The sequence below is a fragment of the Oncorhynchus tshawytscha genome, linkage group LG03 (assembly GCF_018296145.1).
Source record: "Oncorhynchus tshawytscha isolate Ot180627B linkage group LG03, Otsh_v2.0, whole genome shotgun sequence".
NCBI classification, from domain to species: Eukaryota; Metazoa; Chordata; class Actinopteri; order Salmoniformes; family Salmonidae; genus Oncorhynchus; species Oncorhynchus tshawytscha.
The window spans coordinates 44,193,960-44,338,138 of NC_056431.1; the positions used below are offsets into that span (position 1 = coordinate 44,193,960).

Consider the following 144,179-nt stretch of genomic DNA (forward strand, 5'->3'; position numbering starts at 1 on the left):
CAGTTGGATAAGTATACAGTATTCAAAAGTTGGAAATGGAAGGATGTCATGATGCTACTGGACAGGATGCGCGCTGAATGCTGCCATCTTCTGACAGAAAAGTAAATGGCTGTGAACAAAACGTGAGAGCAGACATTTTCCTAAATAAAATCCGCACTGTGATGATAATCGCATGTCAAAATAGTAGCTTTTAAACAATGTATACTGTGTTCCCCACATTGTTTTTATTCCCAATTCAGTGAGGTCATTATGGACTAAAAGCAGTAATCGGATGGCACTTTCAAACATGTATTACAGTCTTGTTAACAAACACATAGTGGATTCAGGAAAATACTGCCACAGCTAGTGAGGCAAGATAAGATAGCCATTACTTTTACATTCCCATGTCTCAGTTTGTTACCAAGGCAACTCTAAAGGGAAAGACAAGAAACAATCTATGTAATAAAAGTTTAACTGTATTTGAACTGAAAAAAAATATACATTTTATGGCCAATATAGCAGCCAAAGTACACTAGAGCAGGCATAAGTGAATGTTATTCCCTATCTGTCTTCGCTTCCTGCTACATGACTTCAATGTATGGAGCTTCAAATGTCACACTATACCCCCACCTGCATAACATACCAATATCCTGCAGCATAGAATTCCCCTGATGTGCTGACTGGCCATTTAAATCATGCTGTTTGGCACATCTGTCTCCAGCAGCTGCTGCCTCTTGACTCCCTGGGTATAGCACACACACACACACCGTCTGGACTTCGCATATTGTATATGGGAGACATCTGCAGGAGTGTGGAACGTTCCCCTGCTGCCAAACCATAGACCCAATTGGGCTTGAGTTGCTTTTTCGGCGTTGTAGTCAGTGTGTTGAATGAGAGTGACAGAGCCAGCAGCTAGCTACCGTAGGGCTCCTATGGCTAATTTCCATCTGAATGTCTGAGCACAGAGTGCAAGAGGTTCTCCAAATCAATCAGAGAGATGGTTGGCAACCAGAGTACTCTGGTTCACTCAAATCAATGTTAATGAGTGATTTTTGCAAAATTACAAAACCCGGAATCTCTCTCGGGTTGCCAATTGAATAGCACCATAATTGTCCTGTGATCCACAGCTACCAATGTGCAATTCCAACAGCGACTATTCCACTCCCATGGGCAGACTGCAGGTATTTTCTTACTGTGGATATAAAAGCATTTGACTGTTTGCTCCCACTCATTTTGCTGCAGTGCTGTCACTGTCGTGACTGGCCTTCACAGCTCCTGTGCTGTTTATCACTTGTCTGCATTGCTTTGTATTTAGTGTGTTTGTATAATCTACTGCAATCGAACCTCCATAGTCATAATGGCTTTGTAGCCTGTTCCAAAGTCTGCGCATATCCGAGCTACAGTAGACTACAGTAGTCTCAGGTAAGTTTTTTCATCTTCATTAAGGTGACAGACAATTCAGAGCATTACCTATGTTACATTCACCCTTATATTCCCCTTTGGTTGACCTCTTCTCCCTATCAACCCCAACAGCTGACTGATACCAGCTCTCTGGTGACAGGAGTCAAGGCACCACTGTAGCCGATTTCCATCCAACCTTGGTCATCAGGCAAGGTTGCACACCACAAATGTCTGGCTTTAAAATGTGGTCGTTCCCCATTACTTTTGGATAACAGTTGAGGGATGGTTCTGCAGATATATAAACATTCTCAAATTCATAGACAGATCTTTGGATGCAAGGACTGACCATCCATCATATAAATATTATAGTTTTAATCATGTTTTGATGCTATGGACTATACAGTGTTTGTTTACTAGCAAAAACTCCCAGGTCTGTATTGTTTTTGGAAACCTGCCAAATGTCCAGTTGTGTAATTCATAGCCAAAAAAGTATCCTATAAATATTTTGATTTTAGAAAACACCTCCCAAATATCAGTAGTTTACATCAAATGTCACAAGGAGATCGACAAGAACCAGTTTACAAACTGCTAAGGTCCCCACTGTTTGTGCACTCTGTGAAGTCTGTTGAGTGACTACTGGGTAAATGATTTAGATGGAAATATCAGTCATTGAGTGTTGAATGATCGTACTCTATTTATGACTGATACAGCAGGTCTCGCCACGATGGTCACATGGGATCGTCCCTTTACAGATCAATATTTCCTACTCCTACTGCACTACTCTTCATGCAGATTATAACCTTTGGTCAGAAATACATTACTCAATTGAATCTTATAATCAAGTGAGATTTGTAAATGTAAGGGAATACCTCCTGGACTATGTGATGGAACAGCATTGTAAAGGAGAGGAACCTCTCAGGAAAATAGAAAGGATATGTATTGCATCAGCTATTAGGTGATACAGGTGGGAGGACGTGGTGTTTCACTGTTGATTTGCTCTAGAGCTTTAAACTTGCCATTCTAGCTTTGCCCAAGGTAACAGGATGCAAAGCTACCTGTCTGAAAGGTTATTTCTAACACAGAGAGATAAAGCAGGGGCAGACATGGTTTTCCAGGCCCTCTGGCGGCTGCTCTGATTACTGAGCTGTGGATAAGGCTGCAGGAGACCGGAAGGAGAGAGGCCCCAGCGCGCCAGGGAAACCTCCTCGGTGGTCTCTCCATTCGGCACTTTCACCTCCATGTGAGAGAGTGCATTAGCCACACGAGCGTGTGACTCGCTTGCCAGATTTGTTTACACAGTAAATGTCCCTTTGTCACTGTAGAGCGTACCCGGCACTTTAGGCAGTGCAGCTTAAAATAAAGGAGTTGCTTTTGGTGTGGCTTATCGCCACCTGCAGGCAAACATGGCTCACCTTATGATGTAGATATTTGACATTTACAGCACAGACTTTTTGACTAGATTTTGGTTGTATAATTGTAAAAACCTCTGTCACTTTCCCCACCAAATGTAAGCGCAAATACAATGTGAATGGCTAAATATAGCATTTCATATTTTCATTGTTCTACTCTTGCATTAACGTAACAGGAAGAAAAATGCCAATACCAAGACAGGTAGTCTCTCAAATATGTATTATGTGATACCATGGTTGGCTAGTAGGGTACAGAATAAGCAGCCATAATATGTCATGATGAAAAGTTTTAACTCACGTGATACAATTTGACGCTGTTTCCGAAGGGAATGACAGGAAATGAGAATAGCTGAATATGCAACCGTGTCCTCACATTTAGGAAGTATCTTTCTGACTCTGCTTCAGGCATCTTGTTACACTTGATCAGTACCGGGAAGTTATCTCAACGTCAGAGAGTTGAAAGTGGTCAGAATGTTTTTTTGCACACTTCACCCCCAGGCTATAGCTCGATGAAATATTCTGCTGCTTTTACTGCGGAAAGTGACTCCACAAAGTAATGTGACGGTAAAATAGTGGACCCTACAAGGTATTGGCAGTGGGTGTGAAGCATCAGGAGTCAGACAGAATCACGTGGAAAATAGTTGTAGTGATTTGCACGTGCAGAAGGTGTGCTGGATCCATTAATATTTACAAGACTTTGACGAACACTGACATTTTTATCTAAACTTTATTTAACTAGGCAAGTCAGATAAGAACACGTTCTTATTTACAATGACGGCCTACACCGGCCAAACCCCGGACGAGGCTTAGAGAACACTGGGACAGCATATCACTCCAGCCCTCCTTAAATGAGCACCCTGAACAGGTTAAATGCCCAAACCCATCTGGGATATTCCAAATGCACCTAAACAGGTAGGCCTATTTCATCAATTAACAGGAATTTCTCACTTAATAATGCATCCCTTTCACTGGTTTCAATATCAATGGCCAATACATAATACATTTGAACATATCAGGGCGTAAAATCACATTTAGCGATACAGATATAGGAAAATGCTTGAAAACGTTAGCAACATGATCAAACATCAGCAGACATTTGCAATCTGTTTTTTTTTTACACTAAACGAGAGGATATGAACGGAGTGGAATGTTTAAGGTGACAGGAGCTCGCGTCATACAGGTTTATTTTCCTAATTCTCTAATGTGCTGAATAACTGACTAATAGGATATTTCCTCTCCGTTCAGACCTGCTGAGCGCTCTGGGGAAGATGTGGACATCATACTGGCCAGGCTGAAATGTGTGAAGGTCTTTGAGCGTTCCACCCTAGCCTCATACAACAGTTATGCCTGTGTGGAGAGAGGCGTCACATGTAAGTCTTGCAATTATGTTCAAAGACCAGTATGTTAGGAAGACTCTTACTCTGTGCATATCTAAAAATATGTTCTCACATCCTGTGTTTTCTTCTCTAGTATATCGTCAAGGAGATATTGGTACCAGCTGGTATGCTGTCCTCTTTGGCTCACTTGATGTCAAAGTGTCAGAGACAGCAAATCATCAGGTAAGAACGGTTGACTATTCCTGTAATTATACCCCTTTTAATGAAAAGCAATAGTATTTATTGAGTAGATGCCATAAACAGTCGATGGCGTAAAAGATTGCAAGTGAACAAGATTGCAAGTGAACAAGATTGCAAGTGAACAAGATGAAATGGCATATTAAAACCACTTCCCTGACTTACTGTGAATTACTTTTCTTTACAATTTAAATCACTCGCCCCTGTATCCAATCGATTCGTTGGTTCCAAAAATGAATTGTATTATAGCTAATGTTCATATTTTTGTCATACAATCGTTAAATACCAAATAAGATAGGCGTGTCCACTTTCCTGCAAAATAATAATTGGTATTCCTTATGTATTGCCTGAGATGGGTGAAAATCTTTCCAATAATCCTACCTTTAGTTCTATTAGTCTCCTCTCACGTCAAAAAGGATGAACTGCTCTGTAGCATGTGCATGAGGAGATCAAGATGCACATTAACCCTGGAGCTCATCTGAAGAGTCAACTAGAAAGGACACTCTACTTCACAATGATTTATATCTGAAATTGCTAACCTTGGGAACACCAGGAGTCTTTTCCTATCATTACCAGTGACCTGTATGTCCAAATCTGCCTGGCCCTGTGTTGATTGGAGTGATTTTAGAAGCCGTTTGTCTAATGCAAGTGTTCAGTGCTGCTAGATTGCGCCCCACCGTTGGGCGTGATCTGATCACTGCCCGTACCTAGCACTTTGAGTGCCTCTCAATGAGGCCCATTTTAAAAGGGAATAAACACATTTGATTAGCGTAGTCCTTCCTACTTCCCCCCTGTCTCCCCCTATTGAAAACAACGAGGAACCATCCAAGAAGAGATGCTTTTTGGTGTCTCTTGTAGGATGCGGTTACGATTTGCACTCTGGGGATTGGGACAGCATTTGGGGAGTCGATCCTGGATAACACTCCTCGGCACGCCACCATTGTTACCCGGGAATTCAGTGAACTCCTCCGCATTGACCAGAGGGAGTTCAAGTCTCTGTGGGAGGTAAGCACCTCTGCAGTACTCCTCACTATTGTGGATTCACGCTTTCAATTCACCATCCAGTATGACTTACCTAGATAGTAGCTATAGTTAAGTATCAGGGGACTGATAATACCCACGCTGGAAATAATGAGGCTTTGTGGGGGTTCTATATTCTGGGATTTTCTTTGATCTCTGCAAAAGTGAGCATGCAGAATTGTTGGTAAGTTGTTTACCCTTTGAGGTGTGTCTCTGAGGCATTGGTTTTTACTTGTGTTTATACACTGTGTATAGATCACGTGAGCAGCACATGCATTCTTAAAGTAGACCACAAGAAATAGCCTTTTTTAAAAAATATATTTTAATTGGGATAGTATTTCTTTAGCGGTAGTTCAATGAAGCATCTGTTTAGAGTTTCATTAGACCTTTTGACCACTAGGGGGAAGTGCAGTGTTATAGAGATTCAGTGCAGTTCTTCATGTTGTGTGGATACATTTACAATTGTGGTTAGATCGCTCGCTTCATCATTTAAGTCAACATTTGGAGCCATTCTCCTCTCCAATTAGTCTCGGAAAAATAGTGCCCCTGCGAAGATTCTTTGCCATATCTGTGAAACATTGTTCCTTGTACTCAGGGCATAATAATTCCATGGGAAATGATTTTTTTGAAGAGCAGTAATGATATCTGAATGTCTCTGCAGCAGGTTAGACAGCTATATCCCTTGCCACTGTGTCCCTTCCTGCTCCACTGAGCTCCTCTCTCCCCTACCCCCCCACCCTTCAACCCACCCAGCAGTACAGGAAGGTACTAAGGACTGAGTTGGCCCGGGATGGAGGTGCCACACTGTCCAGAGGCCCCTGTCTGTCCTGGTGGATCCACTACACTAGCTTCCTGAGTGAGAGAGCTGGTTTCCTCTGAGAGCAGAGGGCAGGCAGGGGGGCTGTTAGTGTTAAAACTATGGACTGTATGTCACTCGCTGGTCCTCCTCACTTGAACTGGAATCTGAGCCTTGTCTGGATGTAGTCTACTGCGTTTAGGCTGTGGACAACCACATGGAAATACTACTATCTCTATCCAGAGAATAAGCTCTCCTGAAAGGTTGGTCTGAGGTGAGCCTACCGAAAAAGGCTTTTAACTGCCAGGCAGGAACATCATCATTGTACATTTGCTCATGCTTCACTGATGTGGCATGTTTTTGTTCTGTCTTCAGATAATATTTAATACCCACGGATGCAGTTAGCTTTTTAGAGCAGGGATAAAAGGAGTACTGAGTGATATAATGACCGTCGATAAAGCTTTCTGTTTGATTTAAAGATGGTTTCAGCTCAGGACTTTGGATGACTATGTCGTTATGTTCCGGGCTGTTCGTTTCAAACTATTTCCGCTTTACAATGATATCTACGGATGAATCTACTTGTTTGATGAGTTCAAACTTTTCAAATGGGAAGGGAGCTTGTGATGGTGAAACAACAGCTTGTCTCGGCATACAGCAATTTTGGCTGTTATCAAATCTGATTGGTCACACACATATTTAGCTGACTTTATTGCAGGTATTGCGAATTGTTTGTGTTCCTAGCTCCAACAGTACAGTAGTATCTAACGATACACACACATCTAAAAGTAAAATAATGGAATTAAGATATATAAATATTAGGACGAGCAATATCAGACATTCTTTATGAACATTCTTTAGTGTCTAGAGATGTCTGCATCTCCCCCGCTATGATGTTAATGTTTTGTGTTTCATTGACTTTTTCCTATTACTAAAGCAGCCTAGTCATTGGAGGTAGCAGCTCACAGCTCCGTGCTTAAAGAGATTATCTGCTACTTTTGTATACCTTTGAGCCAGTAATTCTGAAAGTAGTACTCATGAGCCAAAAGTGGTCCCCTAAAATTGCGTACTATGTCGCGTGCAGATATGTGCCCCACGTCATTCCCCCTCTCTCTCTCTCTCGCGCTCTCTCTCTCGTCCACTGAGCTGTTGGGCCCGGCCCTGCAACCTCATTGGATAACGCTGGGAGGCTTCTTGCTAGGGAAAATGGCGTGGCACAGCTTCAAGAAAACCATTTTGTGGCTACTTGAGGTAAGACGGTAATTCTGCTAATAGATTAATCATGAATGAATTACACATTGACACATCCAGTCTGAAGCTGGAGGTCTGAAAATACTTTCTTAGTCACCAAAGTACCGGAGCATGTCTTTAATTGCTGTAAATAGTGTTCAGTGATAGCAATCTCCTTTGCTCCAGCCAATGCCAATGACAGACCTTGGGTTCAGCAAAACATCACTCCATCATGACTTTGTTGCTTGACATGCTGAGTTAGCGATGTCAGACAAGCTGGGAATGACTGAACGGCAATCAAAAGTGAACCCTGTGAGCTTTCCCGTTGGCAAGCTTTAAATGAATTATGCTGTCAGCGTGTCTGTGGTGTGGGCCTATACGACTTTGGGTCCTATACTGTATGCTGTCACTCAGCATTTTGCTCACGTGCACAGAACATAGATTGAAAACAGATTGAGTTCATCCCTTTCAGTTCTTTTGAGAATCCCCTATGTGTCAAGGTGCTAGACACATCTTGTTATAGGAATATTCAGCCCTGCTTGTGCTTTCCTGTGGAGCCTTGGTTTGAGACGGTCTAGGGGTGGCCATTTATTTCTGTCTGCCTTGCCGCAATTCAGAAAGTACTCCTGATATCCTGTTACTAGCAGCACAGGTCTTTATAAATTCTTCATTTTCTTAGTTGTTTGATATCCTGCCTGTTTACGATATCTCTTGTACTGTGCTGTAATTGATTGTATAAATGCAGACTAACTACCAGAGGCATAGACAACCTGACTTGACATTGTGTGTTTTTTTTTTGTGATTGAGTGAAACGCAAAGCTCATTAAAAGGCAAATGGTCTCCCTCGGGCAATGACTTAAAAATGATTGAACAGCGTATTAGCTGTAATTTAATGATTTGTCTGAAGAAACAAAGAGTAGTAGTTCGAGGAGGAGGGAGGGTGCTGACCGGAGTTGTCCTAACCCAAGGTCCATCCCCCGAGGAACAAGATGCTTAGGGTAAGGGAGGGCCTTTGACACGCATGAACACAAACACACACACACACACACACACACACACACATCTGAGATCTCTCTCCCTGCAGAAACCCTTGGCCTCAACACCACTACAGGCTGAGAACAGCACAGCCTGAATAAACTGCTGGGTATTATTTATTAATGGCTGCCAAGTATTCAGAACACACTTTTCATCCAGTCTCTGAATTCAAAACATCACAAAAAAAGTCCAGACGGTACGTGGATATTCGCTTCAAATACTTTATATTCAAGTATTTCTACTGATGGCCTTTGCTCCCCATTTGAACATCTTGCTCCGTCAATCTTCTTCAAAAGCGCTGCATCTGTTCACGCTGAGGCGAATGGGACACAAACCATTTGTGATTATGGTTTGATATACTGTCCCGCTCAGCTTGACACTGAAGGTGGTGGCAGTCACAGAAATTTTGCTGGAACATGAAATGTTGGTTTTCTCGACTCCCCTGACTCCCGCCTTCAACAACAACGTCAACTGTCACTGCTATCAGGCATGGCTCCCGCTCTGCTAATCCTAGTCTGGTTTATGTTATTGGGAGAGGCAGGCATGTGCTTGTTTATTTAACAGATCAGACATGGGCTATGCTCTGCACACACAGGAACACTTGCTGAGGCACCAATGACCTGATCATCAATTTACCCAAAACTTTGTTCTCTGCTTCCATCGGTCATCGAGAATGAAACAACACAATTGTGATTTGTGCTTTGCTTTCTTGCACGACAGCACGATCTGGATCAGTAGCCTCTAGCCAGCAGATCCCGGTCTCTGTTCCATTCGCTTGTGGTGCACATAGGATTCAGTTTCATACCCAGGATTTTATCGTAGCCCACTTTTCTGCGATATTATACGCTGTACATCTGTGCTGTAGTGGAGCGACAGTGTTCAAAGGCATGCCTAGTTAGCGTTTGTGCATGACAGGCAAGCCCATGCAGTGTTGAGGTGAGGCTCTGTTGGAGGCAGGACAGTGGGTGGGTGGTGGGCGACCACTTTAAGCTCACTGGCTTTGGGTGCTGACCTGTAAAGTGTGGATTCATCCACATACATAGGCAGTGTAAGACCAGTGGCAAGTGTGTGTGTGTGTGTGTGTGTGTGCGGGTGCGCACACGCACTCTTACTACATCTAAACGCCAGCAGACCCAAGTCCTTCCCAGAGAACAGTGAATATATACACAAGTAAAGAGCACTGAAGATCATTGTATCAACAACACTTCTGTTTATCTCCTTATCTGTTCTCACAGCCGTTGCATAAACGTTAGAACAATGGTTTTTCAACCTGGAAGAGAATCAGCTTTTCATGGCTGATTTTGTTCAATCAGATGGAACCATAAGTGATCAAAGGGATTACGTCATCTGTATATTCACCATCAGATGTGCACATTCATCACTCACTCACTCACTCACTCACTCACTCTCTAGTGGATGATGTGTAGAGAGGAGAATTGCTCAATCTGGCACTCTCTGTTTTCTTGGTTGCATTTAATTGTTTTTGCACTTAGTGGTGTTGTCTGGGCTTTGTGAATTGAATATCCATGTATCCACTGTTATTACATGAGGAGAATAGAAATGCAGGACATAGATTTACTCATTTTGTTTATTCACAATGGTCCATTATTTACTGCATTGTGGACTTCACAATTTATCATGCACTATCTCTGAAAATGTGGAAGTAACCCAACCTTATCTAATAAATTACTTTGTCACAAACAACGTCTGTACAGAACTGTTCAAAATCGAGCTTTGTGTTCCCTGTCATGCCATGTTCCCAATCTTTTATTGTAACCTCCCAGAGCGTTTGTCTAAAGCTGACTGAAAGTGTACTAAAACAATTTAGACAGGCCAGGCTTGGGAGTCACCTGTCAAAGTGTGAATTTTGGCCCATTTGAAAACCATAAACAAGTTATATGATTTACAATTGTGATTATATAAGTCATCTTTCTCCAATAAATTCATGATTCTTCTGTTTCCCCAAAGCAGCCGTGACAGACCCTGGATATGAGGTGTCCACATTTACCAGAACTTCTCCACTAACACACATCCATCTGCACCTGCTCATCTCCTTGCCTCTCCCCCTGTTTCACTCCAAACCAACTGACAGAGGGGCCCTTTCACACAGACACCTCTCTCCAATTTCACTGTCTCTCTTTTATCTGATTCAGGGTTAACTTGGCTGCAGTTGAGCAGTTATGCAACACTGGCAATACTGTTCACAACCTGGGGCTATGGTCTCTTCTCCCTGTCACACCAATAAATTGACATTCGTTATTACTACCTCACTGCAGTAGTGGGGGGAGTTCCCTCTATGGCACGGAGTGAAGCTGGCCCTTCTCCATTGTCGTCCAATTATTACTCTATTCTTTGATACATTTTTTGCAGTGGTCAGCCCTCCGATACTAACATATTTACAACCTGTGTAAATCTAACCTTCCATACGTATTTGCCCATTGTAGAAGTGCTGAAAACACCTGAATGCCAAAACATTCAAGGTGCTCAAAAGGTGACCCATTTTTGCATACCCTACCATAACATGAAACGTCCATGTTTTCATCACTGGAAAAGAGAAACGGTTGAGATCGATGTCATTTTAAAAGCTTATAAACACGTTGTGTCTCAACCGATTGGTGGGCGGAACACACAAAAAAAAGTGTATATAAAATACGGTCTGAGCTAGAACACATGCGAACATGAACAAAAATCGGCGTGCACATGTTTTTAGATAATTGACTTTAAAGTCGCATTCAGCAGTTGAAACAATAACAAAGTGGACTCCCCATGCCTGTTTCAGTAAAAAAAAGCTGAAGCGACGGGGCTGGAGATATGTAACCACTCAAATTCATGGACAGAGCTATGGATACATGGACTGACTATCCATGATATCAAAATGAGTGTTTTTAAGCATGTTTTTTTTTAAGCTAAAATAGTTTGTTTACACTGTACTTTGTTTATAAACGTTGGAGTGAAACGAGCTTATATTTTGGGTTCTGATGGGGTACGACAGTTGAACTAAGCTCATAAGTGAAGTTTTTCATGAATCAATGGGTACATTTAAATGGATGAAGCAACTGCAGATTGACCCTTTTTAAAGAGCAAACAAAATCTGAATTATTCTAAAATAGTTTGACAACCCTGTTTGTAAGCTTTTAAATATAATCAAACGGAACAATTTCTCTTTCCCAGTGATGAAGACATGGATGTCTCATGGTATGGTAGAGTATGCAAAACGGGTCACCTTTTTGAGCACCTTTATCTCTTGAATGTTTTGGCATTCAGGTCCATAAAGTCACTTTATGACCACTTCTTCCACGGGCAAACATGTCTGGAATGTTTTGTTTAAGGGAAAAAGAATGCAGTGTCAAAAAGTGATTGAATTCAAATGGATTTACCCATGTAACAATGTTGTCAAAAACACTTATTTCTCTGTTTGGCTACAAGGCCAGAGTTAAAACACTGTAGGACTGTGTGGCTCTAACCAGTTCGGAAGGTCAAAGATCCCATCTGCCCACTGTCGTTGATGTAATGAAGAGAGGCTAAGTAATAGAAGCCGGAGTACTGAATGTACAGAACCTTTTAGGGTCAGAACTCACTAAATAAAGGAGAAAGTATTCCGGGCATCAAAAAGGACGTTTGTTGTATGGCTCCTTGTCGCCCCCGGAGAATCGGAGGCCAAGAGCGATTGCTGAGTCCAAAAAGCTATTACTCCAATTGGCTTTCTGCTTTGTTCTGGATGAAATATCATGTAATACCTTGCTGTAGGCCCAGTGTGCTTGAACAATACAAGACTGTCAGATTCATTTCCTTCCAACTGTAGGTATGAACATGCCATTTTGAATAATTCATTTCATGAATGCCCTGCTTGGGAGATGGTGACATGGGTGCTGTTGAAGGTGTAACACTGAAGGGTAGGCAACTGCATGGAAGATGACACAAATTGTTGGCATCCCTTTTGTACAACTATGCTGAGTGTTCTCCCAAACCGTTGTTCCAGTATTAACTTTGTATTATTATCAAGACAGGGGAGCACTTAAAATACATATCTGTGTTCTGTGTAAACACGACATAATGGTTTAAATAATAGAGCAAAGCCCCCCTATGTCCCTGCCTTTTGGGACCACATGAGCAAGTTCCAACTGTTTCTGTGCTGCGTGTAGTGTCGCTGTGTGCCGCTGCAACGGAGAGAGCGTCCGATTGGAGGGGTGGAGTGATCGCCTAGCAACTGCTGCATGGGGGGAAATCAGCTGGCTGGGAGGCAGGGACTCTACTGGGCACAGGCAGGCTGGGTTCAACTCACTGCTCTGAGAGAGGGATGGAGGCTGGGGCACCAGGACTGGACCACACTGACAACCGGGGGATGTGAGGGAATTCAGACCAGTTTCTGACACGGGGCACTGTAGGTGGATTCTACTACTGGGACTGTAGAATCATCTCATGAAGATAACTAGACTGGGAACACGTGTAGGTGAGTCTTGCTTTATCAAACCTTTTGTGTGATGCTAATGTGGAGTTTAGAAATGGGATGAACTTCTAGGCAATTGAATACATTTTTCATAAATGACACATTTTGAATGTGTCTTTTGACTTCTACAGAAACCTATCACAAGGAGTTTAGAAATGGGATACATACACTTCTAGACAATTAATACATTATAATAAATTGCACATTTTGAATAATGTGTCTCTTGACTTCTATAGAAACCCATCACAAGGATAAGCATGCTTAACTTATACCAATAGTTATAACTTTAAACTAGAATGTTTTGGAAAAGTTTGCATGAAACGTCTCTGTTTGCTGAGAGCCTTAAGCTGCTTCCCCAAATAGTTTTCCAAGCATCCTGTAGTCTGCCAGACAGTGGAGGGTATGGACTAGTTAAGGAAATGTCTTGAGAGCAGGCAGCAGTTTGTGTGATGTATGTTCTGTCATCTGGGATGAATTATTCAACATACAACATCCATGCATAATGATGCTCAGAGTGCAAAATGTGCAGAGGAGGAGTGAGAACATGAGCTGTGAATTTAGTAATGTGACAAGTTGTTTATATTTTCATATTTCTAGACTTTGATTTTAAAATCCAGTATTACTGTAGATCCATGCCATGCATATGATCACTGGTATGATATGTTCAATGCATGTCAGCATTATTTTAGAAATGTTACTGTATGTTTTTGACAAATGGATAATGTTATTTTAGAATTGTTTTAGTATATTTGAAATGTGCATTTGTAAAAAGTAGTAACATAGAGAAGCCACAATGGTTGGAGAGGTGGAGCAGAGCGTGTGTGTGTGTGTGTCAGAGTGGTTGAGGCAAATCAGATAGTAGCTGCCCTGACCCCCCCCTCCCCCCACAGAGAGAAAGAGAATAGACACCGCTGTCATTGCGTTGATAAAGCCTCGGTTTGTATGATGGGATAAGTGATGTTTAGGATGAGTCTCAGAGGAATAGTTTCACTCCTGTTATTATGAGTGTATTATTATATAGATATGGGGTGTTTTGGGCCTGTGTTTATACTTGGGTCTTTATTTAATTGCATAGAAGAGATTTTGGCACTATGATACAGTAGTAGCTTTTATTTGTGTAATCCGGGTTAGTGCATTGGATTCACTCCACCACAGTAATTCACGATTCTTCTTTCAGATTCAAATCCCAGGTAACTTCCTTATCTGGTCCTAACATGTCCTCCAGTTCAGAGAACAGAACACCAAAGAATACCTGTGTATGCTTTTAAATCCTTCCATTAACTCCAAGGAAATCCCCTCTAACAATGTTTCTTATCACAACCTCCTAAGCTCACTGCTATGACGCGATCACAAACGGTTTCATTATCTGGTAAAAGTAATATCAGTTAAAGAGTGAAGCGTTTGACTTAAGCCATTGTTTTGGCTGTTGCCTAGTTGTAAAACTGTCTTCAAGGACTTCTTGACAGGGATTATCTCCATAGACTGCCTTTACTTTCAACGTTGACTACCAATCCTGTTGACTCTGGGGGGGTGAAGGCATCAGGGACTGTGACCCTTCTATGTTAACCCAATAGGAAATGTTTTATTTTTTATTTACATTTGGCTATAGATAATTCAAACAAATGACCCTTTAATGTGAAAACTAGTTCTTAACAAGTTCTGAACAACCTGCTGATGTTTGCACCAGTGTAACACTGTGGGATGGATAGGTTTAGCATGTAGTCCTACATCTCCATCTGATTTAGCCTCATTACTACTTCTAATGGACAGGGGGCAGGCAACCTCTCAGTGAAGTGATACAGTAGGGCCGGCTAGGTATTCTGACATGGTGATTTAGGACACTTCCTTTGATGCTGTGTTAGGTGTGTCAGGCAGGCCATCAATGAAGCTCTGTTGACCTGTCATATCACATTGCGTCAAATCTCTGCACACACACGGTTTGATGGTTGTCTTGTTGTGTAGTGCCTCCCATTTTCATACGAGTAAAATTGATATCTATCTGGTGTGACTGAATGAGACTTGCGGTTAAAACAGAATAAAATCATTTTGAAAGGTGCATAACTTCCCACGTAATCGTTCAGTTGTTATGACATATTGAAATGCTGTTTTCTTGAGCAGCCATGCCCTTTGACCGCTTTACCTGCAACAGATGCTACAGAGCTTCGACCATTGTTGTTTTTCCAACCCTGATCACTACAGTAACTGGTGTGTGTAAAAATGAAACGATACTATACATATAGTCGTGTGAGAGTTGAAAGTGCTCATTGTAATTACAGTGCTGAATCTCTGCTAATGGGATTTGGGCTAACTAATAAACTCATCAAAAAAAGAAACGGCCCTTTTTCAGGATCCGGTCTTTCAAAGATAATTCCTAAAAATCCAAATAACCTCACAGATCTTCATTGTAAAGGTTTTGAACACTGTTTCCCATGCTTGTTCAATGAACCATAAACAATTAATGAACATGCACCTGTGGAACGATCGTTAAGACACTAACAGCTTACAGACGGTAGGCAATTATGGTCACGGTTATGAAAACTTAGGACACTAAAGAGGCCTTTCTATGGACTCTTAAAAACACCAAAACTAAGATGCCCAGGGTCCCTGCCTTAGGCATGCTGCAAGGAGGCATGAGGACTGCAGATGTGGCCAATTGCAATGTCCGTACTGTGAGATGCCTAAGACAGCGTTACAGGGAGACAGGATGGACAGCTGATCGTCCTTGCAGGGGCAGACCACGTGTAACAACACCTGCACAAGATCGGTACATCCGAACATCATACCTGCGGGACAGGTACAGGATGGCAACAACAACTGCCCGAGTTCAACCAGGAATGCACAATCCCTCCATCAGTGCTCAGACTGTCCGAAATGGGCTGAGAGAGGCTGGACTGAGGGCTTGTAGGCCTGTTGTAAGGCAGGTCCTCACCAGACATCACCGGCAACAACGTTGCCTATGGGCACAAACCACTCCGTTGCTGGACCAGACAGGACTGGCAAAAAGTGCTCTTCACTGACGAGTCGCGGTTTTGTCTCACCAGGGGTGATGGTCGGATTTGCGTTTATCGTCGAAGGAATGAGCATTACACCGAGGCCTGTACTCTGGAGCAGGATCGATTTGGAGGTGGAGGGTCCATCATGGTCTGGGGAGGTGTGTCACGGCATCATCGGACTGAGCTTGTTGTCATTGCAGGCAATCTCAGCACTGTGCGTTACAACAACGTCGCCCATGGGCACAAACCCACCGTCGCTGGACCAGACAGGACTGGCAAAAAGTGCTCTTCACTTACGAGTTGCAGTTTTGTCTCACCAGGGGTGATGGTCGGATTCGCGTTTATCGTCTAATCTCAACGCTGTGCGTTACAGGGAAGACATCCTCCTCCCTCATGTGGTACCTTTCCTGCAGGCTCATCCTGACATAACCCTCCAGCATGACAATGCCACCAGCCATACTGCTCATTCTGTGTGTGATTTCCTGCAAGACAAGAATGTCAGTGTTCTGCCATGGCCAGCGAAGAGCCGGGATCTCAATCCCATTGAGCATGTCTGCATGTCTGGGACCTGTTGGATCAGAGGGTGAGGGCTAGGGCTAGGGCCATTTCCCCCCCACCAGAAATGTCCGGGAACTAGCAGGTGCCTTGGTGGAAGGGTGGGGTAACATCTCGCAGCAAGAACTGGCAAATCTAGTGCAGTCCATGAGGAGGATATGCACTGCAGTACTTAATGCAGCTGGTGGCCACACCAGACACTGACTGTTACTTTTGATTTTGACCCCCCCTTTGTTCAGGGACACATTATTCCATTTCTGTTAGTCACATGTCTGTGGAACATGTTCAGTTTGTCTCAGTTGTTGAATCTTATGTTCATACAAATATTTACACGTTAAGTTTGATGAAAATAAACGCGGTTGACAGCGAGAGGACCTTTCTTTTTTGCTGAGTTTAGAATGAAGGGGTTCACGTGACAAGAAAGTAGGGAAATGGACAAGAGTCGATTGCATTGTCGAACAGTCTATTTTTCCGTTGTCCCACAACTCTGTATTATTGTAAGATTGGCTGAGATAGATATTTCTCTGTCTTCGTCAGCTGATTAATTCATTTTCACAGATGAAGAACAATCAAATATACATTATATTTGATGTAATATCTATATAAAATGTTTCATTCGAGCATGTTTCGGATAGACTATAATACGGCTGCCCTGGCAAAAGGAATCATTGATAATGTATGATTGTTCCTCATCTGTATAGCTGGCGGGTTCCTATAGAAGCGAGTGCAGAGTACAGTAGGTCACAGGGGGGAGACTGTAGCTTTGTGAAAATTGAGTGTTTGCTGACACTCCTGCCATCAGCACTAATCCCCATCTAAAACAACACCCTTCTAAAACAACACCCCACCCACCGTCTCTCCACACCCCACCCTCTCTCCTTCAGCCAGCCAGTCCCTCAGGGGAGAGACTTATTGGTTCAGTAGGGTCATTTAAGTGTTGGAGGCGTCTCCTGTGCACTGAATGCTCATTTGTTGCTCAGTTTAAGTGCTACTCTCAAGCCCAAGCCCTTTAATTGTCAACAAAGAACGGTGGGCATGTTTACAGTAACTGATCCTGAAGGCTTATTTCTGTGGCACTAATGTTCATTGAATAATTAACTGAAAAAGCATGCTGTTATATAGATTGTTCCACGAAATGAGTGCCTTTTGCATCCCTTTAATATTTTAAGTAGAAATTGTGCAAAAATATAGAATTGTAAGAGCCTGTTATATTAAATGAAGTGCCCTTTAATATAAACCACATGGAAAATTCTATAAATCAGATTTTTAACATGAACAAAGTCTTGCTAAAATGCAAAAAGTCCGCCTTTTGACATGTCCCTCTAAGCATCCTTTGGGACTTCTTCTTAGGAAGATTTGAATCTAGTAACGCCAGCATTTCTCCAAGTTTTCACCATTGTAAAGCCCTAGTTATTTTGTTGCTTTTGACAGTCATTTCTGAAGAGTATTATTTATTTCATGTGATTAGTGACGAGTTTTAAGAGAAAACAATGACCTGTCCCTTATTTTTTAAGATCGACCCTGTTACATGAACTTAACTTTTTTTTTCAAAATAAACATTGAACATCTGATAAATATCATAGTGTAAAAGCTGGAAGCTGTTTTGTGCTGGAAAACAGAGCGAGTAACCCGTCAACCCTGTTACCAATAGATAAGCTAGAAATGTTCATTTAAAAAATTGTTGTGAAGCTTGCATTCAATTACCCCTCTTTATGACCGAAATGTAAAAAAAATAAACGTTTTTACACTAATCAAAAGGCACCCAATTGCTGGAATGGCTTTTTCAGACAAATGTGATGATTAAGGTCAGTTCTGTTGAATACACGCCGATACAGTATATAGTCTCATGGTTTATGATACCATTTTTGCTCATATTTCAGCAACATGCAGAGAGCACAGAGTCAATTAGCGTTTTGGACTACATTAAGGGGAAATGCTTCTAAAAATCAGAGGTCATTGAGCCATTTTCAAAAGGCTTCTTAATTGAGCGAAAAAGCTGTTTGCCTCTTATGGGATCTTAAAGTGATTAGCTGTGGGTATAATTCAATTTAGAATTTGACCTCTGGGCGTAAACTGCCATCCGGTAAAAAATGACTCTGTAGATTGGGCTTTCATTAGGTCTGTAGTGACCAAAAGATTTTTTTAAAAGGATGTCAGGCAGCATCTATGTTGCTAAATGCTAAAACCAGCTTCTACGGAGTCCCACCCTTCATTTAGGCTCTTAGCCCATTGTATTATGCTTGTTTTTGGAAGCCCTTCAGCACATGCTGGTATAGGGTATTGATTTAACAGCAATCCATTTCAGGGATTTTGACATGTTTGATTGATCACAATGGTTTTGTGAAGTGCATTCTTGAGTAAGTAAATAGCCAATCCAGTTAATATTAGTGAAATTGCATAAAGTGTCGATCTAAAGGACCCTCTTCTTGATTTGTTGTTGTGCAGCTAAGGTCTAGTAAGGCACAGTACCAGCCTATAAAAGGTTAGCAGAAAGATTAGACATTCTGGTTGTTATATTTCTACCAGACAAGCATAACTCTACTACACTCTCCTTGATATGGGAAGCCCTTCACATAGAATTACACATGCACATGGTTTCGTGCATGTTTGGATTATTGAAGTGATATTCCTGTTAATGTGCCCTTTGACCCCTGTAGGCCCATATTGCGTTGTCATGAGCTAAGAAACGGCATTTACGTTGGCATGGGTATAATGTTTGTTTACGTAATAGCCATGCTGCAAGGCACAGCTGCAGTATAAGCCACTTATGGCCTTATTGTCATGCTCTGATTCCTCAGAGGATTGCTCTCTACATGTAGGCTGAGTGCACTAACGCTCACAGACTGATATGGGTCGAGGCGATGCCCAGTAGTAGGAGTCTGGGGAGCGTATAGAGAGAGGCCTAATCTACAGTGCACTAGAAAACCACAGGAACCCAGCTGCTCCTGTGCTCTGATGGGAGGGACTACACGCTGGATATTAATGCAGTGTAAAGAGATCCAGACACATTTTCAGAGGTTTGGATGCTTCCCTCTCGTGTGTGTGCCCTTACAAAAAAAAAACACATGTCAAATTTGTACTTTTACATGTGAAATAGCTGTTTTCACACCTTGAGCTTAAATTTTACATGTGAAACCATAATTTAACATTAAATTTAGAGTTCACATGTTAACACCACCTTTTCACGTGTGAGGGGGAAAAAAACTAAATTTTTTCACCTCACTTGAGGTTGAGGTTGCATGTGTAATTTGCGGGTTCACATGTTAAAATTGGATATGCAATTGGATATGCACATGTAAAAATCAATCACAATCAGTGACAATCTAAATTGCAGTTTCACATGTAAGAAACATTCGCATGTGAAAATCGAACTTTCACAGATGGAATTGCAAGTTCACATGTGGTGGTGAAATAGTGTTTTTCTCCTCACATGTGTGAAGGTGGTGTCAACATGTTCCAGGAGCAATGTTTCCACCAATGGAATTGCAAATTCTGTAATGCCATTCTGTAAAAGGTAACTTAGCTTACCTGAGTATAATGATTCAAGTGTCTTAAAAATAAAGATGTATTATTTCTGAACCATCCATTCGGGGGTGTTACTGCTGGTGTTAACGTTTGAACTCTAAATTTAATACATGTGAGAATATGGTACGTATCATAATGACTTGGTTTCACCATTAAACATTGTCCACTATCCTCATTCAAAGCACTGACTTTAAAAAAAACTAAATCATATTGTCTGAAAGCGTTGAAAATACACCGAAAACATTCACGTACATATAATCTAACCAGCTAAAAACAACAATTCGATGTCAAAACAAGTTGACTTTGAGGTTAAAGAAAGCATGTTTAACAATTATCCTGATTTTGCTAACCTTTGGACAAAATCAAAACAGCAAATTATGAATTTGATTATTCACATTAAATCCTGCAATACATGTTTTTTTTTTAAATGTTTCATTTATTCCCATTAAAATGTGAAAGTGTAGCGGACATGAGTCGGCCATGGTTGCTCATGGTCACGTGATGAGATATCACAAGTGTCTGAAAACCATGTTCTTTTCACCTGTGATTTAAAAAAAAAATATACACACACACACACACACACAGTGGGGCAAAAAAAGTATTTAGTCAGCCACCAATTGTGCAAGTTCTCCCACTTAAAAAGATGAGAGAGGCCTGTAATGTTCATCATAGGTACACTTCACCTATGACAGACAAAATTAGGAAAGAAATCCAGAAAATCACATTATAGGATTTTTAATGAATTTATTTGCAAATTATGGTGGAAAATAAGTATTTGGTCACCTACAAACAAGCAAGATTTCTGGCTCTCACAGACCTGTAACTTCTTATTTAAGAGGCTCCTCTGTCCTCCACTCGTTACCTGTATTAATGGCACCTGTTTGAACTGGTTATCAGTATAAAAGACACCTGTCCACAACCTCAAACAGTCACACTCCATACTCCACAATGGCCAAGACCAAAGAGCTGTCAAAGGACACCAGAAACAAAATTGTAGACCTGCACCAGGCTGGGAAGACTGAATCTGCAATAGGTAAGCAGCTTGGTTTAAAGGAATCAACTGTGGGAGCAATTATTAGGAAATGGAAGACATACAAGACCACTGATAATCTCCCTCGATCTGGGGCTCCACGCAAGATCTCACCCTGTGGGGTCAAAATGATCACAAGAACGGTGAGCAAAAATCCCAGAACCACACGGGGGACCTAGTGAATGACCTGCAGAGAGATGGACCCAAAGTAACAAAGCCTACCATCAGTAACACACTACGCCGCCAGGGACTCAAATCCTGCAGTGCCAGATGTGTCCCCCTGCTTAAGCCAGTACATGTCCAGGCCCGTCTGAAGTTTGCTAGAGAACATTTGGATGATCCAGAAGAAGATTGGGAGAATGTCATATGATCAGATGAAACCAAAATATAACTTTTTGGTAAAAACTCAACTCGTCGTGTTTGGAGGACAATGAATGCTGAGTTGCATCCAAAGAACACCATACCTACTGTGAAGCATGGGGGTGGAAACATCATGCTTTGGGACTGTTTTTCAACAAAGGGACCAGGATGACTGATCCCTGTAAAGGAAAGAATGAATGGGGCCATGTATCGTGAGATTTTGAGTGAAAACCTCCTTCCATCAGCAAGGGCATTGAAGAGAAAACGTGGCTGGGTCTTTCAGCATGACAATGATCCCAAACACACCGCCCGGGCAACGAAGGAGTGGCTTCTTAAGAAGCATTTCATGGTCCTGGAGTGGCCTAGCCAGTCTCCAGATCTCAACCCCATAGAAAATCTTTGGAGGGAGTTGAAAGTCCGTGTTGCCCAGCAACAGCCCCAAAACATCACTGCTCTAGAGGAGATCTGCATGGAGGAATGGGCCAAAATACCAGCAACAGTGTATGAAAACCTTGTTTTCCTCTGCTTGACCTCTGTCATTGCCAACACAGGGTATATAACACAGTATTGAGAAACTTTTGTTATTGACCAAATACTTATTTTCCACCATAATTTACCAATAAATTCATTAAAAATCCTACAATGTGATTTTCTGGAGAAAAAAAATCTCATTTTGTCTGTCATAGTTGAAGTGTACCTATGATGAAAATTGCAGGCCTCATCTTTTTAAGTGGGAGAATTTGCACAATTGGTGGCTGACTAAATACTTTTTTGCCCCACTGTATATGTAAGGGTGTGTTTTGATTGATTCTTGGTATAATCTGTTGTAAATCCTTTTAATCTGTATAGACTACATATTAAGGGTATTTGATCAACTCTTGCCACACTGACTGAATCTACTCATCTCCAATGATGCCATCATTCGTAAAATATGGCATGAAAAGCATAGATACTGTAGTTGAACATTTGCCCATTTGCCACATCGATTCCTTACTATACGTATGGAAGCATGTTGTCCTGTATACACGTCAGCTACTGTGGCCAACAACAATAGGCTTTTACTTCAAATGAAGCGACATGAAACGTGTATTTTGTTCCTGCCCTTTGAAATGCACTGGTTTGTGAGATGAAGGATCATTTAAATGAGGCTGCAGCAGTTGTGACGCTTCTGAATACTCATAACCGCCAGCTGGGAGTCTCAGCTGTGTATTTACATAGTCCTCAATAGACACGTTGATTAAGATACGCGAGTATAGGGGAGAGATGCATAATACTACAATCCAAATGATTCCACGGGTTACCACCTGACATAAACAGGTGACCGTGGTTCACAATGAATTACATCGTTATCTTGAATGGAATTGCATCGACACACTGTCTAATAAACCTTGTAGTGTTGAGGATTTGGCTTGTGGCTTGTTCTACCATGTCTAATAAGAAGACTGCTCTTCTGTCTCTCTCTGTAGAGATATCGTCAGTGCATGGCTGGACTGCTAGCCCCATCTTATGGAGTTATGGAAAGTGGTGGACCCAGCCCTGACGGTGAGTACAAGACAACAGTCAGTAATATCCATCTACGATGCTTCCTTACTGGCCTACCTCTCACCTTTATACTATGGAAAAAGGTGATATCAGCAGTCTGAAAGTCATGTCTAAGAATTGGGGTAATTTCCCCTCCAGAAAAGGTTTTGAAGTGTAATAACTATTTGTGTTTTTTTCCTGAGGAGGGGGGCGTTACCCTCTTCTTACTGTAGAAATCTCCCTCGGCGACTGATGACGTTATGTCACTCACTCCCCAAGGAGATTTTAGTTGACACATATCTACATTCAACATAGCATTGAGATGATGTATTAACATCAAAGTATATTTGTGAAAATGCACCAATTGTAACAGAGAAATAAGTAGTGTTGAATTGGCTTTCAACTCGGTCTTAATGTTTTACCGATGATTGACTACACATTTTAAACATTTTCACTCAGGAATGCCGGACAAAGAGAACCTAAGCAACAACTCTTTTGGATCCATCTCTAAACATCTGAGTAAGGTACAGTAGAACATCCCAAAAACTGAGACTGAGACCTCATCATTACATATCAGAATGAATTAGTTTCACCCTCTAACATTGATTTTTGGATGATGATAGTGGACATTCAAAAAAGCACTGTGTGTCTATTGCAGGAACCATGTGATCTTGGCAACCCAGAGACAAAATCTAACGTAAATGACCAGCTACTCATCTGTGTGAAAGAGATCAGTAACCACTTTATGTGAAGTGAATATCACCCAGATTGAACACTGTTGTGAATGGAAGAGTGACCGCGGGTGGTAAAGGGACGGTTATTTACTCCTATTTACATGCTGCTTGCGTGGGCCCTGATCTAACAACATCCTCTTTAGTTATAAGAAGCTCAAAATAAGTCTGGAATGTCGAGCTTGTTTAAAGTTTGACTAAATATAAACAAGGCGGCAGCTGAGACCAAGCTTCCGTTGGTGTGCAGCATGTCCTTAATAATTCCCGTTCCACCTTTAACCCGGTTGTGACTTCCTTACCTCCATACAGATAACACGGTGCTACTCTGGGGTTTTGTGATTTATTACGGCTTGGGCTTTGTTCCTGATTTTTTTTCTTTTCTCCAGACCAGCCAAAACATGTGCACTATAAATAACTACAATGATAATTGTAATTTTGTTGTTGTTTTTTTTAGCAAATCCCACCCTGCGGTTGAATTGTTGGTAAATATTTGTCTAACTCGAAGGCTCTACATATTGTAGTCATAACAACAGCAGCAATTCATGTGCAGTGCCTTCGGAAAGTATTCTGACCGTTTGACCTTTTCCACATTTAGTTAGGTTACAGCCTTATTCTGAAATTGATTAAGGCAAAACATTTTTTTTAAATAAATCTACACGCAATACCCCATAATGACAAAGCAAAAACAGTTGTTTTTTGTTGTTGAAATGTTTGCTAATTTATATATATAAAAAAATGAAATCACATTTACATAAGTATTCAGACCCTTTACTCAGTACTTTGTTGAAACAGCCTCAAGTCTTCTTGGGTATGACGCTACAAGCTTGGCACACCTGTATTTGGGGAGTTTCTCCCATTCTTCTCTGCAGATCCTCTCGAGCTGTCAGGTTGGATGGGGAGCATCGCTGCACACCTATTTTCAGGTCTCTCTAGAGATGTTCGATCACGTTCAAGTCCGGGCTCTGTCTGGGCCACTCAAGACTCAAGGACATTCAGAGACTTGTCCCGAAGCCACTCCTGCGTTGTCTGGGCTGTATGCATAGGGTAGTTGTCCTGTTGGAAGGTGAACTCTCGCCCTTTCATCAAGGATCTCTCTGTACTTTGCTCCATTCATATTTGCCTCAACCCTGACAAGTCTCCCTGTCCCTGCTGCTGAAAAACATCCCCACAGTATGATGCTGCCACCACCATGCTTCACTGTAGGGAAGGTGCCAGGTTTCCTCCAAACATGACGCTTGGCATTCAGGCCAAATAGTTCAATCTTGGTTTCATCAGAGCAGAGAAACGTATTTATCATGGTCTGAGAGGTGCTTTACGTGCCTTTTGGCAAATTCCAAGCGGGCTGTCATGTGCATTTTACTGAGGAGTGGCATCCGTCTGGCCACTCTACCATAAAGGCCTGATTGGTGGAGTGCTGCAGAGATGGTTGTCTTTCTGGAAGGTTCTCCCATCTCCACAGAGGAACTCTGGAGCTCTGTCAGAGTGACCATCGGGTTCTTGGTCACCTCCCCGACAAGGCCCTTCTCCCCCGACTGCTCAGTTTGGCCGGGCAGCCAGCTCTAGGAAGTGTCCTGTTGGTTCCAAACTTGTTCCATTTAAGAACGACGGAGGCCACTATGTTTTTGGGGAACTTCAAAGCTGCAGACACTCTTTTAAACATTTTTTTTATACACTTCCCCAGATCTGTGTCTCAACACAATCCTGTCTCGGGGCTCTACGGACAATTCCTTCGACCTCACGGCTTGGTTTGGCTCTGACATGCGCTGTGAACTGTGGGACCTTATATAGACAGTTGTGTGCCTTTCCAAATCATGTCCAATCCATTGAATTTACCACAATCCAGTTGTAGAAACATCTCAAGGGTGATCAATGGAAACGGGATGCACTTGAGCTCAGTTATACCCCGATACAAATAGACTTCCAGTCACTGTGCTAATGCTAGTTAGCATTGGCTTGCGACACTATCTCTTAACTTCCTTCATACTAGACCTCATTTCCAAAATTCTGAAGTATCCCTTTAAGCATCTATGTAAGTATTGTTCTTGGCTGTTAGAGAAATTATGTTAGAAAGGAGGTGTTATAGAGTTTGAACAGTCATCGTCATGTCCACTTTGTAGTATAGAGTGCTGCTGTATGTATAGTTCAGTGTGATTCTTCTCTGCTGTAGAACTCATGAATACCACATCCATACATGACTTGTTCAAGGTGGTTTCTGTGCTGTGGGTCCAAGGGTTGGGATGTAAGCACAGACAGCAGACACCAGCTGTTGACTTAACTTCCGATTTAACAGGGCCCTGTTGACAGTGGAGGTAGTTAGCATGGTTGTCAATTGGGTATGGCCCAACACCAACCATTTTAAAATGGGCTACTGAAATCATTCCAATCCTGATTTTTAAAGGCAAATGCAGTTTAGCAGGCTGACTTTAGGGCCATGGGAATGCCTGGGAGTGGGAGGGAAGGCTGTTTGTATGGCTGGCAGGCTTTTTGGAGAGTGCATCTGTACAGCTGTCATTTTGCCATACCCTTGGTTTATCTGAAAGTATGCCCTTGGTTGATGGTGGTAAAGGCTACATCTTCACAAAGGCCTAATCTCTGTCATCATTGATAGGGAGGGAACTGCGACCATTCACTAAAGTCTGTATCGTGTGTCATACAATCTCAAATGTCCTTATCATCCCTGTCCTTCATTTTGTGCTTTTATTTTGAAATCCATTTTTTTATTTTTTTTTATTTAACCAGGTAGGACAGTTGAACAAGTTCTCATTTACTAGTGCGACCTGGCCAAGATAAAGCAAATCAGTGCGTCAAAAACAACAGAGTTACACATGGGATAAACACACTCAATAACACAATCAAGAAAATCGGTGTACAGTGTGTTCAAATGAAGTAAAGAGGGAAGGCAATAAATAGGGCATAGTGGCGAGGTAATAACAATTTAGCAATTAACACTGGAGTTAGTGAGGTAGATATAAGTCTCCAACTTCAGAGAATTTTTTTTGCAATTCGCTCCAGTCATTGGCAGCAGAGAACTGGAAGGAAAGGCGGCCAAAGGGGGTGTTGGCTTTGGGGATGACCAGTGAAATATACCTGCTGGAGCGTGTGCTACGGGTGGGTGTTGCTATGGTGACCAGTGAGCTGAGATGAGGCTGAGCTTTACCTAGCAAAGACTTATGGATGACCTGGAGCCAGTGGGTTTGGCGACAAATATGTAGCGAGGACCAGTCAACGAGAGCATACAGGTCGCAGTGGTGGGTAGTATATGGGGCTTTAGTGACAAAACGGATGGCACTGTGATAGACTGCATCCAATTTTCTGAGTAGAGTGTTGGAGGCTATTTTGTAAATGACATCGCCAGAGGATCGGTAGGGTAGTCAGTTTTACGAGGGTATGTTTGGCAGCATGAGTGAACCAGGCGAGGCTGTCATTAGAGAAACCAAGGCTGTTGAGTCTGCCGTTAAGAATACGGTGATTGACAGAGTCGCCTTGGCCAGGTCGATGAAGACTGCTGCACAGTACTGTCTTTTATTGGTGGCGGTTATGATATCGTTTAGGACCTTGAGCGTGGCTAAGGTGCATCCGTGACCAGCTCGGAAACCGGATTGCATAGCAGAGAAGGTGCGGTGGGATTCGAAATAGTCGGTGATCTGTTTGTTAACTTGGCTTTCGAAAACTTTAGGAAGGCAGGGCAGGATGGATATAGGTCTGTAACCGTTTTGGTCTAGAGTGTCTTCCCTTTGAAGAGGGGGATGACTGCGGCAGCTTTCCAATCTTTAGGAATCTGACGATACAAAAGAGCGGTTGAACAGACTAGTAATAGGGGTTGCAACAATGGCGGCAGATAATTTGAGAGGGTCCAGATTGTCTAGTCCAGCTGATTTGGAGGGATCCAGATTTTGCAGCTCTTTCAGAACATCAGCTATCTGGATTTGGGAGAAGCGTGGGAGGTTTAGGCCAGTTGTTGCGGGGGGTGCAGAGCTGTTATCCGGGGTTGGGGTAGCCAGATGGAAAGCATGGCCAGCCGTAGAGAAATGCTTATTGAAATTCTCATGCATTGTGGATTTATCGATGATGACAGTGTTTCCTAGCCTCAGTGCAGTGGGCAGCTGGGAGGAGGTGCTCTTATTCTCGATGGACTTTAGTGTCCCAAAACTTTTTGGAATTAGTGCTGCAGGATGCAAATTTCTGTTTAAAAAAGCTAGCCTTTGCTTTCCTAACTGACTGTGTATATTGGTTCCTGACTTCCCTGAAAAGTTGCATATCGCGGGGAATATTTGACGCTAGTGCAGTACGCCACAGGATGTTTTTGTGCTGGTCAAGGGCAGTCAAGTCTGGGTTGAACCAAGGGCTATATCTGTTCTTAGTTCTACATTTTTTGAAAGGGGCATGCTTATTTAAGCTGGTGAGGAAAGCACTTTTTAAAGAGCAACCAGGCATCCTCTACTGACGGGATGGGGTCAATATCCTTCCAGGATACCTGGGCCAGGTCGATTAGAAAGGCCTGCTCGCAGAAGTGTTTTAGGGAGTTTTTGAAATCCATTATGTTTCCGTGTGTGTGTGCGCGTTTTCCAGTCAATGTCATGTCATTTTACTTTTCAGAAATCCTTCACAGAAAGCCCAGACAAAATCCATCCTAAATCCATTTCTCAGGTAGTAAAGACCATCACACCAATAGAGGCCATCTCATCCATTGATCTCCTTTTTCTCTCCTCTATTATAAGGCCTGGCCTCTAGTATAAGGCCCATTTTTTCCCCACAGGTCCCATCTGAGAAGATCATGCGAGCAGGGAAGGTTCTACGTGATGCCATCCTCTCCAGAGCTCCCCACATCATCCGAGACAGGAAGTACCACCTGAAGACATACAGGTGGGTTGGAATATCCCCTGTACCATGTACACCTGGTACACTCATATCACAGTACGTGTACATCTGTCGGTTTGTGTATTGGTTATGTTTGTTTTTTGCTGTATGTATTTCCTGATGTGATGTGTGTATCTCCTGCAGGCAATGCTGTGTGGGAACAGAGCTGGTTGACTGGCAGATGCAGCAGAGCTCCTGTGTTCACTCTCGCATTCAAGCAGTGGGCATGTGGCAGGTGCTGCTGGAGGAAGGAGTTCTCAACCACGGTGAGCCAGAACAGTCCAGTAGACCGTACTAAGAGTTGTCTGTCTGTCTGTCTGTCTGTCTGTCTGTCTGTCTGTCTGTCTGTCTGTCTGTCTGTCTGTCTGTCTGTCTGTCTGTCTGTCTCCGTTTCTATACCCTCTGTGTTCTCTGTTTGTTGGGGTTGCAGTGGACCAGGAGCTGACCTTCCAGGACAAGTATCTGTTCTACCGTTTCTTGGATGATGAGCAGGATGATGCTCCCCTGCCCACTGAGAAGGAGGCCAGGGAGAGCGATGAGGAGCTGCAGGATACCCTCCTCCTCCTCTCCCAAATAGGCCCTGACGCACACATGCGCATGATCCTGAGGAAACAGTAAGATCACAGAGATCGCCACCTGCGGGTAGGATGTATGCCGGTCTGGAAAGTTTGGGTTAGGCAAGATAAATAAGATATGTAAGCAAAGCTGATGCGAAGGTCCTGTTTGAAGTTAATACGTTCAATGATTTGTTTTATTGGTGCATGTTTCCCCTTCCCCAGGCCAGGACAGAGGACGGCAGATGATTTGGAGATAATTTATGAGGAGCTGCTCCATATAAAAGCCTTATCGCACCTATCCACCACTGTGAGTACAGATTCGGTTACATTCATAATTCATTGTCGGCCTGTATAGAGTGGCTTGTGAAAGTATTCACCCCCCCGGGCATTTTTCCTATTTTGTTGCCTTACAACCTGGAATTAAAATTAATTTGGGGGGGGTTTGTATCTTTTGATTTACACAGCCTGACTGCCACTTTGAAGATGCAAAATATGTTTTATTGTGAAACAAACAAGACAAAAATACAGAACTTGAGCGTGCATAACTATTCACCCCCCCAAAGTCAATACTTTGTAGAGCCACCTTTTACAGCAATTACAGCTGCATGTCTCTTGGGGTATGTCTCTATTAGCTTGGCACATCTAGCCACTGGGACTTTTGCCCATTCTTCAAGGCAAAACTGCTCCAGCTCCTTCAAGTTGGATGGGTTCCGCTGGTGTACAGCAATCTTTAAGTCATACCACAGATTCTCAATTGGATTGAGGTCTGGGCTTTGACTAGGCCATTCCAAGACATTTAAATATTTCCCTTTAAACCACTCGAGTGTTGCTTTAGCAGTATGCTTAGCGTCATTGTCCTGCTGGAAGGTGAACCTCTGTCCCAGTCTCTGAAACCGGTTTCCTTCAAGAATTTCCCTGTATTTAGCGCCATCTTTCAATTCTGACCAGTTTCCCAGTCCTTGCCAATGAAAAACATCCCCACAGCATGATGCTGCCACCACCATGCTAGACTGTGGGGATGAGGTTCTCAGGGTGATGAGAGGTGTTGGGTTTGCACCAGACATAGCGTTTTCCTTTATGGCCAAACAGCTCAGTTTTAGTCTCATCTGACCAGAGTACTTTCTTCCATATGCCTTTTGGCGAAAAACAAACGTGTTTGCTTATTTTCTTCTTTAAGCAATGGCTTTTTCTGGCCACTCTTCCGTAAGCCCAGCTCTGTGGAGTGTACGGCTTAAAGTGGTCCTATGAACAGGTACTCCAATCTCCGCTGTGGAGCTTTAGGGTTCAGGGTTATCTTTGGTATCTTTGGTGCCTGATTAATGCCCTCCTTGCTTGGTCTGTGAATTTTGGTGTGTAGCCCTCTTTTGGCAGGTTTGTGGTGGTGCCATATTCTTTCCATAATGGATTTAATGGTGCTCCGTGGGATGTTCAAAGTTTCAGATATTTTTTTATAACCCAACCTTGATCTGTACTTCTCCACAACTTTGTCCCTGACCTGTTTGGAGAGCTCCTTAGTCTTCATAGTGCTTGGTGGTGCCCCTTGCTTAGTGGTGTGGCAGACACTGGGGCCTTTCAGAACAGGTGTATATATATACTGCAATCATGTGACAGATCATGTGACACTTAGATTGCACACAAGTGGACTATATTTAACTAATTATGTAACTTCTGAAGGTAATTGGTTGCACCCAATCATATTTAGGGGCTTCATAGCCCACTTTTCAATTGACATTTTTTATACATTTTTTTAATTTCACTTTGCCAATTTGGACAATTTTGTGTATGTCCATTACATGAAATCCAAATGAAAATCCATTTAAATTACAGGTTGTAAATGAAACAAAATAGGAAAAAGGCCAAGGGGGTTGAATACTTTTGCAAGGCACTGTATGATGTCAACCCTGTAACCTAGCTGTGTTTCCCCCAACTGCTTCTACAGGTAAAGAAGGAGTTAGCCGGATTCCTGATCTTTGAGTCCCATGCCAAAGCAGGAACTGTGTGTAAGTAGTTTAACACTGCCTCCATGACAAGTTCAATCCCTTTTTTTAACTTGATCAACTTTGCACGCTATTCATTGATTTATAAATGCATCATCTATATGGAGGCAGAAAGAAAATCCCAGATGAAATAGTAAATCCTTTGTGGTTGTTTCTGTAAGTTAATGCATTGAGATGCATTCTTGGAAATGTTTTGTTGGAAAATATCCGTTTTGATATGTTATCATTTTCACTTACAGTGTTCAATCAAGGGGAGGAAGGCACATCGTGGTACATCATTCTAAAGGGCTCAGTAAACGTTGTCATTTATGGAAAGGTAAAAAAATAAAATAAAAAGATTGTTCAAATGTTATTTGAATCTGGCATCTCATACGACTTATTCCCATTTGAACAGTATTCAGCTAATCACTACAGCCAATTATAGGAAATATGAGAGTGGATAAATTACATAGCAGATGTAAAACTATTGTATGCTGTCATCTTATGCCCTTTAAGGCACAGCCATTCTTTGTTTGCTTATTCTTGTCCTGTTTCACATAGGGGGTTGTTTGCACGCTGCATGAGGGAGATGACTTTGGGAAGCTTGCCCTGGTCAACGATGCCCCCCGCGCCGCCTCCATTGTCCTACGAGAGGATAACTGCCACTTCCTACGTGTGGACAAGGAGGACTTCAATCGGATCCTCAAAGTGAGTTATCTGGGGAAATCCTTTTTGTCCTCACAGGAGATGGCATGGCCCCCTCCAGCTCTCTGTCCACTAAGCTCAGTGAAATTCCACTTTATCTGTATTCAATGGTGTAGTCTCCCTCTATTGTTTGAGATTCGGATTCAACATTGCAGCTCCTAAAAAGAGAGGTGTTCATCAGAATGATGCATACATTAACCAGTTGTACCAGTTAAGAGTCAAGTCCCCGTTTTCATATATAATTGTTTTAATGATAGACTACTATCAACTATGTGGTTCAATGGAGACCGTTGTCTGTAGGAGAGGTACGGTATAACGCTAAAGCCAAACTGTCAACTGTCAGACTCTTAGCCCAATGGCCAGCAGATGGCGATATTGAGTCGTTGCCATCTTACCGTCCAAACGCTTGTATGCAGCTGGCAATACACTCATATCCCCGTGGACCAGTTCGTACCTAGCATTCTCCATTCAGGCTGCAAATGCATCAATTTGTTCCTGAACTAGATTTCACGGTGAGAAGGTGGGGGAAAAAATATGCATACTTTCCTTTATGAAACACAATTTTCCACCACCAGTGGTTAATGCCTAGGAAGGAATGCTAGTTCCGGATGTTGCGTATCGCGTTCAGCCAATCAGGCTGCAGCATTCTGCATGCAGGGTGCAACATCAGGAAGTAGCATTAGCCATAAAGAAAGCACACATATTTTCCCCAGTTTTTTTCCTTCTTCTTGTCAATAAATCTAAACTCATCAAAAAAAGAAACGTCCTCTCACTGTCAACTGCGTTTATTTTCAGCAAACTTAACGTGTAAATATTTGTATGAACATAACAAGATTCAACAACTGAGACATAAACTGAACAAGTTCCACAGACATGTGACTAACAGAAATGGAATAATGTGTCCCTGAACAAAAAGGAGGGGAGGGGGGGGGTCAGAATCAAAAGTAACAGTCAGTATCTGGTGTGGCCACCAGCTGCATTAAGTACTGCAGTGCATCTCCTCCTCATGGACTGCGCTAGATTTGCCTGTTCTTGCTGCGAGATGTTACCCCACCCTTCCACCAAGGCACCTGCTAGTTCCCGGAAATTTCAGGGGGGAATGGCCCTAGCCCTCACCCTCTGATCCAACAGGTCCCAGACGTGCTCAATGGGATTGAGGTCCGGGCTCTTCCCTGGCAATGGCAGAACACTGACATTCCTGTCTTGCAGGAAATCACACACAGAACGAGCAATATTCCTGGTGGCATTGTCATGATATAGGGTCATGTCAGGATGAGCCTGCAGGAAGGGTACCACATGAGGGAGGAGGATGTCTTCTCTTGTAACGCACAGCTTTGAGATTGCCTGCAATGACAACAAGCTCAGTCCGATGATGCTGTGACACACCTCCCCAGACCATGACGGACACTCCTCCTCCAAATCGATCCCGCTCCAGAGTACAGGCCTCGGTGTAATGCTCATTCCTTAGACGATAAACGTGAATCTGACCATCACCCCCGGTGAGACAAAACCGCGACTCGTCAGTGAAGAGCACTTTTTTTCAGTCCAGCGACGGTGGGTTTGTGCCCATAGGCGACGTTGTTGCCGGTGATGTAAGGGAGGTCTTCACCAGACAACAGGCCTACAAGCCCTCAGTCCAGCCTCTCTGTCTATTGCGGACAGTCTGAGCACTGATGGAGGGATTGTGCGTTCCTGGTGTAACTCGAGCAGTTGTTGTTGCCATCCTGTACCTGTGTGATGTTCGGATGTACCGATCCTGTGCAGATGTTGTTACACGTGTTCTGCAACTGCGAGGACGATCAGCTGTCCGTCCTGTCTCCCTGTAGCGCTACCTTAGGCGTCTCACAGTACGGACATTGCAATTTATTGCCCTGGCCACACCTGCAGTACTCAGGCCTCTTTGCAGCATGCATAAAGCATATTCATGCATATTCTTTCTTTAGTTTTTTTTCAGAGTCCGTGGAAAGGCCTCTTTAGTGTCCTAAGTTTTCATAACTGTGACCTTAATTGCCTACCGTCTGTAAGCTGTTAGTGTCTTAACGACCGTTCCACAGGTCCATGTTCATTAATTGTTAATGGTTCATTGAATAAGCATGGTAAACAGTGTTTAAACCCTTTACAATGAAGATCTGTGAAGTTATTTGGATTTATATATTTGGATATATATATTTTTTGGAATTATCTTTGAAAGACAGGGTAATAAAGACAGGGTAATAAAAAAGGGACATTTTTTTTGTTGTTGCTGAGTTTAGTTCAGGAGGAAATCGTCGCCTTTGCAGCCTGAGTGGAGAATGTTTTAAGTACGAACCGGTCCACAGTACGAACCGGTCCACAGGGGATACGAGTGTATTACCGGCTGCATACAATACGGTTGGATTGTAAGATGCAACCATCAATACTAGATCAATATCGACATCTGCCTGCGTTTGGGCTATCAGTCTCTCTACATTCTCCCTCCACAGCCTATTGTTTAGCTACGCCCACGTGCAGCTTGCATTGGACTTTGATAGGACATCAGGGTCTTGATTGTGTCTACTGAAAAGCGGATGGATGATGGACATCTGTGTGATCCACAGAGGCAGACCCTTTGTATGCGGCTCATTGAGTCCTCCTCCTCCTCTGTAAATCTCCTGTTGGCTTTGGACTGATGGGCTTCTGGGCCACAGTCTGCTTCCCAAACGACACCCTATTTCCTATAAACTGCACATCCTGGTCAAAAGTAGTGCACTACATAGACAATAGGGTGCCATTTGTGACTCCGCCTCTGTCAAAATGCTGACCGCCGGTTATACTAGCAGACTAATCCACCATGCTTACAGTACCATAGTTCTGAGGGGATGATGTAATGTAGTGCAGCCTCCATGTTAACTACCATTTTGGGGGATGGTCTACTCTGCAGGATTTGCTACAGTACTATTCAGTCGGAAATGTATTTATTCATTTTCAAAAACTTAACATCCAGATAACAACCACTTGTAGTCATTAGGAATGGCATGTCATTTCATAATAAAACATAACAGTACAATGATTTATGATGACATAATGATCTATTGTGTGTGTCCAGGATGTGGAGGCCAACACATAATAAAACATAACAACAGTACAATGATTTATGATGACATAATGATCAATTGTGTGTGTCCAGGATGTGGAGGCCAACACGGTGCGTTTGAAAGAGCATTATCAGGATGTTCTGGTCCTGGAGAAGAGCCCCAGCAGCCAGGCCTCCACCCATGGCTCCACCACCACCACCTCCTCACACTATAAGTACTGAGCTAACTCTCTATCTGTCTCACCCAGTCATCCCCTCACAATATGATTGAACTGCTTTCTGTAGCAGCACTGTTCAGTAGAGGTAGAGTTCACTAGGAAGTTAAAGGGGACTGTGGGTGTGTGAGATGCTCTCTCCTGTTGGGAGGGTCATGTGTGTGATAATGTCTCTTGACGTTAGATTCATAACAGGGAGTGAGGTTAGTGTGAGAGACTCTTGAAAATTTGCGCAAAGTGAGTGTAAAAAGTGGGTGAGTTTGTGAGCTACCCTCGGCTAAAGAGTGTATAGTAGTGCGGATCTGGTTGCCGGGGTTAGAAGTTCTATTGTAAAGCCAAGATTGAGGCTACAAGGCTGCAGACGTCTGTTAGCTACTAGCTAGTCTTAATGGCAGCTGCTGTCAGTGACCGCGGCTGCAGTAATGGAGAGAGACACATTAATGGTAATGACTGAGAGATGGGCTCCCGGGGAGAAGGCAGGCCGCGCGGGTCACAATCACTCTGCCAGAGTAGGCCTCTAATCAACTACAGCGCCAGTCACATATGAAGAGTGTGAGGGTGTCAAGCTCCTCTCCTTCCCCTGTGGAGTGCCTGGCACACACCACCAGTGTCCCAAACGGCATCCTTTTCCCTACTTTATTTTTACCAGGGCCCTATGGGGAATAGGGTCCCATTTGGGACAGACACGCCTCGTCCTCTCTCTCCCCTTACCTAGCCAATCACAACAAGCCTGGCTGTAGCGTGTTGATTCTTATGGTCGAGTGGTGGTCTCTTCCTGTGCTTTACCTATGGAGAGGCTTCCACACCCTTTCTCACCCAACCATCCTCCTAAAACCTACAGCAGTTGTTTGAGGATTGTTATCTAATGTAGTAATCACAGCCAGGTATTCAGAGGACACAGGTCATTGAAGTGTGGCATAGGAACAGCAGTGAGCACAAGCAGTAAACTTGTCTTGATTAATGAAGTAGGTGATTGATTGACACTGGCATTCCAGATACACTGTGATGTCCGGGACACCGGAGAAGATTCTGGAGCACTTTCTGGAAATGATGCGACTGGACTCTCACCTTAACGAATCAGGTAGAGTAGTAGTGCACTCTGTCACTCCAATAACATTTCTCGCCACTGTGGACCATTGTATTTCTGTGTAAGGACCATTTTTTTTAAGAACAAATTCTTATTTTCAATGACAAATATTTCAACCCTATGTGATATTTTTTTAAATTAATATATATATATATATATATTTTTTTTTAAAGCTGCGGTCTTATTGGCTCTTAACCAACCATGCTATTTTGTTAGTTTTTTCGCGTTGTTCGTAACTTGTTTTGTTCATAATGTTGCTGCTACTGTCTCTTATGACCAAAAAGAGCTTCAGGACATCAAAGAAGCGATTACTCACCTCAAATTGGACGAGGAGTTTTTCTTCAATGAGTCGGACGAGAGGGATATACTACGGACACCCGACCAGGCCCAGATCCCCGTGATTCGCAGGAAAAGATAACTTAGGTTTTTGCAGAAAGAGATCAGGATGCCTTGTGAGGATCAGGCGGCGAGTGGCTAATCTGCCCTTGCCTTCCGTTCTGCTAGCTAACGTTCAATCGCTGGAAAATGAATGGGACGAACTGAAAGCACAGATCCTACCAACGGGACATTAAAAACTGTAATATCTTATGTTTCACCGAGTCATGGCTGAACGATGACATTACTAACATACAACTGACGGGTTATACTCACTATCGGCAGGACAGAATGGGGCGGGAGCCTGTGCATATTTGTATACAAGAACTGGTGCACAATATCTAAGGAAGTCTCAGGGTTTTGCTCACCTGAGGTAGAGTATCTCATGATAAGCTGTAGACCACACTATCTACCTAGAGAGTTTTCATCTGTATTTTTCATAGCTGTCTACATACCACCACAGACCGAGGCTGGCACTAAAACCTCACTCAATGAGCTGTATTCCGCCATAAGCAAACAGGAAATTGCTCATCCAGAGGCGGCGTTCCTAGTGGCCGGGGACTTTAATGCAGGGAAACTTAAATCAGTTTTACCTAATTTCTGTCAGAAAGTTAAATGTGCAACCAGATGGGGAAAAAATTCTAGACCACTCCACACACAGAGACACTTACAAAGCTCTCTCTCGCCCTCCATTTGGCAAATCTGACCATAACTCTATCCTCCTGATTCCTGCTTACAAGCAAAGATTAAAGCAGGAAGCACCAGGGATTCGGTCTATAAAAAAGTGGTCAGATGAAGCAGATGTTAAACTATATGACTGTTTTGCTATCACAGACTGGAATATGTTCCGGTTCCGATGGCATTGAGGAGTACACCACATCAGTCACTGGCTTTATCAATAAGTGCATCGAGGACGTCGTCCCCACAGTGACTGTGCGTACATACCCCAACCAGAAGCCATGGATTACAGGCAACATTCACACTGAGCTAAAGGGTAGAGCTGCCGCTTTCAAGAAATCCCGCTATGCCCTCTGATAAACTATCAAATAGGCAAAGCGTCAGTACAGGCCTAAGATTGAATCGTACTACACCGGCTCCGATGCTCGTCAGCTGTGGCAGGGTTTGCAAACTATTACAGACTACAAAGGGAAGCACAGCCGAGAGCTGCCCAGTGACACGAGCCTACCAGATGAGCTAAATAACGTTTATACTCGCCTTGAGGCAAGCAACACTGAACCATGCATGAGAGCATCAGCTGTTCCGGACAATTGTGTGATAACGCTCTCTGCAGCCGATGTGAGTAAGACTCACGTCTGTAGCCATGAAATACTTTGAAAGGCTGGTCATGACTCACATCAATACCATTATCCCAGAAACTCTAGACCCACTACAATTTGCATACTGCACCAACAGATCCACAGATGATGCAGTCAGTATTGTACTCCACACTGCCCTTTCCCACCTGGACAAAAGGAACACCTATCTGAGAATGCTATTCATTGACTACAGCTCAGCGTTCAACACCATAGTGCCCTCAAAGCTCATCAATAAGCTAAGGACCCTGGGACTAAACACCTCCCTCTGTAACTGAATCCTGGACTTACTGACGGGCTGCTCCCAGGTGGTAAGGGTAGGTAACAACACATCTGCCATGCTGATCATCAACACGGGGGGCCCCTCTGGGGTGCGTGTGCTCAGTCCCTCCCGTACTCCCTGTTCACTCATGACTGCACAGCCAGGCACGACTCCAACACCATCATTAAGTTTGCCGATGACACAACTGTGGTAGGCCTAATCCCTGACAACGATGAGACAGCCTATAGGGAGGAGGTCAGAGACCTGGCCGTGTGGTGCAAGGACAGCAACTTCTCCCTCAATGTGATGAAGACAAAGGGAGATTATTGTGGACTACAGGAAAAGGAGGACTGAGCACGCCCCCATTCTCATCAACGTGACTGCAGTGGAGCAGGTTGAGAGCTCGGCATCCACATCATCACCAACAACCTAACATGGTCCAAGCACACCACGACAGTCGGGAAGAGGGCACGACAAAACCTATTCCCCCTCAGGAGACTGAAAAGATTTGGCATGGGTCCTCAGATCCTCAAAAGTTTCTACAGCTGCACCATTGAGAACATCCTGACTGGTTGCATCACTGCCTGGTATGGCAACTGCTCGGCCTCCGACCGCAAGGCACTACAGAGGGTAGTGCGTACGGCCCAGTACATCACCAGTGCCAAGCTTCCTGCCATCCAGGACCTCTATACCAGGTGGTGTCAGAGGAAGGCCCTAAAAATTGTCAGACTCCAGCCACCCTAATCATAGACTGTTTTCACTGCTACCACACAGCAAGCGGTACCGGAGTCCAAGTCTAGGTCCAAGAGGCTTCGAAACATCTTCTACCCCAGAGCCATAAGATTCCTGAACAGCTAATCAAATGGCTACCCAGACTATATGCATTGCTCCCTCACCCCTCTTTACACCACTGCTACTCTCTGTTGTCATCTATGCATAGTCACTTTAATAACTCTACCTACATGTACATACTACCTCAACTAACCGGTGGTGCCCCGCCCCCGCACATTGACACATTGACTCTGTATTGGTACCCCCTGCTATTGTTATTTACTGCTGCTCTTTAATTATTTCTTATTCTTATCTCTTACTTTTTGGGGAATTTTATTAACTGCATTGTTGGTTAAGGACTTGTAGACCTTACAGTGAAGTGCTTACTTACATCTGTTGTATTTGGCGCATGTGACAAATAAGATTTGATTTGACTGTAATGTAGATTGTGTTGTGTTCGTCATGGCTGTTGTGCTTAGATTGTCTCCTCTGTATCATCAGAGAGAGAGAGAGAGAGAGAGTGAGCATCCGGCCTCCATGCTGCTGCTGACCTGTTTGTTCATGTTTATAATTAGCAGCGCATCACAGGGCTGATCTAATTACGCTTGAACTCCTGGCTGCTTTCATGTCCCAGCCGTCTGCGGCGACAGAGCCAGCAGCCATGTGTGATCAGGCCTGTAGTACTGTCAGCCTGCTGGCCTGGTCTGGCATCCTTTCATCTGACATCACAGGTGCCCCCCTCTCTCTCTCTCTCTCTCTCTCTCTCTCTCTCTCTCTCTGTCTGTTTTCTGCTCTCTCTCTCACGTTTTCTCTCTCTCTTTTTCTCTGTCACTCTCTCTCTCTGTCTGCCCAGATCCAGCTCTGGACGACTTTGTGCTCATGCACTGCGTCTTCATCCCTAACAGTCAGCTGTGTCCGGTGCTCATGGCCCAATATCCTTTCAGTCTCTGAAAATAGCAAATAATTACTGTATGTTTTTGTGTGTATTTCTACTGATGAGAATCAGTATCCCTTCTATGTATTAAAAATTGCAGAGTAGGATCTAGGACCCGGTCCACCCTGTCCAAATAATCGTATTCATTGTGACTTAAATTGCTACATGGATCCTGAATCAGAACCTCTACTCTGAGACGCTTGCTACAAACGGCCCCTGGACTAGATGTGAGTCAGTGAAGATGATGTAGCACAGACGTGTTTCTGTCCTTAACTGCCCTGCACCTACCATGCTGAGGCATCCCAGGGCTCAGAACAGGAGCGTCTTGACTATACCCTGAACAACAAGAGGAGGGTAATCAGGCTGGTGCTGCAGTGGGCCTCAGTACATGGAGACCACCTGCAGGAGGAGGATGCCTCCGTCGCCTTCCTAGAGGTCAGTGGATGCATACCAAGTCCCACCCTATTCCCTATATAGGGCATAGGGCCCTGGTCAAAACGAGTGCCCTATGAAGAGAATAGGTTGCCATTGCAGAGTTAACCAGTGTCTTCCTCACAAACCTTTATTAATAGGCACTCTTATTCAGCTTGTTGCTTAAAAATATACTGTTTGCTGTAATAGTATTAGCGATTTGTCATTTGATAATCCAAATTAGTTTGGGCTCATTAATCTCTCCTCATTGAGAGTGTGTTGTGTGCTCCAGGAGTTCTTTGTGTCTGTATCTGATGATGCCAGGGTGATTCCTGCTCTGAAAGATCAACTCCCAGAGTTAGAGAAGATCGTTAAAAACAAGTAAGTGTGTGAATGTATTGTTACTGCGTTGTACTTATCTTTAGTGTCCCCGGCTTTAGCATGATGTAATCTTACTTTGTTTGCCTTCTCAGCTCTGATGACGCCAGATCCTCTCAACAAAAGGTATGTCACCCAGCTATGACCCAAGCACTGCAGTCATGTTCTGTGCTTTTGTTTTCATTGGCAGCCCGAGCTACATTTCCCCAAGCTACATCCTACTCCCACCCATGGTTTGTTGTCATGTCGTTGAACCAACACACTTCTGAACCACTTCTGTCTGTCCTGTTCTGTTCTAGCACAAAATCCTGTTGAGGCAGTTCAGCATGGGGGATGAGAAGCTGCAGAAACGACAGGCCATCAAGAGTAATGATGAGAGTAAGTATGGCATAGTGCAGGGTTTTCCAACTGGCCAAAAATATATCATATTTGACTAAAACAATAATTTCAAACCTTTGTTTATATTGTTTGATGATCACGTGTCTCTCTAATATGCGTGGAGATACTTGGGAACAGATTTCCCAAATTAAAATCACTTTGAGTTGATTTCTTGGTGTTTTTACAGTCTTTTATGTCCTACAATGAAAATTCAAAAATATATATATACTGTGTGTATATGTATGTATGTGTGTGAAAGCATGCAGGATATGCGTTAGACGAGAGCTAGCTATATGCTATAGAAAAGCACAGTTTAGCAGTCATGAGCCTTTTGGCCTTGCAGCCAGGAGTGACACACAGTGTTTTCTAATCTGTTTTGAATCTCTACCATGACACGGCTGATGCGCTTGGCCTCTGATCTGTCTTCCCAGTACCCATCCTTCAACCCTAAATGTTAAGGGACCTGCATTGTGCTCTGTGCTCTCTCCCCATGCAGTCCTGTTCAAAGTGTACTGCAGCGACCACACCTACACCACCATCCGGGTCCCCATGGCCGCCTCGGTCAGCGAGGTCATCAGCGCAGTGGCCGACAAGCTGGGGTCAGCGGAGGACCTTCTCCTGGTCAACCTCAGTTCGGCCGGAGGTGAAAAGGGCCACAGCTATACGCTAATCAAACGATGGTGGTTGACAGTCTTTCCACACATGGCCTGCTATTTACAGATGCTATGAAGCTCATTAATCAGGCCTGATTTACTAGAAATGATTGGGTGCTGGTGCTGGATTGGTCTGTTTCAGTTACGGTGTATGCTCAGTATAGGGACAGGAGGGGAGGGCCATGGCCTGCAGCATAGGGAAAAGGTCGGGGCAATATTGCTGCAAGCTTGCTTCAACTCATAAGATTCTACACCGGCATGTTTCCGCCACCGGCTGGGACTTGCTGTATGGATATTCCAGTGTCTCTGCCAGGGTGTACTGATCCACCTCTTTCTCTGGCCTATTGTTTGACCGGTGCTTCACCCATACCAAGTAGTAATATAAAGCCCTGAAGCACTGCTCCTTTGTCTCTGAGACCCTAATCATATTGGCCACAAGTCTGTTATTTACTAGCATTTGTTTTGCTGCTAAGAATCTGGGCCCAGTTCTCTGCTGAGGATTCAGAGGAAGATGGATGCCCCCGTCTGTCATGATCAATGCAATATTGCCAGTTCTAATGCTATCATGAGTGCATCCTCTTCATAGTATTTATGACCATTTTCTTTGATAATAAAGTTAGAGGACGACTCTGGGTAAAAGTGACGAGGCAATCAGGATTGAAAATTAACATAGTTGCAGCAGTGTATGTGAAGAGTGGGAAAGTGTGTTGTGTGTGTGTGTGTGGCATCAATATGCATATGTATGTGTTTTGTGAGTCCGGTGAACGTGTGTAGAGTCAGTGGAAGAGAGTCGGTGCAAAAAAGGTTCCATGCAAATAGTCCGGGTAGCCATTTGATGAACTATTCAGCAGTATTATGTCTTGGGGGTAGCTGCCAAGCAGTTTCCATACCAAGCGATGATGCAGCCAGTCAAGATGCTCTCAGTGGTGCAGCTGTAAAACTTTTTGAGGATCTGAGGGCCCAATTCTTTTCAGAAGAGGTGTTGTCGTGCCTTCTTCACGACTGTGTTGGTTAGTGTGGACCATGTTAATTCCTTAGTGATGTGGACACCGAGGAACTTGAAGCTCTCGACACGCTCCATTACAGTCGTGTCGTTGTGGACACTGCGGTACCCCCGTGTTCATGGTTAATGTGGCAGATGTGTTGTTAAATACTCTCCAAACCAGGGGGCAGCCCGTCAGGAAGTCCAGGATCCAATTGCAGAGGGAGGTGTTTAGTCCCAGGGTCCTGAGCTTATTAATGTGCTTAGATGGGCACTATGATGTTGAACACTGAGCTGTAGTCAATGAACAGCATTCTCGCAAAGGCGTTCCTTTTATCCAGGTGGGAAAGGGCAGTGCAATAGAGAGTGCGTAATCTGTGGATCTGTTGGGGCGGTATGCGAATTGGAGTGGGTGCAAGGTGTTTAGGATGATGGTGTTGATGTGAGCTATTGACCAGCCTTTCAAAGCATTTCATGGCTACAGATGTGAGTGCTACGGGGCGATAGTCATTTAGACAGGCTATGTTGACGTTCTTGGGCACAGTGACTATGGTGGTCTGCTTAAAACATATTGGTATTACAGTCTCGGACAGGGAGAGATTTAAAATGTCAGTGAAGACACTTGCCAGTTGGTCAGCGCATGCCAGTAATACACGTCCTGGTAATCCATCTGGACTTGCAGCCTTGTGAATGTTGAAGTTTCCCTGCATTAAAGTCCCCGGCTACTAGGAGCGCCGCCTCTGGCTGAGCGTTTTCTTGTTTGCTTACGGCAGAATACAGCTCGTTCAATGCTGTCTTAGAGCCAGCCTCTGACTGTGGTGGTATGTAAACAGCTACGATGAATACAGATGAAAACTCTCTCAGTAGGTAGTGTGGTCTACAGCTTATCATGAGGTACTCTACCTTAGGCGAGCAATAACTCAAGACTTCCTTAGATATCGTGCACCAGCTATTATTTACAAAAATATTATAGTCCACCGCCCGTTGTCTTACCAGACGCCGCTGTTTTATCCTGCCCTTACATCATATAACCAGCCAGCTTTATGTTAATATTGTCATCGTTCAGCCACGACTCCGTGAAGCATAAGATGTAACAGTTTTTAATGTCCCGCTGAAAGTTTAATCTTCTGCGTAACTCATCGATTTTATTCTCCAAGGATTGCATGCTTGCTAGCAGAATGGAGGGAAGTGGGGGTTTATTCGATAGCCTATGAATTCTCAGAAGGCAGCCCGCCCTTCGGCCCCTCTTTCTCCGCCTCCTCTTCACGCAGATCACGGGGATCGAGGCCTGTTCCCGAGGAAGCAGTATATCCTTCGCGTCGGGCTCGTCAGAGTCGTGAAAGGAAAAAAAGGATTCTACCAAGCCGTGGTTAGTAATTGCCGTCCTTATGTCTAGAAGTTATTTCCGGTCATAAGAGATGGTAGCGGCAACATTATGTACAAAATATGTAAAAACAATAAGTTACAAACAACGCAAATAAATAAACAAAAAACACAATTTGCTGGGGGAACGCAAACGTCTGCTCCGGCGCCATCTTACACCTGTAGCACTCACGTCTGTAGCCATGAAGTGCTTTGAAAGGCTGGTCATGGCTCACATAAGCACCCTCATCCCAGAAACCCTAGACCACTCCAATTTGCATACCGCCCCAACAGATCCACAGATGATGCAATCTTTATTGCACTTCACACTACCCTTTCCCACCTGGACAAAAGGAACACCTATGTGAGAATGCTATTCATTGACTACAGCTCAGCGTTCAATGCCATAGTGCCCTCAAAGCTCATCAATAAGCTAAGGACCCTGGGACCAAACACCTCCCTCTGCAACTGGATCCTGGACTTCCTGACCGGCCACCCCCAGGTGGTAAGGGTAGGTAACAACATCCGCCACGCTGATCCTCAACACAGGGGCCCCTCAGGGGTGCGTGCTCAGTCCACTCCTGTAATCCCTGTTCACTCATGACTGCACGGCCAGGCACCACTCCAACACCATCATTAAGTTTGCCGAAGACACAACAGTGGTAGGCCTGATCACCAACAAAGATGAGACAGCCTATAGGGAGGAGGTCAAAGACGTGGCTGTGTGGTGCCAGGACAACAACCTCTCCCTCAACGTGATGAAGACAAAGGAGATGATTGTGGACTACAGGAAAAAGAGGACCAAGCACGCCCCCTTTCTCATCGACGGGGCTGCAGTGGAGCAGGATGAGAGTTCCTTGGTGTCCACATCACCAACAAACTAACATGGTCCAAGCACACCAAGACAGCCGTGAAGAGGGCACGATGAAATATATTCCCCCTCAGGAGACTGAAAAGATTTGGCATGGGTCCTCAGATCCTCAAAAGTTTATACAGCTGCACCATCGAGAACATCAGGACTGGTTGCATCACTGCCTGGTACGGCAACTGCTCGGCCTCCGACCGCAAGACACTACAGAGGGGAGTGCGTACGGCCCAGTACATCCCTGGGGCCAAGCTTCCTGCCATCCTGGACCTCTATACCAAGCGGTGTCAGAGAAAGGCCATACCCCAGAGCCATAAGATTCCTGAACAGCTAATCAAATGGCTACCCAGACTATTTGCATTGCTCCCTCACCCCTCTTTACACCACTGCTACTCTCTGTTGTCATCTATGCATAGTCACTTTAATAACTCTACCTACATGTACATACTACCTCAACTAACCGGTGCCCCCGCCCATTGACTCTGTAGTCTCGCTATTGTTATTTTGATGTTACTTTTATCTCTTATTCTTATCCGTAGTTTTTTAAACTGCATTGTCTGTTAGGGGCTCATAAGTAAGCATTTCACTGTTGTATTTGGCCCATGTGGCTAATAAGATTTGGTTTGAATTGGTCGGGAGCCCGTAAAACGGTCGATATCCACTGCAGCGCCATCTTTTCCTTACCCTTGTTATGCGACTTCAGAACAGACCATAATAATATGCTAATATACTGTATTTAATAGGATCATGTTTTAATTATTGCTCGTTTGTTGTTTTCCCTCAGATAAAGTGGTGCTAAAACCCAACGATATTTCCGTCTTCTCCACACTCAGCATCAACGGCCGTCTATTTGTCTGTCCCAGGGATCAACTGGATTCATTGGTGTGTAAATACCCCCCAGAAAAACATATTGCCCAACAAATTAACAATGCAGAAAAACAAGCATTCAGACCCACCCAACTAATTCCCAGAGGTTTTCCTACAAGCTACATCTCATGCAACTGTTACTATGAAGCATGTTGCGTCTCATGTTGTGTTTCTCTAATGGAATATATTTGTTTTAATTGACTGAAATATGTTCACTGGCCTGAGGCTACTGTTGCAATTCGACTTGTTATAGTTGTATAACTGTCATTGTAGCTATCAAAACAGTCCTGTATTTCATATCAGTGTGAATTGTATGATGAAGAATGATATACCGACAACTGTAAATTATACAGTATATTACATTTGCGCAATATTTCAGATGCCCTTACCAGAGCAGGAAGGACCCTCCACAGGCTCCCTGGGCAGCTTTGAGTTGATGAGCTCTAAAGACCTGGCCTACCAGATGACTCTCTACGACTGGGAACTCTTCCACTGTGTACATGAGGTGCCTCAGACCAATGACGAATTAGGAATGACTTGATTCTATGGTGCGACCTAAATGGCACCCTATTCCCTATACATGTTTCTTGCACTACTTTCAACCCCTGCCCTATGGGGAATAGTGTGCCATTCTGGGTGCAGGCTATGTCTTCCTACACTATTTGGCTATCCCCATAGGAGGTAGAACCGTTTTTGGTTCCAGGTAGAACCCTTTTGGGACACTCTGAAGAAAGCGTTTTGGATTCCATGTAAAACCATCTACCTGGAAACAAAAAGGTTTCTTCAGAAGGTTCTAGATGGCAACTATTAACTATTAAACCAATATAGTGATACATTATAATGGAAACTATCAGGGACACGGTCATTGACTTTCTCTCTTGCCCTGTACTACAGCATGAGCTGATCTACTATACATTTGGGAGGAAGAACTTCAAGAAGACTACGGCCAACATGGACCTGTTCCTCAGGAGGTTCAATGAGATTCAGCTGTGGGTGATCACGGAGATCTGTCTGTGTGCTCAGCTCAGCAAGCGTGTTCAGCTGCTCAAGAAGTTCATCAAGATCGCTGCCCAGTGAGTGGCCCTTGCCTTGTCGCTCTCTCTCTCATGCATGCACATTTGCGCGCACATGGTCTCCCCTGACTGCAGAGCTGTAGTAGTAGAATTGCATACCTGTGTCACTTAGCTGTAGGGTACAGTCAACCCTCCCAATCAATCCCTAAAGGAAAAGTGTTGACGTTCAATACTCTCCAAACCAGGGGGCAGCCCGTCAGGAAGTCCAGGATCCAATTGCAGAGGGAGGTGTTTAGTCCCAGGGTCCTGAGCTTATTGATGTGCTTAGATGGGCACTATGATGTTGAACACTGAGCTGTAGTCAATGAACAGCATTCTCGCATAGGCGTTCCTTTTATCCAGGTGGGAAAGGGCAGTGCAATAGAGAGTGCGTAATCTGTGGATCTGTTGGGGCGGTATGCGATGTCAAGATTAACAAATGTGTGAATGGTTGAATGTACGGTGCATTCGGTAAGTATTCAGACCCCTTGACTTTTTCCACATTTTGTTACGTTACAGCCTTATTCTAAAGTTGATTAAATAGTTTTGTTTTCCCTTATCATTCTACACACAATACCACATAATGACAAAGCAAAAATAGCTTTTTAGAAATGTTGGCAAATGTATTAAATCTTTAACTGAAATATTGCATTTTCATAAGTATTCTGACCCTTTACTCAGTACTTTATTGAGGCACCTTTGGCAATGATTACAGCCTCAACTTGTCTTGGTTATGACGCTACACGCTTGGCAGATGTGTATTTGGGCAGTTTCTCCCATTCTTCTCTGCAGAACCTCTCAAACTCTGTCAGGTTGGATGGGGACCTTTGCTGCTCAGCTATTTTCAGGTTTCTCCAGAGATGGCTTCGGGTTCAATGCAGGAGTGGCTTTGGGTTCAAGTCCGGGGTCTGACTGGAGGCTCAAGGACATTCAGAGACTTGTCCCGAAGCCACTCTTGCATTGTCTTGGCTGTGTGCTTTGGGTCGTTGTCCTGTTAGAAGGTGAACCTTCGCCGCAGTCTGAACCTTCTCCAGCGCGCTCAGGACATTTCATCAAGGATGTATCTGTACTTTGCTACATTCATCTTTCCCTCGATCCTGACTAGTCTCCCAGGCCCTGCTGCTGAAAAACATCCCCACAGCATGATGCTGCCACAACCATGCTTCACCGTAGGGATGGTGTCAGGTTTCCTCCAGATGTGACACTTGGCATTCAGGCCAAAGAGTTCAATCTCTTCATCAGACCAGAGAAACGTGTTTCTCATGGTCGGAGTGCGCTTTACGTGCCTTTTGACAAATTCCAAGCGGGCTGTCATGTGCCTTTTACTGAGGAGTGTCTTCCATTTGGCCACTCTACCATAAAGGCCTGATTGATGGAGTGCTGCAGAGATGGTTGTCCTTCTGGAAGGTTCTTCCATCTCCACAGAGGAACTCTGGAGCTCTGTCAGAGTGACCATTTGTTGTGAGAATTATGTTCTCAATGTTCATAAACAGAACTTCAATTAACTACTCAGTCTGCAACCCAGAATTTGTAAGATACTGGTTGAAATGAAAACAGACAGAGGCCCAGCCTACAATAGTCGAACGTTCTGAAGTCCACAAAGACATCCATTTTATAGCGGCGCACATACTTCCACACAAACAGTAGATATCATACGCATATACACACGAACAGTAGGTATCCTACACACATAGTGTATCAATACCCAACCGACAAAGATTAGGGACCGTGAGAAGCACTCCCTGTCCTCCTTCAAGATTAGGGAGTACTCACTGCCCTCTCCCAAATCTCTGAGGCGCCTAGCAAGGTTGGCACCGAATTTAATTGAATTGAATTTATCACAGGTGGACTCCAATCAAGTTGTAGAAACATCTCAAGTATGATCAATGGAAACAGGATGCACCTAAGCTCTGAATACTTTCCGAATGACCTGTGCATGTATCATTTTGGTAATGACAAGTGTTTCCTTCATGACCCACTGTGATGACTTAAATTAGTCACACGTAACATGTTACCTGATACTGATACATCTCTGGACTACTTTCTCTCTGTAACAGCTGTAAGGAGTATAAGAACCTCAACTCCTTCTTCGCTATTATCATGGGCATGAGTAACCCAGCCGTGAGCAGACTGAGTCAGACATGGGAGGTGGGTGTCTGTCTGTCTGTCTCACTGTGTGTCTGTCTGTCTCACTGTGTGTCTGTCTGTCTCACTGTGTGTCTGTCTGTCTCACTGTGTGTCTGTCTGTCTCACTGTGTGTCTGTCTGTCTCACTGTGTGTCTGTCTGTCTCACTGTGTGTCTGTCTGTCTCACTGTGTGTCTGTCTGTCTCACTGTGTGTCTGTCTGTCTCACTGTGTGTGTGTCTGTCTGTCTCACTGTGTGTGTGTCTGTCTGTCTCACTGTGTGTGTGTCTGTCTGTCTCACTGTGTGTGTGTCTGTCTGTCTCACTGTGTGTGTGTCTGTCTGTCTGTCTCACTGTGTGTCTGTCTGTCTGTCTCACTGTGTGTCTGTCTGTCTGTCTCACTGTGTGTCTGTCTGTCTGTCTCACTGTGTGTCTGTCTGTCTGTCTCACTGTGTGTCTGTCTGTCTGTCTCACTGTGTGTCTGTCTGTCTGTCTCACTGTGTGTCTGTCTGTCTGTCTCACGGTGTGTCTGTCTGTCTGTCTCACTGTGTGCCTGTCTGTCTCACTGTGTGTCTGTCTGTCTCTCTGTGTGTCTGTCTGTCTCTCTGTGTGTCTGTCTCACTGCGTCTGTCTGTCTCACTGCGTCTGTCTGTCTCACTGTGTCTGTGTGTCTGTCTGTCACTGTGTGTCTGTCACTGTGTCCGTCTTGTCTGTCTGACATTGTGCATCTGTCTGTCCAACAACACTCAAATGTGTTTAGCATCTGCCCAAGAATATGATTTCAACTGTCTGTTAACTTTCACTGTTACTTGTGTTGACAGAAACTACCCAGCAAATTTAAGAAGTTTTACAGTGAATTTGAAAGCTTAATGGTGAGGACCCTAAACTATTTTTAGTCCCATATCAACCATTCATCCACTCACATAGTCTCTAGCCTTGCTTTCTAAAGCTCCAATTTATTCAAATATTTAATTGAAACATCACATTCTTGCATGGTCATTTGTCATCTAACAATGTATGTATGGAGCTGCACCACCCTTGGCTGTGACTGTGATGTGCCCACTTAACATGGTTGTGGCAGATCTCAGAACAGTGTGAGTATTTCCACAGGACCCGTCCAGGAACCACCGGGCGTATCGGCTCACTGTGGCCAAGCTGGACCCGCCCATCATTCCCTTCATGCCGCTGCTGATCAAAGGTCAGTGCAGCCCAACACAGCTCTCTCCCACCGTCTACATGACCCTCCATGTTGTTTTACCCAACACAGCTCTCTCCCACCGTCTACATGACCCTCCATGTTGTTTTACCCAACACAGCTCTCCCACCGTCTACATGACCCTCCATGTTGTTTTACCCAACACAGCTCTCCCACCGTCTACATGACCCTCCATGTTGTTTTACCCAACACAGCTCTTTCACCGTCTACATGACCCTCCATGTTGTTTTACCCAACACAGCTCTCTCCCACCGTCTACATGACCCTCCATGTTGTTTTACCCAACACAGCTCTCTCCCACCGTCTACATGACCCTCCATGTTGTTTTACCCAACACAGCTCTCTCACCGTCAACACGACCCTCCATGTTGTTTTACCCAACACAGCTCTCTCCCACCGTCTACATGACCCTCCATGTTGTTTTACCCAACACAGCTCTCCCCCACCGTCTACATGACCCTCCATGTTGTTTTACCCAACACAGCTCTCTCACCGTCTACATGACCCTCCATGTTGTTTTACCCAACACAGTCCTCACTGTTTCTTGTGTGAAGAAGTTATTATCAGCAATGTTTTGATCTCTTTTTGGAGTGTCAGCCTGGGACACAGTGTAACTAGCTTCTATATTGTTTGCTCTTGTCAATTCCAATCCTTATTCTTTTGTCTATGTTCTATGTGTGCAATCATATTGCTATTATCTCTCCAGACATGACTTTCACTCATGATGGAAACAAGACGTTCATTGACAGTTTGGTCAATTTTGAGAAAATGGTAAGGCCCTCCCCTGAGGATATTGATTTTGACATGATATTATATTGGAAGTCTAAATTCATCATGGTAACATCTATTTGTGTTTTTTTTGTTTTTCAGCGAATGATCGCTAACACAGTGAGAATAGTGAGATACTGCAGAAGTCTGCCATTCAGTAAGTAAACATAGCCATCTTTAAGTCTTCACTTGACTGGGAAGGTTTCTAAGTGCTTGGGGCATACAGGACACGGTTTATAAGGAAGGTGGTATTTCGCTTTCCCATCGTCTCTCAGGTGCAGAACCATCTCAGACCAGTAAGAACCACCTGGACGTGAGAAGCTATGTGCGCCAGCTGACTGTGATTGACAACCAGAGAACACTATCTCAGTTCTCCCACAGACTGGAACCACGCAGGACCTGAAGCTTGGACGTACACTGGACAGACACGGGACATGTCACATGCTGCTGCTCTACTGCCAACAATAAGCTTGCTTTATATGTTGTACCAGTACACACACATATCCACTTTGCTACGTGGAACTTCACATTATTATACATGCAGTATAGTCAAGTAAGCTACAGCTGCAGAGTTCATCAGCTCCACCTTCAACTATATTTCAAATGTCAGTATCATTTGTGCTGCTTGTTTTCCTTTGTGTATCGTTTTCGTTTTTGTTATCAATGGGCAGCAGTCACTCTGCTTTAAATTTCACCGAGTATTTTCAAATTCATCTCATTCTCATGTCCCTGAAGCTCTATTTAATTCTTTGAAGTCACCAGCCCCACGAAAAGGACACAATCTATAAAGCGAATTATCGTTTGGAAATAATCGTCCATTTGATTGTTGTACAATGATCTGTGAGGTTTATGTTAAACGGATAACTTTTCCAGGTGGGAACATTGGCTCTTACTTCACTCTCTAACCTCCTAAATTCCAAATCCTGATATTCAGATGTTGTTTCCAATCTTTTTTCTAAATCAGATTTGATGCTTTTTATTACACATGTACAATGTGTTCATATATCTATTATGGCCTCAGCATGCAATGGTTTGTGATGTTGGGCTGGGATGTACAGTATGTGAGCACATTCCTCTTTGAAAGTCTCTAAGGTAACCGTTTTCTGCATTTTAGCCATGTGTATTCTGTAAATATTAAAAATGAATTCGATGTATCTGCTGTCCATTTAATTGTTCATTGATTATTTTGATAATTAGTTAATATAATAACTAATTATGAGCTGAGCTGAAAAAATATTTACAGTAGCCTGAAATAATATTTCAAATCAACTTTTATGCTGTCATAGTATTATCTTTTGATAATAGGAAAACGAATTCGATTCCCTGTAGGTGTTGGTTGTTATAACAGATTGCTGCTTCATTTTAATGGTGTCGTTGGAGGTGTACCGGTTTTACCCATTGAGTGGCGCTGTTGTCGTCAGAATTTGTGAAGCTCTTTGAAAAATGTTGGGATACTTCCCTGGTTTTAATGTCTATGGCTATTTCTCTATAGCGTTCAGCACTCAGCCCAAGTCAAGGAAGAAGTTGTGTAACTAGAAATCCCGGTGTGGGGAAATCCTAAACGTCACGCCCGGTTTCCAGGAAAGTGGGTTCTTTACAGTAGTTCTATGTTTACCTGCAGAAGTTAAGCTACCCATTGGATCTGTCAAACTGAATGTTTCTAGTATTTGTTGGAAAATTCAAAGGTAGGCTATGTACTAATATCGCATTATGTTTAAGTGAGTAGGCTTACACGCCGTTACATGTTTTCAATTACATACTTTTTTGAAAGTTGTGAATAACAAATTCCATTGTTTTACAGTTGTCCGTTTGGCAAAAGCTTTGGTCTCATGCGTGTCATCGCAACATGCGTGTCATCGAGGAAATTGGTATTCTTGCCTTTAAACTCCTGTTGATCCTGAGCTGCTGAAGTGTCTTAATCTTGCAAAATTATATTTAACACAATTTACACTAGTCTATACATATTTTGTGTGTGGTGTATGTATGCAGTCTAAACTGCATACATACAAATATACAATTTCCTGGTTGAATTATTTACCGTAAATGCCTGGAGACATTTTGATTATGTAAGTAACAGCAGTGAGACTTCTATTTAGTTTTGCTTCGGGTGGTAGTTTAAACTCTGGAGCTGAAGTTTGAACTTCCTGATGGGGGACAGTATGTAATCATATCCGCCACCGGGATGATATGAATGGGTCAAGCAGACGAGGTTAACTCCATACATTTGGATTATTTCTGCTACATTTTTACATGTTCATCTGTAGAGCTCTGGCAGGTATCCACTTGCCTGTATATGTTCACATGGGTATTGGTCCATAATTTTAGTGTCTGGGGCAGAGTGTTGACTTTCCAGTGAGGACAGGCAAAAACGAGCTCCAATAACCCTGTAACCCTTCGTGCTTAAGTGTCTACAGAAAATGTCGGAGCTGCTCATGTACTGAAAAGATTGGTGTGAAGCTAAGTATAGCATCAATAGTCGTAAATCAGTAGAGAGAATTGGCTCCCCTCTGTGACAATGGAGGCATTTCCTGCTGGGCTGGATAGCAATCCTGATTTAGGTCCAGGTAACAGCCTCTTAAAAGCCATAATTGCTGAGCAGTAAATGGGAAACTTCTGAACAATATCCGAGCTACAATTTCCTGTAATGAAGGGATTCTTTCTTTACAAGATGCACTTAGGTTGATATTTAAAAACAAAGGGAAGTGTGCGTTAATTGTTGTCTGTGGGCAAAAAGTTGGTTTGGTGTTCCCTCTACCTATTATCGCACTTTCATTTATATACATTAGGAAGACATGGTCCCTGTTCTTTGAATATAGAATTAGAGGTGTGTAGCACCTTTTGGGTTTGTTTTTAAAACAAGTGTGTAGTGATAGTGTGTCATGAAAAGTTTGCAGTGATTCATGGGAGACTAGAGGATGCAATCCCTTTAAGAGCTCTGCTGTGTCTAGCTTTGTAGCCTTACTTGTACTGTACAGACCACTCTAGACTCTACTGGAACAGTCGGTGACTTTGGCCATGCATATTTTGTGCTTAGTGATCACAGTAGAGGGAGAATGCATGCCAGGGATGCCATCCATAGTCCTTATACAAGCAGAAGATCCTGGGACCCTCACTTAGTGCTTACTGGTGACTGTGTGGCGTAGGTCTGGGACAGGCGGGCTCGTTGAATGTCCCGTAAGTCACTGGCTGAGATCAGGGATATCACGGTGCCACTCCGGGCAGACATAGCCAATGACACAGAGGCCTCCCGGGGGTACTGTTAGCAGCACATCCAGCTTCCCAGTCACACACTCTAATGGTGTGCTCAAGTGTACAGCTGCTCTCAGTTGTCACTGGTGCAGGACTTTTACTTTGAGGAATCAGAGTTTTTTTGGGGGGGACAAGCCTATGACAGATTTGAGCATCGGTTCTTAACTGCTTTTTAGTGAGCTCTGTGCTTATTTTTCCTCCTCCGCTATCTCCTTCCCTGTGGTCCTCCAGACAGACGTTAGGTTGGGGCTGAGTGTTATTATGAGATGTTGCCTCTCAGTGCCTCCTTCGTGCAAATCAAGTTTGATGACATCCACTTCTACGAGAACTGCGGCGGCGGCAGCTTCGGGAGCGTGTACCGAGCCAGGTGGATCCCTCAGGACAAAGAGGTGGCGGTGAAAAAGCTGCTCAAGATCGAAAATGAGGTAGGAGTCCTAATTGCTGAGGCTTTTCATATACTTTTTAATTGTCGGTGTAGTAATCATTTTAATTGCTACCCCGTTTAGTGGGTTGTGGTGACTTTTGGTACCCATCAGTCATAGTCATTATACTCCCCCTCGCTTTGTGCACAGAATTTCACATGCTGTATGCTTTAAAGAACGACTATTGCCAAATGAGGGATCATATTAGGCCCAATTAAAGAATGGATGATTCTGATTCTGGAGATTTCTTGTAAGTGACAAAAATACATCTGATGTATACTACATGACCAAAAGTATGTGGACACCTGAGGTTGGGCACTGATGTTGGGCGATTAGGTCTGGCTCAGTCGGTATTCCAATTCATCCCAAAGGTGTTTGATGGGGTTGAGGTCAGGGCTCTGTGCAGGCCAGTCAAGTTCTTCCACACCGATCTCGACAAACCATTTCTGTATGGACCTCGCTTTGTGCATGGGAGCATTGTCATGCTGAAACAGGAAAGGGCCTTCCTCAAACTGTTGCCACAAAGTTGGAAGCACAGAATCGTCTAGAATGTCATTGTAAGCTGTAGCCTTAAGATTAAGGGGCCTGGACTGAACCATGAAAGACAGCCCCAGACCATTATTCCTCCTCCACCAAACTTTACAGTGTTCACTATGTATTGGGCCAGGTAGCGTTGTCCTGGCATCCGCCAAACCCAGATGGTGAAGTGTGATTCATCACTCCAGAGAAGGCTTTCCACAACTCCAGAGTCCAATGGCGGCGAGTTTCACACCACCCCAGCTCACGCTTGCCATTGCGCATGGTGATCTTAGGCTTGTGTGGTGCTGCTCGACCATGGAAACCCATTTCATGAAGCTTCCGACGAACAGTTCCTGTGCTGACATTGCTTCCAGAAGCAGTTTGGAACTCTGTAGTGAGAGTTGCAACTGAGGACAGATGATTTTTACGCACTACGAGCTTCAGCCCTCATCGGTCTCGTTCTGTGAGCTTGTGTGGCCTACCACTTTTCAGCTGAGCCGTTGTTGCTCCTAGACATTTCCTCTTCACAATAACAGCACCTACAGTTGACGGGGCAGCTCTAGCAGGGCAGAAATTTGTCAAACTGATTTGTTGGTAAGGTGGCATACTATGACTCTGCCACGTTGAAAGTCACTGAGCTCTTCAGTAAGGCCATTCTACTGCCAATGTTTGTCTATGGAGATTGCATGGCTCTGTGATTTTATACACCTGTCAGCAACGGGCTGAAATAGCCGAATCCACTAATTTGAAGGGGTGTCCACATACTTTTGTATATATGGTGTACCTTTTCATACTTATTCTATTTAATATGCCTATTTTGGGGCATGCAGAAATATTCTCACTGATATCCTACAGTGCCTTAAAGTATTCATACCCCAGTGATTTATTCCACATATTGTAATATTTCAGCCTGAATTCAAAATGTATTAAATATTTTAAAAATTCACCCATCTACACACATTACCCCATAATGACAAAGTGAATACATGTTTTCAGACATGTTTGCAAATAAATTGAAAATGAAATACAAATAAATGTACATAAGTATTCACACACCTTAGTCAATACATGTTAGAATCACCTTTTGCAGTGATTACAGCTGTGAGTCTTTCCGGGTTATTCTCTAAGAGTTTTTAACATCTGGATTGTCCAATATTTGCCCATTTATTCTTTTCAAAATTCTTCAAGCTCTGTCAAATTGAATGGAGATCATTGCTAGACAACTATTTTCAGTCGCCATAGATTTTCAAACCGATTTGAGTCAGAACTGTAACTCGGCCAGTCAGCAACATTCACTGTCTTCTTGGTAAGCAACTACAGTGTAGATTTGGCTTTGTGTTTTAGGTTATTGTCCTGCTGAAAGGTGAATTCCTCTCCGTGTCTGGTGGAAAGCAGACTGAACCAGGTTTTCCTGTAGGATTTTGCCTGTGCTTAGCTCCATTCCATGTCTTTTTTTTATCCTGAAAACCTCCCCAGTCCTTAACAATTACAAGCATACCCATAACATGATGGAGCCACCACAATGCTTGAAAATATGGTGATTGGTACTCGGTAATGTGTTGTATTGGATTTGCCCTAAACATAACACTTTGAATTCAGGACAAAAAGTGAATCGCTTCATTTTCTTTGCCACATTTTTTGCAGAATTACTTTAATGCCTTGTTGCAATCAGGATACATATTTTGGAATATTTTTTTATTCTGTACAGGCTTCCTTCTTATCACTCTGTCAATTAGGTTTGTATTGTGGAGTAACTACAATGTTGTTGATCCAGCCTCAAAGCCATTAAACTCTAACTGTTTTAAAGTCATCATTAGCCTCATGGTAAAATCTCTGAGCGGTTTCCTTCCTCTCCGGCAACTGAGTTAGGAAGGACACCTGTATCTTTGTAGTTACTGGTTTGAGTGATACACCAATCAAAGTGAAATTAATAACTTCACCATGCTCAAAGGGATATTCAACGTCTGCTTTTTATTTTTTTACCCATCTACCAATAGGTGCCCTTCTTTTTGAGGCATTGGAAAACCTCCCTGCTCAATTTAATCCATTTTAAATTCCGACTGTAACACAACAACATTTGGAAAAAGTCGAGGGGTGTGAATACTTTCTGAAGGCATTGTATATTCAGTCTATTTTGTTTGTGAATTCTATGTTTGCTGGTGTGTCCCCCTGTTCAGGCTGAAATCCTCAGTGTACTAAGCCATCGGAACATCATTCAGTTTTATGGGGCGATCCTTGAAGCACCCAACTATGGAATCGTCACTGGTAAGTCTCGACAACCCTAATCTTGCTAGTTTGCCATGCAATAGTAACCACAGCTATTATCTCCTCAGGAGATTCAGACCATGTTTATATCTATCATGTTAATGGAAAACCAACAAACACCATCTGTTCATACTTGTTTCACAGCTATTTTGTTTGCTTAGAACTGAATGGTGCTGTGGTCTATATTAACACATTAGTTAGTAGATGGCTTTATGGTTCAGTAAGATTACATGTTGCTGGCTTTTTGTTAATGTTAGCGACTGAGATGTTTTTAGAGTTCATACCATGTGACAGTCCTCACCCTGTGGTATGAGAAACCCCTCCCTGCGCATATTCTGAGTATCACATCACATGGCAGTCATTGGCCGGCTCAATACTCCCATGGTTAGGATGTAAGCTATGAGTGGTGAATGAGTGGTGAATGACACTGCCGTTGATAGAAATAGTGCTCACTAGGTATCTATTTACTGTATTAAGTTATACTTTGTGGATTTTCACCTTTCATCTCTTGTCTGCAGCCTTGCCTCAGACATGATTCTATCTTTGTTCTCTATAACTTGTTTTATTGGGCAAGCTTGAAGGACAATAACACTCAAAAACACTATCTTGGTATTTGTTTCATGAACACATTTTTTCAAGATCTAGAACTTTCAAAATACAGAAAGTGATGATGTGTCCAAACTCTGTGTTTTGAAAGCTATATATTTTGAAAACTTGATTGCTGACACGAAAAACATGTTGGGACTGTATCAACAGTGGACTAATGAAACAAACAAAAGTGGTATTTTTAAGTTTTTCCTTTCCTCTGTTTATGTCTTATAATACAGTCATATTTGCCCTTTAGTCGCTACGAGGCAGTAATGTTCAAATCGTTCAGTGTTCTCCGACTTTACATTTCACAACCTCCAGCCAGTGTTACATGGGTGCGAGAGATGGGGTTGGCTCAGTGTTTCCGTTGCAGTCGTTTTGCTGTGGCTCTGCTCCATGGCAAAACCATTGCTGCCTCGCCAAAAAAAATAAGGAACATAAAACAATATTTCTGCCGAAGCACACTTTGAAGATAATAGAACAGCCCCTTTCCTCTGCAAACAAAAGGAGTAATGAATAGAAAAATCAGACTACCCCATAGTAGAGTAGTTTATCTATTTACCTTGTTGTTGTGTGTTCTATGCTAGATAAATATTAATCTCGAGGTGCATTCAAGTTACGAGTGCCATAGGGATGGAAACATGCATTCTGACAAGCAGTCAATGCACAACAATTATTGCAATTTATGAAAACAGCAGTTTTAATGGCCTTTATTAAAAAGAGGGGGCTCCCAGCTTTCCATTTCCGATTGATTTATTTCTCAACCCCTAAATATGTGCCAACTGCACCATTTTAAACCCAGAGACCTTAGCAGCTGCATGGTTAAGCAGGTTACTTCTCAGCAATGCACTGTGAGTGCACAGGGGAGAGTGGGCTATATGTAACACGGGTCAATTGTAGGGTAACTTTGGGTAAAATGCCACCCTACCTAAAATAATTTTCTTGGAGTGACTTGATGAGACGGATTAAATTTTTTGTTTCAGCAAGAGTAGTGGCTACCAGGGTGACATGATGTGGTTTCTGTAAAAAGTACAGGCAGGGGGGGTGTTATACCAGGTGGCGGATTACCCCATTATATTATATTCACTGTTTATGCAAGTTTTTTGGGACATAAAATCAATCAATAGGATGCTAACTATTTAAAAGATCACATTTGAGATCTGGCTAATGATTAGCCCGATGGGCTAAATGTAGATAGGAAGCCCCATGCTTCAGCCTTTTTATTTATAGCCACTATGCTGCATCAGTTGGGCTACTGATGATAATGCTTATTGCTAATAGCATACCTGATAATATGCATGGTTCAATATGCATGGCTCATTTCTAGCGGTGGAAATTACATTTTACATGGTGTCGGCTTTGGATTAGAATGTTATTTTAAAAGGTCACCAGAACTGAGCTTTTCAGTTCTTATACCCCCCCCCGCAATATCCAAAGGAAACACTGGGTCGGCTGGTTGTCAAGGGGCTGCTGTCACTATTTATCAAAGCATAATCTAATTAGCACCAGATGAAGGAAAGTGTTTTATGACAATTCTGATCATGCCATTTCCACATTCATCAGCTCAGTTATACATTTCTCCTGTCTGCTCATATATCAGGGGCTGGTGTCTCAGCTATCTAACAAACAATGTCTATCAGGAAATGACATTTGTCTCGGCTGACCCACGTGGCATCGTGTTTGTCAATAACTACCTACATTTACTGCAGGAAAGCAAATGTTTTTTTTATGTCATAACACCTTATATCGTTATTCCTTTGAGTTTAGGATTCATACTCACTTTGAGGGGGCTATACTGTGATGGACAGCAACACTTTGTATGATAAAAGCAGTTCAGGAAGTTGTGTTATCTATTAAATTTGCCACTCTTAGAAAAAAGGGTTCCAAAATGGTTCTCCGGCTGTTCGCCTAAGATCACTCTTTTTGGTTCCAGTTAGAACTCTTTTTGGTTCCAGGTAGAACCCTTTTGAGGTTATACCTGGAAAATGTGTAGGTTTGAGGTTTCTCTCTTTGGAAAGGGTTGTATATGGAACCCATAAGGGTTCTACCTGGAACCAAAAGGGTTCTGCCTAGAACCAAAAAGGGTTCTTCCAAGGATTCTCCCATGGAGACAGCTGAAGAACCCTTTTAGGTTCTAGATAGCACCTTTTTTTAAGAGTGTAGTGTAGTTTTTATACAGTACCCAAGACAAATATGTGAGTTAATTTGACCATTGGATAAAAAGCTACTGCTTATATACTGCAATGTGGGTTGGATTGAATTGAGCCCCTGATCTTCATTTTCAAGGTGGTGATTGCACTTTTCTTCCCAACACAATACCGCAATAAATGTGAATACCTTATTAAATGTGAGTCCACATTTCAAAGATTTATTTTGGGCACCATGGGGGATTCGAACTTACACTGCAAGTGCAACACAATCTCACACTCAATTCGTGCAAATATATACAAAAATATTTCAATAGATTTTGTGTGTTTTTAGTTCCTTTGAAAATACACACATTTTTGTGTGACTTAATTCTTAGGAAAATACACAACTCTTTGTGCGACTACATTCATAGGAAAATACATTTTTGGGGGGGAAAACTTCGGAACAATATTTTGAAAGTTATTGGAGCTCAAATCAAAATCAAATTATATAGCCCTTCGTACATCAACTGATATCTTAAAGTGCTGTACAGAAACCCAGCCTAAAACCCCAAACAGCCAGCAATGCAGGTGTAGAAGCATGGATTTTGCAACTATAATGAGTTTGCATAACGATCGGAAATCGGTATTTTTGTGCACCGATTTTGCCGATTTAAAAAAAAAAAAAAAAAAAATGTTAAAAGAAATTATGCCTTTATTTAACTAGGCAAGTCAGTTAAGAACACATTCTTATTTTCAATGACGGCCTAGGAACAGTGGGTTAACTGCCTTGTTCAGGGGCAGAACGACAGATTTTCACCTTGTCAGCTCAGGGGATCCAATCTTGCAACCTTACAATTAACTATTCCAACGCTCTAACCACCTGCCTCTCATTGCACTCCACGAGGAGACTGCCTGTTACGTGAATGCAGTAGAAACCAAGGCAAGTTGCTAGCTAGCATTAAACGTATCTTATAAAAAACAATCAATCATAATCACTAGTTAACTACACATGGTTGATGATATTACTAGTTTATCTAGCATGTCCTGCGTTGTATATAATCAATGCAACACTTGGGGATGATTTAACAAAAGCGCATTTGCGAAAAAAGCACAATCGTTGGACGACTGTACCTAACCATAAGCACCAATGCCTTTCTTAAAACCAATACACATAAGTATATATTTTTAAACCTGCATATTTAGCTAAAAGAAATCCAGTTTAGCAGGCAATATTAACCAGGTGAAATCGTCACTTCTCTTGCGTTCATTGCACGCGGAGTCAGGGTATATGCAACAGTTTGGGCAGCCTGGCTTATTGCAAACTAATTTGCCAGAATTTTACGTAATTATGACATAACATTGAAGGTTGTGCAATGTAACAAGAATATTTAGACTTAGAGATGTCACCCGTTAGATAAAATACCGAACAGTTCCGTATTTCACTGAAATAATAAACGTTTTGTTTTCGAAATGATAGTTTCCAGATTCAACCATATTAATGACCAAAGGCTCGTATTTCTGTGTGTTATGTTATAATAAAGTCTATGATTTGATAGAGCAGTCTGACTGAGCAGTGGTAGGCAGCAGCAGGCTCGTAAGCATTCATTCAAATAGCGCTTTTGTGCATTTTGCCAGCAGCTCTTCGCAAGCACAGCGCTGTTTATGACTTCAAGCCTAACAGCCTAATGGCTGGTGTAACCGATGTGAAATGGTTAGCTAGTTAGCGGGGTGCGCGCTAATAGCGTTTCAAATGTCACTCGCTCTGAGACTTGGAGTAGTTACATACACTCAATTAGTATTTGGTAGCGTTGCCTTTCAATTGTTTAACCTGGGTCAAATGTTTCAGGTAGCCTTCCACAAGCTTCTCACAATAAGTTGAGTGAAATTTGGCCCATTCCTCCTGACAGAGCTGGTGTAACTGAGTCAGGTTTGTAAGGCCTCCTTGCTCGCACACGCTTTTTCAGTTCTGCCCACAAATCTTCTATAGGTTTGAGGTCAGGGCTTTGTGATGGCCATTCCAATACCTTGACTTTCTTGTCCTTAAGCCATTTTGCCACAACTTTGGAAGTATGCTTGGGGTCATTGTCCATTTGGACGACCCATTTGTGACCAAACTTTAACTTCCTGACTGATGTTTTGACATGTTGCTTCAATACATCCACATCATTTTCCTTTCTCGTGAAGCCATCTATTTTGTGAAGTACACCAGTCCCTCCTGCCGCAAAGCCCCCCCATCATGATGCTGCCACCCCCGTGCTTCCCGGTTGGGATGGTGTTCTTTGGCTTGCAAGCCTCCCCTTTTTCCTCCAAACATAACAGTGGTCATTATGGCCAAACAGTTATATTTGTGTTTCATCAGACCAGAGGACATTTCTCCAAAAAGTACGATCTTTGTCCCTATTTTGCAGTTGCAAACCGTAGTCTGGATTTTTTAATGGTGGTTTTGGAGCAGTGGCTTCTTCCTTCGCCTTTCAGGTTATGTCGACATAGGACTCGTTTTACTGTGGATGTAGATACTTTTGTACCTGTTTCCTTCAGCATCTTTTCGCACCAAAGTACGTTCCTCTCTAGGAGACAGAACGCGTCTCCTTCCTGAGCGGTATGACGGCTGCGTGGTCCCATGGTGTTATACTTGCGTACTATTGTTTATTATTTATTTATTTACTAATGGACAAAAAAAAACATCTTTCAAAAACAAGGACATTTCTAAGTAACCGCAAACTTTTGAACGGTAGTTTATATATTCTCCAATCTGGAAACCCTCATAAAATTCAAGATAGCCTTGTATACAATGCATTATGAAAGAAATGGTGTAACAAAAAGTGTAGCCTTGTATTAAATGCGTTATAAAGAAAGTTGTATAATGTAGGCTCCAGAAAATATGAAATGCGTTATGAAGAAAATCGTGTAGGCCTACTGTTGCCTACATGAAAAAAGGGCCTCTGACTGCAAGTGTACCAGTATCCCAACGTGTTAAACAGAAAACAAGCATAGAAAACAGTATTGACATTAATAAAAAATAATTTTATAAAGTACGGCTACTATTATAGTGTAGAAAACCATCATGCATTGCTCTAATAACATTCAAAAAATTGTTCCGAAGTTTGCCCCCCAAAAATTTTTTCCCACGAATTAAGTCAAACAAAAATGTGTCTTTTCACACGAATTAAGCCACACAAAAATGCATTAAACACACATATTCCGCTGAAATACTTTTTGTACATATTTGCACAAATTAAGTGTGAGATTGTGTTGGCAAGTGGCAATATATGTCAGGAACTTACCTGTCACGGATCCCTCCGGAACTGTCATTACGCACACCTGGTCCCTATTCCCTTTGATTAGTAATTGTATAAGTGTGCCCTTTGTTTACCATTGTCCTGTCGATTGTTCCAACGTCCATTGGTTTGTGTGAGTACCTGTGCTATGTTGTTTTGGCTTTCGTGCCACGTATATTGTGCAGATGATTACGGGTCTTGTCCAATGTGATAATCATTGTGCGATTGTGTATTTATTCAAGGTACTCCTCACTCTTTTGTTTGGGTTTCTACCCTATGTTTTGTATACGTGTTTGTTTGGTCTTCGACCCCGGGGCCTTTCAACAGCACGCTGTAATTTGGGTAATAAAAAACCCTATTACGCATTCCTGCGCCTGTCTCCCGATCTCTTCATACCGACGTGACATTACCACTGTGAGCTACCTGTCCAGAGCCACATTTGCTAACGATGCACATACTGTAGTTTTATTATCAGAGTGCCAGTGGACTTCTGGTAAGTATGCTTTAGTGAGGAAGTGTTGGGATCAGGTACAACTACATTTACCCACCCCCAAAATTAATATTTATGAGCAATTCACACCTGAATACATTTTTTTTTTTTGAAGGGGTTGGGCAAAGGCTGAAATTGGGGTTGAGAGTAACCCTTAAGATCACAATGAAATCTGTAAGAGGTCTTGGTGTTCGTATCTAAACCACATAATGTAAATGATTAGATCTATAACCTACATCCTTCCTGGATTTATATTAGGGCATAATATGGTCAGGTCAATTCATATTATTAATTACAAGTACAGGCCTGGTTCCTTCCCTCAACCGTGATTCTTGTTTGCACTATTATCTGTGGTGAGATAGGAATGTATGTTGTGCAAACATCAGACTCCCACTAGTCTAGTTGATATCAGATAATGTCAATTTTAGCCATCTGTCTTTGTCAGGTGAGGCCACTCTATAGTTCATGGAGCGACAGGAGAGCTGTGTGTCTGTCTGTCTCTGTGTCTCCCCGGTACCGAAGTGTCTCAATGATTTAACAATGATTATTGGCAGTGCTTGTGGCCTTTTTATAAGGAGGTGTTGCATGGACTATCAAAGCATCCTACTTCCACATGATGCTTCTGTTATTGCTATGTTCGTGTGTTTCCCTTCACTACTGGTCTGGGGAAAGTATGCATTAGAGTAATATGGTCTGATCCTTCTTGAACATGATAGAAAAATAGTTTTTACAGGGATATAGTTTTGACATTGATAGTTTATAGGGTGACTGCACTTCCTGATTTGGCCTTGTTTTCCATCAATGTTCATTAAGAAATGCTAGCGGTCATGAGTGTGTGTCGGTCTGATGTGGGTGTTTCTTGGGTGTGTCTTTGCCATTCAATCACAACAGGGCCAGAGTGAGGTAAGCTAAGCTAGCTTTGCTATGAGATGGACGTTCAGGACTTCTCCTCTCCTGACTGACTTGCCATCTTAAGATGGTCAGCTAATTCAGTTTTATGTGGAGGCTAAAACCTGCGCTGACCTTGTGTTTAACCAAGCTGACAGCAGTTAGCTAGCATAGCTCTACTATTATTCTGACATATCACATTCTTAAAATAAAGTGGTGATCCTAACTGACCTAAGACAGGGAATTTTCTACAGGGATTAAATGTCAGGAATTGTGGATAACAGAGTTTAAATGTGTTTGGCTAAGGTGTATGTAAACTTCTGACATCAACTGTATATAAACTCCCAGTAATTTAGTGGGTTGTTTTACCCAATAAATTACTGGGAGTTTTATTTATATATATACACAGTTGAAGTCTGACGTTTACATACATACCCCATAATGTAAAAGTGGAATTATGTTCTTAGAAATGTTAATAATTAATAGAAAATGAAAAGCTGAAATGTCTTAAGTCAATAAGTATTCAACCCCTTTGTTATGGCAAGCCTAAATTAGTTCAAGAGTATAAATGTGCTTAACAAGTCACATAATACGTTGCATGGACTCACTCTGTGTGCAATAAGTGTTTAACATGATCTTTTAATGACTACCTCATCTCTGTTCCCCCCACATAGTTATATGTAAGGTCCCTCTGTCGATCAGTGAATTTCAAACAGATTCAACCACAAAGATCAGGGAGGTGTTCCAATGCCTCGAAAGAAGGGCACCTATTGGTAAATGGGTAGAAAGAATAAGAAAAAAGCCTACGTTGAATATCACTTTGAGCATGGCAAAGTTATTATTTTGTTTTTTAATTTTAAATGATTATTTATTACAAAAAACACGAGGGGGTAACAAAGTATTAGAACATGAAGGACAAACAATACAGCATCAAGACACTATCAAACATGTATTAGTCTTTCTGCAACAGAGCCATCCTTATGTGTGAGGGTATCTACTACTACTATCAAACATGTATCAGTCTTTCTGCAACAGAGCCATCCTTATGTGTGAGGGTGTCTACTACCACTATCAAACATGTATCAGTCTTTCTGCAACAGAGCCATCCTTATGTGTGAGGGTGTCTACTACCACTATCAAACATGTATCAGTCTTTCTGCAGCAGAGCCATCCTTATGTGTGAGGGTGAGGTCTTTCTGCAACAGAGCCATCCTTATGTGTGAGGGTGTCTACTACCACTATCAAACATGTATCAGTCTTTCTGCAGCAGAGCCATCCTTATGTGTGAGGGTGTCTACTACCACTATCAAACATGTATCAGTCTTTCTGCAACAGAGCCATCCTTATGTGTGAGGGTGTCTACTACCACTATCAAACATGTATCAGTCTTTCTGCAGCAGAGCCATCCTTATGTGTGAGGGTGTCTACTACCACTATCAAACATGTATCAGTCTTTCTGCAACAGAGCCATCCTTATGTGTGAGGGTGTCTACTACCACTATCAAACATGTATCAGTCTTTCTGCAACAGAGCCATCCTTATGTGTGAGGGTGTCTACTACCACTATCAAACATGTATCAGTCTTTCTGCAACAGAGCCATCCTTATGTGTGAGGGTGTCTACTACCACTATCAAACATGTATCAGTCTTTCTGCAACAGAGCCATCCTTATGTGTGAGGGTATCTACTACTACTATCAAACATGTATCAGTCTTTCTGCAACAGAGCCATCCTTATGTGTGAGGGTATCTACTACCACTATCAAACATGTATCAGTCTTTCTGCAACAGAGCCATCCTTATGTGTGAGGGTGTCTACTACTACTATCAAACATGTATCAGTCTTTCTGCAACAGAGCCATCCTTATGTGTGAGGGTGTCTACTACCACTATCAAACATGTATCAGTCTTTCTGCAACAGAGCCATCCTTATGTGTGAGGGTGTCTACTACCACTATCAAACATGTATCAGTCTTTCTGCAACAGAGCCATCCTTATGTGTGAGGGTGTCTACTACCACTATCAAACATGTATCAGTCTTTCTGCAACAGAGCCATCCTTATGTGTGAGGGTGTCTCTTTCTGCACTCCTTATGTGTGAGGGTATCACTATCAAACATGTATCAGTCTTTCTGCAACAGAGCCATCCTTATGTGTGAGGGTATCTACTACTACTATCAAACATGTATCAGTCTTTCTGCAGCAGAGCCATCCTTATGTGTGAGGGTATCTACTACTACTATCAAACATGTATCCTTTCAGTGTGAGGGTATCTTACTACTATCAAACATGTATCAGTCTTTCTGCAACAGAGCCATCCTTATGTGTGAGGGTGTCTACTACCACTATCAAACATGTATCAGTCTTTCTGCAACAGAGCCATCCTTATGTGTGAGGGTGTCTACTACCACTATCAAACATGGATCAGTCTTTCTGCAACAGAGCCATCCTTATGTGTGAGGGTGCTTGTGCATGATAGTGACATAAAATATTGTCATAGTTTCGTTTTTCCCAATGTAACGGCTCTCATGGGTTAAAGAAGGAGACCACGGTGTTCATGATTTTTAATAAACTGAACACCGCAACAAAATAACAAAGTAGAAAAAACGAAAGCGCACAGTTCTGTCAGGAAACAAAACGGCTAAAGAGAAAAGAACTCCCCAAAAACCCAAATGGAAAATCACAACTTATATATGATCCCCAATCAGAGACAACGATAGACAGCTGCCTCTGATTGGGAACCACACTTGGCAAAATCAACAAAGAAATAGAAAACAGATTCTCCCACCCGAGTCACACCCTGACCTAACCAAACATAGAGAATAAATAAAGATCTCTAAGATCAGGGTGTCACACCCCCCACAGTTCTCCAATAACTGTCCCTCAACCATTCGAGACCCCTCCCACAGTCCCCCCCAGAAGAAAGAAAATAAAAATACAATGAATTCCATTCCCCACCCCCAAGAACCCCCAATGCACCAACAACCAAGAGAAAAAAATGACTAAAGAGAAAAAAAGAAAAGACAGAAGAAAACAACAATACAAAATGTTTTAATAAAAAATACATTTAAAACAAAGGACATCAAGGACAACTGAAATCATAACAGCAATGCCTACTTTATATGTTTGTGTGCATGTCTGGCACTATTACATGTATGTGTGTGATCTTGTATGTATTTATTTTAATGAGAGTGAATGTATATGAATGTGTACAAACACCTGCACGGCATCAGCCTCAGGCAAACAGGCATTAGTTGTAAAAACACTGCCACTTAATGTCATTCAAATGTACTTTTATGTTGTATTTAGACTTTTTTTTCTCCTTTTATCTTTTGACCATCATTCTCTCTCACACAGCAACTCCACTCCCACGTGTCTCCAATTCCACATACCAACCCTCAGCTTCCCTCAGCCCATCCCATCTATCTCTGCTGGCCACCCACTTCGTGTTTCTACGCAACACATATCTTTCAACTATGCTATAATGTTTAACGTACAATTTCAATCTATCTAATCGAATAGAATCTACAGATTGCATGTTGAAGATAAATACTTTTACTAAGAGTATTAGTAATTGACTGACCCGGTCTCTCCAGATCTCCTAACAGTACTATTTCTAGGGTCAATTTTAGATCAATGCTATGCATTTTCAGCCATTCCTGAAACTGAGACCACAAACAGGCTACCCGAGGGCAATTCCAAAATAAATGGTCTATTGATTCTGTATCCTCACAACAAATTCTCGGATAGCTTCGATGATTTTATGCCCCAAATGGTGGTGAAGTTATTAATTACACTTTGGATAGTGGATATATCAATACACCTAGTCACTACAAAGATACAGCTGTCCTTCCTAACTCAGTTGCCAGAGAGGAAAGAAACCACTCAGGGATTTCACATTGAGGCCAATGGTGACGTGATAGAAGAAAACTGAGGATGGATCAACAACATTGCAGTTACTCCACAATACTAACCTAAATGACAGAGTGAAATCAAATCAAATGTTATTTGTCACACACATGGTTAGCAGATGTTAATGCGAGTGTAGCGAAATGCTTGTGCTTCTAGTTCCGACAATACAGTAATAACCAACGAGTAATCTAACCTAACAATTCCACAACAACTACCTTATACACACACAAGTGTAAAGGAATGAAGAATATGTACATAATAATATATGAATGAGTGATGGTACAGAATGGCATAGGCAAGATGCAGTAGATGGTATCGAGTACAGTATATACATATGAGATGAGTAATGTAGGTTATGTCCACATATAAAAGTGGCATTGTTTAAAGTGGCTAGTGATACATGTATTACATCAAGATGGCAAGATGCAGTAGATGGTATAGAGTACAGTATATACATACAGTGGGGCAAAAAAGTATTTAGTCAGCCACCAATTGTGCAAGTTCTCCCACTTAAAAAGATGTGAGGCCTGTAATTTATCATTGGTACACTTCAACTATGACAGACAAAATGAGGGAAAAAAATCCAGAAAATTACATTGTAGGATTTTCAATTAATTTATTTGCAAATTATGGTGGAAAATAAGTATTTGGTCAATAACAAAAGTTTATCTCAATACTTTGTTATATACCCTTTGTTGGCAATGACAGAGGTCAAACGTTTTCTGTAAGTCTTCACAAGGTTTTCATACACTGTTGCTGGTATGTTGGCCCATTCCTCCATGCAGATCTCCTCTAGAGCAGTGATGTTTTGGGGCTGTTGATGGGCAACACGGACTTTCAACTCCCTCCAAAGATTTTCTATGGGGTTGAGATCTGGAGACTGGATAGGCCACTCCAGGACCTTGAAATGCTTCTTACGAAGCCACTCCTTCGTTGCCCGGGCGGTGTGTTTAGGATCATTGTCATGCTGAAGGACCCAGCCACGTTTCATCTTCAATTCCCTTGCTGATGGAAGGACGTTTTCACTCAAAATCTCACGATACATGGCCCCATTCATTCTTTCCTTTACACGGATCAGTCGTCCTGGTCCCTTTGCAGAAAACAGCCCCAAAGCATGATGTTTCCACCCCCATGCTTCACAGTAGGTATGGTGTTCTTTGGATGCAACTCTTCTTTGCATTCTTTGTCCTCCAAACACGACGAGTTGAGTTTTTACCAAAAAGTTATATTTTGGTTTCATCTGACCATATGACATTCTCACGATCTTCTTCTGGATCATCCAAAAGCTCTCTAGCAAACTTCAGATGGGCCTGGACATGTACTGGCTTAAGCAGGGGGACACGTCTGGCACTGCAGGATTTGAGTCCCTGGCGGCGTAGTGTGTTACTGATGTTAGGCTTTGTTACTTTGGTCCCAGTGCTCTGCAGGTCATTCACTAGGTCCCCCCGTGTGGTTCTGGGATTTTTGCTCACCTTTCTTGTGATCATTTTGACCCCACAGGGTGAGATCTTGCGTGGAGCCCCAGATCGAGGGAGATTATCAGTGGTCTTGTATGTCTTCCATTTCCTAATAATTGCTCCCACAGTTGATTTCTTCAAACCAAGCTGCTTACCTATTCCAGATTCAGTCTTCCCAGCCTGGTGCAGGTCTACAATTTTGTTTCTGGTGTCCTTTGACAGCTCTTTGGTCTTGGCCATTGTGGAGTATGGAGTGTGACTGTTTGAGGTTGTGGACAGGTGTCTTTTATACTGATAAGTTCAAACAGGTGCCATTAATACAGGTAACGAGTGGAGGACAGGGGAGCCTCTTAAAGAAGAAGTTACAGGTCTGTGAGAGCCAGAAATCTTGCTTGTTTGTAGGTGACCAAATACTTATTTTCCACCATAATTTGCAAATAAATTATTTTAAAATCCTACAATGTGATTTTCTGGATTTCTTTCTTATCATTTTGTTTGTCGTAGTTGAAGTGTACCTATGGTGAAAATTACAGGCCTCTCATCTTTTTAAGTGGGAGAACTTGCACAATTGGTGGCTGACTAAATACTTGTTTGCCCCACTGTATGAGATGAGTAATGTAGGGTATGTAAACATTATAAGAAGTGGCATTGTTTAAAGTGGCTAGTGATACAGCAGCTAGTCAATGTTAGTAGTGGTGGTGGCTGTTTAACAGTCTGATGGCCTTGATAGAAGCTGTTTTTCAGTCTCTCGGTCCCTGCTTTGATGCACCTATACTGACCTCGCCTTCTGGATGATAGCGGGGTGAACAGGCAGTGGCTCGGGTGGTTGTTGTCCTCTATGTCCTTCCTGTGACATCGGGTGGTGTAGGTGTCCTGGAGGGCAGGTAGTTGTCCCCCGGTGATGAGTTGTGCAGACCTCACTACCCTCTGGAGAGCCTTACGGTTGTGGATGGAGCAGTTGCCTTATAAGGCAGCCCCACAGGATGCTCTCGATTGTGCACCTGTAAAGGTTTGTGTGCTTTTGGAGACAAGCCAAATTTCTTCAGCCTCCTGAGGTTGAAGAGGCGCTGCTGCGCCGCCTTCACCACCCTGTCTGTGTGGGTGGATCAATTCAGTTTGTCTGTGATGTGTACGCCGAGGAACTTAAAACTTAATACCCTCTCCACTACTGTCCCATTGATGTGGATAGGGGGGTGCTCCCTCTGCTGTTTCCTGAAGTCCACGATCATCTCCTTTGTTTTGTTGACGTTGAGTGTGAGGTTATTTTCCTGACACCACACTCCGAGAGCCCTCACCTCCTCCCTGTAGGCCGTCTCGTCGTTGTTGGTAATCAAGCATACCACTGTTGTGTCGTCTGCAAACTTGATGATTGAGTTGAAGGCGTGCGTGGCCACGCAGTCGTGGGTGAACAGGGAGTACAGGAGAGGGCTCAGAACGCACCCTTGTGGGGCCCCAGTGTTGACGATCAGCGGGGTGGAGATGTTGTTACCTACCCTCACCTCCTGGGGGCGGCCCGTCAGGAAGTCCAGTACCCAGTTGCACAGGGCGGGGTTGAGACCTAGGGTCTCGAGCATGATGATGAGTTTGGCGGGTACTATGGTGTTAAATGCTGAGCTGTAGTCGAGGAACAGCATTCTCACATAAATATTCCTCTTGTCCAGATGGGTTAGGGCAGTGTGCAGTGTGGTTGCGATTGCGTCGTCTGTGGACCTATTGGGGTGGTAAGCAAATTGGAGTGGGTTTAGGGTGTCAGTTAGGGTGGAGGTGATATGGTCCTTGACTAGTCTCTCAAAGCACTTCATGATGACAGAAGTGAGTAGTCGTTTAGCTCAGTTACCTTAGCTTTCTTGGGAACAGGAACAATGGTGGCCCTCGTGAAGCATGTGGGAAGAGTAGACTGGGAAATGGATTGATTGAATATGTCCGTAAACACACCAGCCAGCTGGTCTGCGCATGCTCTGAGGACGCGGCTGGGGATGCCGTCTGGGCCTGCAGCCTTGCGAGGGTTAACACGTTTAAATGTTTTACTCATGTCGGCTGCAGTGAAGGAGAGTCCGCAGGTTTTGGTAGCGGGCCGTGTCAGTGGCACTGTATTGTCCTCAAAGCGAGCGAAGAAGTTGTTTAGTCTGTCTGGGAGCAAGTCATCCTGGTCCACGACAGGGCTGGTTTTCTTTTTGTAATCCTTGATTGACTGTAGACCCTGCCACATACCTCTCGTGTCTGAGCCGTTGAATTGCGACTCTACGTTGTCTCTCTACTGACGCTTAGCTTGTATGATTGCCTTGCGGAGGGAATAGCTACACTGTTTGTATTCGGTCATGTTTCCGGTCACCTTGTCCTGATTAAAAGCAGTGGTTTGCGCTTTCAGTTTCGCGCGAATGCTGCCATCAATCCACGGTTTCTGGTTTGGGAATGTTTTAATAGTCGCTGTGGGTACGACATCGCCGATGCACTTGCTAATAAACTCGCTCACCGAATCAGCGTATTCGTCAATGTTGTTTGACGCAATGCGGAACATATCCCAGTCGTGATCGAAGCAATCTTGAAGCGTGGAATCAGAGTGGTCAGACCAGCGTTGAACAGACTTGAGCGCGGGAGCTTCCTGTTTTGTTTCTGTCTATAGGCTGGGCCTTATATGTGTCGCAGAAGTCAGAATAACAATGATCCAGGGTTTTACCAGCCCTGGTTGCACAATCAATATGCTGATAGAATTTAGGGAGTCTTGTTTTCAGATTAGCCTTGTTAAAATCCCCAGCTACAATGAATGCAGCCTCGGGATATGTGGTTTCCATTTTACATAGAGTCAAATAAAGTTTGTTCAGGGCAGTCCGTGTCTGCTTGGGGGGGAATATATGCGGCTGTGATTATAATGGTAGAGAATGTTCTTTGTATATAATGCGGTAGACATTTGATTGTGAGGAAGTCAAGTGAACAGAAGGACATGAGTTCCTGTATGTTGTTATGATCACACCACGTCTCGTTAATCATCAGGCATACCCCCCCTCCCCCCGCGCCCTTCTTCTTACCAGAAAGATGCTTGTTTCTGTCAGCGCGATGTGTGAAGAAACCAGCTGGCTGAAGAAGAAACCAGCCATGCTGGTCATTTATGAACATTTGAACATCTTGGCCATGTTCTGTTATCTCCACCCGGCACAGCCAGAAGAGGACTGGCCACCCCTCATAGCCTGGTTTCTTTCTAGGTTTTGGCCTTTCCAGGGAGTTTTTCCTAGCCACCGTGCTTCTACACCTGCATTGCTTGCTGTTTGGGGTTTTAGGCTGGGTTTCTGTACAGCACTTTGAGATATCATCTGATGTATGAAGGGCTATATAAATTGATTTGATTTGATCTGTACCGACTCTGATAGCGTGTCTTGAGTGAGCCATGTTTCCATGAAGCAAAGAACGTTAGTCTCTTATGTCTCTCTGGAATGCTACCCTTGCTCGGATTTCAACTACCTTGTTGTCAAGAGACTGGACATTGGCGAGTAGTATGCTCGGGAGCGGTGCGCGATGTGCCCGTCTCCGGAGCCTGACCAGAAGACCGCATCGTCTGCCCCTTTTACGGCGCCGATGTTTTGGTTCACCGGCGGGGATCCTATCCATTGTCCTGGGTGTTGGGCAAAACAGAGGATCCGCATCGGAAAAGTTGTATTCTTGGTCGTAATGTTGGCGAGTTGACGTTGCTCTTATATCCAATAGCTCCTCCCGACTGTATGTAATAAAATCTAAGATTACCTGGGGTACCAACTTAAGAAGTAACACGTAAAAAAACTAAATACTGCATAGTTTCCTAGGAACGCGAAGCGAGGCGGCCATCTCTGTAGGTGCCGGAACTTCTATACTTGTACAGAATAAAACTTTTCCAAAACATGCATCCTGTTTGCAATAAGGCCCTGAAGTAAAACTGAAAACAGATTTGGCAAAGAAATGAACTTTTATGTCCTGAAGACAAAGTGTTATGTTTGGGGAAAATCCAACACAACACACCACTCTTCATATTTTCAAGCATGGTGGTGGCTGCATCATGTTATGTGTAAGCTTGTCTTTAGCAAGGACTAGGGAGTTTTTTTGGATAAAAAGAAACGGATTAGAGCTAAGCACAGGCAAAATCCTATAGGAAAACCTGGTTCAGTCTGCTTTCCAACAGACACCGGGAGACTAATTCACCTTTGAGCAGGACAATAACCTATAACAGAAGGCCAACTATACACTGTAGTTGCTTACCAAGACAACATTGAATGTTCCTGAGTGGCCTAGTTACAGTTTGACTTATATCGGTTTAAAAATCTATGGCAAGACTTGAAAATGTCTAGGAAGAAACTTTATAGAGCTTGAAGAATTTTTTAAAGAATAAAGTGCAAATATTGTACAATCCAGGTGTGCAGACTTACCAAGAAAGAAAGGGGATTCTAAAATGTATTGACTCAGGGGTGTGAATACTTGTGTAAATTAGATATTTCTGTATTTCATTTTCAAAACAATTGCAAAAATGTCTAAAAACTTGTTTTCACTTTGTCATTATGGGGTATTGTGTGTAGATGGGCAAGACGTTTTATTTTTATTACATCAATTTTGAATTCAGGCTGTAACACAACAAAATGTTTAACTTATTTTGAACATAATGTTGCTGCTACCATCTCTTATGACCGAAAAGAGCTTCTGGACATCAGAACAGTGAATACTCACCTCAAATTGGACTAATATTTTTTCTTTAATGAGTCAGATGGGAAGGATATACTCCAAAAGCCCGAACAGGCCCTCATCCCCGTCATTTGCTGGAGAAAGAAACAGGGATTTTGCGGAAAGAGATCGGGGTGCATTGTGAGGATCAGGCGCCGAGTGGCTAATCTGCCTCTGCCATCCGTACTGTTAGCTAACATTCAATCGCTGGAAGATAAATGGGATGAACTGAAAGCACATATATCCTACCAACGGGACATTACAAACTGTAATATCTTATGTTTTACAGAGTCGTGGCTGAACGACGACATTAATAACATACAGCTGACGGGTTATACACTCTATCGGCAAGATAGAACGGCAGCCTCTGGTAAGACACGGGGCGGGGGCCTATGCATATTTGTAACAGCTGGTGCATGATATCTAAGGAAGTCTCGAGGATTTGCTCGCCTGAGGTAGAGTATCTCATGATAAGCTGTAGACCACACTATCTACCTAGAGGTCGATGATTTTTCAACTGCGATACCGATTATTGGAGGACCCAAAAAAACGATACAGATTTTTTTTTTTACAATTTATTTGTAATAATGACAATTACAACAATACTGAATGAACACATATTTTAACTTAATATAATACATCAATAAAAATCTATTTAGCCTCAAATAAATAATGAAACATGTTCAATTTGGTTTAAATAATGCAAAAACAAAGTGTTGGAGAAGTGTTTATGTGCCATGTAAAAAAGCTAACGTTTAAGTTCCTTGCTCAGAACATGAGAACATATGAAAGCTGGTGGTTCCTTTTAACATGAGACTTCAATATTCCAAGGTAAGAGGTTTTAGGTTGTAGTTAATATAGTATTTATAGGACTATTTCTCTCTAACATTTGTATTTCATATACCTTTCACTATTGGATGTTCTTATAGGCACTTTAGTATTGCCAGTGTAACAGTATAGCTTCCGTCCCTCTCCTCGCCCCTACCTGGGCTCGAACCAGGAACACATCGACAACAGCCACACTCGAAGCAGTGTTACCCATCGCTCCACAAAAGCCGCGGCCATTGCAGAGCAAGGGGAACAACTATTCCAAGTCTCAGAGCAAGTGATGTTTGAAACGCTATTAGCGCGCACCCCGCTAACTAGCTAGCTATTTCACATCGGTTACACCAGCCATTAGGCCGATAGGCTTGAAGTCATAAACAGCGCTGTGCTTGAAGCATTGCGAAGAGCTGCTGGCAAAACGCACGAAAGTGCTGTTTGAATGAATGCTTACGAGCCTGCTGCTGCCTACCATCGCTCAGTCAGACTGCTCTATCAAATATCAAATCATAGACTTAATTATAACATCATAACACACAGAAATACGAGCCTTTGGTCATTAATATGGTCGAATCCGGAAACTATCATTTCGAAAACAAAACGTATTATTATTTCAGTGAAATACGGAACCGTTCTGTATTTTATCTAATGGGTGACATCCCTAAGTCTAATTATTCTTGTTACATTGTACAACCTTCAATGTTATGTCATAATTACGTAAAATTCTGGCAAATTAGTTCGCAATGAGCCAGGATGCCCAAACTATTGCATATACTCTGCGTGCAATGAACGCAAGAGAAGTGACACAATTTCACCTGATTAAATATTGCTTGCTAACCTGGATTTCTTTTAGCCAAATATGCAGGTTTAAAAATATGTACTTCTGTGTATTGATTTTAAGAAAGGCATTGGTGTTTATGGTTAGGTACAGTCGTGCAACGATTGTGCTTTTTTCGCAAATGCGCTTTTGTTAAATCATCCCCCAGCGTTGCATCGATTATATGCAACGCAGGACACGCTGCTAGATAAACTAGTAATATCATCAACCATGTGTAGTTAACTAGTGATTATGATTGATTGTTTTTTATAAGATAAGTTTAATGCTACCTAGCAACTTACCTTGGCTTCTACTGCATTCGTGTAACAGGCAGGCTCCTTGTGGAGTGCAATGAGAGGCAGGTGGTTAGAGCGTTGGACTAGTTAACCGTAAGGTTGCAAGATTGAATCCCAGAGCTGACAAGGTGAAAATCTGTCGTTCTGCCCCTGAACAAGGCAGTTGACCCACCATTCCTAGGCCGTCATTGAAAATAAGAATGTGTTCTTAACTGACTTGCCGAGTTAAATAAAAGTGTAAAAAAGAAAATAAATTAAATCGGTGCCCAAAATAACGATTTCCAATTGTTATGAAAACTTGAAATCGGCACTAATTAATCGGCCATTCCGATTACTACCTCTACTATCTACATAGAGAGTTTTCATCTGTATTTTTCGTAGCTGTCTACATACCACCACAGACCGATGCTGGCACTAAAGCTGCACACAATTAGCTGTATACCACCATAAGCCCTACAGGAAATCGCTCATCCAGAGGTGGCGCTCCTAGTGGCCGGGGACTTTAATGCAGGGAGACTTAAATCAGTTTTACCTCATTTCTATCAGCATGTTAAATGTGCAACCAGAGGGGAAAAACTCTAGACCACCTTTACTCCACACACAGAGACGTGTACAAAGCTCTCCTTCGCCCTCCATTTGGCAAATCTGACCATAATTCTATCCTCCTGATTCCAGATTACAAGAAAAAAATTAAGCAGGAAGCACATGTGACTTGGTCAATTAAAAAGTGGTCAGATGAAGCAGATATTAAACTATAGGACTGTTTTGCTAGCACAGACTGGAATATGTTCCGAGATTCTTCCGATGGCATTGAGGAGTACACCACATCAGTCACTGGCTTCATCAATAAGTGCATCGACGACATTGTCCCCAAAGTGACTGTACGTACATAGCCCAGCCAGAAGCCATGGATTACAGGCAACATTCGCACTGAGCTAAATGGTTGAGCTGCCACTTTCAAGGAGCGGGACTCGGAAGCTTATAAGAAATCCCGCTATGCACTCCGACTTACAATCAAACAGGCAAAGCGTCAATACAGGAATAAGATCGAATTGTACTACACCGGCTCCGACGCTCATCGTATGTGTCAGGGCTTGCAAACTATAACAGGCTACAAAGCGAAGCACAGCCGAGAGCTGCCCAGTGACACGAGCCTGCCAGACAAGCTAAATAACTTCTATGCTCGATTCGAGGCAAGCAACACTGAAACATGCATGAGAGCATCAGCTGTTCCGGACGACTGTGTGATCAAGCTCTCCACAGCCGATGTGAATAAGACTTTTAAACAGGTCAACATTCACAAGGCCGCAGGAACAGACAGATTACCAGGACGTGTACTCCAAGCATGCGCTGACCAAACGGCAAGTGTCTTCACTGACATTTTCAACCTCTCCCTGTCTGAGTCTGTAATACCAACATGTTTTAAGTATACCACCAAAGTCCCTGTGCCCAAGAACACTAAGGTAACCTGCTTAAATGACTACTAAATGACTACCCGTAGCACTCACGTCTGTAGCCATGAAATGCTTTGAAAGGCTGGTCATGGCTCACATCAACACCATTATCCCAGAAACCCTAGACCCACTCCAATTTGCATAACGGATCCACAAATGATGCAATCCCTTTTTCACTCCACACTGCCCTTTCACACCTGTAAAAAAGGAACACCTATGTGAGAATGCTATTCATTGACTACAGTTCAGCGTTTAACACCATCGTGCCGTCAAAGCTCATTAATAAGCTAAGGACCCTGGGACTAAACACCTCCCTCTGCAACTGGATCCTGGACTTCATGAGGGGACGCCCCCAGGAGGTAAGGGTAGGTAACAACATTCTGCCATTCTGATCCTCAACACGGGGACTCCTCAGGGGTGCGTGCTCAGTCCCCTCCTGTACTCCCTGTTCACTCATGACTGCACATGACTGTACTCCAACACCATCATTAAGTTTGCCGATGACACAACAGTGGTAGGTCTGATCACCAACAACGATGAGACAGCCGATAGGGAGGTCAGAGACCTGAGCGTGTGGTGCAAGGACAACAACCTCTCCCTCAACATAATCAAGACAAAGGAGATGATTGTGGACTACAGGAAAAGGAGGACAGAGCACGCCCCCATTCTCATCGACGTGGCTGTAGTGGCTCAGTTTGATAGCTTCTAGTTCCTTGGCGACTCAGCCCCTGTAATAGGATCAGAGGCAGAGAATCCCAATAGAGAGAGGGGAACCTTCCAGGCTGAGACAGCAAGGGCAGTTCGTCGTTCCAGTCCCTTACCGTTCACCTTCGCAACCCTGGGCCAGACTACACTCAATCATAGAACCTAAAGACTTAAAGGTTGAGACCAAGTCTGCATCTCTCACATGGATAGGCAGACCATTCCATTAAAATTGAGCTCTATATGAGAAAGCCTCCAGCAAAATTCTGGGGACAATAAGGAGGCCTGTGTCTTGTGACCATAGCATACGTGTATGTATGTACAGCAGGACAGAATTGGAGAAATAGGTAGGAGCCCATGTAATGCTTTGTAGGTTAGCAGTGAAATCTTGAATTCAGCCCTAGCCTTAACAGGAAGCCAGTGTAGAGAGGCTAGCACTGGTGTAATATGATCAGATATTTTGGTTCTAGTAAAGATTCTAGCAGCCGTGTTTAGCACTAACTGAAGCTTATTTAGTGCTTTATCCGGGTAGCCGGAGAGTAGAGCATTGCCGTCGTCTAACCTAGAAGTGACCAAAGCATGGATCAGTTTTTCTGCAAATGTTCAGATTTGCAAAAGTAAACATTTGCCACCATCCACTTCCTTATGTCTAAAACACAGACTTCCAGGGTAGGCAATTTTGGGGCTTCACCATGTTTAATCGAAATGCACAGCTGTGTGTCTGCATAGCAGTGAACGTTAACATTGCGTTTCTGATGACATCACCGAGAGGTAAAATATATAGTGAAAACAATAGTGATCCTAAAATGGAACCTTGAAGAACACCGACACTTACAATTGATTTGTCCGACAGATAAGATCTAAACCAGCCAAGAACTGGTCCCCGTAGACCAATTAAGGTTTCCAATCTCTCCAAAAGAATGTGGTGATCAATGGTGTCAAAAGCAACACTAAGGTCTAGGAGTATGAGGACAGATGCAGAGCCTTGGTCTGACGCCATTAAAAGGTCATTTACCACCTTCACGAGTGCAGTCTCAGTGCTATGATGGGGTCTAAAACCAGTCCAAAGCGTTTCATATACATTATTCATATACATTATTTGTCTTTGGGAAGGTAGTGAGTTACTGCGCAACAGCTTTTTCAAAAAATGTTGAGAGGAATGGGAGATTCACCATAGAATTCACACTGTCTGGTATGGCAATGCCTTGCTCGACCGCAAGGCAGAACAGAGGGTAGTGCATACGGCCCAGTACGTCACTGGGGCCAAGCTTTGTGCCATCCAGGACCTCTATACCAGGCGGTGTCAAAGGAAGGCCCTAAAAATTGTCAGACTCCTGCCACCTTAGTCATAGACTGTCCTCTCCGCTACCGCATGGCAAGTCTAGGTCCTGCATGTACGTATTACCTCGACTAACCGGTGCCACCACATTGACTCTGTACCAGTACCACTAGTATATAGCCTCGCTATATGTTATTTTCCCGCAGCTCTTTAGTTATTTGTTGCTGTTTAACATTTTTTTTTAAACTTATCTATTTTTGACTTAACACTTATTTTTTCTTAACTGCATTGTTGGTTAAGGTCTTGTAAGTAAGTATTTCACTGTAAAGTCTACACCTGTTGTATTCAGCGGATGTGACAAATAAAATGTAGGATAAAAAACTTGAGCGTCTCCATTGATCCTCCATTGATCCTGAGCTGATTTGTGCAGACTCAGGACAACTGAGCTTTGGAGAAATATGCAGATTCAAACGAGGAGTCCGTAATTTGCTTTCTAATGATCATGATCTTTTTGTCGAAGAAGTTTATGAATTCATCACAGCTGAAGTGAAAGGCATCCTCTCTTGGAGAATGCTGCTTTTTCGTTAGCTTTGAGACAGTATCAAAAATACATTTTTGGATTGTTCTTATCCTCCTCAATTAGGTTGGAAAAATAGGATGATCCAGCAGCAAAGAGGGCTCTTCGATATTGCACGGTACTGTCTTTCCAAGCTAGTATGAATACTTTCAATTTGGTAGAGCACAATTTCCGTTCCAATTTTCTGGAAGCTTGCTTCAGGGCTCAAATATTTTCTGTATAGCAGGGAGGAAGTTAGTTTCTTGTGACAATTTTGGTTTTGTTTTCAAGGGTGCGACTGCATCTAAGGTATTACACAATGTTACATTTAGATCCTCAGATTAGGTGGTTAACTGATTTTTGTACTCTGAGCAGATTATTTGTTGCTATTGCAAACGTAATAAGATGGTGGTCTGTGAGTCCAGGATTATGAGGAAAAACCTTTTAGATCCAAAATATTTATTCCACTGGGAAGAAAATAGATCCAGGGGATGACTGTGGCAATGAGTAGGTCCGGAAACATGTTGGACAAAACCCATTGAGTCGTTGATGGCTCCAAAAGCCTTTTGGAGAGGGTCTGTGGACTTTTCCATATGAAATATTAAAGTCACCCAAAATGTGAATGTACAGGCCTCCCTGTTATCTGCCATGACTACAAGTCCGACAGGAATTTAGGGCACTCAGTGAGAAACTCTGTATACGGCCCAGGAGGCCTGTAAACAGTAGCTATAAAAAGTGATTGAGTACGCTGCATAGATTTCCTGACTAGAAGCTCTGCTCTACAGCACTCACAATTCAATCGCTGGTTGCAAACTGCTTTCAGCCAGCTTAGTGGACTTTCTTCACTAGCATAGTCAATGTAGTCAGCTCAGCCATTCCCATTGAGACCATGTCTGTGCCTCAATCTAGGTTGGGCAAAACTAAACATGGCCGTGTTCATTTTAGCAATCTCACTGAAATAAAGACCTCCATTCCTGTCATTATTGAAAGAGGTTGTGATATCTAAAAAACGCAGTCATTTTTGTTGTGGTAAATTGACATTTGCTATCGTAAATGTTAGCAATAACTCTGCCTTTGCGGGATGCGCAGATATGTGGATATGGTCACTAGTGTAACCAGGAGGAGTGGTCTCATTTAACACAGTAAATTCATCAGGCTTAAGCCATGTTTCAGTCAGGCCAATCACATCAAGATTATGATCAGTGATTAGTTAATTGACTAACTGCCTTCGACGTGAGGGATCTAACATTAAGTAGCCCTATTTTGAAAAAAAGTGTTTTTATACCTTTCAAGTGTAACAGTTCCATGTAGAAAAAAATAATACTTCACATAATACTTAAGAAACCATTGTTCCTTAAGTATATTAGGAGTGTTCTGCTAATATAACAATGTGCAAATATTATACCTTCCTGTAGGGTATATGGTGTTCCCTGACCTGTTTGCTCCAGGCCTCTCTCATCACAGATACTAGTCATGAAGGAGCCTGGCTTCGGCTCCTATAGCCGACACAGCTCCTGTTTCACAGAGGGAGAGAGAGAAAGACTGTCGCTCACAGTCATGGAAGCCAACAGTAACTATACGGTTGAACATAGCCAGTCAGAGTTCCTGATTCTCTGCTAATTCACAAGGGACACATGCCAGCATGGCACTGACTGGTTGGCATTATTCACTCTGGCTCAGGAGTAGTCCATTGGCACAGTGGAAGGGGGCACCTCCTTACAACATACAAGACACAGGTGGTTAGGTGAATTCCAGGACATAGTAATTTGACAATTGACCAGATCAAATCTGACCAAGTGTCCTCCATTACTCTGAAGCGGGACTGGTATCTAGCCACTGCCTCGGCCTTCTGTAACAATTCCTGATATGGTAGGGGGGTTCCCATGACGCTGCTGAACAACAAATCCATCAGGTTTTGTACATAGCCTGTGAAGGAAATCAAATATAATCACACAATAAACATATAGCGAGAAAAATGAATTTTAAAAAGTACTTTTTATGCTAAAACAGGCACTGCAACTACCGAATAGATTCAGGCTGGTGACGCTGATGCTGTTACTATGGAACCAGCTGTGTACGTTGCTGAATGCTTGCTGATAGGTTTTGCTATGCTGCCATAGCCATATATAGCTGTGAGTCTCTTTCTCTAAGAGCTTTCCACACCTGGATTGTGCAACATTTGCCCATTAATCTTTTCAAAATTCTTCAAGCTCTGTCAAATTGGTTGTTGATCATTGCTACACTTAGAAAGAAAGGTGCTATCTAGAACCTAAAAAGGTTATTTGGCTATTGGGTTCCATGCAGAACCTTTGCCCCAGAGGGTTCTACATGGAACCCCAAAAAGTTCTGCCTGGAACCAAAAAGGTTTCTACCTTGAACTAAAAAGGGTTCTCTTATGATGACAGCTGAAGAACCCTTTTAGAACCCTTTTTTCTAAGAGTGTAGATAACCATTTACAGGTCTTGCCATAGAGTTTTAAGTAGATTTAAGTTGAAACTGTTACTCAGCCACTCAGGAACATTCACTGTCTTCTTGGTAAGCAACTCCCGTGTAGATTTGGACTTGCGTTTTAGATTATTGTCCTGCTGAAAGGTGAATTCATCTACCACTGTCTGGTAGAAAGCAGACTGAACCAGGTTTTCCTCTGTGCTTAGCGATTTTGTCTGTGCTTAGCGCCATTCCATTTATTTTTTTAACCTGAAAAACTCTCTAGTCCTTACAAGCATACCCATAACATGATGCACCCACCACTATGCTTGAAGATATGGAGATTGGTACTCAGTAATGTGTTGTATTGGATTTGCCCCAAACATAAGACTTTGTATTCAGAACAAAAAGTGAATTTCTTTGCCACATTTTTTGCAGTATTACTTTAGTGCCTTGTTACTTTTTATTCTGTACAGGCTTCCTTCTTTTCACTCTGTCAATTAGGTTTGTATTGTGGTGTAACTACAATGTTGTTGATCCATCCTCAGTTTTCTCCTATCACAGCCATTAAACTCTGTAACTGTTTTAAAGTCACCATTTGCCTAATGGTAAAATCTCTGAGTGGTTTTCTTCCTCTCCATACAACAGATTGTGACTTGTTAAGCACATTTTTACTTCTGAATTTATTTAGGCTTGCCATAAAACAAAGGGGTTGAATACTTATTAACTCAAGACAGTTTTTTATACATTTTCAAAAAATGTAATTCCACTTTGACATTATGGGATATTGTGTGTAGGCCAGTAACAATACATCTCAATTTAATCCATTTTAAATTCAGGCTGTAACACAGCAACATTTGGAAAAAGTAAATGGGTGTGAATACTTTCTGAAGGCATTGTATATAACGTACAGTATAAACAATCAAAGAAATGTATACTGAACAAAAATATAAATGCAACATCTAAAGTGTTGGTACCATGTTTCATGAGCTGAAATAAAAGCTCCCAGAAATGTTCCATATGCTCAAATTCTGTACACAAATTTGTTTACATCCCTGTTAGTAAGCATTTCTCCTTTGCCAAGACAATCCATCTACCTGGCAGGTGTGGCATATCAAGAAGCTGATTTAACAGCATGATCATTACACAGGTGCACCTTGTCCCGGGGACAATAAAAGGCCACTCTAAAATGTGCAGTTTTGTCACACAACACAATGCCACAGATGCCTCAAGTTTTGAGGGAGCGTGCAATTGGCATGCTGACTGCAGGAATATCCACCAGAGCTCTTGCTAGAGAATTTGTTTATTTCTCTACCATAAGCTGCCTCCAACATTGTTTTAGAGAATATGGCACTACATTCAATCGGCCTCACAACCGCAGATCACGTGTATTCACACCAGCCCAGGGCCCCCACATCCGGTTTCTTCACCTGCTGGATGATCTGAGATGACCCACCTAGACAGCTGATGAAACTGTGGGATAGAACAACTGAAGGATTTCTGCACAAACTGTCAGAAACCGTTTTAGAGAAGCTCATCTGCATGCTCTTCCCCCTCACCAGGGTCTTGACCTGACTGCAGTTCGACGTCGTAACAGATTTCAGAAGGCAAATGCTCACCTTTGATGGCCACTGGTACACTGGTGAAGTGTGCTATTCACAGATGAATCCCGGTTTCAACTGTACCGGGCAGATGGCAAACGGCGTGTATGGTGTCGTATGGGCGAGCGGTTTGCTGATGTCAACATTGTGAACAGAGTGCCCCATGGTGGCAGTGGGGTTATGGTATGGACAGGCATAAAATACACACAACAAACACAATTGCATTTTATTGATGGCAATTTGAAAGCACAGAGATACCGTGACAAAATCCTGAGGCCCTTTGTTGTGCCATTCATCCGCCGCCATCACCTCATGTTTCAGCATGATAATGTCGCAAAGATCTGTACACACTTCCTGGATGCTGAAAATGTCCCAGTTCTTCCATGGCCTGCATACTCCCAGACATGTCACCCATTGTGCATGTTTGGGATGCTCTAGATTGACATGTACGGCAGCGTGTTCCAGTTGCTGCCAATATCCAGCAACTTCGCACAGCCTTTGAAGAGGAGTGGGATAACATTCTACAGGTCACAATCAACAGCCTGATTAACTCTATGCATGGGAAATGTGTCACGCTGCATGAGGCAAATCAGGTCACACCAGATGGTTTTCTGGTCCACGCCCCTACCTTATTTTTAAGGTATCTGTGACCAACAGATGCAAATCTGTTTATATTTTTGTTCAGTTTATATGGTGGTTGGCAACCAACTTTAAGGTGAATTACCGTCACAAACTGGGCTGAAGCGTGGACCTTGTTCCTCTTTCAATCACCCAATGAGTAGATGGGAGGGGCGGGACTTGCAGCACGTCAAGCATCTAAACTAGAACCAAGTTATATTTTAGCGCCTGGTTATGCAGACGCAATGCCGCCGGTTTGGTCAGCATTTAAGAGCTGTTCTAAAAGACCGCCTGAAATTTCAGCTAGTTTTCAGTTTTCCCCTCCCCACTCAGACCACCCCAAGACAGTCCTAGCAGAATTCTTGCTTGAGTAATTGCTCTTTGCTGAGAAGCTATTTTTGTTTCTTTTTGACCATTTTAATTGAAAACAATCACAGTAAGGTACTTAATTGTTACCCAGAAATGATTTGATATTGAGATGAAAACAGCTGCATTGGACCTTTTAACTATAGTATAAAGACATATTTGATAGTGCAGAGCAATGTATATGATATTTTGGGAGTTTTATAATGGTATGTGTTTTCACCACAGATTATGCCAGTGGAGGGTCCCTGTATGACTACCTGTCCAGTGCAGAGAGTGAGGAGATGGACCAGGAACAGGTCATGACTTGGGCCATGGAGATTGCCAAAGGTACAGTCATGATTCATTGTCTTAGCTCCTTTAAAACTTGCAAGGGTACGTGTTCTTGTCAAATTTTTGCAAAGCCATTTGACTAAACTTAAACACTGACTGAGATTCCACATTTGTTTTAGCTCATTAGCAACTCAGCAGTAGAATATATTTCAGATATGTACGCTCAGGGTCTATTCCAACTCATTGAGAACAATACGGTCTCATTGAGAACAAGTGAAGTCAAAACACGAAGGCCTACATGTGATTAATCTGTGTCCTTAAGTTTACATAAGTAATGGACATTGTGAGGAAGGCATGTATGAGGCATTTAGGAGAGCACAGATGAACACAGACTTGTTTATATCAGCCTGGTTGCCCGTTGATTGGTCAGAGGACATTTTTATTTCTTCATCTTATTTCTCCATCAGGCATGCACTATTTACACTCCGAGGCCCCGGTCAAGGTTATCCACAGAGACCTGAAGTCCAGGAATGGTAAGATTTCAGATTCATCTTCATCATCTAGCCTTCTGTTATGTGTCTGAGTCTATACAAAAGACACGTCTGGTCTAACGGATATAGCCAGAGGCAAATATTACATAAGCTGAATTAGAAGAAACCTGAATATACATATTTTTCCTGACTTGACAGACATGTTTTCTATTGCAGTGGTTGTGACGGCAGACAGAGTTCTTAAGGTACATTTGTTTGCACATTCCTGAATACATGGGATCATACGTTTGCATACTGGTTTTACCCAAAACCTTTTTCTCCCAACTCTTGCTAAAACCCGGGCCTTCACCAGTACCTGTTTCCCTGTGTAGATCTGTGATTTTGGGGCGTCCCGGTTCCACTCCCACACCACACACATGTCCCTGGTAGGCACGTTCCCCTGGATGGCCCCGGAGGTCATCCAGAGCCTGCCCGTGTCTGAGACCTGTGACACCTATTCCTACGGCGTGGTGAGTGACCAACACATAGGACACACACTGACCACAGATCAGCTGTTCATACTCAATCCAATAGTTACTGAGACTGGGCTATTTTTCTCCAGCTGATTCTGCAAGACAATCTGCTTGTGATGTTCATATGTATCGGCTCATACATAGACTTTTATTTACTAAGTACAGAAACCATCAGAGAGAGACTTGTTTGACTTGGGACTGAATTAGCTTGGTAAGGAAGTTGCTTAGTTTGTAGAGGAAGCCAAAGAACAAGTATGGTTAAGAAAAAGCTCTAATGTCACTGTTGCAACTGCATGGCTGAGAGAGTAGACTGTCAATCAACCAGTACCTAGCACTTGAAAGAACAGACTTTTCAGAGATGACATTTTCATGCCTTCATTACTGCCACTGGAAAAGTAGTCGGGAGCGGCATTATTGACCTTTTGTAGAAGTGCTAGCAGCAGTTCCATATGTTTTCTTCCTAATTTCTATCATCTTTCATCCCGGAGTAGAGAGTTTGAAGCCTGGGCATATTTGTGTGTGTGTGTGTGTGTGTGTGTGGGTGTGGTGTGCTGGCTGTGCTGGCTGCATCTGCTCGCTACATTCCTGCATGGAGAAGGTGTGAAGTGTAGAGTGACAGAGCATATAGGGGACGCTCTGAGTCACTCAGCCAGTCAAGGGCCTGACTCCTGAGTGACATAAATAGTCAGTGAACAAAGAGCAGGGCCTGAGGTCAGGTCAGCCAGTGTCTGGGTCAACCCACTGTTCTCTATCTCAATCCACCTGGCTTTCACTTAAACTGGAGTGTATTTACCACACACAATGTCATTTACTGTATTGTTATAAATGTGTATTATGTGTAGTGACTTGTATGATTTGCCAATTTGCCCTTCATTCAAGTTTTTTTTTACTCTCCAAATATGGTAACTAATGTATAACTAAAGTCTTAGTCTGTGTTGTATCTCAGTTCAGTCGAAGACTCTGACCAGACCATGCATTCTGTGGTGTAGATGGGTCTTTCTATAAATAATGGGGCCGGTGTGTGACATTGGATAAAATTCAGAATGGTTTGAACAAAAATAAAAAGGACTTTCATGCATTCCACATGTGCACTTGGAGGAATACAAGTGAATATATGCAAATTGGCCCATATCTCCACCTATAGTATTCAACAAAATAGGCCTAGGATTATACATCCTTTAAGCAGGGTTCATACAGACATTGGCAAGTCAAATTCAAAGACTTTCAGAGACTTTTTCAAGCACTTAATTGTAATTTTCAATGACCGCAATTGTACAATTGTTATACAATTGTAAATTTTAAATAATTGTACAGGGCCTGATTATAGAACCCCGCTCCCCCCAAAATGTGTCAATAAAGTAGGCCATTACCACTTTAAGAATAATGTATTTTTTAGGCCTTGCCAATACACTGGTATTTCAATTATTACTACATTCTAAAATACAGTATGTGAGAATAATGTGGACATTGCCCGACTAAATCGTTTGGATGCATGGGGATTTTTCTGTATCCTATGTGGTCGTGCTTCTACACCTGCATTGCTTGCTGTATGGGGTTTTAGGCTGGGTTTCTGTACAGCACTTTGAGATATCAGCTGATGTACGAAGGGCTATATAAATACATTTGATTTGATTTGATGCAAGGCACACATGAATAGCGGTAGCATTATCTCACCATTTGAATCTCACCATCGCTGTTTTTATAATGAGAAAGTGACCAAAAACCAGGTTCCTTTTTTAATGGAAGGATCTGTATGGAAAACCAAGTTGAAGCCAACATTAGATGTCGTCCTCATAATAACCGCACATGGTTTTACCGCAACAGCGTGGCGCAACACTCTTCATTTGAATCTGCGGAAAAAGAAAGTGGCCACATCTCTCACAAAAACATTTTTTAAATTTTTATCACAGATAATTATAAGGGAGCAGGAGAATTTATAAATTGCCTACAATAATTAGAATAACTTTTCAAGCATCAAATTGAGAAAATGTCTGATTTTCAAGGTAGGCCTATTCCAGGAGCCTACTTGAATTTCTGAGCTCCAAATTCAAATTCAAGTAGACTCCTCCAAGCCCCTTGTATTGTTTAAAAATGCAGGTCTAACATGGAAAACAAAATGTATTTATCATGTTATTTCATTACCAGATGATATTGTACAGGCTGTTTACATAATTTGTCATTATATCCAGAATAATGAATAGAAATAGCTTTGGGTGTTGTGTAGTATTGACTATTGCGCAACTGCATACAGTAGACTGTCCAATCCGAGGCACAAAAACATATGAAAACATGAACTTGTTACCGTGATGCTTTTTGTCTCTGTTAAAAAAAATGGAATGAGATCCTGCTATAAATCAAGCAGACAACAATAGATGATCAACATCAATTCGCTAAGGATCTTAGATCCAACGTGGATCCCGGCACAACTGTCTTCACTGGCGTAAGGAGTGAGACACCAAAATATTCTGGACATTCCTCGCAAACACAATTTTTTCCAGCTCTTGGGCTGTTGTCTCATCACATGCGCTATCACAACAGCTGTCCACCACTTGACTGTCATTCAGAAAATTCCTTTCTGGGTCAGATGATCATGATGTGTGAAAATATTAAGGCACAACTAATCAGCTGGACACCAAATGAAATCCAACAAGTATTATGCATAATTATTGAAGAACCACATTAATGACAGTACCGATTTTAGGTTTTAAGTATTAAGGTGAGGTGACTCTTTCAGTTAGAAGCATTCAATTTTCCAATGCATTTGGATATGAGTGCCGATGAAATCTGTTTTCACCCCATAACATAAGGAGATGTTATGTACTTACACTGCATTTCTGCGAGTGTCTGAGAGTTAGATCCAGGATTCTACAGAGTTCAAGTTCAATGTCTATTTTAACTGATTAATGATTAATATATGATATAACGATAATGTACACTGCCATAAATGCAAGGACAGAAAAGTTCTGTTTTATGTCGCAGGATTTTGAACACATTTGTCAAGACACCAACCATAATAAAGCATAAAACATTTCAATGAACTCTTGAGTTTGATTGAAAATAGCTATGATCCCTCAGAGGACCATCCTCCTCAGTGAATTTCATAAAAATAAAAATGGTGAAACATTAATGAAGTTACCCATTTTAGATAGACCTATACAAAATATGTTTACATGTCACCAAATAATTAATTAAAACTCAGTGTTTTGCAATGAAGGTCTACAATAGCCTTAACAGCAGTCTGTAGGGTAGCACCATGGTGTAGCCGGAAGACAGATAGTTTCCGTCCTCCTCTGGGTATATTGACTTCAATACAAAAACCTAGGAGGTTCATGGTTCTCACCCACTTCCATAGACTTACACAGTAATTATGTCAAATTCCAGAAGACGGTCTTCAACCTATCAGAATTTTTGCAGCATGAACTGAGATGTTGTCCACCCAATCAAAGGATCAGAGAATGAATCTAGTACTGAGATCATAAGCTATAGCTAGCTAGCATTTCAGTGCATAAAATGCGCTGAGTAGTTTACTCAAGAGAGAGACAGAGAATAGTTGAACATTTTTTAACAAATTAACTTCTTCAAAAATGATAGAGAAGCAAGAGAGAGATTTCCTTGTATTTAAAAAAAAAACTTTCCCTTAGTGAATGCAACTAGCTAGTTTAGCCTACTCAAACACTCGGAGAGGGATGCTACATTATGTTAGCTAGCTGGCTTTGGCTATCCAACACTGGAATTCTTCCAAGTCAAGGTAAGCTAAACTGCTTGCTGACTGTACACTGTACTGCATGATTGTAGAAAGTTTACTAATGCGTTAGTTCTATTAGCTATTTTGACTATAGCGTTAGCTAACATGGTGACAATGGTGTAGGCTGTGTGTAGAGGTTAGCGGTTATGATATGAAGGTTTGGTTTGGAAAGTTTTTTTTGCCTGGTCACAGACAGCTGATGTGTTGTGCACTGAAGTCCACAAGCGAAGGGAAAAGTTGAGAGGAGAGCGCATACTGTATATACGAGAAGGAATTATAGATCAGCTACATGCAGGAAAGAGTGTGCAAGGTGGTATTGAATGTGTTACTGTCTGTGACCTTGATTACTGAAATGTATCTCGAACTGTGCACCTACAAAAATGTAATTCATAAGCTAGGTTGTAGCAACCTCATGATGGGTATAGGGAACATTTGAGTATCATGAAGTAGCCTGAACCTATCGGTGGTACATTGAGCTGAGTGAATGGAATATGAATGACTGTCATCCAATATGCTGTAATAGAAATAAGGCCATGCTCATAAAAAAAAAATTGTCCTCCCTCATATTAAACGGCACCGACCGCTACTGATCTTAATGTAATGACATGAAGAAAATTGGCAAATTATTATCAATGACTTATCAGCTGTAATAAGTTATCCAGTGTAGGAAATCCTCACAGGTACCCTAGTTTATAGAAAGACCTAGATGCATTTGCTCGTTGACTGACCATGACCCCTCTCGTTTCCCTGTGTCAGGTTCTGTGGGAGATGCTCACCCGGGAGATTCCCTTTAAAGGCTTGGAGGGTTTACAAGTCGCCTGGCTGGTGGTGGAGAAGAGTGAGGTACAGCTGCACTTCCTTTTTCCTCATTATGCAGTCTTCTAGGAACAGATTGACTGTAGATGAACTGTAGCTTCCTCTATCTATGCTAATAGATTTTGTGAAGAGACAGATTCCTGACAGTTTTTCTTAATGAGACAGTGTATCTTTACAGGAATCATTTCAGTCATCACACACCAGTATAACTAGTTGGGGGATCGTCATATGGGCCAAAACCAATTGATCCCACTCATGCAATATCCACATTCTCAGAACCAGGTCTCCAGTCACATAAGTCATCTGTATATTTGACCTGCCTCCTGACATGCTCTAAATTCATATTCTGACCTCAGAACTGAAAGCTGAGACGACTGCAATCCTTTTAGTGATTGTGTGTGTGACTGTGTCTGTGTCTGTCTGTTCCAGAGGTTAACCATTCCCAGTAGCTGCCCAGACAGTTTCGCTGAGCTGATGAGGAAGTGCTGGGTGACTGATCCGAAGGTACGACGTCCTCACACATACCCACATTGTCACGCACACAGAGATCCTATTGAATTATATGTCATTTTATGCTATCGCACACATACAGTTGAAGTTGGAAATGTACATACACCTTAGCCAAATACATTTCAACTCAGTTTTTCACAATTCCTGACATTTAATCCTAGTAAAAATTCCTTGTCTTAGGTCAGTTAGGATCACCACTTTATTTTAAGAATGTGAAAAGTCAGAATAATAGTAGAGAGAATAATTTATTTTAGCTTTTATTTCTTTCATTACATTCCCAGTGGGTCAGAAGTTTACATACACTCAATTAGTATTTGGTAGCATTGCCTTTACATTGTTTAACTTGGGTCAAACATTTTGGGTAGCCTTCCACAAGCTTCCCACAATAAGTATGGTGAATTTTGGCCCATTCCTCCCAACATAGCTGATGTAACTGAGTCAGGTTTATAGGCCACCTTGCTCGCACAAGCTTTTTCAGTTCTGCCCACACATTTTCTGTAGGATTGAGGTCAGGGCTTTGTGATGGCCACTCTAATACCTTGGACTTTGCTGTCCTTAAGCCATTTTGCCACAACTTTGGAAGTATGCTTGGGGTCATTGTCCATTTGGAAGACTCATTTGCAAGACCCATTTGCGACCAAGCTTCAACTTCCTGACTGATGTCTTGAGATGTTGCTTCAATATATCCACATCATTTTCCTTTCTCATGAAGCCATCTATTTTGTGAAGTGCACCAGTCCCACCTGCAGCAAAGCACCACTACAACATGATGCTGCCACCCCTGTGCTACACGGTTGGGATGGTGTTCTTCGGCTTGCAAGCCTCCCCCCTTTTCCTCCAAACATAGCGATGGTCATTATGGCCAAAAAGTTATATTTTTGTTTCATCAGACCAGAGGACATTTCTCCAAAAAGTACGATCTTTGTCCCTATGTGCAGTTGCAAACCGTAATCTGGATTTTTTTATGGCGGTTTTGGAGCAAGGACTTCTTTCTTGCTGAGTTGCCTTTTAGGTTATGTCGATATGGGACTCGTTTTACATTGGATATAGATACTTTTGTACCTGTTTCCTCCAGCATTTTCACAGGGTCCTTTTTCTGTTGTTCTGGGATAGATTTGAACTTTTCGCACCAAAGTATGTTCATCTCTAGGAGACAGAACGTGTCTCCTTCCTGAGCGGTATGACGGCTGCGTGGTCCCATGGTGTTTATACTTGCATGCTGTTGTTTGTACAGATGAACGTGGTACCTAAAGGCGTTTGGAAATTGATCCCAAGGATGAACCAGACTTGTGGAGGTCTACAATTTTTTTTCTGAGGTCTTGGCTGATTTCATTTGATTTTCCCATGATGTCAAGCAAATAGGCACTGAGTTTTAAGGTAGGCCTTGAAATACATCCACAGGTACACCTCCAATTGACTCAAATTATGTCAATTAGCCTATCAGAAGCTTGTAAAGCCATGACATCATTTTCTAGAATTTTCCAAGCCGTTTAAAGGCACAGTCAACTTAGAGTTTGTAAACTTCTGACCCACTGGAATTGTGATACAGTGAATTATAAGTGAAATAATCTGTCTGTAAACAATTGTTGGAAATATTACTTGTGTCATGCACAAAGTAGATGTCCTAACCGACTTGCCAAAACTATAATTTGTTAACCAGAAATTTGTGGAGTGGTTGAAAAACTAGTTTTAATGACTCCAACCTAAGTGTATGTAAACTTCCGACTTCAACTGTGCATACTCACACGTCTACTGTGCACAGTGGCTTCAGCACACAAGTCAGTACTACAATGGATAATACTAAAGAGTAATGTTATGTTACATACAGTTACAAGGCCAGTCCAATAGTCTTGAGTAGATAGATATACTACATGACCGCTTATGAATATCAAACTGTTTTGTTTCGTTTCCACCTAGGAAAGACCCATGTTCAAACTTATCCTTACAACCTTGGAGACCATGTCCAATGACAGCAAGCTTCCAGAGCAGTGCAACTCCTTCCTACACAACAAGGCAGAATGGAGGTACTGAGATCATACTGTATGACTGCAATCCTCTCCATCTCTTCTAGACCAACACCGCTATATTCTAAGGATACGCCAGAACTGTTTCAAATCAATAGGCCCATCTATGCGCAAGTGCTGCTTTTGTGGGCCACTAAATGTCTGAAGGGATTTTTGGGAGTGTGCATACAGATCTTTTATAATTGCACTGATAACATAAAGGCATCAAATATCTAAAGAATCCCCCATCTGGATCTCCTTCCTCTCTATACCCATAAGGTCTAAAAAATAATCAACATCTTTTTCAAGTCCAAGTGTTTAATTGGCCTGCATGAGCAGCTGGAGGATTAGTGATGTTCAGCACAGCCTGGGTGTCAGCTGCTACTGATTTCTCTCTCTCTGGGCTTTTCTACGCTCACAACTCTTCATAGAGACGTGTCCAAGCAGGTGAGCAGCTCAGTAGTGAGAGTCGATCAAGAACATGTGCATTAGAGTGAGGGAAATGTTGCACACCAAGTACAGTCGTAGTAGCTAGCTAGTAAGAAACGGGAGAAGAGTGGAGTGGTGCGGCCTGAGCTCCTCTTGCATCAGAGGCAAACAGGTTGCAAGAGCGATGTGTTATAGTTTCTCAGGGTGGCTGGCAGTTAGAGCGTTGGGCCAGAACCGAAAGGTCACTTGTTCGAATCCCAGAGCCGAGAAGATTTTAAAAATCTGTCGACGTGCCCTTGAGCAAGGCACTTAACCCTAATTGCTCCAGTGTCGCCATTGGTATTGGCTGACCCTGACCGCGACCCCACTCTTCCAATTCACATGTCTACAATACAAACTTGTACATATATAAGCACCCAACAAATTATTATTATAAGTAAGTGTCCCACTGATGAAGGCTCAATGGTATTGTCAATTCTGGCACTTGAAAAAAGTAAAACTAGGAGTAGGTGTCCTGTATTTGCATCTCAGGAGGTTGGTGGCACCTTAATTGGGGAGAACGGGCTCGTGGTAATGACTGGAGCGGAATCAGTGGAATGGTATCAAATACATCAGACACATAGTTTCCAGGTGTTTGATGCCATTCCATTTGCTCTGTTCTGGCCATTATTATGAGCCGTTCTCCCCTCGGTAGCCTCCGCTGACAAATGGCTCCTGGTGTTGGCTATATTAAATCTGGCCTCATGCTATGTTTCTTCTCTTTTATCAGACTGTTAGTCCAGTGAACAGTGGCTGGCTGTCTCATTAGCTATCAATGCACTCATTTGTGTAATAGTGTCAATTAGAAGCTGCTCACTGCTCTGTAACGATGGCTCAGAGGGCTCTTGTTGCAGTCTATATTAAGGCAGTTTGCACATGGTCCAGTAGAGCATGAAGGGACTCCTCTTTTCGCTGTTTCTCTGGCACCTGTCTAGATCAGTGAGGAGGAGCAGAGAGGGGGAGTTAGTTGGGGAGGAAAAGAAAGGGGGTAGTTATAGTGCTGTGGGAGGAAATGTAAGAGGTATTAGAAAACCTGTAAATGAGCAGGATAGGACTAGAAATACAGAGAGTGTTTGTCAGGAAAGCGACAAGCAAGAGAATCAATTATGAGGGAAGTTTCAAGTATTAGTGGAAAGTCTTTGAGGGGGTGGGAGGATGCAGGAACAGGGCAGGAGTTCCTGTCTGTGTCATGTGCCTGTTTATAAATAGTTACTTTTGGAGCCGATTGTCTTGGCCTCTGACTCAGCATGGCTACCCATGGTGCACCACACAGCCCCACCTGCTGGGCAAAGCAGACCCGACCACTCAGTGTGTGAACCGCATTAGCAAACATACTGGAAGGTAAGTGTTCCTCTACTGTCTGTGGCCTTAGAGCTGTCACTAAAAGGGCAGAATCCAAACTTGAGAAACACATGCATAACTTTGAACTCTTGTGTATATTGCATGGATGTCAGGGAGAGATTTGTGTTGGAATCTGAGTTAAGCACAAGTACCTCAAATCAACAGTTTAACACCAGTATTATAAGTGTTGTAATGGATGATGTTGGTTACTAAACACATCAGGGGTGTCATACCTTAGCTCAAGACCAAAAATATAAAGTAGGCAACAACAACAAAAAAGTAGACTTAAATCCCAATGGCTGTTTAGCGTATTGGGTGGCTGGTGTGAGTTTGCTTTGCCTGTCAGCCGTTTAGGCAGTGCGCTGATTGTTTTGAATTTAATGTTGGCATTTGAACTCGTGCTTTTAAACCTTGCTGTAATCTGATAACCAGGGATAATTTTAATTGGGAATTGGGAGTTGAGGGAGCCCTCCTTTTTGGTGATCATCCGCAACCAAAACCTATACTGAACAAAAATATAAATGCAACATGCAACAATTTCAAAGATTTTACTGAGTTACAGTTCATATAAGGAAATCAGTCAATTTAAATAAATTCATTAGGCCCTAATCTATGGATTCTACATGACTGGAAATACAGATATGCATCTGTTTAGGGGAGACATCTGTGGCATTGTGTTGTGTGACAAAACTGCACATTTTAGAGTGGCCTTTTATTGTCCCCAGCACAAGATGCACCTGTGTAATGATCATGCTGTTTAATAAGCTTCTTGAAATGCCACACCTGTCGGGTGGATGGATTGTCTTGGCAAAGGAGAAATAATCACTAGCATGGATGTAAACAAATTTCTGCATATAATTTTATAGAAATAAGCTTTTTGTGCGTATGCAACATTTCTGGGATCCTTTATTTCAGCTCATGAAACATGGGACCAACACTTTACATGTTGCGTTTTATATTTTTGTTCAGTGTATATTATTGATATTAAAATATAGGTTGTGATAGCGCTAGGCCTAATTGATATTTTCATTCATTTGCCCAGTAGGCTAGTGCAATTTTGGTTTCATGTATGAAAATACATTAATGTATGAAAATAGACACAATTGAACAACTTGCTATTTAGAGCATCTGCCCAAAATACATGTCCTGTATATGCCAAATGTGCATTTTCATGAAGTGACAGAATGCTAATATTCAGATAATGCAAATCATGAATGACTACTTAGGCCTACATCATCTTCAGCCTTCATTCATAATCCCTACCTGTCTCTCATATAATGCATTCCCACCTCTGTCTAGTTTGTCCACCTTTCTGAATTAAAATGAGATATTCTAACAGATCAATCATGCTTGCAAAAGGTCATTAAATATTGCTAAGTTATGCTTCTACTGCTAGAGGTCCTGCACGTCTTATAGAATATTAGCTCAAAAATGTTGTGGAGCTCCTAAACAGTACCGGCACCTATTTCAGTCCACGTCAAGTACTGTGTAGCTGTAGGGCTGTTTTTTGTTGTTGACATAATGAGCAGTCCGATATCGCAACTGCTTTGTAGGCAACACAATGATATCAGAAGGAGACGAAAATGGCCCGGGAAAACTTTTTCGCGGACCGCCCCCTCGTTGGCTGTATTAATATTTCGGAGCAGCCGTGTTGACACAAAACGTTTCAATATTCTCTGAGCAGCCTTGTTGATACAATGCTATGCTTTCCCTTCCCTGGCGAATAATGCAGACAGGCAAATGCAAAAAACTAGCTTGGGCGCCCACATTACGGGGCAATCAGAAGAAAATTTGACTACACGAAACGCATAGGTTTGACACTGACATGTAAAGGGGCTTTTGTCATTTTTGACATTCTTTGAACGAGTTTGTTTGTCTTCATGTGTCCTTGTCGATTGTAAGTAAGTCATTTGATGTAGACCTATGCCTTTTTTATTTCAATGCGTGTGTAGGATTTATCTGGCATAGTTTGCTTCCGCGGTCAGCTGTTTTATGCACTAGTTACTTTCACATTGATGTCTGCATTTGAAGTCGGCCTGGTTGTGACTTGATAGAGTGTATTATGCATCTATTTCATGTTGCACTGTATGCGCCGTTCCACAAGTAAATTAGTCAATTAATGATGAGTGGGAGTTGAGTAGTGGTTGACATTGCACACGCCGTTCCATAGACCTTTTAACCTAATATTGCGGATAATAATTCATTGCTGGGATCATTTTGTTTTTGCTGTTCTCCAAATAGCATTTGAGAGTTTTTAAATCTCCGTAGAAATGCAGCAAATGAGCTTCAACTTCGCACACCCCACCTCACTTTGCCACCATACCCTCGGTTTAACTAAACTGACGCCACTGAAACGCATCCCTATGTTGTCTGTGCTGTAGCTGTGAGATCGAGGCCACACTCGAGAGACTGAAGAAGTTGGAGAGGGATCTGAGCACCAAAGAGCAGGAACTGAAGGAGAGAGAACGTCGCCTGAAGATGTGGGAGCGCAAGCTCATCGAGCAGTCCAACACCCCGGTAAGTTCCTCAGGAGCCAATACCCATTGCACCCCACACCCTCAGCACAACCCCCACACACCGTCTTGTCCCTGAAAATGAACAGCACCCCAGCTTAGCACCACCTTCACTGTGTTGGTCCATGTGTCACAGGCCTATGTTCTTGGTCACAAGGGGAAGCAAATAATTCAGTTTACTTCAGATTTCAGTCTGGAATGAAGGGGAATGGAATGGAGGGAAAATATAAAAATAAGGCTCTGGCTAGGCTCACTGAGTCTCGCCGATGGGCTGTTGTGTTGAGTAGAGGTATTAGCTCATGGTGCTACTCTGTGTGGGACTATGTCACTGAGCCCCCATTGGCCATAAGTGATAATTAGAGGTCAGTGTGATTGTAATGTTGGTAATGCCAATGTTGTCATGCTTCGCTGCTTGTGTGTATTTGCCTATACTACCCTTTCTATGTGAAGCTTTCAAAGGGACACCCCACTCGGCCTTGGCCTCCTGTTTCTGTTATTGCTTTGGCATGCAACACATTTAACCTAAATATTACCTTTGTAGTTGGATGTGTTGGTTGGATTTGTTTACCGCACTTCCACATTGTAACACTAATACTTTGTTTTGTCCATTGTATAATTGCATTCTACAGCCATGCATTGGGATTGTCTTACAGTGCTTTGCCTTGGCATCAATTTGACATTAGTTTAAATTGATACATGCACTGATGTATTGGGTAAGAATCAGTACTGTCATCCTGAGAGATGTTACCGTGTTAGCGATCTCTTTGTTTTCTCCCTTTCTCCTAACTTAATCTGTCCTGTAGACTCCAATTGTTTCAGTCCAATCTTCTCTGATAATCCAATTTACTATATCTCTCAACTCTACTCTTCTAGTGTTTGACAGTCACCTTTTTATAATGGGTATAAAAACAAAACACATTTTAATCATTCGTCTTGGTGTACAGTGTGTGGTCAAAGACTGATTTCCTTCCCTCCTTTTCTTTCCCGTTCCTCTTTTCCTCCTCCTTCTTCCCTTCCTTTCCTCTCTCCCCCATCTTTCCCTCTCTGCTGTTCCTACCCGTGGCGGCTCAGATTAGCACTGAGTCGTTCTATGAGTCTAAGACGGAGGAGTCGAACAGTTCGGAGATGACGTGTCAGATCACATCCTCCAGTAACAGGGAGGTGGCGGGGATGAGTCTGCAGGCCATGATGAAGGGCTTTGGGGACATGTTTGCCTTGGACATGGGGGGGCTCCGTCCTGCACTCTGGCATGCAGGGCAACATGCAGGCCAAGCAGAACTCTTCCAAGTCCAGCAATGTCAGAGAGGGCCGCAAAATCAACATGGCCTTGGGGATGTCAGACGACAGTGATTAGAGCAACCTGATTGGTAGCATCCGTAACATCTGTCCATCAATCACTTTGGCCTGTGTCTAAACTGTGGTCTTGCAGCAAGCTCCCATGCATATTCTTTTTCACGTTACTGGTGTTATGGACACCATCTTCAAATATTAGATCATTCATTACTAATAGCTTTTTATTCCTTGACTGTTTTTTTGTTGTTGTTGGAACAATCCATTTTTCACACGTTCTTTTGAAAAACAATAAAGCATATCCAAAGATACAATACTTGTTGTAGCACAGAGATGTTCTTCTCGCCGTATGAACACAATGTATTAGAAACCTTCCTCCTACATGGCTCACATGGATGTCATTAATGCCTAATGTACTGGATGTATAGTGCCATGCTGTAAAGAGTCATGTGAGCAACTTGCATTGAGGAGGCAAAGCTTTTATGACATTTTGCTGACATTAAGATTGGCCAATTTGTTCTGAATGTGGTGGAGTGCAGTTGCTCTGATTGAGTCTCTCACCAGGACGAGAATGTACATGTTGTGTCCCTCAGCTGACCCTGACTCATGTCAGCAGGAGAGAGAGAGAAAGTTTCCCGATATCCATGTTAAACTACAGACTTCCTGTGCTCTTTTTCTGTATATACAGTGTTTGGAATATTTGGATTTCAGGCCTGCATACCATGGCTTATTGGTGTAAAGGGCACTACAGGTGTTTGTGTAGTCTCGCTTCGTGTGCTGGTTGACAGCTGCATGTTATAGATGCATATAATCAGGATGTTTGTGAGGAGTACCATAGACCTTAGACTACAACACCTTGACAGGGGTAAGTTCTCATAGACAAAAGGCAACTATTAAGGACCTTTATTCCACTAACTCTGTTATTCAGTGGTAGGTTGGCCTTTCATTCAATTATTTAGGAAGTAATAACAGTATCTCTTTGGAGAGATGATATGAAATACTCTTTAGATGGCTTCTCTAAGCTAATGATTATCTTTCAGCTAAACATGTATGCATCTGCACCAACAGTTTTGACCACAGACAAAAGTGTTTAACCATGCCCAAACTGAGCCTATTGAAGCTCACCTTAACAAGTGCCATCACCAAATGCCCTGTAAATTCTGCTATTTATGGTCATATGGGACCTCTCTTCTAAACATACCCAATATGGAGGATATTTCTGTCTGACTCTGGCCCTACAGGTTCCACCTATTTCTACTTAGTTGATGTATGTTTTTGTATTCTGTTGTGTAGTTCTTAAACCGAGTCACTCCGAAACACATCCATTGACATAGACAATAACCAACCGATACACCTCCTGATGTGAAAGTTAACCACTTTGTAAGGTATTTTCAGGACATCGAATACCCAGAGTTGCAATATGATCTATGCAAACTTCAGCACCTTGGATTAGTCCAATTCCTTGGATTATTCCGATAGTTATGGCACACCATTAAAGAGACACTATTAGACAGACTGCTGTTTGATATGAACATGTTTTTCTGCAACCTCTACTGTTCCTTGTTTTTCAATAAACATTTTCTCATTAAACTTCCTGCTTTGGTTCTTTACTCTCCCTGTTTTCTTACATTTCCTTCTTCTTCGATGAGGTTTGACGGCAGTTGGCATCCAGTAAATGTTGCATTACCGCCACCAACTAGACTGTAGTATAACTCCCTTATACTTTGCTTGAAAGAGTCAAATACATTTAAAATACCCTACCATCTAACCCTACTCTCATTAAAACCCAACCACCCTACTCCACTATTTAAACGTTTCTAGTCCTACCTCAGGCCAACAGCCTGAAAGGACGGTACACACTACCACTCAACAAACCCTTTAACCCGGCAACTCTTACTGAAGCATATATCATATTTTGGCCTATCCCTCTGTACTGATACAGATCTACTACTCACACAAATCCTGTCAGGATCCCTCCCCCTTGACCCATCTTCCTCAACTTTCTTCACTACCTCAGCATACCTTCTGCTCTACTGTAACCCTGGTAACCTCAACCTGCCTCTCTTGCACCGGACACTTCTGATCCCCAGCTCCATGGGCACCCCTACAGTCAACACATACAGCTTCTTTCCCCAATGTTACACATTCCTTTGTGTCATGCCCTTCTGCACACTGCTCACACCAAGGACCCTCCCTCCTACACACTGCTGCCACATGCCCATAAGCTTGACACCTGTTACAACGTAACAACCTGTAACAAGCTTTTACGAGAACTAAAATATCCTAACCTCACTTTGTTGGGCAGACTCAACATAAAAACTCTAAAGAACAGCCAATGACTCTTCTGTTTCACCACCCACGCCACCTTGTCTGTGTTGCACCAAACGACGAGCATCACAAACACCGGGAGTCTTCCCCTTCAGTTGGTCAACCTTCACATTTACTGCTACCCCAGTAATCGCTCCTTTCAATTGTGCCCTTTTCTTGGGAGCAATTCAAGTCACATCTATTGTCCCAATTAGTTTGGCGCGAAGCCTCTGCTCCCTCTGACCAGCAGAAACACAAACAATTATCACAAGACCACTTCGGGTTACCTTCACCGATTCCACAGTACCAAACATCTTTTTCACACACTGAAACCACAAATGGATCAGACAAAAGGCCGGGGTCCACTTCCTCCAAAAATATCCCTCCTACAGTCAGACTCGTCTTTATCCTGACCATCCGTGCAAGCCTCAGGCTCCGAGGACTTCACCACACCTGCCACCTCTGATAATTCACACTCACTCACTTCCATTTCTCCTCCTGTCTTCAATCTGGCGTAGGTCTCACACTGCCATTCTTTCGACAAACCATCTCCCTTTTCCCCCCCAAAGTGTTTACCTGACTCGAGCTCACCCTCTTCCTCCGTCTCTCTCTTTGACCTCCTCTGCCTCTCTTTTTCCCTCCATTCCTCCTCCGTATATGTATGTGTCTCGTTATAGTAATGTTGTACTTCTCCTAACATTCATCTCATTTTTGCCCTCTTAAGGGATGCCATTCTCCCACTATCATCCTCAATCTTTGTCTTCTCACATTTCCTCTTGGTTTTCCAAGTTTTTTTTTTTTGTTACCTTGAAACTAAGGAATAATTCAAAAACGTTACAATAACTTCACAACAAAGGTTTGTTAGCCACAAAATTCCAAATGTGGCCAAGACAATCAGAAACATTTTGTGCTGGGAGAAAATGAACAAAATGTGACTGGTGTTAGAAATATAACTTCAGATGTGGTCTGGAATAACTATGTTTTAACATGTAAGACCTGAAATCAGTCATATTACATTAATTGATTTGCATTAGACCCATGTTCACACTGTAGTCCTCTAGGTTTCAAATAAATATATAGTCAATGGTGGGACTTCTATCATTAGCTAACTGGGCACCACTCATACTTGGCGCAGAACATCAATTTGTATTGTATATGTTACACTTACAGACAATGTCTGCTTAATTGCCCCTGCGGGGATTGACAAAGTCATGTTGAATTTGTGGTGTAGCCACTGGCCAACAGGTTTCCAATGCTTTTCCGCCTCTATAGTGTAATCAACTTGCTACAGTATACTCCCATTCCACATGGGGGCAGAGTTGTGTGAACTACTGAACTCCTCTTCCCTGCCAAAGGAATCCCAAAGGCTGAGCAATTTCTACTGATATCCCCCCATCCTTCCCCTCGTGTCATCAATTAAGATCTGTTTCAGTTTGTCAACAGTATGCTAAGGATTTTATTAAACGATTTGAAGTAATTTGTGATATACAATATGACTCCTGTAATCGCGATATTATGTCACTTTAATTAGGCAAAATCTGTTATGGAACTGTGGCAGTAGTGTAGGGGTGGTGTTTTTTTTATGTGATTACTTCCGAACCATACCACTGGAGTAGACGAAAAATGCAGCTGGGGGCGAGGGACTTCAGAAGGAGGCTGCAAAGAAGTGTATCGCGCTAATTCTAAAACGGCCCTCTTTGAATGCGATCTGTTGAGATTGCCATTCATCTCAGGCTCTGGGCTGTTATACGATTCCGTGGGAAGCAAATAGAGAATGCTCCGATTAGTAATTAATGTAGTCATCTTCCCCTCAATTCTCCCGGTGCATCGTTTCTGCCACCACATAGCAGCCCCGTGATCATAATGATGAAATTTGCATTTTGTCTGGCTACTTTCTGCCTGTTTTATACTTAATGAACAGTAAACGATTTCTCTTTAAAATGCATCATGAAAGACCAGTCAGATGGGCATTGGACACATTTTAGTTTGATATAGACATTTAGGACCCAGTCATCTTGATTGCAGAACACTAGCTGCAAAAACCATTGCTATAAGACATGGTAAACATGTCTTGGAATGAAGTAAGCCTGTATGTAATGTATACTGTATGTAATGTATACTGTATGTAATGCACCGATGTTCATAATGATTTACTTGCACACATGAATGCAAAATCTGTGTCAGAGTCCAAACATAAAGAATAGGCAGCATTTCTTTCTTTTGAGCTGTGCACATTTGTACTACGTGACCATTAGAGCAGTATTCCCTAGTGCTAATTCAGTTTTGTCGTCTTCTTCTTTCTTTTTTTTTTACACAGCTCCTTCCCAACCTTCATATTCATTCCTGGACAGAGGAACATGTGGTCAGTATCAACACGTATCAATTGATTACTTATTTAGTTTACTTGACCATTAATAACCATTTATGCCTCCATTGACTATGAATAGTAATGCTTTTCCAATTCCATCCCCACAGTACTTTTGGATGCAGCAGATATTTGGGGCGGGTATGTTCAAAGTCACCATATAGATTTCTTATACTGTAGGTATGTTCAAATGAATAGACCCATCGTTTTGGCGTGTATGTGTTTTTAATTTGCATTTGTTTCCCCCGTGTTCTCAGAAGAGGGGGCATATGGCATGCAGCTGTATGGTGACCTGTTTAAGGAAAACCACATCACTGGCAAGAGGCTGCTGCTGCTCACGGAAACAGACATGCGAGACCTGGGGGTCAGGTCCAAAGGTCACATCATGCACCTCAAGGTACCATATTATCTTTCACACTAGCATGAACTAGCCAGCCATTTCACAATGTGTCCATATGGTATAATTATTGAAATTGAGCAATATGCTCATACTAATTATTTTGAAGTTTGAAGTCTATGTATAACATGCTTTCTCCAACAGAGTGAAATTGAGAAGCTAACCAATGACTACATTGGGCTCTTCCACTTCCCTCCACTAATGAAGGTACTGTATGTCCTTTCTCTTTAATGTTATGAAATGGTTGGCATTGTTTACTGTTACAATATGTTCCGTCTGGAAATCTCTGTTCCACAGGATGCGTGGGCAGAGGAGGAGGAGGAGAGGAGGAGGAAGATTGTTAATCTGGAGCTGGTGTTTGGGTACCACTGGAAAGCAGGAACAGGTCACTCGGTAGGCTTTCAATGGACACTGAAAATATTATATGACAAATAACCAAGATGTCTTGGGACTTTTTTGTTGTTGTTGATATTTTGTCCCTGCATTTTCAAATGATTCTGTAAAATAATTTAGTCTCAGTTCTGGTTTGGTTCAAATGCATATAGTCATAGCAAACTTGTTGTCAGATAAGATTGAAACTGGTATGTCAAGATGGAAATCTTCAAGATGCTGTTTCTCTAGGTAAAGATGCCCATATGTTTCCCATCAAACTCAAGCAAACACTGACCACTGTTTCACTGAGCTTGCTTTGCCTTCAAGACATATCCTTACAAGAGAAACAGATTAATAAATATTTCATATAATCCCATCCACCCCCACTTGCTCATCGTCCTTTGTTAGGGTCTCAAACGTTGGAGAGAGGCTGCTTCTCCACTTGCTTTTTGAATTTCATAAAAAAATTGCCCATTTAGCCAGAAGTCATTTTCTTTTTAAAAGGCAAATGTTATTTAATCTTTCAGCTGTTCATTGTCCCATCATAAATAGTCCCCTTTCAGTGAGTTCGGCGGGGCTGAAACGAGCCTGCTAATTGCCTCCCATTTCTTCTGACATGTGGTGCTTTAGTGGGTAGAAAACACAGCAGGGAGAAGGAAACAGGAGGCTGAGAAAATGAGAGCTAATTATTTTCCCCTGCCTGGTGTCAGGTTCTGTGTCAGCCTTGTTTTTACAAACTGGAAGGTTTTTTTGCACTAAATAAAACAAACCCGCACTGCTTTTTTTCCCGCCTCTCTTTGCTGGCGGTGTCATGGTAGCAGCTGCACTTCTCAAAGACAAAATGAGGGCCTGCGATTGTGCGGCCACCATCTGACAACCACTGAGGGTCCCCTACTAATGAGGATATCACCGCGCAGCCAAGAGAAAGGTGCTGAATTATGTATGAGTTGTCATTAGAGCAGACACACTCCGGTCTTGGGCATCATTATCAGACATTGTTTCTGCTGGAGTGATTAGACCAGCGTGGACCTGGGGGCCCTGGTGCGACTGGCCAGGGCCGACACAGGGCCGCTGCCTGGTGTGTCTCGGAGCCAGAGCCTTCCTCACACTTGCTCCCCCTTTGAGCCCCGGCCTGCCCCTGGGGACGGTGCAGGAGTGGGCTGAGGCTCCTCAGACGAGTGTGTTAGTGGCACTTCTTTGATGTCTTCTTCTGTGATCCTTCCACACAATAGATTGGTCCACACCGTGAACCCTGTGTGGTTAAGCAGTGACCTGTGGCTTCATGGCTGGCTTTTGGGGATGGCAAAATCATTACTGCTTTGTCAGCATGCAATATTCAGAAGGAGTATGGCGTTGGGGTTTGCTCAGATTTGTATTTCCTCGTGAGGATTTGATCCCTATGTCCATTGAGCAGAAAATATTGAAATACTGAGTTTACTTTCAGCTAACTGGAATAATATTAGCATTACTGTATTTTTTCACAAAAAATAGCACCATGTGTCAAGATTCTGCAAACCATATCCACTACAGGAAATAATACTAAGATATCCACCGTAGCAACTTATGTTTACCCCTGAAGTAAAAGAAATGTCTTTGCAAGCATAGGTTGTTAATATTCTCATTATTATTATTCATGTTTGACCACTTGTTAGGTCATCCTTCATGCTATGATAATTCAAGAGACATGCCATCCTCTGTGATTCTGAGAGCACATCAAAAAAAAGTGTGGGGAAAGCACTCAATATTCAAACATGTCTTAATTGAATGTAACTCACACAGGATACTAGGTGAAAGCAGAATTCAAATCTAAAAGTATAACATAACTTTCACATTTGATCAGAATGTCATATACATTCACGTTACAGAAATGTTCAGTTCTAAGGAACTACCTCTAGGCTGTGCTGTTGGTTTAGGAAAAAATGAAGTTAGGTTCTCAAGACAGCAGTTCTATTTTATATTTTTTTTGCAGAAAGCAACAGTTTGGAGCCAGCCAGGGATAAATAAATATACTGTAAGACCTACAATCTCTCTTTTTTTAGGACTGCAAATGGAAAATGTACATGGAACTTGACGGAGATGAAGTTGCAATAACGTACATCAAGGATGTGACCTTTGATGCCAACAGACAGGATGTGGATGTCCTGAAGATGACCAAGGTGTGATCATAAGCATTACGCCATGCCATGTGCTGAAAGGGCATCCGGACTTAAAATCAACAGTCACTTGTCCTTTACATTTCTTTGTTGACGGTTTTTATGACCATTGAAGGAGCGTACCCTTTTGCTAAATGTTATGACATTTAAAGTCCCTCTTTGTATCTCAAGATAAATGTAATTATTCCTTGAATTAATGTCATTGCAGTGTTGAAGATGCACAGTGCTAGCTAGCTTATGCATGATGATTAATTACCATTTATCAAACTATTTCCTTGCAGCCCCCATTTGTGATGGACAAATGGGTAGTTGGACTACGGGACAATCAGGTTGTTGACTGCATTGTTAATTATGAGGTGAGTCATTCAAAACATATCCTATAGGGAGACAGTCCTACAATGACCTAACCATTGCACTACATAGGCCTACACTACACCACCTTTAGGCTGGTCATTACCAATAATAAGAATTCTACAGTAAAATGTATGTTCACAGTGTACTGTATGGTACGCTTAAAAAAAAAGAAATACATTGAATTTAATTTGACGTGTAAATGTGATCTGATGTTTAAAATCGCCTACAGTGATTGTTGTGTCCCTACACTTGCCACTAGAATGATGTGAGATCACCAAGGTCTACGCGATATAGCCATGCAGTGATGTGGAACCCCACCGGTGGACGAGATGAGATCAAGACTGTGGAGCTGCTGATAGAAACAACCCAGTTGAACATAGAAGGGAACCCCAGAAGCAGATCAGACTCAAAAGGTCAACTTTCCTTTCTATTGTGCTTTGGATGAAGATTTAATTGACACGTGGTGCATTTAAAGCTGTCTTAAAAACAGAATGAACAAATGTATGAGCACTTCTATGTAGCCGATCCTACCAGTGGATGTTCTTTCTTGTTCCAGATGTGGATCCCAGATGGATGTACAATCTGAGACAGAGGCAGCTGAAGAACCAGTCAGCAGCAGAGCAGCATGGTGCCCGGACCCCCACCGGTGGCTCAGAGACCTGCACCCTGTCTCAGTTCCTGTCTGCGTATGGAGACCAGGCCTCTTCTTACGCTGCAGCAGTGCGGAGGTCTCCCAACCGCAGCTCCCTCTCTCCCTGGTGCTCCCGCAGCTCATCCCCCACCACCGGCCTGTCCGCCATGCTCTCCCCCCTCTACCTGGGGTCAAAGGGCAGCAGCCCCTCCAGCACCACCTCAGAGAGCGCATTGGAGCGTGAACGCCCGCTCAGTGCTGGGGCAGTGCAAGGTTACCGCAGGCACAGCAGCTACTTTAAAAACTCATTGACTGTGACAGGGGGCCACAACAGAGGTGCATGGTCCAATACAAGGGGAAACTTCACACAGAATAAGTCTAGCAGAACCTCACAGCAAACAGGGAGGCCTCGGTCCTATAGTTACAGTGTAGTAGCTCAGAACCGGCCCAGGGTGATACCGGGCATATCACCAGCGGTGGAAAACCCCAGTACAGAGCAAGAGGGGGCTAAAGTCAGTGAGGGGGGATGGATCAAAGTGGAGCGCCAGAAAAGGTTACCGCGACAGGACAATAAACAGGTCAGAGGAAGACCGAGGAGAGGGGGTAGAGGTGGCTGTAGTGGTCGAAGCTGAGGATCATTTTCTGTTTGAAACTGTTTACATGTCTGAATAGACTGGACAGCAGGTTTACTTTGAAAATTATCCTTCACACTACTTCAAAAATATACATTTTTAAACGTTCTCTCGAGGGATCTTTTTAGGAGTCATTTGAGCTTATGAGAATTGTGATTTAGGGAATGCACACAATTCAGTCTTTTAGGGCTGAATTCTGAATTGTACTGTATGCACTTAAATATCTTATATTTAACATGTAAGCCTACATATAATGTGTAGTTGTATATGTGAACTGTTTTATATAAGGCTATTGTAAATTGTATTGACTACATTGTTGTAATATTTCTATTTATGAGAGATAATTGTGCCTTTTATTACAATATAGAAAAGTTAATGTACGTAATATGTTTTATATAGGTTTTAACTATATGTAGAGTTTTGAAAAAAGAAACATATGAAGTTCATACGCTTCTCTTATTATCCAAGAACACGACCACCACACCTGGTGGCAAGGACGCGGGAGTTTTTCTATAAACCCGCCCCTTTATGCACAGTTCTACGCTATGATTTCGCGCCAGGGCGTAGTACTTGAAAGGTTACACGTTGGTGGATCAGTAAATGACATAATATTTTCAAATATTTGTAAAATAAAAATGTGTTGAAGAGCCGTATTTAAATATATATATGTTTGCTAATTTGTTGTCGCAGATTTGTGTGTTCTATTTTCCTTTTAGCTCGTATTAAAAAAAAAAGTTTTATATACCTTTTAGGACATTTTCCTGCGCGGGAAATTTCTCTGCCCCATCTGCAAGTCTGGAGGTGTTTCTCTGCATTCATTAAAGGACTGAAGAAGCGTGAACACGAGTTTAGATTGACTTTCTTTGCAAAAAACTTTAAAGAAAACAAAATGAGTCCATCTCGCTCTAGGGTAAGGAATGTATAATTACATATAATAGCTATATCAAAGTTACAGGGTACTTCTAGATAGCTGCAGAGAATGATAGCTACCTACAATTCTCCTGTGGTAAACTTGTAGCTAGCTAACGTTAACTTTTCTATTTTCTTGCTCACATTTTAGTCAAGCTATTGCAGACTGCCTGCAGTCTCGTTTGAGTTGCAATGCAACCGTTGCTTTGCCTTTGCTTCAAATCAAGTATCCTGCTTCGCTAACTAGCTACCATGTGTGAATCTAAACAGTTAAAACATATATATTAAGTAACGTTAACTAGTTATGTTTTTAATCAACCATTTCAGTGGCTACTACCTAGTTACACCACAGATTTGGCTACTCAGATTCATATTTTATCCTGACAAGTTTTGTCATTTCAAATGTTGGTTGTATCCTAAATCAACGTGAGTGAATCTTACTTGGCTACTGTAGCTAGCAACTCCTTTTTCTATAGCTACAGTGCCTTGCGAAAGTATTCGGCACCCTTGAACTTTGCGACCTTTTGCCACATTTCAGGCTTCAAACATAAAGATATAAAACTGTATTTTTTGTTAAGAATCAACAAGTGGGACACAATCATGAAGTGGAACGACATTTATTGGATATTTCAAACTTTTTTAACAAATCAAAAACTGAAAAATTGGGCGTGCAAAATTATTCAGCCCCTTTACTTTCAGTGCAGCAAACTCTCTCCAGAAGTTCAGTGAGGATCTCTGAATGATCCAATGTTGACCTAAATGACTACTGATGATAAATACAATCCACCTGTGTGTAATCAAGTCTCCGTATAAATGCACCTGCACTGTGATAGTCTCAGAGGTCCGTTAAAAGCGCAGAGAGCATCATGAAGAACAAGGAACACACCAGGCAGGTCCGAGATACTGTTGTGAAGAAGTTTAAAGCCGGATTTGGATACAAAAAGATTTCCCAAGCTTTAAACATCCCAAGGAGCACTGTGCAAGCGATAATATTGAAATGGAAGGAGTATCAGACCACTGCAAATCTACCAAGACCTGGCCGTCCCTCTAAACTTTCAGCTCATACAAGGAGAAGACTGATCAGAGATGCAGCCAAGAGGCACATGATCACTCTGGATGAACTGCAGAGATCTACAGCTGAGGTGGGAGACTCTGTCCATAGGACAACAATCAGTCGTATATTGAACAAATCTGGCCTTTATGGAAGAGTGGCAAGTAGAAAGCCATTTCTTAAAGATATCCATAAAAAGTGTTGTTTAAAGTTTGCCACAAGCCACCTGGGAGACACACCAAACATGTGGAAGAAGGTGCTCTGGTCAGATGAAACCAAAATTGAACTTTTTGGCAACAATGCAAAACGTTATGTTTGGCGTAAAAGCAACACAGCTCATCACCCTGAACACACCATCCCCACTGTCAAACATGGTGGTGGCAGCATCATGGTTTGGGCCTGCTTTTCTTCAGCAGGGACAGGGAAGATGGTTAAAATTGATGGGAAGATGGATGGAGCCAAATACAGGACCATTCTGGAAGAAAACCTGATGGAGTCTGCAAAAGACCTGAGACTGGGACGGAGATTTGTCTTCCAACAAGACAAGGATCCAAAACATAAAGCAAAATCTACAATGGAATGGTTCAAAAATAAACCTATCCAGGTGTTAGAATGGCCAAGTCAAAGTCCAGACCTGAATCCAATCGAGAATCTGTGGAATGAACTGAAAACTGCTGTTCACAAATGCTCTCCATCCAACCTCACTGAGCTCGAGCTGTTTTGCAAGGAGGAATGGGAAAAAATTTCAGTCTCTCGATGTGCAAAACTGATAGAAACATACCCCAAGTGACTTACAGCTGTAATCGCAGCAAAAGGTGGCACTACAAAGTATTAACTTAAGGGGGCTGAATAATTTTGCACGCCCAATTTTTCAGTTTATGATTTGTTAAGAAAGTTTGAAATATCCAATAAATGTCGTTCCACTTCATGATTGTGTCCCACTTGTTGTTGATTCTTCACAAAAAAATACAGTTTTATATCTTTATGTTTGAAGCCTGAAATGTGGCAAAAGGTCGCAAAGTTCAAGGGGGCCGAATACTTTCGCAAGGCACTGTAACTTCATTGACCTTGTAAGATCCATTTGTGTTAGCCGTGATATAGCTCTACGTTAGCTAACTTACCCTGTGGTGTCCGGAATTAATCTTGCAGTCACACCCCTACCACCATAGGTATTGCTGCTTCTCTCCCTGTCTAGGAGGGCAGCCGTGTACAGGCAGTTTCTAAAACCAATAGTACTCAGTGTTTGTCTATGGTCATTCAGTTTTTCCTAACTTTTTCCGCTTGTCGCTCCAGCAGGCCCCCCAGCCTCCTTCCACCAGGATGAGTTTGCGGAGCTTCCGTAATGTGCCCATGGAGACATCCTCTTCCTCCTCAGATGACAGCTGTGATAGTTTTGGCTCGGACGGTGGCTTTGCCAACACGGTGAGCCGAATTGTTACGTTTCCACCCAGTTAGAATTAATGTTTTACCATATTCACTCATTTTAATGAGTTCGTTGTTAATGAAACTGAAGTTTGTGGTTTCACTTTGTGCAGAAAAGTAGCTTCAGAGAAGCTAAGAAGGTGGCAGAGAGAGCCAAGGTGTTTGAGGCCAGCTCGGAGGAAGAGTCTCTCACTGGGTTCGAGAATGCTTTCAGCAGTAAAATGAGTGCCATGGTGATTATTTAAATTTAGAAAATATAAAAAAAATATTCTTGATATTACCAACTTAATTTTATTACACTGGTGGCTACTATAAACAATAACCTTTCAGAATGTTGCTCATGTGTTTCAGAGAGTGGACTCAGAGGAGTCGTTGGGGCCTCGGCGCAAGGGCCGTCGGTCCCAGACCCTGAAGGTGGCAATGAAGTTCCCCACCAGGAGGGCCACCCAGAAGACTACTGCAGCAGAGCCCTCTAAACAGCCCAAAAAAGAGTCTGACTCCAAGGAGGGAGGCAACTTCATGGACAAGAGAGCGCTTAACATTAAGGAGAACAAAGCAATGGTAGGACGGGCTCATTCACAGGAGTCATTCTGGCAGTTGCCTGCTGAGTGACATTTGAGTGCTCATTTTTTTCTTTTTGAAATATTTTGTTTAGCTTGCAAAGCTGATGGCAGAACTCAACAAAATACCTGGCTTCCCCAGAAGATCATCTCTGCCTATGATGAATACGGTAAGTGGGTCAAGATGGAGGATGAGGCTGTACTATAAAACGCATATCAGGAAACCGAAGATTTGACTATTGATGTCTAGCTACCATGTTTTAGTTTTTTTACTGTATTTGATTGGGTATGTTTTAATTTCCTCTAGCCTCGCCGTGCCCCCCGCCAGTCTTTGGGTGCCTCAGGGCCCCGTAGGAGGAACCCTGAACGCACCTCTCGGCCCCACACTCGCTCCCGCACCCTGGTGGACGGCCCCCCCAGCCCTCCTCCAGAGGAAGAGGAGGACAAGTTCAACCTGGTGCGCAGGAGCCGCTACTATGAGGAGGTGGATGAGGCGGTGAGTGGCACACCCGTACCCTTGTTGTAAAGTTAAATATTTTGATGTTTCCTGATCTGTCCGTTCAACAATAGTGAATCTGAACTCCAGGAATTGCCAGTTCGGTTGATATATTTGTGAATGTGTTTATAGAAGGCGCCTCATCGGCGTAACTACAGCTCAGGGCTAGCTATTCCTCATGTGGTGCGGCCTGTGGAGGACATCTCCCAGATGGAGCTGGATCTGATCGCCAACAACGTGCGGGAGAAGGTGTACAACAGCTCCACTGTAAGTTCCCATTCTCCTACAGTGGTTCTCAAACGCAAGGTTTCACATTCGTACTGCCATGTTCAGCAAATTCACCCCTCTGATTTGCTTGACCTAGGGATCCACTTGCCACCAGTGCCGCCAGAAGACGATTGACACCAAGACCAACTGCCGTAACCCGGAGTGTGTGGGGGTGAGGGGTCAGTTCTGTGGCCCATGTCTCCGTAACCGTTACGGAGAGGAGGTCCGAGATGCCCTGCTGGATCCTGTAAGTACTGCACTGTTCTACTCCCGAGCCATCAAACGGTGACTCATTCTTTGACTGTTGTGCAGCCTTGGTTGAACTCGCCTTGGTATGTTGCAGGAGTGGGAGTGTCCGACATGCAGAGGGATCTGCAACTGCAGCTTCTGTAGAGCCAGAGAGGGTCGCTGTGCCACTGGAGTCCTGGTCTACCTGGCTAAATACCACGGCTATGACAACGCCCATGCCTACTTAAAAAGGTAAATGTTCTTTCCGCTGAAGCACTTCAATCGTATACGGACTGTGATTGCTACTGTGTTGGGAAGTCAAACATGGCTCTTTCTCTCTCTGCAGCCTTAAAAAGGAAATGGACGAGAGCCAGTAAACCACGGAGGGCGTCACCTGATTCTGGACCTGACTGACAAGCGTTGTGTTAAATATCTCTATATTCCATAATGCAAAACGGTTAATTCTTATATTGTTCCTGATTCCGTATTTCTTTTCTTACATTGTTTTAAATGTATAAAGTTTTACCATCAATTACGTGATGTAATTTGATGAGTCTTCCTCACTGTTTATACTGTTATGATGAATATCTTCAATGTTTATAGTTGTGTTTGCTTGTGATCTCACTTTTAACCTGCAAGTTGTTATAAACCCAAATATATATCAAATGTGTAAGGGCTAGTTGTGCTCTACGGTAATTGTACTCAAGGTTCATACATTTTTCTGTAAGAAAATGAGCTTTTAACTTCAATAAGGCTTATCCGCTGTTTTAGTCTCAGCTGTTGGAAAGTAAAAAATGTTGTTACGGTTACTCTTGACTATTTGGTAGTCTGTCACTGTCCCACAATGCCCCTGGGGTGGAGAGGACACAGTGAGCCATTGACCCCCCCCCAGGCTGAGGGGAACTGTGATATCTGACAGTGCCTGGTTATATCCTTCATTAGATAACTGTCACTAATGGTGTGGAAACAATTAGCAGTGTCTAATGGGAATCTCATACCTGTAAATCAATTATATTAAAGCACTTTCTCGCTCTCCTCTTTCTCTCCTTTCATTTTCCAGCTATGTTTTACAGTGTAAATAGTAATGTTCTCAGTTGTCACTCGAAGTAGCAAAGAAGTTATTGCCTGTATTTTCTCTTCAGTAGTGTGGTACCACACAGGAAATGTGCGGTGAATCTTTGGTGGTTCATTGCTATTAAGCCTTTGAAAATGTACTGCATTTGACCTGCACCGTCTCCAGTGAGCATGCTCTCATTAACACTGACACTTTACATTTTGACATTTCAGTCAACGCTTGAGTGTGTTCCGCGAAAGACTTTCTCTTATTACAGGAGTAGCTACTCTAATTCGGAGTGCGCTGCTTTGTTCAATATTTGGAAAACAGTTGGAAGCTTGTCCTGCTGGGTTACGAGAGGATACATGTTTGGTCACAAGTTTGTAGTCTATTGCCTTCTGTCATATGCAGTAGAAAATGGCTCTGGCTTGCGTTGACATTGGAAAAATCTTGGAGGCCGTTTCACATAAGCTGATCAAGGCACGCCACAGATTTGGTCTGAATAGCTTCCTCAGTTTATAAACGTAGACATCTAGAGATGTACGAAGAAAGAAGCAAGTTTTACTGCTTTAAACAGTTCTCCACAAATCCATACAGTGATGCTGTGTTTAGGTCATCATCTCTGTTCCCTACATTTACATTTTCATATTTTTTGGATCATCTTTTTCTCCCCCAGAAACAAATCTTTAAAAATCTATTATTAGCATAATAAAGATGCACTTGAAAATACTGGTATTAAATACCAATGATCATCCACTTTGAGGTGATGAATATTTAGGGAAATAATTGTTTACGACGTGCAAGCATTGAGCTGATCTGGTAATCAGGCTATGAAATACAATATTTATTCATTAGAGCGGATTTAATGAGGCCTTGCGGCGCTAATTATGAAAACCAGTGTAGCAGTAAATGAGTAGCGCACGGTGGTGGGCTGTCGGGTACCTGTAAGGAGGGAATGGGGGTTGAAGTGCCCTGAGTGCCATGCCACATTGAGCAACACAGAGCCACAGCCCTTCCTTGGTCCTGTCTGTCCAGACCCCAGCACTACATCACTTTATCTGAAGACCGCACACAGATGGGCCCTCAGCCCCCACAATGCCCTCTTCTGCCAGGGCTGGAGGAATTAGAGTAGTAATGATGACAATCATATTACATGAATAATGATAGTGATATTGTGCTGGTTGAACTGCATTGCTATTATCATGCAGGTTTTCAGATTGCATAGAAGGATTTTTCATGCATGTTTTTTTTCTTCAGTTTAATTGATTGATATTTTCATTATGGCTGCAGGGTTGCAAAATTGCTTTTACTTTCCTAGGTGTCTAGTGACTGTTGTGAAGCCAGAGGAATAACAGCTGAATAAATGGAACACACAATTCATAATCACGATGGGATCTGTAGGTCAAAATCAACAGATGAATTACAATGTAGAATGCATCTGTCAGATCTTTGCAATAAACACCCTTTTCAGCTCACTGCCATGGAACGCTGTAACTAGATTGTCATGTTCCATGTTAGGAGACACTGTAAGGCCTGGATCACACAAGCACAAAAAGAACGGCAGGAGAGCCCATTCAGGGGGACTAAGACGTCTTCAGTACTCTCTTTTCTGTGATTTCTTGTGCAGGTGGACAGATGTTTCTAGATAATATCCCCCCCCCAGACCTCTGTGTCCTGTAGACTGTCGAGAGAGTGTGCCGCTGTTGAGGAACAGCAGCGAGTGACTCTTGGGTGGCAGGAGACTTATGACATGTATCTTACCACCGACTCCAGGCTGTGAGCAAATGGAAACAGCAGTTTGGTCCAGGTGTCAGGGACATTATCCAAGAAAAAAAGGCTGCCTGCAGTTGTTCCATCTCTGAGGAAATTGCCAACTCACCCTAACAAAGGAAGGCATAAGTGCACTCGCTGCCGCCTTCAAAGAACGCGTGACAAAATGACGTTATAAATACAGAATTCTTCACAGAGGGGGGGAAAAAACACATCATACAACTGAACTTGTCAATCCTGTTATTGTTGCATGCTTCCTTAAAGCTAACTTGTTGGGGAGCATATGTTCAATATCCTAAATAGTCTAATTGTCTGATTATTTGGATATTTCAGGTATAAGTGATACATTTGAAAGGGAATTTCTGAAGGGTAACAAGGTTATTAATCTCCCATAGCTAGGCTATAGGATTCAATGCACTACCTCTACTAAACTCAGAAAAAAATTAAACGTCCTCTCACTGTCAACTGCGTTTATTTTCAGCAAACTTAACGTGTAAATATTTGTATGAACATAAGATTCAACAACTGAAACATAAAATGAACACGTTCCACAGACATGTGACTAACAGAAATGGAATGATGTGTCCCTGAACAAAGGGGGGGTCCAAATCAAAAGTAACAGTCAGTATCTGGTGTGGCCATCAGCTGCATTAATTAAGTACCACAGTGCATCTCCTCATGGACTGCTCCAAGTTTGCCAGTTCTTGCTGTAAGATGTTACCCCACTCATCCACCAAGGCACCTGCAAGTTCCTGGACATTTCTGGGGGGGAATGGCCCTAGCCCTCACCCTCCGATCCAACAGGTCCCAGACGTCCTCAACGGGATTGAGATCCGGGCTCTTCCCTGGCCATGGCAGAAAACTGTCATTCCTGTTCAGGTGTTTTTACACTCGGTCTGCCACTGCGAGGACAATCAGCTGTCCGTCCTGTCTCCCTATAGTGCTGTCTTAGGCGTCTCACAGTACAGACATTGCAATTTATTGCCCTGGCTGCATCTGCAGTCCTCATGCCTCCTTGCAGCATGCCTAAGGCACGTTCACACAGATGAGCAGGGACCCTGGGCATCTTTCTTTTGGTATTTTTCAGAGTCAGTAAAAAGGCCTCTTTAGTGTCCTAAGTGTTCATAACTGTGACCTTAATTGCCTATCGTCTGTAAGCTGTTCGTGTCTTAACAACCATTCCACAGGTGCATGTTCATTAATTGTTTATGGTTCATTGAACACGCATGGTAAACAGTGTTTAAACCCTTTACAATGGGGTTTAAACACTGTTTACTATTATCTTTCTTTTTTTGCTGAGTTTATAAGTGATACATCTGAAAGGGAATTTCTGAAGGGTAACAAGGTCATTAATCTCCCATAGCTAGGCTATGAGTCAATGCACTACCTCTACTACATTCACCTTTGACCCTCTCCTCACCACAGCAACCCTAACTGCTCTGTGATCACACATGCACCACCGTAGTCAAACACAAATGATCATTGGTGGTCAGTGCTGCATGCTCCACACTCTTGACCATACATACATACCTGATTTTGGGCAGTTTGGACAGACATAGCATGGCTTCTCACACCATCACCAGATTTTGAATGCTTGTTTTCTATCTTATCACCTCATCTGATGGAAGATACCCAATACGCTGTTCCTGAAGGGGGAGCTCCAATACAGGCAACTCTGTACACTGCCTCATCTTGACAGCTGCAACTTTCAGTGACTCTTCCACAGAGTTGGTGGAGAAACAGAAGCATCTTATCAATGAGGTTGTGGTAATGGTTTCACCCGCAACTACAGGAAATTGACAGATACATTTGTCTTTAGTCAACGAGAGTAGTACTTTCACAGATGTGTCGCCAATCCATGTAGGCTAAGTACATACTGTAGCTGGCATAGTGCTTAATTTAGAGTGCCATTTCATTACTGTAGCTTATTCCCCCCAAGAGACTGATTTAGGAGGGACTTGAGGAGAACAAGAGAGCTGAGGAGGAGGAGGACTAGTCTGGGTTCTTTGTCCCTCACTCTGTCCCACTAGTGAGGGCTTCACACAGGCAGGGCCTAGAGCTGGGACCTGAGAGGGTGATGACATTGTCAGTGCGCACAGCCTTGTGAAAGTTCTCATTAAATTTGTGAGTAGCAATAGGGAGATGAGGGGAGTCCAGCATTCCACTATGTCCCGATCAGAGGGAGTAGCTAATTATGATGTAGGGAAGTGCTGGGCCGTAATGTGTAAATCTAATCTTACCTTAAATGAGAACTGGTACATTGGATTGATTGAATTGAGATCATACATTACGAAAGGAGCATGGAAGGAGCTTACCACCGTGAGTTGGTGGTGCTCCCGTGCTTCATTAATTTACTTAATTAACTGTCTCCTCCAGAGCCTACAACACACAATTCATTGCTGGTCATGAATCCAGAGCACTGTCAAAATGGACAGCAATATCAGATACAGTTGAAGTCAGAAGTTTACATACACCTTAGCCAAATACATTTCAACTCAGTCTTTCACAATTCCTGACATCTAATCCTAGTAAATATTCCCTGTCTTCGGTCAGTTAGGATCACCACTTTATTTTAAGAATGTGAAATGTCAGAATAACAGTAGAGAGAATGACTTACTTCAGCTTTTATTTCTTTCATCACATTCCCAGTGGGTCAGATGTTTACATACACTCAAGTAGTATTTGGTAGCATTGCCTTTAAAATGTTTAACTTGGGTTAAACGTTTCATGTAGCCTTCCACAAGCTTCTCACAATAAGTTGGGTGAATTTTGGCCCATTCCTCCTGACAGAGCTGGTGTAACTGAGTCAGGTTTGCAGGCCTCCTTGCTCCAACACGCTTTTTCAGTTCTGCCCACACATTTTCTATGGGATTGAGGTCAGGGCTTTGTGATGGCCACTCCAATACCTTGGACTTTGTTGTCCTTAAGCCATTTTGCAAGTATGCTTGGGGTCTTTGTCCATTCGGAAGACCCATTTGCGCCCAAGCTTTAACTTCCTGACTGATGTCTTGAGATGTTGCTTCAATATATCCACATAATTTTCCATCCCCATGATGCCCCTTTTTCCTCCAAACATAACGATGGTCATTATGGCCAAACAGTTCTAGTTTGTTTCATCAGCCCAGAGGACATTTCTCCAAAAACTATGATCTTTGTCCCCATGTGCAGTTGCAAACCGTAGTCTGTCTTTTTTTTAATGGTGGTTTTGGAGCAGTGGCTTCTTCCTTGCTGAGCGGCCTTTCGGGTTATGTCGATATAGGACTTGTTTTACTGTGGATATAGATACTTTTGTACCTATTTCCTCCAGCATCTTCACACGGCCTTTTGCTGTTGTTCTGGGATTGATTTGCACTTTTCACACCAAAGTACGTTCATCACTAGGAGACAGAACGCATCTCCTTCCTGAGCGGTATGATGGCTGCGTGGTCCCATGGTGTTTATACTTGCGTACTATTGTTTGTACAGATGAACGTGGTACCTTCAGGCGTTTGGAAATTTTTCCCAAGGATGATCCAGACTTGTGGAGGTCTACAATTTTTTTTTCTGAGGTCTTGGCTGATTTCTTTTGATTTTCCCATGATGTCAAGCAAATCGACACTGAGTTTGAAGGTCGGCCTTGAAATACATCCACAGGTACACCTCCAATTGACTCAAATTATGTCAATTAGCCTATCAGAAGGTTCTAAAGCATCATTTTCTGGAATTTTCCAAGCTGTTTAAAGGCACAGTCAACTTAGTGTATGTAAACTTCTGACCCACTGAAATTGTGATATAGTGAATTATAAGTCAAATAATCTGTCTGTAAACAATTGTTGGAAGAATGACTTGTGTCATGAACAAAGTAGATGTCCTAACCGACTTGCCAAAACTATAGTTTGTTAACAATACATTTGTGGAGTGGTTGAAAAACTAGTTTTAATGACTCCAACCTAAGTGTATGTAAACTTCCGACTTCAACTGTACATACAAGACAATGCAATGGATATACTGACTAACACAGTCTGAATAAATCACAAACACATGCAAAATGCAGAACCTTAGAGGCATTTGGTATTTATGAGTTAGCTCACTACATTTGATCAATGTCTTCACATTTGGAAAACATGTCTGAAAAACAAAGCATTCTTTACTCTAGCTAGTTAAATGAAGCATTTATATTAAACTGCAGAAATGATATAATGATGTCTCAAATAAATCCTATTGTGAAAGCTCCTTTATATCCGCAGTGCTGTGAGAACCCGAAAACAAAAGCTAAGAAACAATCCCAGGACTTGTCTAGGGACTGAAGTTAAGCATAAACGCTGTCTGGAATTGATCTCCAGAGGAATTTACTGTACGTTTGTTCTGTGGAGGTTCAAATTTAGCAAAGGTCATTTTCCATGTTTTCAAAAATGAAACACTTTGATAATTGGCAGAGGAGTCTGCATGTTTGTGAACTACGTTGCGTCACGATGTTCGCTACATCAATAAATTGCGGACCCTTGTTCCCACGTCAAAATGTCACCATTGACATTCCCGTCAAAAGGCCCTCTTGCCTTGACCGAGAAAAAGCAGTACATTAACGAACGAATCATGTATGAACCACTGTTTACTCAGCGGTGTGGACGCGCAGAGCTGAAAGACACACAAAGGCAAGTATATCATGAGCCCTCTTGGTTTACTCTTCTGTTTCTGAAACATCTATGGACATCTAGCGGTCCCTTTTCCCTCAGCAAGGATGTCAATCATTGCCATGGCACCTCCTACTTTTCAATGGACCATTTGTTTAATATTATAGTCTCACAGTCTTACACCCAACAATATCAATCAATCATGAAAGCACCCGCATGCTTCTTTGCCCTGTAATATCTACTGTCTCTATTAACCCATGGTGGTTGACTATACTGGTTTTACAGCGCAGAGGAAACGGGTGGAGGCGGGGCAGCAATAGGGGGTGACTTTCAAATTCACCCAGGCGTGACCTTGTAGATTGACCGCTAAGTACAACAGCTGGACAAACAAGTCTTACTAGTGTTGGATCTGACGCTTGACTTGGTATATGGTCTAATACTGGAGAATGAGGAAAGAGTCAGACTCGAAATAATGTGCAGTGGTAAAAGTAGCAAATATAAAGCATTGGCTGTCTGTAGACTTCTGGAGAGACAGTAGAGGCTTCTAAAGTTTCTGCATTTCAACGTATTATCATTTAGAACTGCTGCCTTGAAGAACATCATGTGACATCTGTTTCACCGCACATGCTGAAATAATGGATCTGTCATGGTTGTTAGCCAACTTTCAAACAATATCTCCACAAAGCTATCAGTTGACAAAAGAAACAGAGAAAACGTTTGAGGTAGTCAGTCTAAAGTTGAGAGAAAGAAAAGAGCTCTTAGATAATTAGCACCAGAAGCCACTCAATAATCTTAAAATCATTCTCACCACTTAAAATCAGCACAGATGGTTTGTATTATTGTGGTGAAACAGAATGAACAACACTCGACTGGATCTGATCCCCCTAAATGTGTTTTTCCTTTAACATGTTTTTTCTTCTGTTCCTTAATATCAGTGTTGATCTGACCCAGCTGGCCTAACCACTGTGTCAACATCCCCCAGTTAGACTATTGCAACATCCAAGGATTGTTCCCAATGAACAAGCGTGAGAGATTTGTTGTCCACATAACATGTCGTAACCTTGCTTATCTCCAAAACAACACACCTCTTCGTTGATCAGATCAGGTAGTACATGTTTCGAAGCTATGAAGTCAGTGAGTTAAACATTCACTTTCACTCAGAGATTCACTGTTACACATCCATCTGTTTTGTACCACATGCTGCAACAACAAGAGAAGGTTTAGCACCAAACCAAGGGTCTTTCTCCAACACAAACGTCAAAATAAATGAATCATTCAATTGACAGGGTTATACATCCATTAGCCAGTAGCCTATATGCCACTGATTCACATATTGACAGTTTAAGCTCCCTAATATAACATCCTGGAAGCATGATCCCTGAAAACATCCCAAAGCTATGATCATTTAAATAATGCATTACATTTTTTGTTCGAAAAAATAAACCCTGTAATTGCAAAATATGAAATTTAACCCTGGAGCATGGTTGCTTAACCAAACATGCTTTGTCTGGATAGGCTTCGTCGCTGAGGAAATGTCTGGCTCACAGATTAAATTTGTTCTCTCGAGAGTCAAAGGCAAGAAAACAATTAAGTGTCTGCAACACATTTCACTGTATGCCACTTAACACAGTTTTCACATCATCGGGGCAATTGTCTGCAGAGGGCTATGAGACAAAGTCATTATTTCCAATGTCTCGGAAAGGTGGCATTGTCATTTTCCTGATTTTGAAACATTTCAATTAAGCTGCTGATGGTGATAATAAACATAATGGTGTGAGACTTCCAGTTTTGTCTTTTGTCCTGTCATGTCCCTGCCAGGAATCAGGAGGGTAACTGCTGTTGGGCCAGAGGTGGGAGGCATCGCTGGCACCCAAGGGGCTTGTGTGTGTCTCCACCCTTGAGGGTGCCCCCCCCCAAAAACCTTCCCCTTTTATTCAGCGTCTAGCCCTTTCAAAACAAGGTGAAGTTCAGCAAAGTTTCTCTGCAGCGATGATCAAACAGTCACATCACTTATGGAGCTGGGTGACGGGGGCAGTGAATACAGATCAGCTTTAATTGTAGCAGGTCTTACTGCCACTGTCTGTCAATCAGAGCCTTTGAATTGGGGGAAATTTGCTCTGTTCATTCTGTTAAATGATGTATCCAATTAAACGCGTTAGAATTCATGATCTTCAGTCAAGGTTAAATGAAAGCAGTTACTCCTGTCAGTAAGGTGATTAAATGCTGCCCACATCAGGCACATTTTGTTCAAAATTCAAATTTTGGTCTAGAGCATGAATCTTTATTAATTATCTTGCAGTCGTGGTATATAAATGCCTGGCACATTTGTTCTTAATCATCGTGTTCATTTTAAATCTTTACTTTAGTCTCTTTATTAAAAGGGATCTCAATCCACAAATTATAGTGTTTTATATTCAGTGAGGAATTGTGGCCAGGTCGATTGATGTTCAAAGACATCTTTCAACAGCAAAGATGAATATTTCACTTGTTAATGCCTATAGGCTTAGTTTACTGACGTGGTAGTAAAAAAGGTACTAAATACATTACTAGACAAAAATATGATTTGTTTAAAAGTAATGTTTCAAGGATAATTACACTGAACAAAAATATAAACTAAACCATTTCAAAGATTTTACTGAGTTACAGTTCATATGAGGAAATCAGTCAATTGAAATAAATTCATTAGGCTCTAATCTATGGATTTGACATGACTGGGAATGCAGATATCCATCTGTTGGTCACAGATACTTTAAAAAAAGGTAGAGGCATGGATTAGAAAACCAGTCAGTATCTGGTGTGGCCACCATTTGCCTCATGCAGCGCAACACATCTCAGGCTGTTGATTGTGTCCCGTGGAATGTTGTACCACTTGTCTTCAATGGCTGTGCGAAGTTGCTGGATATTGGTGGGAACTGGAACACACTGTCGTACACGATGATCCAGAGCATCCAAAACATGCTCAATGGGTGACATGTCTGGTGAGAATGCAGGCTATGGAAGAACTGGGACATTTTCCGCTTCCAGGAATTGTGTACAGATCCTTGCGACATGGGACTATGCATTATCATGCTGAAACAAGAGGTGATGGCAGCAGATTGCCATCGATAAAATGCAATTCTGCTCATTGTCCGTAACTTATGCCTGCCCATACCATAACCGCACCGCCACGATGGGCACTCTGTTCACAACATGTTGTCTGCCATCTGCCCAGGTACAGTTGAAACCGAGATTCTTTCATGAAGAGCACACTACTACAGCGTGCCACTGGCCATCGAAGGTGAGCATTTGCCCACTGAAGTTGGTTACAACGCTTAACTGCAGTCAGTTCAAGACCCTGGTGAGGACGATGAACACGCAGACGAGCTTCCCTGAGATGGTTTCTGACAGTTTGTTCAGAAATTCTTTGGACGTGCAAACCAATCGTTTCATCAGCTGTCCGGGTGGCTGTTATCAGACAATCGCGCAGCTGAATAAGCTGGATGTGGAAGTCCTGGGCTGGCGAGGTTGCACGTGGTCTGCGGTTGTGAGGACGGTTGAACGTACTGCCATATTCTCTAAAACAATGTTGGAGGCAGCTTATGGTAGAGAAATTAACATTAAAATCTCTGGCAACAGCTCTGGTGGACATTCCTGGAGTCAGCATGCCAATTGCACGCTCTCTCAAAACTTGAGACATCTGTGGCATTGTGTTGTGTGACAAAACTTCACATTTTAGAGGTAAACCTGTGTAATAATCATGCTGTTTAATCAGCTTCTTGATATGCCACACCTGTCAGGTGGATGGATTATCTTGGCAAAGGAGAAATGCTCACTAACAGGAATGTAAACTAATTTGTGCACAACATTTGAGAGAAATAAACTTTTTGTACATATGGAACATTTCTGGGATCTTTTATTTCAGCTCATGAAACATGGAACCAATTTTATGATGACGTCCTTGTTGTGCATAGACCTTTGAAATCTGGTGGCAAGGTAGGAACACAGAATATTGGGCAAAATCAAAAGTCAAGTGACAAAAGTCAACAATTATGCAATAGGAGAGAAGATCATTTTGCTTTTGTAAGATTCATTGTGCGTGGTGTTATTACTGTAACTAGGCTACTCAGGAACATTCAATGTCGTCTTGGTAAGCAACTTGTGTATATTTTTGTTGTAGGTTATTGTCCTGCTGAAAGGTGAATTTGTCTCCCAGTGTCTGTTGGAAAGCAGACTGAACCAGGTTTTCTAGGATTATGCCTGTGCTTAGCTCTATTCCATTTATTTTTATCCTTAAAAACTCCCAGTCCTTGCCAATGACAAGCATACTCATAACATGATGCAGCCACCACCATGCTTGAAAATCTGAAGAGGGTTACTCAGTGATGTGTTGTGTTGCACTTGCCACAAACATTACACTTTGAATTCAGGACATAAAATGTATTTCTTTCCCACATTTTTTTGCAACATACACTGTCTACACGTTGTTCCTACGACAGGTGTTGTTCGGTCCCCCTAGCAAGCCTTGTTCCTCACAATGGCTACTGCTATCCCATCCCAGGACGAGCCTAGCCCAGCACTCTAACCCCCACGTTCTTGTGCTTGTGGTTCCATGATTGCAGGGAACAATTCCCACCCTCTATGCATCAATTGCTTTGCTAAGGTACATGCTCTAGAGGCGCTCGAGGATATTGAGTTCTGTGAGCACTGCAGACTGCTGATGAGGGCAAGTGAAGAGGAGGCTTATACGTGCTTCTATCTCGATAGCCCCTCTTGCCTCAGAGCCAACAGCGAAAGATGAGGCTCAGCTCTCCGCAACTGAGCCCAATTGGGTCGAGGTCATGGATAGCCTTGACTCCCTCCCCTCACTGTCTGACGATGTAGTGTCAGGGGAAGGCTAGTTAGGGATGACATGGATGATGATGGGATAAATCTCATGGATGTCATCGAGATAGGGCAAGAGATTGGGACTGACTACCCCGTTCTCCCACCCTCTCAGGCCTGCAGGCCTGACAGCCCCGAGAACCCCCTCCAGCGGAGTTTGAGCTCCCTAATGTATGCAAACGGGCCGTGGCCAGACTCGATATCGAGTGGCCATCTCCTGTAGGGGCTCAGGGCCTGTCAAGAGACCTATATGACGGGAAAATACTCCCGTCCTATACAGCTCCGTTTTAGTAACTACTCCCAGCAGTACCAGCTTGCCTCATGGAAGCTCGGAGATTGTGGGAAAAAACCCTCACCAGAAAGATTCTTACCACCCCAGCCACCTTGTACCATTTTGCTAACGACATCAGTGCCTCAATCCCTGGGAAGATGAAGCACATTACTGCCTCCGTTTTTTCAGAAGATGTACAAGGCCTCAGCCCAAGCAATTAGAGTTCTGAATGTGACCTCTTTATTGTTGGCATATCAGGCTGAGTTACTGGAGGTGGTGGGGAAGCAAATGAACTTTGACACCCTAGACCCAGATGCTTAGGAGATCTGTGAGATTACAGACCTGAACCTCCATGCATCCCGTAGTGTCATCCAAGTATGTGGATGTACCATGAGCCTACTGAGAGTGGGAGAAAGGGCACTTTGGATGAGCTCATCCAGCTTAACAGACAAAGAAAAAGTGGTCCTCTTGGATGCTCCAGTGACACTCAAGGAGTTGTTCAGGCCCACTGTCGCTGCCATGCGGCAGAAGTGTGACATAAACAAAAAAGAAGACGAAGCCTTCATCTTCTGCCTGCCCCGCAGATCCAGGCTCCGTGACAGCCTGTTGGTTTCTGCATCTCGCCCCAGCCTTAGGGTGGGGACAACAAGCTGGCCTTGGGGGACTAAGATCCCCGGCGACTGAGCAGTCTGCCAAATGAACCAGGCCAAACTTGTAGGGAAGCAGTCTTGTGCCTCTTTAACCCTCTTAAGGGAGGTAAGAATGGTTAGCTAACCTAGGGCGTAGCCCTGGCGGCTGAGGAGTATAGTGTGTAGGGCCTACGGCCCTCTCCCCTACATTCTCTTTTCGGGTTTAACGGTTGCTACTCCTGGAGGAGATGCACTTTTTTGTTGCCCCCCGAATACCTCCCTCCCTAAGGCTCTCCCCTCAGGTTTCGAGTTGGGGGCAGAAGTCAGCATATTAGCCCTCCCTCCGGTCTCACAGACACATGGAGCAGGACGGCAATCTGTCTTTCGCCATCCAGTGTGGCCCATTTTCCCAGTGTCCTTTTGCTTCTGACTGCTATGGCGCAAGCTATCACAGTCAAGCAAGTTCTTGTGTGCGCCACTCCGGCTTTCCTGCCAGAGGGCACTGCTACTTTATACAACAAGGCAGGGGAACCATAACCATTCCGCTCCCCTGTTCTACTGGAGGACAGGTTTCCAGGGCTCACTCTGAAGCCCCCTCAGATCTTTTTAGGATTCTGAGTGGCGGAACTTGGCTCTGTTCTTGAGAACACTCTCCATTGAGCTAGAGATCAGTAAGTATAGTAATTCCCTAATCAGGCATCAGAGCCCCAGACAGCTATCTGGTACTCCTGAGTCCACAAAGCTTTGGTTTTCCTCGTCCCATGTTTTACTGCAATTGGTTCACTTAGCCAGACCACTGCCTGCTCTTCCTCCCAATGGAGAAGCGAGCGGCTGAGGAACTATCTTTGCTCTTGACAGCCGTCCTCCACGGAGCAGGACCAAGACATACCAGTTACGTAGCTGTCCTACTGCCCAGCATTAGGAATACTGCTGTCCTGTATTGCCTGAGATCTGACGTCATGGCGCTGGCTGCTCTGTCCCGAGACAGTCCGCTTCCCGCATCTATCCAGACTGACTTGCTGCAGCCTGGTAGAAGCGACAACCCTATGAGGGACCAAAACACAGGGACCACGCCGTTTGGGGTGGACTTGCTGACACACCAAGGGAAATGTTGGTGATGCCGCATGCTTTCCCTCCTCATCTTCGAGCCCCTCGATGACCAGTGATTTTCCAGTCAATGCTGCTTACGACCAGTCCTGGCAGCTATCATCATGCAGGGCTTATACCCTAGCGAACAAAGCAACTTTCTATCCTCACCTGGATGCTTTAGCCTTCGGGTCATAGCCAGTAAGAAAGAAAGAAAAAAAGAAAAAGACAAACCCACGACTCTTGGAAAAGAGTGCCAGCCCATTATGTACACTCTCTGTTTTAGTTGGTGTGGTTTTTTTGTGGAAAAGTGGTGTGACTATGTTTCTTCCTACACTTCTTCCTACACTTTTTCCATGGTCCAATGCTCCTTGCAGGATCTTTTGGATGGAGAGAAGGTTCATTGTTGTTCAGTGGCTGGTAGAGCACAGTCCACACATACGCTTAGGAATGCCAAGGGCTGTAGCAAGGAAGGGCTGAAATATCAAGGAATATTACCTTTGCCCGCTTTTCAGTGGCTAGTAGCTGCTGTGAAAAGATCTTAAGCACAATAGACACATCCCAGGACGACCTAACATCAATTAACCTTGTCTCAATCAAAAAGATCCTCCAAGGTGCATAGGACCAGACAGTGATACAGTTTACCCATAACAGTTGTGTTGTCTCTTAAGGGGGCTGGGGCATTGCTGGCCAAAAAAGCGGCTAAAGGACCTTAACAGTCTCAACCACGGGGCGATTTTTTCTTGAGCAGACGGTTGGGGGGACTACAAATTGACCGCAAGAAGCCCAAACAGATATCATATTTGACTAAAACATCATAATTTCAAACCTTTTTTTACAGTTGTATACGATCACGCATACCGCCAGTTGGGGAACCCTGCTCTAGGCCTTTAGCTCGACCTGGAACATGTCTATTGTCCTTAAGATCTTTCCACAGCAGCTAATAGCCTCTGAAAAGTGGGAACATGTTAAATTCCTTGATATTTCACTTTGCTACAGCCCTTGGCGTCCCTAAGTGTACGTGTGGACTGGCTCTACCAACCACTGGTCACGCCCACAGTCTGCCCTGGTTGTTTTTTTTTAGGTTAATGTACCTAACCCAATCTTTGGCCCGAGACAACTTTTTCCTATTGGCGCACCTTGGAGCCTAAGGCTTTTCAGCTGTCACCTTCCCTAGAAGGCTGTCGTTGTCAAGTACGCGCAGTGTACATCTACTTGGATTGTAGGCGTGTTCGGGCAAGGGTATTATGCTCTTCGATCATTGGGCAACCACCCTCTCTTTTTGACGTTATCCTGCCGGATATTTGGGACTATTATATTGATTTATAATGGCGAGAGGGTGATAGCCTTCGGAGGGGACTGGAAGGGCCCAATCCTACAGAGGAGTTTACCTATTGGGCACTGTTTTTGGGACATATCTCATTAAACTAAGATTGTGTGCACCTTGTATTGGGCTTCCCCTCACTTTGTAATGAGGTGTTTGGCTGATGGGTTGTCTTGGAACATTTTTGATGCGTACTCCCTTAGTTTCGGGACCTCTAAGGGATGCTGATGTTGGGACTACCCTGGCTTCGGAGAGCATGTCTTACGATACGGGAGTTGGCCATATCCCCCCCATGTGAGATATCAAAACGTAAAATTGAAGAGAACTTAAGCTTACTTGCGTAACCCCGATTCTCTGATATTGTGAGTGAGGTATCTCTCAGCATTCCCCTGCTCACAAGAGCGTGAAGAAGGTAGGCATGCTTGATAATAAACAGAAGGCGGGAGAGTTGTCCTTTTAACTTAAACACAAAGTCCTTTTTGGGGGACTAGTTCCGACTAAAAGGTTTCTGTAAATGGAGCAACATCAATTGCTGTGCACTCCGTGACAGCTCTGATCGCTTCGCAAGCCGCTCTCATCTAAAATGCAGTATGTGAAATCGTACAACTAATTTGCATAAGGAGCGACACGTCACATTTTCTACATTTTCTATGAAAGATCGACCTTCCCTGTCTGTCAACCTCACAGCTCGGCTTACAATATGGCTTACAATATGGCATATGAATGGGAGACTAGCGATTGCAGCAAAAACAGTTTAATCTCGCCGTAATGTTCTCAGAAGGATTTAGAGCTCTCAACATGAAATACAAAACAATCTTGTAGAATTTAAACAAGACCACTTTCTCTTGGTCACAGAGGGAGGAAATCCCCTTGTTCTTAAAGCGGAAGTTGTAACAAGTCAGCAGGCATTTGAATGGCATCTGTGTGTCGCTCACAGGACGCTGGGCAGAAAATGCTCTGTCATCAGTTATATGAAATGGTGCCAATTTTGTCCTGTCGCTAAGTATGATCATATTTATTTTACAGTTATAAGACAGGTGAAATATTACAGTAAGTAGTTTATGATTTGATAATTACTATATTTAGAAAGCAGTTAATCATTTCAAGCCGTATTCCCCGACTTTTTTTGCAAATCTTTCATATTTTCATAATTTTATCATATTTGTACGGTGTACTTGAGCTTGTGTCCTCAAAAGTGACTACACCGCAGATATTTTGCTAACTATATTTACCAGAAAGATGAGATTTTAATATTTCTGGCAGTATAAGCATTACTGGGTATTGTTTATGGCTCTCTTATGATAAATCAATACTTTTGGGTGTCTATTTAGGCTGAAATCTACATTTTTTTTACAGGTTTGGAAAGTGAGGGTCTCCCCTTATTCGCCACTCACCACTCTACCTGTCTGTATCCAACTCTTTTGATAGGTACAGCGGCCGGTAGCCTGGTGGGTAGGAGCGTTGGGCCAGTAACAGAAAGTTTGCTGGATTTAATCCCCGAGCTGACAAGGTAAAAATCTGTCGTTCTGCCCCTGAGCAAGGCAGTTAACCCACTGTTCCCCGGGTGCCGAAGACATGGATGTCGATTAAGGCAGCCCTCCGCATCTCTCTGATTCAGAGGGGTTGGGTTAAATACGTAAGACACATTTCAATTGAATGCATTCAGTTGTACAACTGACTAGGTATCACCTTTCCCCTTCCGAGAGAGTAGGTGGTCCTAGTGAACCTCCATATCTCACTCACAATATCAGAGAACCGGGGTTACGCAAGTAATCTTACATTTTGTATGAAACCACAGAGGGCAGCTATGCCAACCAGGCCAGGAGGAGATGGATGGTGCTCAGCTTTGTCCTAGAGAGGAGAATAATACCAACAATGTAAAGGACGAAGAGGAGAACAACCCACCTCTGTGTATTCTTGACAAAAGTTCCACACAACATTGCAATTTAGAGGTATAGAGGGCCAGACAGATCAAATATAAGGCCTAATGGTTTCAACACCTCATACAGCAGCTATATGGGACATTTGGCAATGGCCTTACTATCTTTGAATGATTGGCAAATGCTTGAGATAGTCTTTCTCAGGGGTCCAAAATGAATAAATAACACTTTGGATTCCACTGAGCCTGTGCTCTAGCCACTGCTACCCACCAATCCCAGTGTAGAGACCCTTTAGACTCTAGAAGGGACCAAACAGCAGCAGTTGGTCTCATTTAAACAAGTCTAAGAAAAGTAGAAAATAAATAAAGCCCCCGGCGCTCTCCTTTAATGTATTCAATTAACTGGGGTCCCTCTAGAGAACTCCAGCGCACACTTGGATAAAGAGAGAGGATATCGCCTGGAGATGAATACGGTGAATGCACTCATTCTGAAGACCATGATTGGAAATCTTCCTCAACAGGTTCTTACTTAATTAAACTTCCCTTCATCTGACTTTCTGATGCTTTCAAAGGAAAATTGGGAGAGGCATATTCAAAAGCAGTGAAAAACATTGTATAATATGGCATTTTGTTTACAGATTCATTCAGAAACGTGTATAGGCTGTAATAATTTCCACTGGTATTGTGTAAGGGAAAGTGAGCTTATATGAACTGTATATAACATTTCCCACCCATTCATAGTCAATTATCAGATGGAATGAAAGGAATCCTACAGCCTTCAACACTGTGAGTGGGTGAGATAATTACCTGACAGTCATCAGCATATCCATAATAGCAGTATGATATATTCATATGGGAACATTTTCAACTTGTTCTCTCAAGAAAAATGTGTTAAAAAGATAATAAACCCAAGGACATCTGGAAAATACTATGAAGTATGTTGAAAAAGTACACCTGAAAGCCATAACACAGTCAACAGCCCTGTTTACATCTGCCGTTAGCGTGCGTCCATTGTCCTGATCGTAACCTGATTTTGTCTGTTTACACTTATTAGATATGATCACAATCAGGTCACAATGCGTCTTTTGATTCTCTACACTTGTCTGAAAATGTGGGCACAATCAAAATGAGGACAAGATCAGGACAAAGGCCACATGTTAGAACCAGGTATAAACAGAGCTAGAGTGTGCTCAGCTAAATGAGAGATGATTTTCATTTTTCGTAATTATCTTAAATATGTCTGGTAAGAATTAATTTAGCATCCCTTTGTACCCTACACTAATTTCCCCTCCAGTCCCATTGTGTTTCAAAGCCCTACAGAATTTGCCATCTATTAAAATGAATCTCTTATTACATCGCCTACATCCACCCTTTGCTACTTCATTTTTTCCAGTAACAAATCAACTTAATCAAGCTCATTAAGTGTCATTACTAGCCATTTATTGTTATCTTTCCCAATGCACTCCTGACAGGCATACCACGCCCACCCGTGTCCCCCTGACACCGGGCCCTCACTTGTCCCCAGCACCTCACACACGCCAGCCGCCACTGCCATGACACCAGCTTCTAATTGGCCCTCATTGTGTTGGGCTCTCATCAGAGAAAATAAATATGACATCGCTCAGCTCAGTAAGTTTTACTTCTACTTCTCACCAAAACTAACACACCTTATCACATACACTACTCTTAGATTAAATATCAGGCCTTTACACGTGCCAGCATCCTGTGGAATAAAAACAAACTACAAAACATCACAACACCTTCCCCGAATATTTTAAATGCTGGAGAATCCGTTGCCAAAACTCTTAGATTGGACACATGCATAGTTACCCCAAGGGCAGAGTTTGAATTATAGGTTCCTTTTGTGCTTAAAGTGCTGTTGAACACAGCGGATGCTTTTAAATACTGCTTGGCGAATGTATTTCCACAGCTGTCAAAATGATGGACAGGGAGGCTGGGAATTCCACAGTAGCAGCATGCTCCTACCTGCACACAATAGCCCTGCGGGGACTCACTAGTGTGTGTGGAGCTGGCTGAGGGAGGAGGGAAGGGGGAGGTGAAGTTTGTCCCATTGCAGGAGCTATTAAGTTTGTCTCTAGGACACACTTGGTTTCACCAGGGTGCTCGTCCCTCATTCATAATAGATGCTAATCTGTTCAGGGCTGACTGATGACAGAGCTTCCTGCCCTTCACAGAATTAGTCCTCAGCTTTATCAAAGGACCCAAAACTGCCTGCTAATTAGACTCATTTCCCCATCATGAATTATTTATTTCCATTGTAACTGATCGTATATATGGGCGATGGTAACGCATCCTTCTGCTGCACCCAGGTTTCACCCAGATGCATGCACATGCCAACACATGTTCATAAACTCTCTGCATGCCTTGGAGTTCACTATGCATGATATGGGAAAGGGAACCAGAGAGAGCTATGTTTTAGAACCTGAGTATGGAACGCCGTTTGGATCTTTGCGTGTGAAAAAAGATACGTCAAATAACGCGATTTGATACGTCAAATAAACTTGTTGACCAATGAGGACCTGAATATGACTCTGGACGTCACATAATAATTTAACAGGTTCATTCATTTTTTACGTAGTTATTACACATTGATTACACTATCACTCCTATGTCATATGTCACAACGATTCACCGATACATATGCTATGATGCTGGTCAAGTTGTCTCGCGCACCTAACGCAGCCGCACGAGCACAGACTCACTTCCCCAAACAGTGGGCAGTGCTGGTTATATAAAAAAAAGCTAGCAAGTTGGATGTTCTTTCCCAAAAACATAGCAAAACGACAATCTGTTTCAGTAGCTATAGTTAGCTAGCTTGTGTCATCTCCAGGTGTCATCTAAAATACCCCTAATTTATAAGACAGTTCTTACTTGATTAACGGTGGAAGGACTCCCCTATATTAAACTAGCCACAATAAGGATTAGCCACACTAGTGGAATTTCGGTTCGCCTTCAAAATAAAAGTCCGTCATTGACGGTGAAGCAAATTAATAAAAATAGTGGAATTATGGAATAATTTAATAGATTATGCTAAACGAGGTTGGAATGTTATATCAATTCAACAAAATACAATAATTTCGTTAATTTGACAAAAATCTGTTGAAATCACACTGGATTGTGGCACAGCGGTTCAAGGCACTGCATCTCAGTGCTAGAGGCATAACTACAGACCCTGGTTGAATTCCAGACTGTATCACAACCGGTCGTGATCGGGAGTTCCAGCACAATTGGCCTAACGTCGTCCGGGTTAGGGTTTGACCGGGGTAGGCCGTCATTGTAAATAAGAATTAGTTCTTAACTGACTTGCCTAGTTAAATGAAAAAAAAAAAAAAAATGTATTAGACTTTAGAATTGTATTGGGGGTATACTGTCACGTCGGCATAAATGATTCGGGAGACAGGTGTAATTATGCGTAATAGGGTTTTTTATTGATCCCAAATTACAGCACGCCGTGTAAAGGCACGGGGACGAAGACCAGCAGCGCAATGACATCGGCCTCGAGGATGATCACAGGAACGCAGTGCTGATCGATCAGGACCTGATGCAGCTGCCGAAGTTGTGTCAGTTGCGTCGTGGTCGGACAGGCCAGTTGGGCTGCCGAAGATGCGGTGGCGTCGGACGGACCAGTAGCAGTGGCGACGGACGGGCCAGTTGTGGCATGCTGAAGTGGCGTCGTCGGACGGACCCATTGTGGCGACGTCGTATGGCCCAGTTGCAGCTGCCGAAGTTGTAGCGGTGCCAGATGGACCAGTCGCAGCGTCATCGGACAGGCCATTCCCGCTGTCTCCCTTAATGGCCGATTATTCTGCCACGTCGGCATAAATTATTCGAGAGACAGGTGCAGAAATGCGTAATAGTTTTTTTTTTATTGTACCCAAATTACAGCGTGCCACGTAAAGGCACGGGACGAAGACACGTAACAAAACACAGTGTAGAAACCCAAAACAAAAGAGCGAGGAGTACCTCGAATAAATAACACAGGCGCACACACGGGACGAGACCGGTAATCATCTGCGCAATCCACAATGGCACGAAAGCCAAAACACACAGCACAGGTACTCACACGCACCAACGGATCTTGTAACAATAATCGACAGCACCATGGTGAACAAAGGGCACATATATACAAATACAATCAGTGGGAATAGGGGCCAGGTGTGCGCAATGAAAGTTCCAGAGGGATCCGTGACACATGCTTATTTAATTGTACAGCCTTAGCTATGGATTGTGGATCAATGACATGGGGGTATCAGTCTTGTCAATGATACCCAGAGAACCTGTATTGTACCAGTCAACCTTCAATGTGTATTGAACACTATTCCAGAGGAAAAACAATACAAGTGGATGTTTTGGAGTCTGATAACTCTGAGGAGGATGTTGGGAAAAAAATCACTTGGGTACTGAGTAGACTGATACCCCCATTTCATTAATCCCCAATCCGTAGGTAAGGCTGTACAGTGCAGTATGATTGTCAGTACGCACAATAGGCTGACAGGGCAGGTGATTTCTCTCAGTCAAAGTCCCTGATAAGAGCTACGACGCTAATATTTGTGTAAACCCTTCACAGTTGTGTTCTGCGGGTGTCACCAAGCAGTAGACTGATACCCCATTTAATTGCTCTACATTACAACCCTCCAACCTTGTTTAACATTATCTAGTCTAAATATGGCATGAATCCACCAATTGTAATGTTCTGCGTCACTTTCAAAGGCTCCCGAGTGGCACAGCGTTCTACAGCACTGCATCTCAGTGCCAGAGGTGTCACTACAGACCCTGGTTTGATTCCAGGTTGTATCACAACCGGCCGTGATTGGGAGTCCCATAGGGCAATGCACAATTGGTCCAGCGTCTTCTGGGTTAGGGTTTGGTCAGGGTAGGCCGTCATTGTAAATAATAATTTGTTCTTAACTGACTTGCCTAGTTAAATAAAAGTTACATAAATAAACAAAGAGGGACTTTGAAGGCCGATCTCAAATTCTACTATTGTGGCTATTCCTTTTTGTGGCTAGCTTCACAACACATATCTGGTCTGGTCAATCCTCACTAGCCAGAGGAAGCTATCTGGCCGCTTATAATGTCAGATTTGGGCAACAGGGTTGAATAGTTAGCTAGCTAGTTATTTTCATAAACTGAAGTTCAACAACAAGTTGAACCCTTCACTCACCCCCACCTCCCCCATACCTGGGGATGGCTTTACAGAGTAATGATTACCTAGCTAATACTTACTCACATGGATTCCTAATGATTGCTAAGAATATTGAAAATGACTGCAGTTTCTACTGCTCATTGTTTTCAGGCTGGTTGCATTGGTGCTAGCTAGGTACAAAGCTAAAGCTAGCTAGCTACCGCAGAAGTTGCTAATAACATCTGTATCAAAGATATTTGCAAACATTTTTAATCCTTATTTCAAATGCTCACACAGAAGTTTAACCATTCCGTCAAACAAATAATGCCTTATTACCAACACGGTATTGTAAACACATCGTTCGTGGCCGTTGTGTGCTTGTTTGCTTTGACAGTGCAACTGATCCTAGTGGTGGAGCTTGGCTTGCACTTGCAAATTCGGCACATACGACATTCTATAATAAATCAAATCAAATGTTATTTGTCACATAAGCCAAATACAACAGGTGTAGACCTTACAGTGAAATGCTTACTTACAAGCCCTTAACCAACAGTGCAATTTTAAGAAAAACAAGTGTTAAGTAAAAAATAGATAAGTAAAAAATAACAAATAATTAAAGAGAGGCAGTAAAATAACAGTAGCGAGGCAATATACAGGGGGTACTGGTACAGAGTCAATGTGCTAATTGAGGTAATATGTACTGTACATGTAGGTAGAGTTAAAGTGACTATGCATTGATAATAAAGAGAGGATAGCAGCAGCATAAAAGGGGGGGCAACAATGCAAATAGTCTGGCTAGCCATTTGATTAGCTGTTCAGGTGTCTTATGGCTTGGGGGTAGAAGCTGTTAAGAAGCCTCTTGGACCTGGACATGGTGCGCCAGTACCGCTTACCGTGCGGTAGCAGAGAGAACAGTCTATGACTAGGGAGGTTGGAGTCTTCGACAATTTTTAGGTCCTTCCTCTGACACCGCCTGGTATAGAGGTCCTGGATGGCAGTAAGCTTAGCACCAGTGACGTGCTGGGCCGTACGCACTACCCTCTGTAGTGCATTGTGGTTGGAGGACAAGCAGTTGCCATACCAGGCAGTGATGCAACCAGTCAGGATGCTCTCAGAGGTGCAGCTGTAGAACTTTTGAGGATCTGAAGACCCATGCCAAATCTTTTCAGTCTCCTGAGGGGGAACAGGCTTTGTCATGCCCTCTTCACGCCTGTCTTGGTGTGTTTGGACCAAGATAGTTTGTTTGTTGGTGATGTGGACACCAAGGAACTTGAAGCTCTCAACCTGCTCCACTACAGCTCCGTCGATGAGAATGGGGGCATGCTCTGTCCTCCTTTTCCTGTAGTCCACAATCATCTCCTTTGTTTTGATCACGTTGAGGGAGAGGTTGTTTTCTTGGCACAACACGGCCAGGTCTCTGTCCTCCTCCCTATAGCCTGTCTCAGGCCTACCACTGTTGTGTCGTCTGCAAACGTAATGATGGTGTTGGAGTTGTGCCTGGCCATGTAATCATGAGTGAACAGGGAGTACAGGAGGGGACTGAGCACGCACCCCTGAGGGGCCCCCAGATTGAGGATCCGTGTGGCAGATGTGTTGTTACCTACCCTTACCTCCTGGGGGTGGCCTGTCAGGAAGTCCCGGATCCAGTTGCAGAGGGAGGTGATTAGTCCCAGGGTCCTTAGCTTAGTGATGAGCTTTGATGGCACAACGGTGTTGAACACTGAGCTGTAGTCAATGAATAGCTTTCTCACATAGGTGTTATTTTTGTCCAGGTGGGAAAGGGCAGTGTGGAGTGCAATAGAGATTGCATCATCTGTGGATCTGTTGGGGCACAATGCAAATTGGAGTGTGTCTATGGTTTCTGGGATAATGGTGTTGATGTGAGCCATGACCAGCCTTTCAAAGCACTTCATGGCTACAGACGTGAGTACTATGGGTTGGTAGTCATTTAGGCAGGTTACCTTAGTGTTCTTGGGCACAGGGACTATGGTGGTATGCTTGAAACATGTGAGTATTACAGACTCGGTCAGGGACAGGTTGAAAATGTCAGTGAAGACACTTGCAAGTTGGTCAGCGCATGCTCAAAGTACACATCCTGGTAATCCACCTGGCCCTGCCGCCTTGTGAATGTTGACCTGTTTCAAGGTCTTACATCAGCTACGGGGAGAGTGATCACACAGCTGATGCTCTCAGGCATGCTTCAGTGTTGCTTGCCTCAACTCGAGCATTGAAGTAATTTAGCTCGTCTGGTAGGTTCGTGTCACTGGGCAGCTCGCGGCTGTGCTTCCCTTTGTATTCTGTAATAGTTTGCAAGCCCTGCCACATCCGAATAGCACATCGGAGCTGGTGTAGTACGATTCAATCTTAGTCCTGTATTGACGCTTTGCCTGTTTGATGGTTCGTCGGAGGGTATAGCGGGATTTCTGATAAGCTTCCGGGTTAGAGTCCCGCTCCTTGAAAGCGGCAGCCCTAACCTTTAGCTCAGTGCGGATGTTGCCCATAATCCATGGCTTCTGGTTGGGGTATGTACGTACATTCACTGTGGGGACGACCAGCTGCGTCATCTGACCACTTCTTTATTGACCGAGTCACTGGTGCTTCCTGCTTTAGTTTTTGCTTGTCAACAGGAATGATGAGGATATAATTATGGCCAGATTTGCCAAATGGAGGGTGAGAGAGAGCTTTGTACACGTTGTGTGTGGAGTAAAGCTGGTCTACAGTTTTTTTCCCTCTGGTTGCACATTTAACATGCTGGTAGAAATGAGGTAAAACGGATTTAAGTTTCCCTGCATTAATATAATTGTATTATTTGACATGTCAAATTAAAAGCTTATTTGACGCGTCAAATAGTGTTAATTGACATGTATAGTTTTTGACATGCAAAGACCCAAACGGCGTTCCATACCTGAGTGAATTGTTTGCTCATTGAGTATTCCCACTTGTACAAAACACAAAAACACATTAAAACATTAACATTGAGTAGCTGTTTTGGTTCTGGGTGCTGAGATTGGGTCACGACACAATGTTAATTAAACGTATAGAAAACAATGCAGTCTATGCTATCACATAATTAGATATCTTCTTGTCAACCAACCAATTTGAAATGGTATACCATATGCTGTGGGGTATTTTGTGACAAGCCAGGAGGTTGACTCTCAAACATAGGAATTCACATTTAGTGGACAACAGAGTTATCCCACATTCACTCAGAATTTCTCAAGCTGGTGTGAAACTCAATTGACTATTTGAAAAATGTCTCCAAATCCATATAAACAGGGTGTCCATAAACTTATGCATTATACTAACATACAATACATTTTTATAGGATTAAAGAACAAATTGCGAAACAAAAAATAGCTTTTTTCTAATGTGGCGATTCTACACTATAGAGGTCTATGGCTATATTCTTTAAGTTATGTTCCCCTCATCACTGCATGTACTTCGTAATTACATCTACTTAAGCAATTTTGTTGGGAGAAATTTTTTTTGTGCCTAATTGCATTACTATCTGGAAGGCAGAAATATGCAGAGCGAAACAACGTATAGCAACGTGAGGAAATTGCTAATTAGACTGATATTTCTTTGGCATTACTAACTAGCACAGTCCAACCAAAACAGATAGCAGCATGCTGAAGAGTTTGGGCTCCATATATTTCCTGTCAACAAATAAAACTAAGACAAACACAGATGTACAGACAAACACCTCGAGCGGTTAATTGCCTCTTAGAATCCAGGTTATATTTGAAAGTCTAAAGTATATCTCATTATGAGAGTGTCAGCAGCAGTTTAAGGCCTACACTGAGTTCGTCCTGCCATCAATATAGAATATATGGAGATTGTAGTTAGCTAGGTCAGTATTGTCTATCCCTAAAACACAAGATGCAAAGGATTACTATGGCACCATGAGACGCAACAAATTGAAATATTCATGAGCTTGTACAGTACAATATTTCAAAAGCTTATATTTACAAATCAGCCCAATAGAAAGGGTGCTCAAGAAGCCTGCCACTTTCTCTCAGCAAGGGTCAGTGCATAATTTGCTCAGAATTTGCTCACAATTTGAAAGTTTAATCAGACTTTCAAAGCTGCAATGTGAAAGTGTCTTAAACAGAGGTCCTGCTCTTCACAATAACACTTAAAACTGTTCTTTTGTGTGGCTTTTTTACACGAACAATAGCAAATTATGTCAGGGTAAAAAATATTTTATAATGAATCCCACATTTGCTGATTGCAAATAATTGCATAAAGCGGCTTGGGTCGCTGAGAGTGACTGCAGTGTAACTAATATGAGGATCTGATCCCTCACCCTCGCTGATGAGGCCTATTCACAGCTCCACTGACCTGCGCCCCCTCCCGGCTCCCCACACTTCACTGTGATGAGGAGTGTGTTTGTCAAAGTTTTCAAACGAGGTGTGATTATTCCAGAGCCCCCCCTTCTCCTTCTCAACCACCCCCCCCCACCCCACCACCACCACGCCACCTGGAGATGGCTTTACAGAGTGCTGAGAAGTAATGATTAGGCACTGCTGCTTTTGGCCGTCGGTGTGGAGGAGGACGGTGGTACTTGTAGAATCTGTGTAGGGGGCTGTTAGTACCAGGCTGGTCTCATAGATGTAGATGTAACATAGAAAACGAAAATTTGGGACACTGAAATTAGTCTGATACACTATATATACAAAAGCATGTGGACACCCCTTCAAATTAGTGGATTCTGCTATTTCAGCCACACCCATCATTGCTGACAAGTGTATCAAATTGAGCACACAGCCATGCAATTGTCCCTGGTCCCGGGCTCGAACCAGGGACCCTCTGCACACATCAACAACAGTCACCCATGAAGCATCGTTACCTATCGCTCCACAAAAGCCACGGCCCTTGCAGAGCAAGGGGAACAACTACTTCAAGATCTCAAACGAGTGACGTCACCGATTGAAACGCTATTAGCGCGCACCACCGCTAACTAGCTAGCCATTTCACATTGGTTACACAATCTCCATAGACAAAAATTGGCAGTAGAATGGACAGTTCAGTGATTTTCAACGTGGCACCATCATAAGATGCCACCTTTCCAACCAGTCAGTTCGTCAAATTTCTTCCCTGCTAGAGCTGCACCTGTCAACTGTAAGTGCTGTTATTGTGAAGTGGAAACGTCTAGGAGCAACAACGGCTCAGCCGCGAAGTGGTAGGTCACACAAGCTCACAGAATGGGACTGCCATGTGCTGAAGCGCATAGCTGAGTGCTGAAGCGCCCCCTTGGGCTCATGCGGTGGAGGAGATCTTCAGGGGCTACACTCAGCCTTATCTCAAGGTAGAAAGTTAGTGGTCTGTTGATATCCCTCTAGTTGTGTGGGGGCTGTGCATTGGCAAAGTGGGTGGGGTTCTATCATGCCTGGTTGGACCTGTCTGGTTGGCCCTATCCGGAGGTATCGTCGGATGCGCTAGGACTATGCCTCAGGACTACCTGGCCTGATGACTCCTGGTTGTCCCCAGTCCACATGGTCGTGCTGCTGATCCAGTTGCTGCTGTTTTGCATGTGGCTATGGCAGTAGCAACCCTTCATTCAGGACAGGTGGGGCAGAAACCCCTGTTTTGCATATTATTTTGGCATTAATGCACGTCACATATCAGTTTGCAAACAATGTCAAAAATAATAATAATTGAGTTAATAAAGCCGCATACAAACATGGTCTCTTTTTTGCTTTCTTGAGTAAGGCAGCTCAGTGCTTTCTGTGCTAGTGGGGCAGCAAGCGGAAAATACGGCGCGTACTGGTTGGTAATGTTCTCTAGTTGTGCCGTGATTGGCTCACTGTTCTGTCACTCATGGTGACACTGCATCACTGCAAAATATACAGGGAGAGCTCAAAATGCAAAGCCCCTTGGGTGCTGCCATAGCTTTACATTAGATGTGCCCATCCAAGAAGGCTCAAGGTCATTGGCCAGAGATACAATGACATCAAATCATGTTATATCTACCGTAGCTTTGATTGGACTGATCATGTCAACATCATAGTTTCAAAATCTTAGCTAGCAAGCAGTCATCATCATGAATCAAGTCGACCATCTACTGGCAAAACCCTTTCAATCCTTGTCATGTGAAGAGAAATTATAGATAAAACGTATCAGTGCTTATCGGCCATTGGACATAAACATTACACAACAAGTTGGAAATTGTAAATTCAACAATGTGTGGTTTGGAAGGAATCAGTGGCTAACTTCAAGCTTTGCAAAGCAATCACTAGCCTGCTATTCAGTGGAGGTCCAAGTCTGGGTTTAAGGGTCTCTTTCCAAGCAACACACCGTGGGCCAGAAAAGGTTGAATATATTGTCCATGCTGTCAATCCAGCATGACTTCTGCCGTATTCAAAACTAGCTCTGACTGGGAAAATACGTTTTGAACGGTCATCCAACTCAGGAATTCCAAGTTGGGAACTCAGGCCTTCTAGAGCTGCGATCTGAAGATCACTGACATCATGTTTCGACCTTGTTTTCTTCAGAGTTCCCAGTTGTCTTGAAAGCACCATAAATCCAGAGAATGACAGACTTTGATGACAAAATTTGCTCACAAGAAGGAACACCACGCCACCTTCCTGTTCAAGTGAGCACAGCACAACAAGGTGAGTCCAACAATTATGTAATATGCCAGGGAGATATGTATACTGCAGCTAAGAAAGTAATACTAAGTGTATGTTGTGTAGAAAGCTGTTAGTAGCCCATGTGCCTCACTCTAATAATTTGGTCCCTTTCCCCTTAATAATTTAGCCTACCGTTCTGACTTCGTGGTGCACATGTAGCCTGTTTTAGAGGAATGTAATCATTTAATATTGTAAGAGCTTTCATTGTCTGCTTATATGACCCCTTTTTCTATCCTACGGTTCTGACTTGTTCTGAATTCTGAAAGTGCTGAATAGTTATATTGACTATGTCCGTCCATGCTCGCTTATTAATGTCTTAATCAAAATTACGGATTGCCTCTTATGCGTTCATCGTTCCCTTACGCCATAGTTTGTCCATCTCAATTGTCAGTAGAAACCCCATTTGCTTAAGCAAGTCAGCCATATCAGCTATGTTTTCTTAAAAGGCAGTAAATGAGGCTGAATGAACTGTTTCGCTGCCAGACAAGGCTCCGCTGATAGCCAGGTGTAGCGGTGGTAAGGATTCACTCCATGGTCCTGAAAAGAAAGCTCTGCAGTTGGGACAGCTTTATGTTGTGTTGGCAATTTTTTACCCCACCAAGATTTACATGCTAAAATCGCCACTGGGCTATGGAACCCTGACCTGTTCACCGGATGTGCTACCTTGCCCCGGACGTGCTGCTTTCGACTCTCTCTATCTCTCGCCCTCCCTCTCTCTACCACACCTGCTGTCTCAACCAATGTTGCTGACATGTCACACCCTCTACAACCACTGTGATTACTATTTGACCCTGCTGGTCAACTATGAATGTTTGAACATATTGAAGAACGATCTGGCCTTAACGGCCATGTACTCTTATCATCTTCACCCGGCACAGCCAGAAGAGGACTGGCCACCCCTCATAGCCTGGTTCCTCTCTAGGTTTCTTCCTAGGTTCCTGCCTTTCTAGGTTTTTTTTCCAGGCCACCGTGCTTCTACATCTGCATTGCTTGCTGTTTGGGATTTTAGGCTGGGTTTCTGTATAAGCACTTTGTGACATCTGCTGATGTAAAAGGGGATTTATGAATACATCTGATTTGGTTTGAAAAATAGTCTGTCCTCAGTTGCAAAAACTCACTACCGAGTTCCAAACTGCTTCTGGAAGCAACCTCAGCACAATAACAGTTCGTCGGGAGCTTCATGAAATGGTTTTCCATGGCCAAGCAGCCGCACACAAGCCTAAGATCACCATGTGCAATA

General features: G+C 42.9%; 3 protein-coding genes across 10 annotated transcripts; all 3 read left to right on the plus strand.

Moving 5' to 3' along the window:
* The first annotated feature begins 3,109 nt into the window (after positions 1–3,109).
* Positions 3,110–51,916, plus strand: LOC112224179 (rap guanine nucleotide exchange factor 4). Of its 6 annotated transcripts, XM_042317084.1 has the most exons (31): positions 3,110–3,701; positions 4,035–4,159; positions 4,260–4,348; positions 5,222–5,368; positions 22,818–22,893; positions 23,332–23,396; positions 28,200–28,250; positions 28,360–28,466; positions 28,605–28,726; positions 28,891–29,074; positions 29,240–29,324; positions 30,957–31,017; positions 31,254–31,330; positions 31,555–31,701; positions 34,844–34,965; positions 35,961–36,046; positions 39,627–39,705; positions 39,992–40,142; positions 40,411–40,499; positions 40,592–40,622; positions 40,796–40,874; positions 41,371–41,517; positions 45,521–45,618; positions 45,983–46,108; positions 46,498–46,676; positions 48,713–48,803; positions 49,600–49,650; positions 49,889–49,976; positions 50,701–50,765; positions 50,865–50,919; positions 51,038–51,916. In XM_042317084.1, exons 1-31 carry the CDS (start codon positions 3,688–3,690, stop codon positions 51,163–51,165), a joined length of 3,015 nt encoding a protein of 1,004 aa, XP_042173018.1. In that variant the 5' UTR covers positions 3,110–3,687; the 3' UTR covers positions 51,166–51,916. The 6 variants fall into 6 exon arrangements, with proteins under 6 accessions (XP_042173018.1, XP_042173025.1, XP_042173029.1 ...); XM_042317091.1 differs by lacking the exon at positions 28,200–28,250; XM_042317095.1 differs by lacking the exon at positions 5,222–5,368 and having other exon boundaries at positions 3,111–3,701.
* A 305-nt stretch (positions 51,917–52,221) lies between these two features.
* zak (sterile alpha motif and leucine zipper containing kinase AZK) lies at positions 52,222–109,422 on the plus strand. 2 transcript variants are annotated; one of them, XM_024405260.2, is made up of 20 exons: positions 52,222–52,447; positions 54,243–54,436; positions 57,130–57,217; positions 85,801–85,902; positions 86,313–86,378; positions 86,553–86,581; positions 86,708–86,845; positions 91,350–91,436; positions 91,839–91,913; positions 93,837–93,943; positions 98,113–98,248; positions 104,159–104,203; positions 104,317–104,347; positions 104,464–104,603; positions 104,748–104,810; positions 104,901–104,996; positions 107,015–107,131; positions 107,410–107,484; positions 107,742–107,895; positions 108,039–109,422. In XM_024405260.2, the coding sequence occupies exons 2-20, from the start codon at positions 54,278–54,280 to the stop codon at positions 108,743–108,745; spliced, it is 2,415 nt and encodes an 804-aa protein (XP_024261028.1). In that variant the 5' UTR covers positions 52,222–52,447; positions 54,243–54,277; the 3' UTR covers positions 108,746–109,422. The 2 variants fall into 2 exon arrangements, with proteins under 2 accessions (XP_024261028.1, XP_024261041.1); XM_024405273.2 differs by having other exon boundaries at positions 104,467–104,603.
* Positions 109,423–109,497: 75 nt separating this feature from the next.
* On the plus strand, positions 109,498–114,713 carry cdca7a (cell division cycle associated 7a). 2 transcript variants are annotated; one of them, XM_024405283.2, is made up of 10 exons: positions 109,498–109,655; positions 111,999–112,127; positions 112,241–112,360; positions 112,479–112,688; positions 112,783–112,857; positions 112,995–113,183; positions 113,316–113,450; positions 113,548–113,697; positions 113,794–113,930; positions 114,025–114,713. In XM_024405283.2, exons 1-10 carry the CDS (start codon positions 109,635–109,637, stop codon positions 114,053–114,055), a joined length of 1,197 nt encoding a protein of 398 aa, XP_024261051.1. In that variant the 5' UTR covers positions 109,498–109,634; the 3' UTR covers positions 114,056–114,713. The 2 variants fall into 2 exon arrangements, with proteins under 2 accessions (XP_024261051.1, XP_024261057.1); XM_024405289.2 differs by having other exon boundaries at positions 109,499–109,655; positions 112,002–112,127.
* Positions 114,714–144,179: the final 29,466 nt, after the last annotated feature.

What these genes read in the sequence shown, in the direction of transcription:
- LOC112224179 (XM_042317084.1), top strand. An exon ending in ACCACCTCCTCACACTATAA is followed by an intron (nt 34,966 to 35,960) that starts GTACTGAGCTAA and finishes CTGGCATTCCAG; the next exon opens with ATACACTGTGATGTCCGGGA. An exon ending in GGGATCAACTGGATTCATTG is followed by an intron (nt 45,619 to 45,982) that starts GTGTGTAAATAC and finishes GCAATATTTCAG; the next exon opens with ATGCCCTTACCAGAGCAGGA.
- cdca7a (XM_024405283.2), top strand. Translation starts at nt 109,635, where the DNA reads ATGAGTCCATCTCGCTCTAGG. An exon ending in TTAAGGAGAACAAAGCAATG is followed by an intron (nt 112,689 to 112,782) that starts GTAGGACGGGCT and finishes TATTTTGTTTAG; the next exon opens with CTTGCAAAGCTGATGGCAGA. An exon ending in ATGAGGAGGTGGATGAGGCG is followed by an intron (nt 113,184 to 113,315) that starts GTGAGTGGCACA and finishes ATGTGTTTATAG; the next exon opens with AAGGCGCCTCATCGGCGTAA.
- zak (XM_024405260.2), top strand. Translation starts at nt 54,278, where the DNA reads ATGTTGCCTCTCAGTGCCTCCTTCGTGCAAATCAAGTTTGATGACATC. An exon ending in TGGTGGTGGAGAAGAGTGAG is followed by an intron (nt 91,437 to 91,838) that starts GTACAGCTGCAC and finishes TGTCTGTTCCAG; the next exon opens with AGGTTAACCATTCCCAGTAG. An exon ending in AAGCAGATCAGACTCAAAAG is followed by an intron (nt 107,896 to 108,038) that starts GTCAACTTTCCT and finishes TTCTTGTTCCAG; the next exon opens with ATGTGGATCCCAGATGGATG.